Raw genomic sequence first — 144,179 nt, forward strand, 5'->3', positions numbered from 1 at the left:
AACTGGAAATACTATCAAAACTGTTTACTCTACTGCCGATCGGTAAGTACACATAATGACATTGCAGGGTATCAAAGGACGCAGACATTTTGCATAAGCGTTCAAGTGTTCAGACAAAAGAGAGCAGTGGAAGTCACCATTAGGCTCGTCAGGCAGCTTTTCATACAGAGCTCCCTTTCAGTGGCATCTTGCCATCAAATCATTACCACAGTTCAGCAGCCTAACATTATGTTAGGCTTGTCACAGCCGACATTTTAAAATATCTATAGAAAGAACAGCCAATGCCTTAAGTGATAGAGTCGGCTTTGTGATTCTGTAGGTTTCTACCTCAGACAGCTGCTTACTCTGTAAAATTTCCTTCCTTTGTGAGAACGGTGTCTGTTATGACCAACTTTATGTACAGAGTTGGAGGAATAGGTTCACATGACAATGCTGTTAAAAATTCTGTCTTTTCACACCAGTTAAGATATTCCCAGATATAAGAAGGATATTTGCTCAATCAGTAATATCTTGTCTCATGGTGGAAAAAAAAAATGCGCCTACTATTTTCAGTTTTAATAATTAGGGCATTCCCATTACTTGGAAATACTGAATCAGAAAAACTTGTATCCTTTCCAATGTAAGCTTAAGGAACTCTGCGAATAATTAAAAATTAGTATAATGGTTTATCACTGAGTGGAATGGAGCAAGATCAGTTGATTTCATAATGCAAAACCAACACCAGTAGCTGTATCTATAGAAGGTACAGATTGATGCCACATAAGAATGCAAAAAGAGCTGAGAAATTCTAAAAAGTATTTTTGTTATGAATATCAGGTAGGCTGTTCTATACCTGTGTTCACTATAACAGCAGTGAAGGTAGGATTTCTGTCTGCAGTGCAGAAAATTAAAACATGTTATCAGGCACTTCCGCAACATAGAGGAGAATTCTGTATCAGACTGATCAAACGATGGCAGTTTAAATTCAACTACCAATTTACTTTTGTGATTAAAATGTTAAAATCCTTACTTTCTACTTCATCTCCATTTACTATACATGTTCCCAGACATTCAGCAGCTTAATACAGTCTCATTACTGTTTGAAATCATTCACTTCACCAAAGAAAGAAGACTATTCTTTCTATCAAGGTATTTTTCCTACTTAACAATTATGGTCAGCAATTTGCCCATCACAGGAGCGTATATATTACACTTGTCAACTAGAATGGAGGGAATATGCACATGACATTTTTCCATTTATAGCCATTGTACAGTACACAAATGTCTTTCCAACGTAGTGCACTAAGCTCATCAATTTTCTCCTTGAGATTTCAGTGGTAGCTCTTTTTCTGACAGCCGATGTTATATTATACACACAGGAGTATAATTGGAAAAGATATATGTACATACTGCAGGAAGCCCTTGGGCATAGATGCCAAAATGATCTTAGATGCCTTGCAAATTTGCTGTCATTCAACTTGCTTCAAGGTAAGAAGATTTCACCTGCTATTAAGAAATATAACTTGAATGTAATACCTGCATTATATTGCACATATAATAAGAACATATTTAGGCCTTAGGTCTTCTCCAACTGGAAGAAGAGGAAGGCTTGCACACTGGAGGAGAAGATTAATGTACAAAATACTGGTTGCTCTCTTTCACCCCTGTGCAATCGCTTCCCCTTCCCATCTCTCTCTCTCTCCCTCTTCCTCTGCTCGCCCTGTCCCTGCCTCTCCTTCTTTCTGTTCTCTTGCAGCCACGAGGAGGTTGCTTTTTTTTTTTTCCACTGCTGCTGCAGTGGAATGTATCCTGAATGCCCTACACGTTTCTAAGCCTTCAGTTATATACGCTTCCAGTTTTATACAGTGAATTATATTCTACTTACACTTTCTTCGTCTTGTAAAAGTTTATTCTGCTTCTTTTTTTATGAAGTTTTGTAAATGTTCTTGATTTAGTGACATCTAAAATCATGGCTTGTGGAGAAGCCATACTCAAAGGCATTAGTAAGAGGTATGAAAAATAAGCAACAGAGGTGAAATCATTTTACCCATTGGGGTCAAAGAATTGGTTAATATTTAGGTCTCATGGATAGTTTCTGCTGTAGGATAAAAAGGTCTTGAAATTGGATATATCTTTGCTTCAGTCCTCTTTATTAAAAATTATGTAAAAGTCTTTTTTCCTGTTTCCAATAAGAATGAAAGCACAGAAGAATTGTTTTTTGCTTGCCATTCCAAAGCCTAAGCCTCAGCCTAAAACTTGCACTTCAATGTCTCTCAGGGTACGCCTACCACTGCTCAGCCCTATAGTCTGTTTTCTTTCTGCTTCGTTTGTCTTAATTCTGCTTGCATCTCCACACAGAGTTTGTTGTTCTAACAAACAATACTCGGCAAAATCACCGCAGTAGCATAGCTCGTTTTTATGCCCAGTCTTGCATAGCTTTTGCTTCTGCTTCCAACAGCAGTTCTTTTACCTATGAAAAGTAACCCAAACCAGGGTACAGCAATAAGGTTGTACTTAACATGTATGAACATGTATCTCATTGACTTTGAGATCTCTGTGAGCACTATAAATGCAACTTCTTCCATGGAAATTAATATGTAATACTTTCTCAAATATATTATTGCAAGTAAATACAAACTCTGGTTTGCTTCCATCCTTTTTAGATGGATCAAGCCAAATAAAGCGGAATGAGCTTTTTATGCAGTTAGGAGTGTTAACATGTTGGTACTGGCTGAATTATCTGTTAAATATTTAAAGCTATTTTTTAAATTGTATTCTTTTTGCTACCTATTCCCAAGTGGGGACCTGTTGGGCCAGCAAAATTCAGGTTAAGTTTTGTGTAACTGCACATTTATGAAAGCATTGGCAAAAAATTAAACAACTCATGTAAGTCTGTGGTTCATGCTTCTGGTTACGTATTTAGCTAAAGTAGTGCAATTTCTCATCATTAATATTCATTTAGCTCCTTACAAATACCCTGCATCCATTAGAGATTTGCATGTAGCTGACAGCAGTATAAGGTCTTTGTTTCTTTGTAGAGGTATACACCAAAAGATAAAGCAAGTAAATAATCCAAACTGTAGGGTTTTCTCTCTGTATAAAAATGCTACCTAATCTTGGTGATCAAAGCTTTGAAAACATGCCCATCCTTTTTCTGATTAGTACAAGGAAAAATAAAATGAGTAAAGAGAGCAGCTTGTTTTACTAGTACCTTAATACTAACAACTTATGTAGAAAAGATATAAAAAAACCATATTTATGTAAAACTAGGAAAAAAAATGTTCTTTCGTACTCTAACATGTTATACTAATCAATACTGAGCGCTCAGTTTCAATTTCATACTAGCCCTAATAAGCACGTGTAACATAAGGCAATTGTATATTGTCTGGATCCTGGATCTAATAATTCACAGTGCTTTTAAGTCCTTAGTGTTGGCATCACACAGTTTTTTTATTCATTTAGCTGCTAAGGGGTGTTCTGGGTAAAACTGCTGATTTTTAATTTTAATAAAGAATTTCAGTCCAAATTTATCTGTATAGACAACCATTGTGAAAATTATGGAAAGGTTTGCAGCCTTTCTGGGATGGCTGGAAATTCGGTTACTGAATTTCTCTGTAAAAGTAATTCTGAATTTCACTTATTGGAGGATAAAATATATCAAGAAACCAGAATTTGCCACTCTTTTATTAGGTTACAAAAAAAGGGATGATCTGGCTGTCAAGATTCTGGTTTATAGATCGCATTACTTTGTGCCTTGATCCACTGTAGGCTTTCCTTGTGACCTTGGGAAGTCACCCTCTGTGGATATCTGTATTTTCATGTGTGAACCATGGGTGATGCTTCTCTATCTCAAAAGTCAGCTTTCTGAGAAGTTTATGAAAGCAATGTCCAAATTCTGCAATAATGGGAGACATATTTAATAGTTAAGATAAAGTATCATAAAATATTTTGAAATATGCAGGTTTAGATTTTTTAAGATCTAATCTGAGTTGGATGATTAAGTCTGATCCTACTTCCTTTACTCAATGAAGAAACAAAAGGATCTCAAAAGGGTGATTCATCTTATTTTAGAATAAATTCCTAAACTAAGACAGAGGAACAACCCCTTGGAAATGTCTGGGGAAGGGAAGGGGTTGGTGAGTATAAAAAGAACTTAGGAAACCAGCAGAGACTTACATGTCTGATTTTTAGATGTCTAGAGGTGAGATATTCAGATGTCTAATCTAAAGTTCATGAAAACTACTCTTTCAGAGTTCAGATTTGATGATCTTGCAGTACTGATAACGCCTCTTCTGGTCTGGGGTTGCTTAGTCCCTAAAAGACAGCATGCTGGGAATGAATATTAGAGAAGGATTTTGTTTTAATTTTTCTTGTTACTTTTACTTGTGTGTGTGTTGAAGTGTGAAGTATGCAAAAGACCACTGGAAGATCTGAAAGCAGGAGACAGCATTTGGATTTACAGAAAAACTGTGCATTGTGAGCCTTGCTATTCCAAAGTTAAAGGTATGATGAAAGATGTGTTCTATTGAACATAAGAAAAACAATGTAGAGAACTTCATTCAAATACCTTCAATATATTACAACACAGCTATTGCTTTTGCTTGTTTCTGTGTAATTCAACCTTTTCAAAGTACTTCATTCAGTAAGACTGGGTTGCTTAGGATGATATCCAACCCCAATAATTATTCCGTATCTGTGAGGGAGATCTTTTAAGGTCTCGTTGTAATCTGTAGACTCCTACCTGTGCAGTCAATGGAGACATCTACAGTGAGGCAAAGTCATCTTGCCCTGAAAGTCACAAGAATAAATTGCAGGGCCGTCTGAGAATGAATTTGTTCTATTGAAATGAATAAGCCAGGGTTCAGGCATATTTTTACCTAATGCAGTCATTCTGACCAATAAAGAGAAGACACAAAATCTATTAAATCACAATGAAAATATTATACTGTGAGTACCACTCTTACCTTTGCGAGGAGCGTAGTGAGTAAACAAATATGAAAGGCAGTAAAGAATGAAGCTTTTATTTTATTAATTTTTCTAGAAGTTGCTAGATTTTAAGTCTTCTCTGTTCATGGCAATTATTAATTCATAATACTATAAATCAGTACCTGTGTACCAAATAAAGACAAATGGAAACCTAGATGAAATGCTCTGATAAGCTAGTGTTCACTTACGTACTTCTTCTGAGTTAAGATCATGTTAACTAAAATTATATTAATCTACTTGTTTTGTTAAAATACTTTGTGGTGTCATGCCATTGCAAAATTTGATGGGAAGAGCAAATTTTACAATTAATCAGATTATAAAATTAATAAGGCATTGTGACAGAAAACTGTAGAAAGTCATACCAAGGATCTGTACATTAAGCATTATAAATCGACATATCCTGTTTCAGGAAATGACAAGATGGGACAGTCAGACTTCAGTAGTTTTTCTAAAAAAAGTAAATCGATCTAAAGTTTCCTTGTGTGACATTCAGAGAATACTGATCTTCCTGGCATTTCTGATCAATCTTTTCTCTCTTGCAGAAAAATGGATCTACTAATTGTGACATACAGAAAGCATGATAAAGATGCTCCACTAGTGTTTAGTTAAGTGTATTGGCCTGTTAATTCAAACCACTATGGAAAATGATTAATTCTTATTGCTAGGAACAAATACTCTAAATGCAGTCCTGCTGCAGGATTCTCAAAGGAATCAGTTCCATGAGAATTTAGATGCCTTTTCAAACACACATTCCAGGAAGCAAAACAAGATATTGTTCGGTACATTCATCAGATCTGTGAAACTGCTAATCTGGATGTAAAACTCACGTTAATTTATTGAAATGTTCTGAACAGCAGGACATACCTACGCACACGTTTTGAAGGGGCTGTATTGTCTTTACTGAAACCACATCTCCTCTGACATGAAGATCTGTTATCTTTATATAGCATGGATAGAATTAATCTTATCAAAGATTAGTCATTTAGAAGTCAGTTATTCAGTTTAAACTGCTGTTTTCATGTAGAGTGAGGTGGGTTCACTCTGTACCTTGGAGAAGAGTTGTCACTCTCCAGAAGAACATTCTTCCCAAGTAACTTAAACGATAACTCTAAGATGGAACAAATCATCTTTGGAAAATGCATCTCTGTTACTACAGTGGGATTCTAAACAAAAATTGTCAGAGGCTTTAAATTAGAGTATCCCACTCCATGTTTGTAATTCTGGTAACTATTGTATCAGCATTTTTTTAAGAAGTGCACACTTAATTATTGCCATGGAATCATGGAATATGTACTTTGCATGACATTATGTTGTTGTATTTATCTTTCCTACTTTATTAAGCTGACTATCTAAACACCTTGGATGGGTTCATTCACCTAAATTTAAACATCTACAGTGTAGACATCTACTTTTGAGCTACTTATCTGTTCTGTCTTTATAGTCGCATAGAGAAGTAGATATTTTTAGGAAGTGATTCAACTGGTCAGATTGCAAACATCTCTTTTTACTGTGAGGTTAACCATGCTCTGAATGTGCGTCTTACTTTCCATGGTTTGCAAAAGAACCTGGAGTGAATAGTTCAGATTTCTAGACATCTACGGTAGGCCAGATAAAATCCTTCCTTTGAGACTACGGTGAAAGCTTTTTTTTTTCCTTTTGGACAGCGTATTTGTATTAAAGTATAGAAACTGAAAGAAGAGGCTGTGCTTTGTTACAATATGTTTCCACGACACTCAATAGTTATTTGTCTAAAATAATAAATAGCTTAGCCATTTACTGGAGAAACAAAGGTGTTTAAAACTAGTCTCTGCCATGAGATGTTTTAGATCATGGTTACTCAGAACTGATTTTTTTCCCTTACCTCTCAGCTGAAAAGGACTTTTTGGATATGATCATGACAGAGTCAGAGTGCTCAGAGGCTGCTGGGCCTCAGCAAGAGCTTAGAAGGGTGAAAAGTGCCAAAGCCATAGATTAATGTTTAGACCGTTGAACGGCGAAAGTCCCAGCCAAACTTTCTCTCCTCGTCTGCACATTCAGTAGTGGAGACAGGATGTATGGACGCCGGTGTAATCTAAACCATGGGGCCTGCAGCTGAAGAGTGATGTAACCCGTCTTGCTTGGCTGAAAGGATGTTCAGACTGATATGCAAAGGAGCCATGAAACAGTAGATAGTTTGTTTTGCTATTTTTATGGAAATTACTTATGAATTAGTGGCAGTAGCTCTAATAAACCTGCTATTACAAATCTTTTTTCTGGTGTGTGTTTATTGTTATTGTTGACATAGTCTACTTAAACTGTACTCAATATTGCCCTGTGCTGCACCAGGAAACGATGGGACTTGAACAACAGGTGGAGAAAATTAGTAGTGAAATTTTAATATTGGGGTCACAAATCTGGTCCTATTCAGAGACCAACAGTTATTGTTAAGGCTCAGTTACAGTGGAAGATGTTAGATATTCTTCTGAGCCAGCACATCAGAATCCAGGACTTCCTAGTGTTTGAGGGGATGTGAGGTTCTAGCTCTGTCCGTCAGAGACCAGGAACAAACTCTAGATCCAAATATCTGCTACTTAAATGCTCAGTGAAAGAGAAGCAGTAATAAGAAACAAAAAATAATAATTCTGTGCTCATTAATTCATACTTGCTGAACAGCCCTGGTAATTGTGCCATGTGGTTTTTTGTTATTTTTTATTATATGTTGTAAGTTTGCTGAAAAGAAACACCGGTTTTGTGATGCTTGATATTTACCATATAAAAGCCTGGATGGCAGTACTCATTAAAAAAAATCATATTAACATCTCAATACCAATGTATCAAAACTTAATTGTTTTTTGTCCTTTTTGCATATCATTAGCATGCGGTGTTTTATTTCTCTTTGACTAATGCTGCCATGAAACAATCCAAATGAACAGTTTGCTGGCAGCTGTTTTAATGAACAAGTTATCTTCAATAATGCATCAAATTAGACTGAAAAGCTGTATTGAGAGATGATGTACTAAATTATGTGGGGTTTTGTGACTCATCAGGCCCATTTTCTCAGTGCGTAACGGATACTTTATCTTACAAAGCTGGGGCATAGCTCTACAGGGGGGAGAATCAAACAGTAAGAGGAAAGGAGTGAAATAATGCATATAATACATATTGATGCACTTAAGTATATAGATGACTTCAAAGCTACTAAAACTTACAAGACCAAGGAATGTCACAAGAACTGTTTTGTTGTATTAATATACTCTGTTGTATCCTGTGTAGGTTCTTACAGAATGCTCAGACTGAGCATCCCCTCCCTGACAGTGCTTAACACGGGGTGACAAACATCTGTAACCTTGTCCTCTCATCCTCTTCCTCTTGTAATAAACATCTCTGTGAGTTTGACAAGACACGCTCTCTGTAACTTTTTAGAGCCTCCTCAGCTACGCTTGTGAAGAGCGGGTCAACATCAAAGGGGCCTCGCCTTTATGCAGGGGGTCAACTCTATTCCTTGCTCTGTGGTACAGAGACACGTGTCATGTTGGGATAGTTTCATGCGTTCAGTTTATTTACTCAGCATGTATATAGGTCAGAACTCTGCTACCCCTCTTGCCTTCCTTGATATTTTAACATCATCCTGCTGTTTATAATGAAAAGTATCCACTTTCCTGGATGGTTTTGTTCTCTGATCATTCTTGCATGTTGCTCACTGTAGCTACTCTGTTACACCAGGAGGTGCTTTTAGCTTCCAGTCAAGTTGGTATGAGACTACCAGGGAGAAGTGTAGCCTCCTTTTCTCACTTCTGCTGCAACAAAACACTTCATTTTTCTCCACAGCAGCATAACAGCAGAGACACCCTTCATTCCATACAGACAAAGGACAAAGACACCTAATACTTAGGTAGGTTTTATGTGCCGACGTCTGAAATTGCTCTGTTTAGAGCAGATGCAGAATCACTGAGGTCTTATTATCATGAGGTATTTCCTTTGACTTCAAAGGCCTACTGTCCTGTTTTGCACCTTGCCTGGTCTGAACAACCAAAGTCTAATCTCCTGCATCGGTAAAACTGGGACTTAGGAACACTCCTTGCACTTCAGGGAGAAGAACTGCAGATATTCCCAAAACATGTTTGTCACACACCGCTAAGATCAGACCCCCTCAGAATTCTCCTGATAACTACCGCCTTTCAATATCGTGGAGATGGTGTTCTCCTCTTTGAACAGATCACTGGCTCAGAAAGTGGGAGGACCAAGTTAAATTTGTCCCTCAGCACACCTATCCTTTAACCACGTGGTGTAACACGGTGGAACAGATTCATCCAAAAGAGATGTCCCCATCAGTGGTTTTGCCACGTTCCCTGGCCTGTGCAGGGTGGATCCTTATGGCTCAGGGACCACAGGACAGCATTCACCTTCTGCATGCCTGCTGACCCCTCAGGAATGATTGCTGAACAGAAAATATAGAGACAGTCCGGGGAGCAAAGATGCGTTCCTGCAACTTCTCCATCTCATCCGAGTACTCTAATTCATCGATAAGAGCAGACTGAACGACTCTGTTTATCTCTGTTAACGCCGTGTTCCTTTCCAGCAACATTAGCGGAGTTGTCCGCACTCAGATTTGGCTGGAGTGGGATGGTGAAGGAGTGGAAGTCTGCGGGTTTTCAGCTGGGAGTACTAGGAATGTCTTCATACAATGATCTCTTCTAAGCCTTAGTACCCTCTTTGCCTTTCTAGTCCCCGAGCTCTTTTGGGCAGGGACTATCTCGCTCTGTGCAGTGCCCAGCATAACAGTGGCCTCTGGGTGGTACTGCTGCACCTGTGTAAGCGGCTCAAGAATAAATCAGATTTCACCTCTCTTTCCAAACAAGCTACTTGTAAATTTACTATTTTTGTGAAGTTTTTATGACTGTGTCAGTTATAAATTGACAGCTACAGTCTTGTAGCCTGTGCCAAGACTTAAAACTGGTTGGTTTTGTCCTGCTAGAGTCAATATCTGAGTACAATCATGTCAAAATCATGCCAAAAGCACTTGTCTGAGTCTTGGCATTGCTGTGCAGTCATCAGACATCTGTTCAGGGAGCTTAAACAGCTATTGTGGTCAAAACAATGGGCAGCTAATATTTTAAAACTACCTAATCGGGGAAAAAAAAAGAAAATCGAATCATTTATGGAAAGAAAATGCAAAGTTTTTCTGGCATTCAAGCCGGTTTTTCTACTGGGGGAATAAAAATAGTGTTCACACGTCAAAATACCCAAAAGAAGCAGAAAAGGGAGAAAAGATTAAGAAAAAGATGAAAGCGTTATGCGAAGAAGCCAATTAAGGGCAAGTGGAATCAGTGATTTTTAAAACTGGTGATAGAAATTTAAAAAGCAATAGTGTTGCCATAAATAGTGGTGCCATTGCAATCAATAGTCAAACCTGACTGTAAGGTGAATATTACAGAAAATGTTGGTCTGTCTTCATATCTTCTGGTTCCTCTAGGGACTTTCCACCCATGGAGCGCTGAATTACGTTACCAGCACGTAGTTTGAATCTTGGAATTAAGAATGAGAATCCAGCTGACCGTAATTGTAGCATTATAATCGCAAACAGCCAAATATTTAAAATACTAATATTCAGAAAAGCTACAGAAGTATATGATTGAGAAAGCATTTGAACAGTGTTTTTATCTGTTCATACAATTGCTAATGCATTTACCATTGCTTACCATAGTAACAGATAAGTAAAAATAACGGTGAAGCATTTTGTAGTAAAATACCAGTTTTCTCACGACAAAATACTCCATGGGAGCAAACATATCAGTTTTGACATGAACGACGTCTGTGGAAAGCTGAAGGAGGAAAGCAGGGAAGGAGCACTATTTTTTCTGCCTCTTCAACTGTAGTGTGAGACATCCCAGATACTCAGTCAGAGGGGAGCACATGCTTTGAGAACTCTGGTTTCTGTTTTTTAACTCAGAGATCACTAGGACTGTTTAAAAACTTCACTGCCTTCTAATTCAAAATGAGGATTTCCTCAGTAGGAACATAAATGAAACAGGGCAGTGGGGGTAGCGGGGACTTTGCTTCTCATAGGGAAACTGGAACAAGCACAAGGAAAAGATCTAGCTGAGAAGAATATGCTCTTTCTGTATTACCACCATTCATCCACCCTTCATTAATCCAGTGAGTGCACTCGAGAAATGCCTTTGCTGCACCACATTTCTTTTCTTTCCAGATTGTCCCAGAAATGGCTGACCACAGAGCAGCTCTGCTCCAGCCTTGGAGGTGTCTGGTACTCACCATGCACCTGCAGAATGGACAAAAGGGACCTAGAGCCAGAAAGATCGTGCCCCTGTACTCAGCACTGGTGAGGCCACACCTCAAGTGCTGTGTTCAGTTTTGGGCCCCTCACTACAAGAAGGACATTGAGGTGCTGGAGCATGTCCAGACGGGCAGCGAGGCTGGTGAAGGGTCTAGAGAACAAGTCTCATGAGGAGCGGCTGAAGGAGCTGGGGCCGTTTAGTTTGGAGAAGAGGAGGCTGAGGGGGGACCTCATTGCCCTCTACAACTACCTGAAAGGAGGTTGTAGTGAGGCAGGTGTTGGTCTGTTCTCCCAGGTAACTAGCAATAGGATGAGAGGCAATGGCCTCAAGTTGCACCAGGGGAGGTTTAGATTGGGTGTTAGGAAAAATGTCTTTACTGAAAGAGTGGTCAGGCATTGGAACTGGCTGCCCAGGGCGGGGGTGGAGTCACCGTCCCTGGAGGTGCTTAAAAAACGTGTAGCTATGGCACTTCTGGACATGGTTTAGCAGGCATGGTGGTGTTGGGTGGATGGTTGGCCTTGATGATCTTAGAGGCCTTTTCCAACCTTAATGATTCTATGAGTCTATGATTCTATGATTCTATGACTCTATGTTCTTCCACTGCCCAGACCCAGGAGACCTGGCATGGCAGAAGGAATGGCGAAGGGGTTTATGCTGGCCTTATGGCCTGTTGCAGGAAAGATCTCAAGCACTCTGCAAGTTATATAGTACAAGGAAGACAGGGTTTGGAAAACAAGTTTGGATTTAGGTTTTCTAACTGTACCTAAATTGTCATCCATCTATCTTTTTGTCATTTATTGCATCTTCTGTGATTGAGTGGGTTATAGAAAGTGCAAGGACGGGTTTTTGCATGCCAGGCTTGTTTTTAGCCCCCATCCGACAGGAAAAAAGAAATCACAAAAATAAATTACATGAGCATTTCTGGATATTCAGCAAAGATTTTTGCTTGATCAAAATGAACTTGGATGAAAGCTCAGGTACTTACTTTTTGAAACCGTTCCCCATCTGCAAATTTAACACATCCACTTTGACACAAGAAAAATTTTGCAAGCAACTGCAAACTTCCTATGCTGTTCAACACTCATTCAACCTAGCCGTTCAGATGTGCCTTCTCAGAAAACATATTTACTGCTGGACTGAGGGGTTTTTGCAATATTTAATTTTTCCTAGACATATCACATAACCAATGCTAAGCATATTGCTGTTTAGTTTTCTAACATGGTAACTTCTAAGCCATTTTATGGTATCATAAAGCATTCAGCCTGTTGGCCTATATTTGCTAAAATTTTACAAACTGCAAAAATCACTTAGTTATCCATATGATGGAGTTGCTAACATCGATAGGAAATTGTTTTCCACTTTATTGCAAAGCTGCTGAATTTCTTGAATCTGCTTCTACAACTATATGTAGATAGACAAAATTAAAGATCACAGATGATTTAAAAAAAAAAAAAAAAAAAATTACCAGAATTAGTATATTCATGTCATCATGAAATAAGGCATTTTTCCTGTGTCCATGTCCACTGTACCCTGCAGACAAATCAAGCTGAGATGGGGATTCTTGGCAAAATGTGTGTCATGGATTTTCAGCCTCCTGGAGAGAAGCTGTACTTCTGTCCTGATCTTCAGCGTTTTACATTCAATCAGCCTATCTGCTACTTCAAAACCTTTACTCTATCATTATCACCTCATTTATTAACTATCTTGAACTCCACCTCTCCCCCTCTACCTTCTTGCTCTTATTCATCGCGGTAAGTTTCTGTGAACCAAATTATCTTCTCCATTATACATGTATACTGGAGACAATGCAAATGTGCAAGCTTCTTTGAAAGCATAATTAGTCTTTGTTCTCAATGCACGGCTCGTTAGAAAGAAACAACCCATCCAGATTTGTAAGATTCAGGCCTGATGCTTTCTGTCTATAGGGAAGGGAAGGGAAGGGAAGGGAAGGGAAGGGAAGGGAAGGGAAGGGAAGGGAAGGGAAGGGAAGGGAAGGGAAGGGAAGGGAAGGGAAGGGAAGGGAAGGGAAGGGAAGGGAAGGGAAGGGAAGGGAAGGGAAGGGAAGGGAAGGGAAGGGAAGGGAAGGGAAGGGAAGGGGAGAAGTATTAATGCATTTGAAAGCCAGAGTGATTTGATACGGAATTGATGAGTCAAAATAAAATAATAATCCATTAAATTAGAACTGTCATGTATAGCTCTGTCTAGATGGATCTACAGACTAGGAGTTCCTAAGCTTAATACACAAACAATATCTTTGGATGCCATAAACATTGATTTTCTGGAGCAACTGGGGCTCACAGTAAATGATTAAATTTTGGATTTGATCCTTTAGAAAACCCATCCTAATAGTGATTACAATGTACTGCATTTTAATATTAATTCAATAAGGAAAAAGCCAGAAGGAATCATAGCAGTTTAAAAAAATGAAATTGTATAAAAAGAAGAAAACCGACTAGCAGGAAATTAGCAACGGTAAAAACATTTGCAAGAGACATTGAGAACGCAGAATGAATCTATGTTGTAACTCCAGGAAAATGTTTAACCACTCAAATATTTTAGAACAAATTTCTAAATCTAAGAATAACAAATTGCTAGGACCAGGTAGTATCTAGGCTAAAACTCCACAGCAGCTCTGGTGTGACGCCGTTGAACTTCTCATAGGCATCGACGCTGTCATTCAAAGCAGGCTGGGTGCCAAACGAATTGGAAGCATCAGACATCAGTCTTGAGAAAACATGAAAGCCGTTCTGGGGAACTACATTTCAGTTAGTTTGATTTTCTATCAAGCCAATTTGTACAAATTATAACAAATAGCAGAATACAGAGGCATCTGGATATGTATGATACAGTAGAGGAGAGTCCATACAGCTTTTTTAAAGCAAGTGTGCTCATGAAAATACGAGTGTTTCTGAAGGAGCCAATATGCTTTTAGTTAAGCTGATTTCTTTAACTGAGTATATTTGGATTTACAAGATTTTTTTGCCACATTCTTTTCCTAAGCTATCACGACATAAGAAAACATGAAGCATTAATAGAAAGGAAACAATAGGTTAGAAAATTCAGTTTTCCTTGTGGAGGGGGACAGGAAACAACGCGAGGCTCCGCCCGGCTTCTGTGGGGGCAAGGCTATATAAATTAGGGCTTGTCAGCGTGGAAGAGAAGTAACTGAGTTTTATGAAGTCATGAATGACAAAGAGAAGCTCAATGGAGAATGATTAATCATTCTGTCTTTCTCAGAAAACCCGAACTAAGGGACACCCAATTAAATTACGAGGCAGAAGATTTTAAGTAGATAATAGGAAGCAGTTTTTCTTACAATACGTAATTAAATCGCAGTGCTAATTGCCACAGGGTGTTGTAGAGTCCTAATGATTAAATGGTTTAAAAATAGGGCTCAGCAAATGTAATATTATTACATATTTGTGGCTATCAAAAATAAACGGTGCAGATGTCTCGATTTGGCGACTTCTGAAAGCTGGAGAAAATCCCTCAATATTTGTCTTGATTCCGAGTTATTTTCCTTACGAAGCTACTATCAGCCTTTGTTAAAGACAGAATACTGGATTAGATGGACTTCTGCTGGCATGGTAGTGGCTCTATTTTTATAAAACTACTTTCACAGTCATTTTTCAGACTGGAGCTGCACTTTAAAATAATCTCACCAGACTTGGAGTCTACCATCCATGCTCTGACCTTATTGTAACACTTCTTTTGTGTAGCCCAGACTGGATTACTGCAATTAGTTCTTTACTGGCTTGCCTGAAAGGCAGGTCCAGCCTGCAGCTATTGCAGCACAAAGCAATGGGCTTATTAACAGGGAACAGCAGATGGGATTTGTAGGCTTCCCGCTTCTTTGTTCTCTGCATTGGGAATCTGTTAGTAACTACACTGACTCAGAAATCTCTACTACAGGATACCACGTCAGTAGAGTCCTATAGCAGATCTCTGCTGGGTTAGGGCATACAGTTTCTCAGGCCTGGGAATAACTGGGTGCGTTAGGATGTTTGGGGTCGGTGTGAAACACATTTTATCAATGCCTTAAAAAAAAAAGGAATGCAACCATCAAGACTTCACCGTGGTTTGTAAGCAGCTTATGAAGTTCTGGGTTGATCACTTCATCAGTTAGTGTCGGGATACCGAACAGAGCTCATTTAACAATTTATTAGCAATGTCAATTTGTGCTTCAAAAACCAAACAATCAGGTCAAATGACTCAGATGTTCAAACCATCTTCGCAGCAGACTAGCATGGAGGTCATGAGATCACGTGTTCAGCAACACACATTTTAACCTGCCAGCACCTCTGCGTGAAGCTACATTCTTAGTGAAATTACACGTTAGTGAAATTACACGTACATTTAAAACAGAGCAACAAATGCGAGCGACACAGTGAAATGCATTTTTACTCTTTACTAGATCCACCTGCTCAGAAAATGCCTGGAAAAAAGACAGGGTCTCTCACGCTGACTGTGAGCATGGTAGTTGAAACATTCGCAAGCTGAAGCCATTTTCTACAATACTTCTGGATGGAAATCGGGCTCAAAGCAGTCTCAGTCTAGGAGGAGCCAACCTTCTGGACCATTTGCTTGGGGACAAGATCTCACAAGCCTGATCCTGCCTGTGATCAATTGATCTGAATGGCCTGGAGAAGCTCTTGTACCTGTGCTAAGGCACTATGGTCAGTCCTAAGCTTTTTCTCCTCCAGGTAACATTTGCATAGGCGGCACAAACAGTAGAAGGCAGTTGAAAATTTGCAACTACTTCGACTCACAACTGAGGACAAGCATTTCCATGGCGACTCTTAACATCCTGTGCCACAATGCTACGTGCTGTCATGTCTCCTGATGTGCCTCCAAACTGGTGTCTGCATTAGATTTTTTTATCAATGAAGTGTTCTGATTACAGTGTCATGCTCCTGTTCCGGCCACTGAAAAAATCAGATATCCATTTGCTGGTTTTTTTGTTGGCCCACTAAAGAAATTTTCTTGCTGGGTTCAAAGAGAAAAAGGAAATCCTCCAATCTGAACCTCTTCCAAGTATTTCCTCTGCCTCATTGCATCATCCAGCACTGACATGATCATAAACAACTTCTTGGTATATTACTGATGTCTAAAAAACTCTGTATTGCATATGCTGCTAATTATTGTTTCTATCACTTTACAATTTTACTGGATTAGCACATCTGTTAAGAAAAATTAAGGCTAGTACCACTATTATTGATAGCACCACGAGAGATACTCCTTTCGCCCAGGGCTAAACATGCAGAAACTCAGTTCCTCTTTTACTTATGGGAATAAACATTACAGCTATCTGTAGTAGTGGAAACTGGATTGTGTTACTCTGAAGACGCATGAAGGAATTGGGACCAGACGGTTTTTACACTCTCAACAGTTTTCCACTTCCTTCTTCCAAAGAGACAGAGGAGACAAAACAAAAGTTTCAGATTAAGCACTATCTGGCTGCAATCTAGTACACCGGGGCTAAATTTATTCTCTTCAGTGATAAAAGTTACATTATCTGGAAGTCACAGCTTTGTGCCCTGCTCTGTCTTCCTTTCCAGCCATTCCTGTAGTACCAGTTGTTATTATTTGCGCTGCAAGACTGCTTGAAAGACTGACAAACAATAGTGCCATTGTCCTGTAGATGTGCAGAAGAAAGTTTCCGGACTATAAACAATAGAGAGAAAATTGTGACAGGCTGGATGATTTCAAACTTGACTTATGCCCTGAACAGGGAATTAGTGTCTGTCCCTTCTTCCAGAACAAACCGGAGACAGTGATGAAGCACCTTGAAGGCAGTGGTGGCTGTTATTGCTACTATTCTGCCCAAAGCTGCTGCTCAAGAACTGGGTAGCGACCGACTGCTAACTATTATTAAGCTCTGCGGAGAGGGACCTGGGAGTGATGGTGGAAGACAAGTTGACCATGAGCCAGCAGTGTGTCCTTGTTGCCAAGAAAGTCAATGGGATCCTGGGGTGCATTAAGAAGACTGCAGCCAGCAGGTCAAGGGAGGTTCTCCTCCCCCTCTACTCTGCCCTAGTGAGGCCCCATCTGGAGTACTGTGTCCAGTTCTGGGCTCCCCAGTTCAAGAAAGACGAGGAACCATGGGAGAGGGTCCAGCGGAGGGCTACGAGGATGATGAGGAGACTGGAGCATCTCTCCTATGGGGAGAGACTGAGGGAGCTGGGCTTGTTCAGCCTGGAGAAGGCTGAGAGGGGACCTTAAAAATGCCTATAAATATCTCAAGAGTGGGTGTCAGGAGGATGGGGCCAGACTCTTTTCAGTGGTGCCCAGCGACAGGACAAGGGGCAATGGGCACAAACTGAAACACAGGAAGTTCCGTCTGAACATGAGGAAGAACTTCTTCACTTTGAGGGTGACGGAGCACCAGAACAGGCTGCCCAGGGATGTTGTGGAGTCTCCTTCTCTGGAGATATTCAAGACCCGCCTGGACAAGGTCCTGTTCAGCCTGCTGTAGGTGACCCTGCTTCGGCAGGGGGGTTGGACTAGATGACCCACAGAGGTCCCTTCCAACCCCGAACATTCTGTGGTTCTGTGATTATCAGTGGCTGGCTGAGCAGCTTACGTGCTTCCTGGAGATATGCTCCCTGTTTCGTATCAGAGCTTTAAGAGACTTCAGGTTGGTGACTTTTGGAGGTTGTCCCCTCTAATCACAGCTGGGGGAAATGAACCCACCAAGGGTCGCGTGATGGCTGAGCTGCCTTGGGCAACACTGAACGCCAGGTGGGAGGGAGGGAAACCAGCAACGGTTTTCTTCAGTGCTGGGCAAAAACACTGCCACCAGCGAACGTTGTTCATCCCCATCTCCAGTGAAGGCCTGAATGTCACAAACCCACCCATGCATCCAGACTGTGATGAAGGAAGCCATTCCAATACCGGGGCATCTTTCACCTCAGGGGTTCTCCCGCCCGTAAACAACCGTGTGTGGCTTCCTACTACGCATGGCTGGGTCTTCTTGCTCCACCAGCAACGCATCTTCCAAACCACGCCGCTTTCCTCGCTGTGAATCTCAGCTCCCAGGACCAGTTGCAGCCCCCAGACCGCCCGCTTTTGGCCCAATTCGTCCCTTTGAAGCCCCACAAAGCCTCCGCCCGTGGTTCCCTTCCCCGCTCACAGTCACGGCCCCGACGCCCACCCGGCTCTCAGCGGGGAGCGGCGCCCCGGGCCGCGTCCAGCCCGCAGGAGGGGGGCGGCGGGGGGAAGGCGCCTTTGCCTGAGGACCCTCCGCCCCCGGGGCTACCCGCGGAGCCCCCCGGGCGGGCGGCTCTTTGTTCCCGCCGTGTGCGTGTGCGCGGCACTCCGGCTGCCGGGGAGGGAGCGGGGGAGGGAGGGAGGGAAGGAGGGAGCGAGGGAAGGGGGGGGGGATCCCGCCCGTCTGCAGCCCGCTCGCCGCTGACGGGAGGCGCAGGAGCGGCGGCGGAGCGGGGCGGGCAGCGCGGCGCAGGGCCGGGCCGGGCCCCAGCGCGGCCAGCGGCGCCCCCCGCCTCCCTCAGGGGCCGGGCGGTGCCCTCCGGCGGCGCGGCGGAGCAGGTGCCGGCGGCGGCGGCGGCGGCAGGGGGGATGGAGGCTGCCTTGCTGAAGCCGGCGATGATGGCGGAGGTGAAAGGGAGCGGCGCCGGCCCCGCCGTCACCGCCGAGCTGGAGGTGAAGAAGCTTCAGGAGCTGGTGCGGAAGCTGGAGAAGCAAAACGAGCAGCTCCGGAGCCGCGCCGCCGCCGCCGCCGCCGCGGTGACCGCCGGCCCGCACCTGCTGCTGCGCCCCGGCAGCCCCCCCTCCGCGGCGGGCGGCGGGGCCGCGCCGTGCCTGCCCAGCCCGGTGCCCGCCCTGCTGTGCGCCGCCGCCGCGCTGGGCTCGCCGGAGCCCCTCGCCTACTTCAAACCCTCGCCCGGCCTGCCGGCGGCCGGCGGCGGGGGGGGGCGGGAAGCCGGCGGCGGTCCCGGGGCCCCGGCGGCCACGGTGCTGGACGAGGTGGCGGTGCTGGAGCTGGAGGACGGCTGCGGCGGGCGGGACGAGGAGACATGGTACGTGCGGCCCGGCCCCCCTGCACCCCTGTCCCCGACCGGGCCCCCCCCCCTCCCGCTGTCGCTCTCCGGGCTCTGATTAACGTCAGCCTGCAAATCGACCTGATCTCCTGCTGCCTAAACCCAAATCTGCCGCCTTTAATTAATTTTTTCTCCCCCCCCCCCTAAAATGTGTCGCCGGAGCGGTTAACCCCGCCGAGGGTTGGGGCCGGTGTGCGGGACGGGGTTCGGGCGGGGGCTCTGCCCCGCGTCCCGCCCTCGGCGGGGGAGGAGGATGTGTGCTCGTTTTCCCCTCGGAGAAAGATCGTCTTCTCTCTTAATTTCGGGTCTCGGCCTGCTGTTTACATAAGGAATTAAAAATAGCGGGAGAATTGTGCCGGGAAAGCCTTTATCTGCGCCGCGCTGCCTCCTCCCCATCCTAAAACCTGGGCCCAGTTGTCTCCCACGTTCAGGGAGGGCTTTTGTCTCTTAGACACTGAGCTAAGCGGTGGGCTGTGTGTCCTGAGCGCCCACACAGCTCCGAAAGGTGACGGCTGGGTGCTGGTAAATGGAATAAAGCGGGAGGGAATAGCAGCTGGGTGAAGCAGAGAGTAAGATCGACCCAGAGGAATGATTGCGCTCGCTTGAAAACAGGTAGAAGGGGAAATTACAGGCTGGAGGTATAAATAGATACGTGAGCGTGGTGCTTCAAAACTTGGCAGCGTGGCCGAGCATCGTAGGGACTGTTCAAACACTGCTGGAATGCTGCGTAAATCACTGGCTGCCCGACCGTGTTAAGCGTAAATGATGCTCAGTTGTTTTAAGGTGTCAGGGTTAAAATACATATTATCTATATTTAAGTAACCGATTTGAGTATTTGTCAAAGCTTCAACGTAGTTTTTTATGTGGTTTTTAAATCGAACTGAAGTTTACGTCAGCTGAGAATAAAAGACATAATGCAGCTGAGGGGCATTCAAACATCTTTATTTTTGGTAGCAGAGAAGGGTTTTAAAAATTAATCTAAATATCATAAATTTTTCTTGAATGCTGTTTGCGGGTACTTCATGGTACAAATAACAGCATGCTGCAGTTTTGGAAAATTGCTTTTGAGAGTCATCAACAAATTGCATAGCAATTTTTGTCAGTGTTGTTTCATTGTGCATAGCATTAGTCTGCGCAGGGCTGTTCTGGGGTTGTCGATCCAAACTCGAATCAAATTCTACCTTCATCGTAACGCCTTACTTTCCTTTACATCAAGGAGTATCGAATTTGTTTGAGCCCGTGCTGTTAAACAAAATGTTTTCCCCGTTTATATTTCAGGGCAGTAGAAAGTCAGCATTATTTTATGTGCCTCAGTAGAGTTTCCTATTTGATTTGCCCCCTGGAAGCAATCTTAAATGCCTGTCTGGGGGCCAGAACTTACCTTTATGTCACACACGTATGTGCCCACAGGAGGAATTTCACAACAGGAATTTGTTAACAAATTTATTCCACTGAGTTGGTTTAGCTGTTGAACGTTTTTAGTTCAAGGCTGAATCTCCACTGTTGTCCGTGAGAGGTCAGCTGTGTGATGCCCAGCTGCTTGGGGCTTTTTTGTAATGTCAGTCTTTAAAGCAAGCTGCTTGCTGGAAAGCCAGAGACCAGTGTGTATCCTAGCTGTCAGTTAGTAGTTTTAGGCCTGAAGTAACTTTGCTTTTTTTTTTTTTTTTAACTGCAATTACAAAACAAACGTAGAATTAGCATCATTGCAGACAAGTCAAACCTCTTTTTATTGTTCTCAGCATTTTACACAAACCTCTGATCACTGAGAATTCATCAGTCAGATGTTTGGCTTTTGAAGCACTTCTGCAGGTTAACAGGAACGCTGAAAGCTTTCCTTTTCCTTCTTTTTTTTTTTTCTTTTCGTTTTTGTCGGCATCGTTTTTTAAATGTGTAGCCAGGCACCGCGGGAAGTCAGGGGAAGTGAGTCCTCTCCTCAGAGGAGTTTGATAGTTGATCTCTGCTGGGATTGCCAAGAGAGATAGCAGTCACAGTGAGGATATTTATTCTTTGTGAGCTGGGTTGAGAGCGCCGATTGACTCCAGAGGAGTAAAAATCATTGAGCAGACACTGGAGAACAGTTGCTCTTGAGGGACATGTGGTAGCCAAAACCCTGAGGGTAAAAGGCTGCTGCCTGTTAGTGGTCCCGAGGAGCTGAGTCCCTGTTTATTGTTACCTTCTTGCCTTTTGCACCCACTGTGTGCAGGCCAGGCTCCTTTGCAGCCCGTGGAGGGTTTTGCTGGTGCCTGAGGATCTGCCCCTGACTGTCTGCGGCCCCATCCATCGCAAGCGGTCGGTCAGGCCAAGGAGCTCCGAGCCGTCTCCAGCGGCCAGGAAGAATTCCCTTCCCGGCTTCCCGGGAGAGCTGGGCTCTCCCAGGTGAACCACTGGGTCTGCTTGTGTCCGCTCATCTGCAAGGGCAACGGCAGCAGTGCGGATCCCAGCTTCAAGGATTTCCCCGTGAAATCTGCTTTGATACCTGGCTTCCTAATGTGCTTGACCATCAGCTCATTAGTTGCCTGCTCTTGCCAGAGAATAATGCGTATATGCTAGCTTTTCTTGCATTTTTTTTCCTGCTGGAATAGAATATCGAAATTGGATTTTCATTGTTTCTCAGCAAATGTTTTCTAATCTTTAAAGATTTGACATTTGATTCATCTGGGAGAAGATGTTGTGTATGAAAATCAAATTATACTCAGCACTCTGACAAGTTGATTAAATTGTTGTAGGTAAAAGAGTGAGATAGATAACAGTGAAATTGTGATTTAAATGTCAAATCAGATACTGAAATTACCCAATCTCCAGTAAAGAAAAATACAAAGGGAAAACTGACAGCACCTTTGGTGTGTGTAGGGCGCCTAATGCATTTGGACTTTGGGCAGTGCTGAAATTCGGGCAGTGGTAGGGATGAGAGAGAAGATTGTAATGAGAAATCTACTTGAACTTTCTTTTGGCATTCCAGACCTGTAGAGTTCATGTTTTGCCACCTACTTCTCTTGAGGAGGGAAGAAGAAAACCAGTGTAAACTCTTTTACTGTGGAGTATCTTTTGTTATTAGAATATCATATTGCAAGGTGTTGCACTGTTATAAATTATTAGTGGGCAGGAAAGTGAGAATACAAAAGTAAACCTCTAAGTATTGCATGTCTAGCTGATATTTGTGTGTATTTTGGTTAAGGTTGTACGTCCTGCCTAGCAAGACTCTCAGTCCTCAAGAGAAATCACTGAGTCCTCTGCAGTGGTGCCGGCGTGTTCTGGATCATCCAACTCCTGAGATAGAGGCTGCAAAACGTTCCCTATGCTTTAGATTAGAACAAGGTAATCGTATTCTTTGAGTTTCTTTACTAGTAAGTTGGCCTTTTGGTCTGGCATTTCACTTGTGTTTTGTGTGTTTCACATGTGTTTCACAATTTTTTCTCCACTATGTAATTGCTAACAATTGTTTGAAATTATTTTTTTCTGATCATGCATTTTTTAAAGTGTTCTTCTCCTTTGGTATCCTTTTATCCCCTGCATAACTTGTGATTTTTAAACTCGGCAGTTTTCATCCATTGCTTAAAGTAGTGGACTTCTTGGTGAGAAAACTTTGATGCTGACTTTACTGTTGTTATCTCTGTTGAGATTTGAAAAACAGCGCTTTTGCTTTTCTATAAAACCAAAATTGTCAAGGTGCTGTAAATTTGTAAAGGCATATTTGTCCCCATCTAATGTAGTCTCAGGACTTTGCTAAGTGTAGGACAGACCAAGAAGAGCTGTAATTTGACTGCTAGCACTGCTTTGTTGAGCTCCCGGTAGTCTGGAGTACTGGGATCACTCCGATGGCTGTTTGGTGCCAGGGAACTTGTAGAGTTACATCTGGGTGTGCTGAATTTTATTCTAAATTGGTATGAGCCAGCATTATTTTTACTTTCTTACCGTCTAGGGTCCCATTAAGATTGTAATAAGCGTTGTTGAAGAAAGTAATTGAGATAGGGTATTATCTTAAAGTTTATAACTCAGTGGGAAAGAAGCAAATGAACAATATAGGAAAACGACAGGAGAAGGAAATAAAGCTAATGACAATATGAGCATATGGTTGTGTAAGCTAGCTACTGCCGTCATTAAGAGAGATTGAGCATGTTCCTGTATGCTTTGGAGGATATGGGTAGCTGTGGATTAGTCTTATCCAAAATCAGGCATTTAACTGAATCAGTCTCTGAAGGCATCTGTCTCTTTGCATTGACTATGAAAGATCCTACAATGATTGTTGTCCTGGCCATATCTGGTTGAACTCATTTGTCTGAAGTTGTGTGGGCCGAACTGTGGTTCCTATGTTGGTAATCATGCCACCTAGCTTTAGGGTGGAATTTGGCCCACAGTTGGGACACCTGAGTTCAGGCGTCTGTGTCTGTGCTTGGCAGTCGATGGGAGTTGTGTCCGGAGAATCAGAGGAATTGGGGGAGCTACCTGGATGATGGGGTGTAGATGTTGGCCTTAGAATGAAGTCAGTAGCTCTCTTGAGTATACTGACACTAATGGGTGCTTGGCACTCAACTCCCATGTGGTCACGCGAAGGTACGTCTGCATGGTGCAGGACATCACAGGCTGGAGCTGAATCTGGTGTAGAAGCTCCATTTGGATTGCCCCACGTAGGCATCTAGTGCCATTTGAGATGGCCTTGCTTACCCTGGTTTCCACTCGGTTCGGATACAGACCTTCCGTAGGTCTTGCACCTTCTCTGCCATTCCTTTGAGGGTATCTTGGCCTCCCAAGGGCCTCTCAGGTGGGCAAGCGCATCTGGGTACGGGCAACTGTGTCAAGTCCATTATGTGAATATAAAAACAAGCCAGAGGAGCGCATGACCTGTTTTTCCCTTACAAGGTATTATTTAAATTTAATAGGCAGTAAAGGTAAATTTATTGTTTCAAATTTGAATCGCTCTGTGGTTATTGGTTCAATCTCTCTCTGTGCAGAAGTCACAGTGAGTGACACATGTCACAGAGAGTTATGTTGAGGATGAGTTGTTTTGATCTATGTGTTCTACTTGTGGTGATTGTTTCATGAATTTCTTGGGATCTGTAAAAAGTTTCTGAGAAATTACATGCCATGTATGAAACTCATTGTGGGAGCAGTATGTTCAAGGAGGGAATGGACTCTTGTTTCCACTGCAACAATTCTGTGCTGAGTTGTTTTAGTTAATAATTCAGTTAGACTTGATTAACTCTCGTATTTCTAAAAATTTTTTTCGTATCACCTGTACCTTTACAAATAATATGTAATAAGCATATGTCATATTTCTTACCCTGACTTTGTAGAAGTTGGTTTCACAATATTTATTTCTTCCTCAGTTAAGAAACCATGTGTGAGATTTTTGTAAGATTCTAATAATTCTGTTTTAAAAGTACAACAAACTTTCTGTAACTTGACTTCCCTGGGTTTTGTTTTGCAGTGTGCTCTATCACTAAGTATATGTGTGTAAATATCTACACATAATTTTATCCTGATTTTGAAAATGACTCAGTAAGAATGGCATTATTCTTTTCTGGTACTAAAGTTTCAAACTTTGTACTTGTAAGTTGAACAGTGTTTCCCCCTTTTAGCCATATACCTTGCAAAGGCATTTTAGGGGGATTTTGAAAACTGCTTGTGCCTCTTCTGTTAGGCACTGAGACCATGGTAACACTGAAGTGCTTGAAAGTTACTATGTATATAGTCAAAAAAAACATTTATAATGTACCAGCCTGTGTTTTCTGAAACAGCTGGTAGGTAGAATTTGCTTAGGAATTTTGTCCATGGTGCATTAGCCAAAAATTAATCCAGTTTAGATTGTCATAGCTCTTTAGGCACTGTAGTATGCATAGAAATAAAAAGCAGTAAAAATTGATTTTTGCCTGCAAAGTCAGCATATCAGAATAAGTGCATGCAGAGGGAAGAGCTGTGAGCCAAAAGAAGTAAAATTTTGCTAGGCTATTTTTCTGACTTTTAACTAATTCGTGTTCTCTTCTTTAGATTTTTAAATCTAATTCGTGTTCTCCTCTTTAGATTTTTAAATCTGTGCTCATTTAGTCCTCCTCGTGTAAATTTTCCTTACTACATTATATCCTGATTTGCATAAAAGCATTAATTTGTGGTCTGAAATATCCCAGCATTAGGATAGCTCGTAACAAGGCTAAAAGTTTTGTGAGAGACTTCTGCCAAAGCAGTCCTTGGTGTTGAAATGATGCAATGACTACTTGGTCATTCAGGCTGGAGAGTCACTTGAACGATGCTAGTTTACTTTCCACCTTGTTGTGCTCACGAATCTGTTTCTGTTCTGGTGGAAATGTCTGTTTTAAGTATTCCATGGTGGAAGTAAGATTTCATCTTGGCATCAGTCTTTAAGGGTATAAGCACAGTGGTGGTCGCCAGCAGGTGGTTCTTCAGTGAACCACTGTGAGAACTTGGACGTGCTTCTCAACGTTCCTCTGGTCTACCACAAAGTAGATAAAGTTTATATCTGGTTTGTAATGAACTAGACTTATTACAAGCCCTGTTTCTGTGGATTAAGCATGCTAGCTTTAAGGAGGATGAAAGTTAAATGTAACCTCCTATGATAACATCGTTGCTTGGAGTTGTTCCTGTTTTCCATGAGCAATTCTAGTGTTGAGGTAATATTGGTTTGTGGATTTTTTTTCTGTTTTTTTTTTTTTTTTTCTTCTTCTCTCTGTGACCTGACCTGGATCACTTCTTTCTTTCTTTTTGCTCTTCTTCAATCATCTTTTGTTGGAAACCTTTCTGGTTTGTTTTATTTACAGCAGTTCTCTATGTACTGTAGGGTCAGTTCCCTCTCCCTTTGGTTTTTGATCTTGCTGTCTGTTTTATTTCTTCATTCAAATCAACAGGGCCACATAACAGTCTTAACGGTGTGGTGGAGCTGCTTCTGTATTTTCTTGGTAGTGCTTGGAGATGTTGGGACGTGTCAGTATTAAACCCAGTGAGCAGAGAGATGTGATGTGTAAACTTCCTAGCTGGTGCAGGTGGGTATAACCCCTCTGAAATCGATGAGATGGTGTTGATTGACACCCTGTATAGCTTCACTTCTGTAAAATGCTCTCGAGCAGGCGGGTGGATAAACTGAGGAGTTAAGAGGCTTAGTTAGCAAGGAGTCAGACTGTAGGGGCTTGGCTTTTATGCAGGGCTTCAAAGCATATCTCATCCAATTCAACCTTCCAGACAGAAAACTCCTCTTTGTTGGAGAGTATGAAATATTGGCTAGATTTGGAGTTTGGCTTAAATGAGTTTTTATTCAGAAATGCTGTTTCAGATGTTTAAAAAGAGCAGACAACAGAAGTCTGTAGGTTTTGCAGTTGGCTGCAGTAATTTATAGTTTTAAGATTAAACTCTGCTTCGTTTCTTAAAATGAGGAGTGTGGTTCAGGATGAATGCTGTTACATCATCTGTGGATGATAAGTTATGTTGTAAAACAGATCCATTGTAGTATCTCTCCAATTGCTTATGATTTCGCAAAACCCAAGCATCTCATCAGTGAAATTTTAGCCTTTGTGCTGGATCCCAGTGTCACATGTCAATTAAGTTCTTAGAGGTTTTGCAAATGCTGATATCACTGAATATTCTAACACAGCTGCTAAAGATGATTTGTATATTTCAATTGGGAAAAACTCGGGTTTGATATTCTACTTAGGAGTGTGTGCTTGCATTTCAAACAGAGTATTTCTCTCTAGCGCTGGAACATTTCTACTCTGCAAGTACACTTCAAGGTAGAAGTGTTTCGTTGAAAACCCTTATGGCAACAAATGCATGGGAGATCAGACGCTTCACTTTTTATTAATTTCACAGATATCTCTTGCCTTTTTAATACAGCTCTTGGATATGACTTCCACTTTTTATTAAATTATAATATACATACTATGTAAGAATATAATTTTGTATTTGGGGATTGTTGTGCAGCTATAAGTAAATATTTTCTTAGAATTGATTTCTGGTTGTCATTATACTTACAAGAAGATGCTGAATTCTGAAGTCTACGTAAAGGTTTGTAGAGAGATGGTGTTGGGTCTCACCTCAGCTGAGAAGATACCCGTCCCATTTTAGAATATAAGTGTTCTATTAAGCCATGCTAGCTACTGAGCTGGGATTATCAACTCTTCATCAGTGGTTAAACAGCTATAAACAGTGTCAAATTTTATGTGAGGCTTATTTAAAGTTGGTCCTAAAAGTTATGATTAATTTAACCTAACTTTAATTACTAAAGTTAGATACCTGTGAAAAAACATTTTGGTTGTCTCTAAAGAAGCCAAAGAGCAATTCATCCAGCCTGTCTCACTCCATTTGTAAGCAATTTTATGAAGAAAGTCTGGAGATACTAATTTCTCTCCCTTAATTAGAAAGAAAAGCCAACTTGCGTAGTACTTAACATTGGAAGGAATTAGACGACAGTATTCCTTTATACTTTTAACAAGTCTTGAACACGCTCTGCATTTTGCAAGAATAGCCCTGATGCCTTACATTCAGAGATGGTTTCTCATTGTCTCCTATTTCTTCAGTCATGGGACTTCAGACCTGGCTCATAATCATTTGTCTGTATGCTTAAGTTCATTCTCCAGAATGGGGACAAACAGGACACTTGGGGGAGGGAGTGTGTTGTGTGTTTCCATGTACTAGTAGCTGATCTGAATGTTTCTATGGTAGTTAGGCACAACAGTTTTGTGCCAGGGTCAGTACTGATGAACTAGTTGGTGTAAATGCTATGGTATGTGTCTGCTGGTCTTAACTGAGATACATGGGGTATTGCTTTATGTTGCGTTTGAATCACGAGGAAAATCTGGGTGATTGAATCTACCCTGGGAAGATTTTTTTGTGTCTCAGTTACCAGAGGCAGACATGGAGCTGTTTCTGTTGTATCTGACTCCCAAGGACCTTGTCTTTGGGTTCAGGCATTTATTATGTGAATTCATAAAACGTGGTATGGCCCAGATTTATTCCACCTAGTTTTAGGCGTGTGTCTGGTATACCTGATTTAATAGCACAGTCACTTTGGCCATGATTCATTTAGCTTGACAAAGGTGCTAAGTGCAATTTGACATGCTCTTGGGTCCTTGAAATATCCAGATGGGGCAGATGGTTATGGACAGGAGCTGCACAACAACCTCACTCCAGGACCAGCTGGAACACCTCAGGTATCATTACATTCTGGTTTTAGACAGCTGAATCATGCCCCTGATGTTTTGTGCTGAAGAGTGGGCTCTGCTCCAGGCTCTAGGTGTTTAAATGAAGCTGTTTAAACGTTTGAGTTATGTTTAGAGTGGCCAAATCCAGTGAACATCAAGATGTAAGGGAGTGCATTGATCCATTTCTCCAGAGTTGAAGTTGTTGGGAGTCCCAGACACAGGAGAAGACTCCTCTCCAGTCCACTAGACAGGAGGCTGCTGCAATTCCCTGTTCCCAGGTCCAGCCAGCGGTAAGGCCAAGCCTTGCTGGCACATCTCACACCCATGCTTGTATATGCACACACCATGTACCTGCCCAGACCTGTGGTCCCTGAAGTGTCAGACCCCAGACCCCCAATCTCTGGTAGCTCACCCCTAGACCTGTTGTCCCTGTGGTATCCAGCCCCCAGACCACCAGTCCTATCCACTGGCTAGTCTGACTTGATGTTTGCTGGGATCTTGCCTGCATACTCATATGGACCTCTCTGTTAGCTGTCCTAGACCGAAAGTCCCTCCAGTGTCAAACCTGTAGACCTGTAGTTGCTTGACAGTGGGTTCTCAGACCTTGTGTCCTGCTTACTGCCTGGTGTGGTTTGAAGCTTGCTGGAATCTCTCTCATACGCATGGCACAGAGGACACCCTTTGCACAGAGAAATAGGAGTTCAGTAAGAAGTAGAAAGAGACTGGTCAGGCACAGGGCTGGCTCAGACCGGTGGACTGACCAGCACCTTGTTTCCACGTGGCCAGCGCCTCTCATCCCCCTTCTCTTCATTTCCCGTGCATATTCCTTACCTATCCATTCTGATTTCCCACTTTCTTGGTCCTTGTCTGCTCCTGAATAAGGAACCTGTCTCTAATTCCTTTTGCCCATTTTTCCAGTTTTGCTGCATCTGTACCCAGATTTGGTATTTCTGGTGCTGTTACCTAAGTCATCTCAGCTTTAGATGGTGTTATGGATGGGGTGACCGAGGCACTGCTGACCTTGCAGGTCTCTGCCCCCAGAAGTCCCAGATGTTCCCCTTCAGGTGTCTGTGATGTTCAGCTGTTTGTCATGGAAACCCCCCCTCAACCCCCAGTGAGACCCAGCCATCCCTCACGACACTGTTGGTTACTTTTGGCAGCTTTGCAGTGCGTTCCTTCCTATGTTGAACAACGTCTTGTGTCCAGTCGTGTAGTTCCTCGTGTTGCGTCCAGTTACCTTCACTTGTGGCCGAGGAGGACGAGCTGTCTACTGGCATACCTTCACACGAACAGTATTTAAATTCCCATTGTAGGCAGTGGAAAGGCAGGGCTAGGTTTGGTTGTCCATGTGCATGGCACTGGTGCCTTCAAAATGCCCTGACCAAGTGTCTAAATGGCACAAGATGCCCACGTGTAGGGAGCTGAACTGAGCTGTAGATCTCCATTGACTGTAATCAGAGCTTAGGTGCAAAACTTACTGTGGACATTGAAGACACTCAGAGGGAAGGTCTGTGGTACATCAATGAATGGCTGAAACAATCTTATGAGAGAAGGTTGATTTCTTTTTCTCCTTAGAGATATATGTGTTAGTGTGTTAAATTTTTTAATAAACATTGTTTTCATCGGTAACTAAATTAAATCTCTTCAACAGTACATGTATTAACATTGCAGGTGACTTTAATATGTAACCTGTTAATTTGATGGAAGTACTTTAAGAGTTTTGGAAGGAATATTTGTAATTCTTTTCTAATTAAATCTGAATATAGCTTCAGGCTATACCTTTTAAATTAAGAGCCTGTTGGCATATGGCTCTCAAGGTTTTTCATGCGTCATACAGTATTTATTATTGTGTCTTTTCTGTTTAGAATTGCTTTTTACATATGAAGAAATTCAGTATGCGCTTTATATTGGTTATATCATGTCATTGAAAAGTTCTCAGCACATGAGAAAATAAGTCGTACAAGATAACTTGCACTTGCATATTTTTAGTACGTGAATGGACTTCAAGTAGCATTAGCTGTTTGTGGCTTCTTTTAAAATCACTTGAAAGCCATGTAAAGATTTGTGTCGGAAATGAAAGTAAGCTGTTAGGGCTAGGGGCTGTCAGTTGTTTTATCCTGCAGGAGTGTCTCATGTAATGTAATTCCAATTTCATTTGGCTCAAGGTATTACCACAGTATAGCCTTAGTAAAAGAGTAGGATTGAGCATTAAGTGTTAAGAATTTGCATCTGACTGGTAGCATTCCTTTTTTTAAAAAAAAAAAATTTAGAGTTACTTGGCATTTGATGTGTTTGTGATTTTTAGCTTTAGGCAATTTTTTCTTCATAACACGTCTGTTATGTGTGCAGGGAAGAATGGTGTGGGTGGTAGCGACTTAGTCATCTCTTGTGCTGTTGCCTGCAAATACGAAGGACTGGGCTCAGCATCCCAGCATCTTAAGGTCCTTTCTTTCTAGAAGCATGTCCCTCAAGTAGCACTGTGAAACACTGGCAAACCTGCTTGATGCTCTTTGTTCCTCTTCCCCAGCCCATGGGAAAGGCAGGAGAGCGAGCGATCTGTAGGCCAGCACGAAACAGGACAAGATGAAGTGATGGAGGGAATCATTGCTTCAGTCTGTTCCTCTGTGGTGTCACCAGTTTTCTTTTTGTCCTTTCTTCTTCATGTGTTGCAGTGACATAGCCAACACTGAGAGTGCCTATGGTTGTTTCTTAACGTCTTTTGAAACGCTGGGTGTGAAATACTTCACTGTAATCACAAATACATCTTTATTTGTGAATAAAAAAACAATTTTCAGTTTGTAAGTAGGCACATATGTTCTTGTTGTGTTTGACTTAGTTGAAAAAACATTTTGATATTGTTGGCCTGCGTGGGTGCTGAGAAATCTGAGATAATTACTTGGAAGAAACAAATTATTTTTGAGGAATAGTTTGAAGAAACATCTCAAATTTTGTTGTCCAAGCCCATTTCTGCTTACTGTGGGCGTGACTGGTTCTGGTGGTGGAAATGCTTGAAAGATACCGTTGAGTGCCTTTTAGCCTGAAAAGAAAGACATGGACAGAAGGATGTTGCAGCAGCGTTAATAATTGTATTGATGGTGCTTCTGCAGCTTGCGTGCTTTGACACTTGTCTTCTGTGCCGTTCTCATGCTTTGCCTGTTGTATCGTACTCTAGGTTGGTAATGCTATAGTCCTCTCTTACCTGTCAGCTTGCACCGATGTTACTTGTTTGCACAGAGCAAGGATTGCCTCTGTTAAATGATTATGCAGTGCTCGCTGCAGTGTAGGCACCTCTGGGAGGTACTCGCAAGGCAAAGTTTATTTAGGGAGTCTCTCTCGAGATGTCTGAAATCACCCCAGAGCTTAAATTTAGGAATGTACTCCAAGTCAGTGCCAGGAAAGATCAGTCTTTCTGAAGAGTCTGAAGAGGTTAGTCTCTCTAGGCTGAAAACTGTCATTGCAGAAGCCCTGACCCCCATGACAGTAATGATAATGGTAACGGTATCTGTACCAAACATCTATAAGTCATTTCACCCATTTTTCTGGAAATAGCAATCTGGTTAGTGCTTCTTAATATGACTCTGGGTTGATGTTGAACCTTAATTCTACATAAGGATGTGTTTTCTGAATACTTTATTATACTTGGCGGTCATTTAAACCTCTATCAGGACTTTTCTTAATCCTAAACTTCCATGATTTTTCCCCCAGTTTGGCATTCTAGAACTATGAAAATTCTGTTTTACACTATCTTTTACTTTTTGAAGGATTTCGTGTCTTTTCTCTGCTTTGGGTAGTAGTGTTAACACTTTCTCGTAATACGCACATAACTGTGACATCCGCTATATTTATCCAAAAAGCTGCAGGGGTCCTTGAGGGTAGTGCTGCCCTTGACCTCGATTTCAGCCTAACTTTTAGCTTTTCCAGTCGGACTCAATATAGGCAGCAGGTATACTTGTGCAAAAAGAAAAAGCAGTGTGGCATCTTGGAACATAGTGTCAGAGTCAGCAACTGTAGACAGAGAAGCTCCCTGGCAAAACCCTCTTGCCGGAGGTTTAACCTGTGAGTGAAGATGGCAGGTGGGTACAGTTGTAGCGGAAGCTACAATATGTTTAAGGGTGTTTCTGGGATGTAGGAGAAATTCAGCACTGACTGGTAAGGTTAGAAAAAATGCAGTTTAGGGATAAATGATCAGGAATGTAATATCCCAGCAGACATGTATACTTGGATTCCACCTCGTATGTAATTATTACCCTGCTCTGTTAGGAGAAGGATGGGAAATTGTCCTGCGATGAGTCTGTTATTTACAGAACAGGTTCCTTGCCTGTTATGCTTACCTCTGTTGCAGATAGTAATGTATGAAGGAAAAAAGAATTACGTATGCTACCAGAAATTTCAAATTTAGGAAGTGTAATTAGCTGTATTTTTCTTATAGCCACCTGTTATCCTGAGCAAAATATTACGTCTTTGTTTTGGATTGTTGCTAGCATATCTGTTTAGCAGCATAGTACAGTGTCCACTTGGGAGAATTGTTGTATATCCTGTGTGGCAAGTGGAAAAGAAGTTCTCTCTATTAACTGGAGTAAAACCCTAGCTACCTTTTCTCTGAATTAGTGCACTAAGCACTAGATAATAGTCTTTTTTTTTTTTATTTTACCTCTAGTCCAATGAATAGACGAAAGGAATAGGACATTTTCACCAGAAGAGCATGAGAGCACATTCTGTAGTAAGTGAGCTCTGATCTGAGAGGGGAGTTGAACTAATACCTCTTCTTTAAATCAAGCAGAGAAGGGTTAAGTGGCTTTGCTCCTCATCCTAGAGGAACCCCCTAAGCATAGACTTACAGAGCAAAAGGGCGAAGGTGCCCTTCATCTTCCTCCGTGTTGTGAATGGCAGCTGAGCCCTTCTTGAAATCTACATTAAAAAAAATGGTTTTATTCCCTACGATAATCCTTTCAAAATGTTTGTGTTTTTGTTCACACTGTGGTTGAATGTTTGCCCGAATTATTACATATTTTTGAAGAATTTTAGTTGACGTGATTTTATTTTAATTTTTTTTTTCTGGGACAACACTTTTACTGCTGTCTCTTTCAGTCTTATTTTCAACTCCTGAGACCAAGGAGCTGCAGAAAGGGCGCCTGTCCAGCAGAGTTCTGTGGGACTGCTGTGGTTGCAATGGCTCAGCTTCTGTGCTGAATGCACAGGAAGATAAATATGATGGTACTGATGATCTTAGACCTAGCAGTACAAAGACACAAAGACTCAAGAGGTCACAAAGCAACTGTTGTTCTCTAGAAGGGATGAAAACAGCATTTCAAAAAGAATGGATGCACTGATGTCACTGGGGTTTTAAAACTGCTTTTGGCTGATTGAACTGGAGATATCTAATGTACAGTTGCAAGACATTAGGGAGATTTGTTTCTGCACAAAATAGCTGTATTAGGTTAACTGTTTTTGAAATCGTACTGGAGTTCAGAAAATACACAAGACCTGTACTTTTCCACTATGTAGAAAGCAGCTTGCTGACAAGATAGAAGCTTCTCATGTTGTTAGTAGCCTTGAAGGGTGTGCTTGTATACGGAACATACACAGGCACACAGAAGACCTCACGCTTCCTTGCTGTGTGTTATCAAAACATAAGTAGATGCTAAGAGTTGTTCCTGTCAATGCATACAGACTGTCTACACCGTGCAGAGGCATGCCAAACAGCCTACCTCCAATATATCCACGCATTGCTGTGTCGCATGGATACTATACATCAGTATAGATGTCACTAGGATCCAACTTGATTGTCATGATACTCCCTTGTATTTCAACTTTCAGATCATGTCTTCTTTAGCTTCCGTATACGGCTCTGATTCTGTGTGTTAAAAATGCTATAAGTGCTTTCAAGGTAAGGTTCATACTGCTTTATTTAAGCCATTTTAAACTTCAGGCTTGAAATCACAGAATCACAGAATGGTAGGGGTTGGAAGGGACCTCTGTGGGTCATCTAGTCCAACCCTCCTGCCGAAGCAGGGACTAGTTGAAAAACAGAGACACCTCCAGAGCGTGAGATCTATCTTCCTCCACTGACAGGGAAGGACAAGAGAGGGGCTTTGCTGGTTAGGTAGGACTGAAGGTCAGATCTGAGCGTTGAAAACTGGTTGAGGTGAATACAGACCACAGGGTTCATTAAAGACAGAGGGCATGCTGCAAAACGTTTTTCCTCCACCTCTCCCTTCCTGTGTGGCTAAAGTTCAGATTGGCTTCCATACCATAGCTTATATAAGAATTTTTAGTCATCAAGCAAAATTAATTTCCAGCCTTATGCTATGGTAAACTGGAATTAATTCTGTTGAAAGCGAGCCTTCCACCACTGTAAAATTAACCTGAGACAAGAATCAAGTGAAGTGTCTCCGGTTTTATGGCAGGAGGAGAGGTAACTAAATAAATAGTGTTAAAAAATGATTTTTTGTAATTGCATCTCATGTACTAGATGGAAGTAGCAGAAAACTTACATAGTAGGAAGAATAGGAAGAAGACCATGTGGATCCACAACCTATTGAAATCACAGGAAGTCTTTAACTGACTTTCTCATGGTTTGTGCATTGTCCTTATGTTAGTTCCTTGAGGTATTTCGCCTACTAAACGTATGCTTTTTGGGGTGAATGTCAAATAACTTTGAGAGGAGTCTTCTGCTTTATATTTGAGGTTAAAAATATGATAAGCTGAGGTTCAGTATTTATTGGTTCCCACATGACTGAAAATACAGTAAGTTCATGCTCTTGATTTGGCTGGCAGTGATCATTACAAACTGTTTAAAACTCTGGAGTCTGATTCCCCATAGTCAGAGATTTTGCTTGAGGAGAGCTTTGCACAGCTTGCCTGGACACCACATGATTCTTCTGACGCACGTTACAGAGCTACATGTGATATTCTTGCCATGGTACAAGTGTTGGGAAGGTCAGGTCTGTGCTGGAGACCTGAATGCAGCATAGTTTTGTTCATCAAGAATGTGAAAAGATGTGAATCCATGACCTGCTTTGGCAGAAGTCCCTGGTACATATGTATGTTTGTTTGGAAAGTTTCCTTTGGATTGCTGTAAATTCTTTAGTTCATGGCAATGCTTGTCAAGTGTTGACATAACAAACAACTTTCCTCAGTGGTATAAGAGTCATTTACAGGTCCTATTATGCTGTATTGGCAAAATACCCCTGCACCATTGGGCTTATTTGGTCTTTATTAAGTAATTCAAAGAATCAAGTGGATGAGTGGAGCAGGCTGGTTTGGGGAAACAAGTAGCTTTGAGCTGCAAGAGAGATGCCCGAGAAAAGCATCTTTGTTGTAAGTACTAGTTCAAGGAGTAATCTGACAGAGAGCTATCCAAAAATGAATTTATCTTTACCAGCTTTTACTGTGACTGAAAAAGACTGTCACTGCACCTACATGACTTGAGGAAGGGTGGGTGCATCCCCTGTGTAACTAGGGGACATGGAACTGCTTCTCCTTCCCCTTGGATGCTGAGGCAAACTCCACACGTAAGGATCGCTCCTAGGGGCAGAGCTGTGTGGCTGGGGAAGAAGAGGACCTGTGACAAGAGTCACATACCCAGTATGTGTACCAGATGGATTAGTAGCTTAAAAGCCTGCTCCTGAATAATAGATGTCCAAAGGAGTGGCAGGCCAAATTTCTCTTCAGTCAACTTTACCACCAGATACTTTTTAGGATGATGAAGTGCTCACTTAAGTGCACAGTTTTATGATTGTGGGCCCATATTACAAGAAAACTACCCACCCACACTCCCCCAACATGCATTATTAAGCTTATATATGATACTAGGTTTCTCTCTTCATTGATCCAGAACCTTGGCTAGCGAGGGTCATGAGTTAGAGGGCTCAGCAAGGCCCAGGGGACGTGTCTAGGAAGGTTTATAGAGCTGCAGCTTGCCAGCTCCTTTCTGTAAAGTGGTTTGCTGAGTCTCTCAAAATAGGAACTCTGGTAACTAGTCTCCATCACAAAGTGGAACCACCCATCCTTGTGATTTGGTACGGGGACAGCAAGTGCTGCTTCTGGGGCACAAGAAAATTCTGCCTTCTCTCCTGGTTAAGGAAGTTTAATTAGCATTTTTGTTGAGTGTCTTGATTAAATTACAGGCCTGGCTTTAGACTTTAAACTTTCTTTGTTTCTTTATGGCAGACCTGAAAATTAGTGACGTAAGAACACATTTTATACAGAAATAGGAAATATTAACAGTCTGTATTCTGGTCAGCAGTTGGTAGCTCTGTATAACCTTTGCACAGGGACAACTGTAAAATACAAACCCTGCAAACAACCTGATTTCAGTTGGGGTTGCCACGACTGCACGCCTTCGCGCTCCATGGGCATATGTCATTGCTCCCATTACTGTTAAAGGCACCTCTCTGAGAGAGGATGACGGTATGGCAGTTTTGAGTCAGAGAAGACAGATTTAGGTCCTGCTATTTTTTTTGTAATGCTGTGCTCCACAGAACTGTAGCATTAATAAGCTAGCACAGTAGTTATCAAACTGCTGGTCACCAGTGCTTTACTGTGCGAGAGCTGCATCCTGGGCAAGCATCTCCAATAAGGATGCTGCAAGTGTTGAATTATGGAGGCTGCAAAGATGACTCCTGCTCCTGTGTACTCCTTGCTGTTGCTTATCTGCAGACATTCCCTTGACTCCTTCAGACCTAGAGAGAATATGCTGTGCTACTCTGCGGAGCAAATGTCCACTGGATTGAAAGGCTATGAGTTATACAGCAGGCAAAGGTTGTTAGGGCACTGCAAGCAGCAGGCAGTGAAGAGTTGTCCTGAGACACACGGTATAGGCATGCTATTACTCAGACCTGGGAGATGCTTCAGAGCTGAGAGCCAGAATTCAAAGAAAAAGACAAAAAGATGTTTTTCCATTCAAAATTTGGGTGGTTTTATTATTTTTGGAGTATTGGGACAAATGGACCGTTTAAACCAGTGATGAGTGATTGCAAAATAAGCTTTCCAGAGTTCTATCTGCGATTTTGCTGTATCACACTGTCACTGAACTATAGACAAAGCAGTTACCAAAGGTAATGAATTCAGGAAGGAAAATGAGGTTAGGATGAGTTTCACAATATTTATGCAATGAGCGTGAGATTTCTGATTTTGCTTATGATGATGCTACAGAGTACGAACATCTCTCTCTCAACGGTAATGTCAGAGTGCATGTAATCAATGATAGACCAGTGATTTATAAAGGAAAATGTAAATTATGTCACAAATCATGCCAGCCAAAATGTTTTCCCTTTGGATTAGCAGGCAGTGTTAAGCAGGTGGTGAGTAAAATGTGATTCATGCTGATCATGACGCTCAAACAGCATTGAAGCGGTATGTGTGTTGTAACTTCAACACTGCTCTGCTTAAATCTAGTGCTTTGCTGTACGGTGGGCTGCAATAGCAATGTCTGTGTGAAGACACCTGTTTCACATTAGAGGAGTGAAGCCACGACTCATAAACTACTATGGTGTGGAGCTTTCTGCAAGGTTATTCAAACAATTTGAGACCAGGTTAGTTATACCTGCCAGGTTGGGTGCAGCTAGCTGCCAGTGAAGCTGTGCTGATTGTGGAAGCGACTTTAGTTTCTTGCTATGGTCCTGCCTTTCTCTAGGTAGATGCAGCAGCCTCCTCAGAGCTTCTTTCGGGTTCTTGGTCGCTCTGCTCTGCTATATGGTATAAACAAACCTGCATGTCTCTTGTGGATCCACTACATTTGGAACAAGATGATCTTAGATTGCTGTGGTTGGGTCTTCCTCTCATCCCTTTATGTGGGAACGTAACCCACGTTCTCTTTGGCAGGGATATACGTCCTGTTCTAACGTCATTTGTGCCTGCAGAAATTGCTGCCCCTGCAGATCTGCAGGCTGAGGCGGTTAGATGATGGCTTTCTTGCCCATCTCAGTACGCGCTGGGTGAGCTTAACGAGAGAGCTGATAAGCTGCAGCCAGAACAGGCTGGGGCAGCAGATCTGTCCAGCTGGCACAGCAGGAGTTGGAAGAAGATGTTTCTGTGGCCTTAAGTGCGTTGTCTGCACATGGTGGTGATAGATCTGTATACCGTTTGAGTGACGTTGTGAGGTGGTTACCATTTTGTTCCATTTTGTTGCTAATTGTTAAAACACGATGAAGGTGCTGTTGTGTTGCTCAGTGCTGTATGTGTAAGCAAACAGTCAGTGTCGGACTTTGAGTTGATCTCACCTGCCTTCAGACACATCGTAGAGGCCGTTCTCTGACAAGCGTTTCTTTTGGAGGTAATGTGGGCTTCAGCAGCTCCACCTTTCTGCTGCGGTTTTCTGCTTCTCTGTCTCTCCCTTAAATGCCCTGGTACAGCTGGGTGCCATCTTCCTGGTAAAGGGGATTGAGGAACTCTTCCTTGTTTGAAAAAAATAAATTAACAAAAAGGTCTTTTTAATACAGATGGGATAATTGATCTGATTTAGCATGAAGTCTTGCAAGGATGGTTGTGCTTGCTGGTGCAGTGTACCAGTACAGCCGAGAGGATGGCATGAGGAGGACTAGAGTAAAGCATTGGCCTGTAAGAAAGTAGCAAGGGTTCCCCTTTCAACTGGAACTGCTGCCGAGAAAGATGTTCAGCAGCTTTATTGGATATCTACAGCTGTATCGGTAGGATGGATGCAAGCACTGCAGCGTTCTAGCGCTGCAGAAGACTTGACTTTTTCAATCACTTAGAAAAAGGGATAACTGAATGCAGTCCCTGAAATCTGTTTTTAAGCTCTGTTTATTGTTCTCTGTAACGAATGCTGTCAGACTGAGTTTCGTTTGAATATATTCAGAGATCTGTACCCGAGCCAGTCACGCTGGGCTGCCTTTGTGGGCAGTGCAGACAAACAGGCGCAGCTCATGTCCTTTGAAAGTGAGAGGGGAGGTGAATCGTGCCCTGGCCCTTCCCTTTGGAATATATTGCATCCCGTGGTGGCTAGGTCAGCCATCAATGTCTATACATAAGAACATCTTTATTGTATCTACATGACACAGGATCCTGTGTCCAAAAGTGCCATAAATACATACTAGAAGAAAGTGAGAATACCGGGAAAGAGCATACATGCCTGCCCCGACACTCTCCCAGATGTATTTTCCAGTTCAGAGACTGACTGAACCAGATGTGAACTCTGATTTACATCTGATTTATTAACCTTTGGCTTCCTCTTCTGTGAACTTCTGTAGTCTTCCCGTGTAAATTTTTGCATTCACATTGCCCTTTGGTAAGAATTCCCTGTTTTGGAAGGCTCCTATTTCCTTATTTGAAGACTCCTAAAATTAACTGTGGTAAACCCTCTCCTTAATGAATGATATGCTAAAAGTTTGGCAGGAGAATCTGGGGCTATATATTTTGTTTCAGGTTACCTCATGTAGTAATACACGAGAATGAGTCTTCTGCTCAGAAGGGTATATCTTATTTCAAACTAGCTGAAATGTGAGATATTGTGCGCTCATGGATTCTGGTTAAGAATCTGCCAAATGAAATGAAAATGCGTCAGACTGGCAGTTTACATAGAATGGCACTTGCTGAGTATGGGAGCTGGGAAGGTAACAGACATTTGGGCCCTAGGTCATGCCTAGGGCATAATAGTTCAGTATAATATTTGTCCAATTTGTCAAAAAAGGGATGCTGGGAAACCAAGTTTGGCTATTACCTCTGCTCTGAAAATTTGCTTTTGGACCTCTCCGTGCAGGGAGGGTTGCACAGACAGTAAGAAAAGGAATGCGGAGACAATTACGTTTTTCCCAAACCCTCTGTGCTTGTTTGTTTATATAGCTGTTCGGTAACAGTTTACCTTATAGAAAAGAAGCAAGTTAAAAAAAAACAGCAAAAAAACCAACCCTCCAAAGCCCATAGCTAAGGCACAGTATGCCTTTATACAAGAGTTTGGTAGGAGGTGGCTTGTACCTCCCAATTCCATTTCCTTTCCAGTCTTTTGAGTACTTCGATGTCATAAAATCATTTTCATGACAAAGTTGGATCAGAGAATGGTGGTTAGAGTCCCTCTGCCCTCCTGTGCACTGCAGGTGGAAAGCATTGTGTGGTCATTTTTCCAGTGTATAATGTGTCCAAAGACAATTTGCAGGTCAGCCTTTCACAGAATTACATTGACATAGAGTAGTAGTGCATCTGTCTTGAAGAATATATAGATCTTCCCTGCTCACACTGATAGGTAATCATTGGCACAACCGAAGTACGTCAGAAAAAGTGTGCCATTCCCAATTCTTACTTAGGTTTACATTTTTGTCACCAATTGCAGCAGCCTGAACACTGCTGCTGATTACATTGCTTTACTGTGCTAGCTGAAAGTCCTAGAAAATACTGCAATTTAGACAGGCTTTCTGATTGCACCTTTAAAAGAGGTCTATGCTATTTTTGCCTGGGCAGCTCTTGAGGGACGTGAGTTGTTGTAGTTCTGCATATTTAAGCAGTTCTATACCAATAGATACCACCTGAACGGCTTTCCCATTCTGCTCTAATATTCGATCCTTTTATATCATTTTTCAAAATGTGAATGAATTGGGAAACAAATTTTTTCAGGTACTCCCAGTTCTCATACACTAATATTATTTTTCAGTTTTCCTAGGCTTACAGGGAAGTGGGCAATATTTGTTAATTTTCTCAGCTCCTCCTAATCTGTCACTCTGTATCCAAAGTATAATGGCCATTGTTTGCTTTAGACGTTTGAAGCTGAGGTTGATTGCTTTTTATTAAAGTAGCAAGTATTTAATCTCTTTTTTACTGTACGTGGCAATCCTGTATATTGACTGTTAAAACCACTGCAAAATCTTAGAATTTTGTAGAGAAATTACATTACATCAAATGAAGACATTTCATTGCTAGGTAGTTTCTCATTAGCTGACTTCACAGAATCACAGAATGGTAGGGGTTGGAAGAGACCTCTGTGGGTCACCTAGTCCAATGCTCCTGCCGAAGCACGGTAACCTACAGCAGGCTGCACAGGACCTTGTCCAGGCGGGTCTTGAATATCTCCAGAGAAGGAGACTCCACAACCTCCCTGGGCAGCCTGTTCCAGTGCTCCGTCACCCTCAGAGGGAAGAAGTTCTTCCTCATGTTCAGACGGAACTTCCTGTGCTTCAGTTTGTGCCCATTGCCCCTTGTCCTGTCGCTGGGCACCACTGAAAAGAGTCTGGCCCCATCCTCCCGACACCCACTCTTGAGATATTTATAAGCATTTATAAGGTCCCCTCTCAGCCTTCTCCAGGCTGAACAAGCCCAGCTCCCTCAGCTTTTCCTCGCAGGAGAGATGCTCCAGTCCCCTCACCATCCTTGTAGCCCTCCGCTGGACTCTCTCCAGTAGCTCCTCATCTTTCTTGAACTGGGGAGCCCAGAACTGGACACAGTACTCCAGATGGGGCCTCACTAGGGCAATGTAGATGGGAAGGAGAACCTCCCTCGACCTGCTGGCCACACTCCTCCTAATGCACCCCAGAATGCCATTGGCCTTCTTGGCAGCCAGGGCACACTGCTGGCTCATGGTTAACCTGTCGTCCACCAGGACACCCAGGACCCTCTCCGCACAGCTGCTCTCCAGCAGGTCCGCCCCAAGCCTGTACTGATGCATGGGGTTGTTCCTCCCCAGGTGCAGGACCCTGCATTTGGCTTTGTTGAACCTCATCAGGTTCCTCTCTGCCCAATTCTCCAGCCTGTCCAGGTCACGCTGAATGGCAGCACAGCCTTCCGGTGTATCTACCACTCCTCCCAGTTTGGTGTCATCAGCAAACTTGCTGAGGGTACATTCTAACTCTTCATCCAGGTCGTTGATGAAGAAGTTAAACAAGGCTGGGCCCAGTACTGACCCCTGTGGGACACCACTTGTTACCGGCCTCCAACTAGACTCAGCGCCGCTGATGACAACCCTCTGAGTTCTGCCATTCAGCCAGTTCTCAATCCACTTCACCGACCACTCATCCAGCCCACACTTCCTGAGCTTCCCTAGGAGGATATTATGGGAGACTGTGTTGAAAGCCTTGCTGAAGTCTAGGTAGACATCTACGGCTCTCCCTTCATCTACCCAGCCAGTCATGTCATCGTCGAAAGCTATCAGATTGGTCAGGCATGACTTCCCCTTGGTGAATCCATGCTGACTACTCCTGATAACCTTCTTTTCCTCCACTTGCTTGTTGATGACCTCCAGGATAAGCTGCTCCATCAGCTTTCCCGGGATGGAGGTGAGGCTGAGCGGCCTGTGGTTCCCTGGCTCCTCCTTCTTGCCCTTTTTGAAGATTGGAGTGACACTGGCCTTTCTCCAGTCCTCGAGCACCTCTCCTGTCCTCCAGGACCTCTCAAAGGTGATGGAGAGTGTCTCAGCAATGACATCCGCCAGCTCCCTCAGCACTCGTGGGTGCATTCCATCGGGGCCCATGGATTTGTGGACGTCCAGATCGCTTAAGCGATCCCTCACACAGTCCTCCTCGACCAAGGGAAAGTCATCCTCACTGTAGGCTTCCTCTCTTACCTCCGGGGCCTGGGATTCCTGAGGGCCAGTCTTAGCACTGAAGACTGAAGCAAAGAAGGCATTCAGTAGCTCTGCCTTCTCCGCATCCTCCGTCACCAGGACACCTGCCTCATTCAGCAGCAGCCCCATACAGACTTATGTTAAGAGCTTGAGAAGCCGTGGGTTTTAGTGTAGAAAACCAAAACCAAAGAAAAATGTTGGCATATATTCATTAAGTTTTTGTAGTCTAATTATGGAGGTTTGAGGGTAATGATGTACATGAAGTTGTGTTTTGGAGACCCCTATTTGCTGATTCTTGAAAGGAGTCCCCTTGTGCAGTCTACACTTAGGGGGTTTCTCTCTGTTAGCATTGCAGCTGGGGAAGAGGGCGTGCTTTGCCTCTCTTGATCAAGAAACCAAGGGACAGAAACAGCAAATAAGCGCCAAGAGCATTTTGTTGCTGTCTTGGGCCGTGAACTTGTAATCTTGTAACTAATAAACCCACAGATTTTTAAAAAAAACTAAGGTTTTTAGGACTTGTAATTGCAAAGGAAAGCTTTGAAGCACTGGGTTCAGATAGCCCCGGGAAGATGTTACAGTCCTTCTTTTTCGAGTGCAGAAGCCGAACGCCTCACCCTGTGAAGAAGACCTGAGGATTGTAAGTACTTCTAAGGTCCATGTGTTTGGGAGCTGCTGAGGTACTTGAAAGACAGTATCTACTTAGGCTTTGCTTCGAAAACTTAGCTAGCTGAAGTTCAATTCCTACGTGGTGGCAGCACAATGTTGATTGCGGTTGAGTATCTAGCACCTTTCTTCTACCTCAGACTGCTTCAAGTTCCTGCAGGAGCTCTGGGTTTTCCAGAGACCCAAGTAAATCTCTTCAGACTGGTGTGTACTAGGAGCCCGCATTCCCCACTGCTTGTGCAGCTGTCCCAACCACGGCACTGCTGAGCGAGTAGTGGGACTACCTTCATCTCCTCTGCCTCTGGCTGTCTATTCAAACACATTAGCCACTTGTCTGTTCCCGGTTCTCCTAACTGCAGCAGGAGTTTTCAGACTGAGTCACCATTTTACAGGGACCAAAAGTGAAGGTTTAACTGTCTTTGGGAGGGAGATACTAGCTACGTCTCACTGAGGTGGTACCTCTTAGCTGGTTTAGGTGTTCTTATCTACAGTAAGGAGAAGGTTTTGAATTCCCTTCTAGCACTCTTGAATTTCTCCAGTGATTAACAAAATGCGTGGCTGCCGTGCAACCAAGCATGTGCAGAATGCACTAGGGAAGTGGTCTGGGTTTCCTGCTCTGAGGAAGGTATTATCGGCAGGAAAGTGCTCTGTGTTCAAAACTTGCAGTTACTGGATTGACAGTAGTGTAGATATTCCTCCAGTTGCTGGTTCAAAAGACCATTTTTGTTCAGGCTGTGTAATTAGGACCCGTATTCAAATATCTGCATATGTGCAATTTAATTTATTTTTAGCTTAAGCCTAAAAAGTATTTTTGTCTCTATCCTGAAAGCCTGTATAAAACTGAAGCTGAATGAGTGAATAAACAAGCTAGAAAGCACCTCAGAACTAATTTAATATGGTTAGTCAGTAGTACAACACAGTTATTTATGACTTTATTGGTTTTTTCTTTATAGCAAAGAAATATTTTTTGTGTCGCTTAGAGTGAAAGTAAGTTACTGTTCTATCAAACTGAGTTCACTGAGTTTCATAATGGAGTTAGTAAATTGAAGGTGTTTAGAATGTGCATGTACTTCTTTTGTTTTTTTGGAAACCCGGATATCCTTAGTTAATGTAATGTCTCAGTATATCTGGTTCATCAAGTGCAGGACCTGTACTTGATCTGTCTCTGTTTACAGCAGTGTGATCCCACAAAATTAAAACAACGTGATGAGGAGCAACGCTGTTTGTACCTCATGTCCCAGCTTATGAATGTTCCCATTGATTTGAATAGCAAATTTCATTTTCTGTTTCAAAAACATGCTGCTTAGATGTGTCCTGGTTTAACCCAGCAGCCAGCGACTAGGACCACACAGCTGCTCACTCTCTCCTCCCCTGCCTGGTGGGATGGGGAGGAGAACAGACAAAAAGTAAAACTCGTCGGCTGAGATAAAGACAGTTTCATAAGAAAACAAAATAAATATTACTACTACTAAAGAATATGCAAAATAAGCTATACACAATACAATTTCTCTCACTGCCTGGTGACTGATAGTGCAGCCAGTCTCCAAGCAGCGATTGTGGAACCTGCGTGTTTCCCAGGGCCTGTGGCTTTCACCGAACTTGTGAATTTCGCAGAACTCAAGGACCTCACGGAAAGAAGACTGAACTCCCAGAAAAGTTCTAACTCAAGGAAGAAGACCAAACTCACAAGAAAAGGGTTCCTGCCCCCCGGCCAACCCCCATTTATATACTGAGAGTGATGTCTGTGGTATGGAATATCTCCATTGGCCAGCTTGGGCTAGCTGCCTGGCTGTGCTCCCTCCTAGCTCTTGGACACCTGCTCATTAGCTGTGATTTCTTAGCAACAACTAAAAACATCAGTGTATTATCAACAGTCGTCTTATACTAAATCCAAAACACAGCAGCTACTGGGAGCAAAATTAACTCTATCCCGGCTGAAACCAGGACAATATGTTTAGAAACTGTGTACCTTACGCAGCTTAAATGCAAAATTGCTTTTAGTAAGGGAATTGCTATAGATACGGTACAGCATACTCTGGTTTTGTAGGGTGCTCTGTTCCTTCCAAGCCATGCAATTCTGTAGATGTTTACTTGTTCAGGTTTTCATGGGATATTTTCCATCAGTTCTTATCGAATGCTGATTATTCAAAGGAGTCAGTGTGGTGAATATTGGTATTTATGGAGTTGCGCATATTTTTTGATAAGTTAGTATTCCCATCTTATTTTAGCATTTTGATGTCTCCAGGGAAGATATAAAAATAAGATCTTGATTAGTTTTTAAACCTTCAGTTGTGTTAGTACATATTTTATGATTCTATGATATTTTAAATTTATGAACATGCTCACTGGTTGCTGATTTTATTTTTTTAAAGGAAAGGTTTGGTTGGATTATGGAGTCATTTTGACAGGTCCTTTTTTAAAATGTTACAGTATGTTATCAGCAGTCTAGTTACAAAGAATTGATCAAAACCAAGGAAATCATACCTGAGAAGTTGGGCACTTCCAATCTAACTGTAGACTTTGACTATGACAATTTGGGCTTCTTGTACTAGAAAATATTAGTTCGTTTGTTGGTGTGAAAGGCCAAGGGTTTTATGCTTCAAGAAGTCAAATTGTTAATGCATTTAACTCTTTGCTGTCAGTAAATCAAATTAATTTTTTGGCTTCTTTTCTCTTGATGGTTCTTCAGATGCCCCTGCTTTCCATTCCGTGGCTGGTACTTTTTCTTCCTGCGGTGCATCTTCAGTATAAGGTCCTCAGACCAGGGTTATTCAGGTTTCTATTCAACTGCGAGGGTTACAAACTACTTCTGTTTTTTAAAGGTGCCTGAGTTTCTCCTTTCATCTGTGGGCAACCAGAGTTGGGGCTTTAAGAAAAAACTACAAATTTGTAAAATTCAGATCTTAGGAAATGGGCTTTTACATTTAAAATAAAGGTCTTAACAGCATTGTCTCATTCTTGGGAAACAGCCTGCTGGGAACGGGTAACAAAGAGCAACTCCATGCACTGTGGTGATGTTTTCCATGCTAACCAGGGCAATCTCACAATCCATGTGGAGCAAAATAACTATCCTAAAATGACTAGCCATTGCACAATTTTTACAAGTTTTACATTAATTTACATATTTGCCTAGATGTCTATAGCACTTGCTTCTTAGGTACCTCTTTATTTTTTTGGCGTGAACACAAGACTTCAGTAAGTCTAACTTTGCTAGCCTTGTTAATACTGCAGAAGTACTTGGTATGTACTTTGATATTTCCATTTGAGACCTAATGAAAAAATTTTTCTATATTTGATCCTAAACAATGGAATTAATTGTATGCCTAAGAAGTGTCAGTCCTTTGCTGACGCTTAAACACTATGAAGTTTTATTCTAGACATGGTGGCAAAAGTTCAAGAAACAGGAATATTTTAGGCTGGTATGTCTAGAGATTTAGTATATAGAGAGAGTAGTATAGATAGAGTTTCTTGTCTTCTTCGTCCCTCTTTCTTTGAGAACACATACTATTTGAAAGAGGAATTTGGAATCTGGTTTGCCATAAATACTAATTATATTCATGTGGGTTCTTGCTTTCATAGTTGCGATAACTGTTGCTTTGTGCTTAGTGGGCCAGCACACAGCAGTTATTGTGGAGAGTAATGAATGATGTTTATTTGTGCTGTACGGTTGACCACATCTGGGGGTGAGAACACGCTGGCAGCTAATTGGCCTGGCAAATGATCAGGCTGCTACAAAACAGGATCTTCTGTTAGGCAGAAAAATAAAATCGCAAGGAACTGTCATGCCTTGCTCCTTACTGATGGTTTCTAGTGGAGATGACAAACATCAGCTGTGGATATGATGTTGAAATCTACTCCATCATGTGCATGGATGCCATCCAGAGGGACCTTGACAGGCTTGAGAGGTGGGCCTGTGCGAACCTCCTGTAGTTCAACAAGGCCAAGTGCAAGGTCCTGCACCTGGGTTGGGGCGACAGACAGGGGGATGAAGGGATTGAGAGCAGCCCTGCTGAGAAGTACTTGGGGACACTGGTGGATGAAAATTGGATGTGAGCCATCAATGTACATTCGCAGCCCAGAAGGCCAGCGGTATCCTCGGCTGCATCAAAAGAAACATGGCCAGCGGGTCGAGGGAGGTGATTCTGCCCCTCTAGTCCACTCTCATGAGACCCTCCACCCTCGAGGTCCCCAGTACAAGAAAGACATGGACCTGTTGGAGCAGTCCGGAGGAGGGCCACAAAAATGATCCAAGGGATAGAACACCCCTCTTATGAGGAAAGACTGAGAGTTGGGGCTGGTCAGTCTGGAGAAGAGGAGGCTCCAGGGAGACCGTATAGCAGCCTTGCAGTACCTGAAGGGGGGCTACAAGAAAGCTGGAGAGGGACTTTTTACAAGGGCATGGAGTGACAGGACAAGGGGTAATGGTATTGAACTGGAAGAAGGGGAGTTTAGACTAGGTGTAAGAAAGAAATTCTTCACTGTGAGGGTAGTGAGGCACTGGACCAGGTTGCCCAGAGAAGCTGTGGGTGCCCCGTCCCTGGAAGTGTTCAGTGCCAGGCTGGATGGGGCTTTGAGCAGTATGGTCTAGTGGAAAGTGTCCCTGCCCATGGCAGAGGGTTGGAACTAGATGGTATTTGAAGGTCCCTTCCAACACAAACCCTTCTGTGATTCTATGATTTCTTTCAATGAATGCCTCAAATCCAATTATAGATATTAACTCCTTGTGAGTTAGTCTCATCCCTAGCAATCTGTGTTAATTACTAGTTTGTAGAGTTGTGTCCATCTGTATTTGCTCTCTTTTTGTCCTGGAACACTTGCGTACTTGGCTTTTGAACTGATCAGGTCAGTGAATGTTAAGGACGAATAGCCCTGCCTGGAAGTCTGTGTCATTGCTTGGCATGGAGCCGTTGCCTAGAAATGGTGCTGATGCTGCTCCTAGTTAAGATCTCCGACCTTTAGGTTTCTTCAAGCTTGAAAGAACTACAATAATCAAATGTGAGGGAATTGCAATAATTCTTTGATGAGGGGACAGCAAAGATCACAGTGTGTGTTTTTATGTCTTACTACTCTGTAGTTTAACTCCATCCCATGGAGACTGAGCCTTGCGGGTACTCCCCTTCCCCGGCAGACTGCTTTGTGCCGGTCCTGGAACCAGGCGGCTGCCTTCACTCCAGGCTTGGTAGCACTAGTAGGAACAGTTTAGAAAAGGCTGCTTATTACTTCCAAACCCAGGAGTACCTCTGAGTGGGTCAAAGCAAAAGGAATAGGGGGGGAAATAGCATCTTTTGGACTGATGACAAACCAATTACTCGAAAAGGTTGCATGTATGTGGTTGACAGCCCCACAATGAGATACACTTCCTGCTGTTTCCATGGCCGCTCAGTGTTGATATTAGCACAAAGGAATGAAGTTCACATGTTCTCCTAAATCATTTTGGTGACAGTGTGTTTTTAAAATAGAGAGTGCCTGAATATTATTTTAATATCTGGGAGTGTTCAAAACGACTGGATCAACAGGCAGATTTGTGGTATTTAGCTAGCCGTGTGGTGGAGAATAGCTTTTGAGGGCTTTTGGGCGCTTCTAGTTTTGAAAACCAGTTTGCAGCGTATGACACAGGTAAGACAAGGGGTAGTGGTTTCAAACTGAGAGGGTAGATATAGACTGGACATAAGGAAGAAATTTTTTACAGTGAGGGTGGTGAAACTCTGGACCAGGTTGCCCAGAGAGGCTGTAGATGCCCCATCCCTGGAAACATTCGAGGTGAGGTTGGACGGGGCTCTGAGCAGCCTGATCTAGTTGAAGATGTCCCTGCTCACTGCAGGGGGGCTGGGCTAATTGACCGTTAAAGGTCCCTTCCAGCCCAAAAATTCTATGATTCTGTGACACTACAAAGTACACCTGCTAATCATCGAGGTTATGCCATTGATTTCTAATCTAGGTACAGGTATAATCCTAGCTCCCTTGTGCAACTGTACATGGCATCTGTCAGGACAAAAGAGATTCTGTCACAAATAAACATGGTATACTGTCATTTGGTTTTCATTTGTACAAACTTTGCTTATGTCTGAATGGGTTCTCTGAAATTTACATTTTTAAAATTTTGCCTTCTACTTCAAACAGCTTTATCTGTAATATTTATTTTCTGAAGAGCATGTGGATATTGGTTATTTTATCTTTTGAATGCATGTTAAAAGACAGGCAAACCAAACCACAATTGTATTCATGTTTTACTGGATGAGCTAAGAAAATGTAAATTAACTAAGCCTTTAGCTTTTTTTGCCTACTCTGAGCTCTTTGTGATGTTACTGAACAGACCAGATGCCTTGCAAGCTTATTGTAAGCAATATGTAGAAAAGGAGGTGCCCTGTTCTATTACTTGGTTGATCCTCCAAAAACAGCGGGGGGGGGGGGGGGAAATCATGCTTATGTAATCAGGAATTTGATGCCGTAAAAAGAGAAGGAAAAATATGGTAGCTTAAAAGCTTGCCGTGGGATTACAGTTGTTTTTAGCACTTGGTGGTTAAGCGTCTTTTACTGCTGTGTCTCTGAACTCCCATAACTGATAATTTAACTGCTAATTCAATTGTGTGATGATTGATTGCCGTGAGCAATTCCTTGAAGAGCACTACAAATTTAATCTGTGTTTCTTTATTAGCTGTGTTGGTTTTTACTTCTTCTGTTACTATGTGTGTTGGCACCCAGTGATGTATGTGATAAATATATACCAAAACAGTGTATACATAGAAAATGGTAAACAAGGCATATTTGCTAGAAAATTTTTTGGAGCATACTTTTAGATGCAGAAGGCTGTGCAGATCCTCTGTTTCGCTCCTGAACTTTGACCATTATTTTCCTTTTGCCGTGAGTAAGAAATGTATGATGAGCAGATTAAGATGTGATAGTTTTTCTCTCTAACAGCACCATTCTATTTATAACGGTAAATCTTTTTTTCTCCCCCTCCTCCCTTGCATCTGTAACAGCTAGCCGATGGCGGAATCTCTTCTCCACACCTGTCTCCTTGGCTTTTCCCTATAGTCCTGTTGCAAGACTCACCCCATATACCAATGGCTTTAACAGTCCCAGCTTCTCTAAAACCTCCAGTAAAGCAATACTAACACCTGAACGGACAGGTAATGCTTATCTTTTTATTGATCTATGGTGCTTACAAAAATGCATAATTCAATCTAATCTTGCTAGCATTTAATAGCAATAGACTGTTTGGATTGAGTGTATATAGATTTTTATGTCAGAGGGAGATTTTTTTTTTTGAATGACCTGAAATGTGGCAGTTAACTAGCAATGTACGGTATCTTCTGTGTTAAACAGCGTGTTATAGGAAAGTGATGCCAGTAAACAGAGCTATTTCTCAGTAGTGGTTTAGCTGAGAGTATAGTTGCAATTGTGTCAGCTTAAACAGTCGGCAGCTTTGTCTGCCCTTCACTGCTCATTTCTGCCTCACTGTGCCCCTTCCTTCTGTCTACAGAAACATTTGTGCAGCTGTGTGATGAAGTTGCAGGGAGAATTTCTCTATAATAAAAGTAGCCGGTAGAATCATAGCTGTTTTCAAATAGTATTGTTGCTGCTGTCCAAAATTTATTTTATATTTGCCACTGATTTTCAGGGACATAAGAGTTTTATGAAAAATACAGACTTTCTGTGGGCTTTAAATTGCAAAGAGTTGCATTTTTCCGTCTTTGCTACAGGTATCAGGAGTCAATTTGTGACTTCTCTTAAGCTGCAGTGGCAGTGGAGAAAATAATCTTCTGGGAAGAGGCATTAACATTTTATTGCTGGTGAGGGCAGGCATGGTCTAAGGAAGTTAGCATGATTGAAACCCTCATCTGTGAGTGAAATCAATGCAGAAATTCCTATTTTGGGGATATGGGCTCTGTGGGTGAGACACAGCTCTGGACTGAGTGCCTGGTGTAGGTGTCTACGTGTGAGCAAGATGTCTAAGCTCCCCTACTCATTGGGATGTAGTTCAGTTTCTAAATGAAGGCATCTCATGCTATCTGAGATACCCTCAGGTATCTAGTCTAGCTTCCCACTGCTCCTCCAAAAGGGCACAGCTGTTACTACCTCTGCACAACCTCGAGGACCACTGTAACTTGCAAATTTAAAAAAACAAACACATTTACTCCTTACAATCCTGCCAAAGCAAAGTAATCCCCTGTGTGCCCTTTTCTGTTGGAGATATTATTAGAGAACAGCTGAATTTTGGATGAATTTTAAGTGGATGCTTTGAGCAGTGCTAGAGGATGCAAACACGTCTGTGATACAAGCACAGCTGCTGAGCCATCGTCACAGCAGTTCTCGCCCTGCGGGCCTCTGGTGGTCCAGAGGATATCAGAAAGTAATTTACTGTTTTATTTGAAATATTTTTCTTTGAAGTTGAGCAACAACTAACTCATGTAACTAATTGCAATTTAGTTTATAGTTTACTGTCGTGCAGGGAAAAAGTAGAATCCAGAGCCCTCTGCAAAAGGTAGCTCAGTGAAGGAGGCAGTGCTTTCTCTGTTGTTGCATGATGTTGTCTTAATTGTTATAATAATTGATTTATCTGATTATTATAAACAATTAAAAAACCAATAAAATTTAGATAAATGGCTCTGATGTGGAATCTGAGTACTGAAGAGAAGTTGGTGACACATACACACGTGATTTTCAGAACAGAACAGGGAGAACCACAGTCCTATAAAGAGGATTCAGACGTAGATGTGTTTCGACTACACTAACTCATCTGAGCTGTATCAGAACTGTATTGGGTAAATCATTCATTGTCTGGGCTATGTGATGTTATTTTGGGAACAAGCAGAGGAATTCATGATCCATTACTACACTATACTTTCTCAAAAGTATCAACACCCATTGCTAATTGTTAGTGGATTGCACTACACTTCTGATAATTTTTTATGTTACACAGAGTGTATTTTAAGCTACTGTAACGTAAAGGGCAGATAGTTGTGAATGCAAGGTAGCCAGACTTATTCACAGACTAAAGGTTATGTTTTCTTACGTAGGTTACATTTCTAGGAATTCCCCTTTGAGCCCACAGTCATCGATAGACAGTGAACTGAGCACCTCAGAGCTGGAGGATGATTCCATCTCCATGGGATACAAGCTGCAGGACCTCACCGATGTTCAGATCATGGCTCGTCTGCAAGAGGAGAGTAGGTGGCTTTTTCTAATTTTTCAGAGTAGTCTGAGGAAGGTTTCCCGTAACAGGACAAAACTGCTCCAGTCTGGTCTCAGTCAAGTGGATCTTTCTTAAACGGTGTCACCTCTTCAGTGGCAGGTGGAAGGACACTTCACGTACACGGAGAAGGTGTACATGTTGTTGGGTTCAGGTTAATGGTACTGGATCTTTCAAAACTTCATGCTTATGTATTTGTGATTCCCAACTGGCAGCTCCATACCTGTTGAGTACATCTAGATCTAGAAGATTTCTAACATCTTACCATTAATTTAAATTACTTTATTTCTTTGGCGGGAAGATGCTAAAGCATTTTTCTCCTGCATAAGTTTCATGAGAAAGGTAAAAATAAGCAGCTCTCATGGATTTCTTTGCTTCTACTTTGATTTTCTTAATTGTCAGATAGATTTTGAAATTGATTCCCCTTTAAGTCCTAAATTGGGGCATTTAAATTTAACAGTTTGGTTTGAGACTAGTAATTGTGCACAAATCTGAGCCAAAGGCTGGTGTGACGTAGATTATAGTTTGGCTTGATAGTAATTTTTGGAAAATGTCTTTATTCATAAATAAAGGGCATTTGACTTAGAAGTCACTCAGACAGTAAGTGTGGTATCTTTCTCACTTCCTCTTAGTGCCGAGTCAGACATCAAGGAGGAAATGATGGGATGAAAATCAAGAGAAATTCAGAGATGGTGACTGAAGGAAAATGCGAAGTAATAAAAGATTGAATAAAATGTGAAGAAAAAATTAGTGCTGCAGTCTGGCTGCAGCAGCCAGACTGAGCAGGTCGGCACAGCCACTTGTCTGCAGTTGAACTTGCTGAGTATCTGGTAGCACTCGTTATGTTCAGCAGAGAAATCAGCAAGCGTGAGACTTTCCAAGATAGCTGAATTCTCAGCTGGCAAATGTGTGTGGTCACAGCTCAGAAAATTTCTGATATTATGTGAAAGTTATAATAATTTTAAAAGAATTATGATTATCAAAGATATCAAAGATTGCATTACTTAAATGACAGCAGTTGTCATCTCCTTCAGAGTGAGATTTTAAAAAGACTTCAGGTACTTACCTCTTTAAGGAATCAGGTAATTGGTAAACCCAAAGGGAGAACACCAGTTTTGTTCTAATCTGTCTCAAGTGTAGCGTAGTATCTCATCCTTGTAGTAGCAGCTGGTGCAGAATATTTGAGCACATGACGGTTGTTGTCCACTTAATCCCGTGGGGGAAGTGGTAGCATTATACGTGCGCGCAGGCACGGTCTCGTCACAGCCACAACCAGAAACTCCCACTCAAGGGGCAGGGTGGGGAAAGCATATTAAGTTTCCATTATGAAGCAAAGATGCCTGTCTGAGCTCAGGGCTTTTTGTAAATGTAGGAAAGTTGTTATCCGCAGCTAATGGCGGAATTCCTTAGCTCCTGGAAATACGATGTACATCCCGCATTTCCCTGGCTGCTGTGCAGTCGGGAAAAGGGAGATGTACAAGGGCTGTGGATGTTTCCCTCTCACTTGACCCAGAGCAAATATGCTTTTCTGGGGCAGTGCTAATAGTGGGATGATTTTCAAAACCTGGCGTTCTGAGAAGGGGGTGGTAGGATCCGTCCCTGTCTGAAACACAGCTCTGTTACCACTAAGCCTTGTCCGTGAGACTGGCTGCTAGCAGGAACTAGTTCTGGTTCAGGATAAATCTGTATATACAACAGAATATTTACATGGGTTTTAAGTTTACTAAATGTCATTGTCAGCATTTTCAAATTCAATAGCAATAACTTTGAAAACTAATAGAATGGGTGTTAATTCCTCTGATTAAGAATGTTTAAAAGTTGAATTCTTAATACACATGTAGTCTTTCTATTGGCAGAGAAATAGGTGCCTCCCGGAGGCTATTCGTCTTGTGGTGAGAGAGGCATCTAAGACATCTCACAGGTACTGCATTTTGGAGATGCCTCTATTCTTTTTAAATTTTTTTGTTAAAAATGGATCTCAAGGGACGTAATTCAGGCTTAGATGCCTGAAAGGTAGATGCCAAAACTTAGACCAGATGAATCCTACCTGAGGTCTTCAACCTGGTGACATTGTAAATCCAATTCTTGCTGTAAAATTGTCTATTTACCTCTCAGTTTTCAAGCTTGACGTGCACGTTAAGAGTTAAGCACTTAGCAGAAGCCGAATCACCCTCTTCTTGGGATTTACAGGCCTTAGGCAAGATTATGCCTCGACTTCAGCATCTGTGTCAAGGCACAGTTCGAGCGTCTCTCTGCATGCGGGGAAGAAAGGGACGTGCGGTGACCAGGAATACGATCGCTACAGTCTTGAGGATGAGGAAGAGTTTGACCACCTCCCGCCTCCGCAGCCGCGGCTGACTCGCTGCTCCCCCTTCCAGCGAGGGATTCCTCACTCACAGACTTTCTCCAGTATCCGGGACTGCCGGAGGAGCCCTACCTCCCCGCACTTCCCTTCAAGTACTTACCAGCAGCCCTACTGCTCTCCTCAAGCCCAAACTCCAGAGCAGCAACCAAATAGGATGAATGGAGGTGGGTTGCATGCTTTTCTGAGAAGTGGTCTTTGTGCAGAGTGACCGTGCCATTTTGAAGGTCAGGTTGTGTCAACGGAGTGAAGTGCGTTCAGTGTGTGACAGCTAGATCAGTCCATGAATTGTGACAAGCAGTTTAAGCCTGTGCAAATGATTGAGGTATGTTATTAAGCAGTTTGTTACGAAATGTGATCTGTGACCTGGTCATGAAGGTTGTTGCCTTAGTCTGTTTTAAAGTGCTGCAAGGATGACCACAAGTGAAGAAAGAAGAAAAAGGAAAAAGTGGCATCTTTTAGCAGGCGAATAGTTGGTTAGAAGAACTGGGCTTTCGAGCTTGGCCTGTGCATGCCCATTGTGGATGTAGTAAAATACAAAATAGGGTTTCCAGATTTTCATTCCGTTATTCCTGACTTTGCTGTTAATACAGCTATGCTGTGAACCCTGTGATGAGTGCTGACGGCAGGGGTCAACACTCTGCCCCTGTTCCAGGTCTGGTAGGGCAGACTGTTAAAGTAGTGGGAGGTAATGTCACTCCCAAACTATCCCAAGCCATTGCTGCTTTTTGCACTGCATTTGAGATGTATTCCAGAGTCTCTGGAAGATTTGACTCTTGGTGCTTACTCAAGACTGAAGTACCAGTTGGTGCTGTTACCTTCCTTTCATTCCTTATTACAATCACAATTTTCTTCCTCCTGCTGCATCTTACTTTCCTGTTCCTTCAGTCTTTTCCCCAAGCTAATTCAAAACAGTCAGTTTTCAGTCAGGGTCTTGTTTGTAATATTACAGGTTACAGCTCACCCTTGGGCAAGAAAAGAAATGTGTTGTTCGAAACCGTTGCTATTTATAGAGCGCTGCAGGTATGCATGTTGCTTTCCTGACAGATAAGACGTGACAGGTTGGTGACAAAAGCACTTGCATTCAAAGTAAGACATGGCATGGAAGTATCATTGACAAGTGGCAGTATGTAAAGAAGGCTGAGGTTAACAGCAGGTAGGGTGACATGGGTTTTTGTTGGTACAACATACGTGCCATATTAATTTCAACATTATTTTTCTTGCTGGTGAGGTACAAGAAAGGGACAGCACTGATGGGCTTGCGGAAATGTCGGCAAGATAGAAAGAAGGTTATGGGGTATTTTTGATTCAGGAATAATGGCAGGATGTGGTGCTGTGATCTTTTTATATGGTCTCCAAATGCTTTTTCAATTGTTTTTCATGTTCCATGTCAGTGGAAGTTAAACATTGGATTCCCAAATGGAAACCTCAGAAAGTACTTACAGGACACTAAAAATACTAGACTCCTAGTTTATTAACTAGAAAGTGTGTAAATGTAAAAGGCCAACAATTTTACCACCTGGATACCTTTTTTCTCAAGAACTTGGAGGTGGTAGATAATCTGTTTGGTGTTGCTCAGAAGGTGGACACACATGACATCAGTTACCTATTTGCTGGGATGGTGGGCAGTCCTATAATAGCCAGTACCACTATCTTTAGAGGCGAATTATCTCTTCAGCTTCTGCACCTTCAGCCTCTGACTCGGGCAGCGCAGATCCACAGAAGTGGCAAACGCTGAGGGTGAGAAACGTTTTACTTTGGCTGTGTTCTGTTGGCAGACAAGGAGTCAAGCGTTTCACTGAATTGAGTATGTCTGAGTAGTGTTAATGACAACATTTTCCTGTTGGCACTTCTTATCATCTTGGCAACAATTTCATTGTCTTTCAGGAACTCCTACACATTGAAATTGGGGTAGACTGCAGAATGACAATTTGTCTGAAGCTCACTATGACGGACAGTGTGTTTCCACACTGTTACAGTTACCCAAGGCAAATGAGAAAGAGGGGTGTGATAGATGGAGGGGCTAAACTGTTTGGTTACAGCTTTCAATATTGTTGTGGTTTAACTCAGCAGCCGGCAACTAAGCACTAGACAGCCGCTTGCTCACCCCTCTCCTTCCCTCCCAGTGAGATGGGGAGGAGGAATGGACAAAAGGGGTTGAGATAAAGACAGTTTAGTAAGACAGTAAAGGAAAGACTAATACTGCTACTAATAATAATGATAAGAAGGAGTATGCAAAACAAACTGTATACAATACAGTTTTCTCACCACCTGATGACCGATTGCTCAGCAAGTCTCCGAGCAGCAATTGCGAAACCCAGAAGTTGCATATTTTGCAAAATTCCCAAAAAAGACTGAACTCCTGGCAAAATCCAAACTCACAGACAAGAGGGGATTCAGACTCATGGCAAAGAGTCCTCACAGCAGCTACTGGGAGGAAAAATTATCCCAGCTGGAACCAGGACAAATATATGTGGAAAGCATCATCCATAATTAATCAAAATCGCATATAGCACATGCTGTGCTGCTCTCGGCCATCCCAGCAGTCTTCCCTCTCTCTTGCCCCAGAGAGGTCACTTGTGTTCTTGTGTGTACTCAACAGTCTGGTCCCTGGTTCATCTGATCATTCACAGAGCTCTCCATAAAAGAAGAGTAAGTGGCAAGTAACTGTTGAATTTTGGCACTCAGTCAGGGGTGAAAAAACAGTGTTCAACTTTGACACAGCGTCTCCCCGAAACTAGTCTATGTGTTTAGCTCAAGTACAATTTTTTGCCTTTAGGAATAAATGGTATGAGGGATGCTGTCCTACCTGCTTTTAGTGAAATTTGTCCAGTATGGTACGTTACTTAACTACCTGTACTGTAACAAATATGCTGAAGGTGTTATAAACTTGGAAAACTTCAGTAATTCTTCTAAGGGTGTGATATTGGTTGCCTGATGAGGAGAGCCTGTATTTAGATGCTGAGATGTGGGTGCCCACGTGTGTGTGCAGGGCCCAATTCAGTTGCCTGCACAGAAGCACTTAGTGCTGCATGAGGTACTCTGATGAACTCTGCTTTGCTTCACCATCGCCACCGGTCAGTGCTGTTCAGATGCCATGGACAACCCAGGGTGTCTCAGATGGCGTGAAGTATCTATACGTAGGTATGGACTTGGGCTGCAGATGTCTAGTCTCTCACTGTAGCCGATGGTCTGCTTGTTCTCCATCCACAGTATTGCATTTTAGGCGTCAGAGAGATTATCTGTCTGGTGTTTCTGGTGCCCTGGTAATCTTTTGCCTGTGCTTGGGGTGAGAATACTCTCACAGATGTTTTCCAGCTGTGTTTGAGGCCGTATTTTTGAACTCGTGCATTGTTCTTGCCAATATATTTTAGAGAAGTGCTGCCCCTTGGTGTAGTTTTGACACTCTGCCCTGTTTTAAATTGCCATACATCTATTTTAAAATACAATACCATTCATCTGTTTTAAATTACCCTATCATCTAGCCCCCACTCTCAGGCCCAGCTGCTTTCTCTCACCTCAGCCCACCAGTACACTGTCTGTGTGACTGGTACCAGTCCCGTTTGCTGCCAGTCCCCAACAGCTTGCTGTACTGAAAGGCTCCTGGTAAACACTGGCATGAAGTGGCAGATGTGTGCACATGTAAATATGTCAGGATGTGAAATATGTTAAGGTGTGTTTAAGGTGTATTTGGGGCCCGTTGTAGCATAGGTTATAGGCATACCTATTGTTACCTCTTGAACAACATTTTGCAGCCATCACCTGTAGTATGCGCATACGTTACTTTTGCTTTCTAAGAAGTTTCCTTTCCACTCTGGCAAGAATACACTAATAAAAAAGCTTTGCATGGAATCTGCTTTTTTTTTTTTTTCCTTATTCAATTACACCCTCTCCCTAAATCAGCTGAATAGTCTGTAATGATGAGTTACATCAGCAAAATTCCATCTGTGAACTTTTTAAGGCATTCTGGTTCTCAGAGACTTCGTAGTCGGTTAATGAGTCAGAAATAGCTCATTTAAAGAAGATCTGAGAGAGGCAGGAGGTGAATAGCTTTTAAGTATTTGTTGCGATTAGCTAAAGTGAGTCTGTCTAGTGTGCATTTTATAATTGAGAAAAGCTTTTAATATGTGGGCAATTGAAAGATTTATGTTTATACCTATCTCCCCTTCCTCAAATTTAAAGAAGTTTGTGGTTAGCCACTTCAAATGTTGCTAACCCTATTAATATCAAGAATACTTAATATTTAGTCATTTTCATGTAAGAAATATCACCAAATTTCATAAAAACAAGCTGTTTTCTACTTCATGTTGTCCATAAATGTACACGTGAGGTTTTTCTTTACTGTGACACACGAGTAATCTGATTTTAACTTTTTAAAAAATATGTTTTAGCTCTTTGGTCACTTTGTTCTTTTTTAATAGATGTTAATATTTATGCTCTTTATTAGTTCTGACTTTCTGAAGTCAGAAGTAATGGAACTCTAGTGCTGTGAAAATATCCAGACTGGTCAAAATCCAGGATAGAGAAGATACTGAAAATGGAATTGATCTTGTGTCCATGTCCACTTTCAAGATCTTTACATAAGCTTACTCAGACTTTTGTCCTGGCACTCCTTATTTCATGAGCATTTTAAAGTGTCCATTGGTATAATATCTGAAAATTGGAAACTTTGGGCAAATTATTCAGAAGAAATTTATTATAATGCAGTAAGAAGGGACAGATGAAAAATACAACCTTCAGTGAGTAGCAGTACATGCAGTGTGGTTAGTTTTAATTTATGTTTTCCATTATCTTTTTGTGTTGATTTTTAACTTTTTAGCTTGGTTGATAAGGCCATAAACGGGCCATGAATACCAGTCACTTTAAAAATGTTGCTTTTATTTTCCAAAAATTACTAGTTTTGAGTTATTTTATTGCATGTGCTTCTGGGGAATAGCTTTTTTCAGACAAAATATTATTATCATAATGTTGCAATGCTCTTGCTTCATTTGGAAAGCTGCAAATGTGATACTTTTTTTTTCAAGTAAACTCATGGCAGATATAGAAGAGCAACATGTCAGGGGGGGTAGGTCGGTGTTTAGGTATCAGTTCAGTATAGACTAACGTTGATTTGTGTCTTTGGAGCTGTGGGGAAAGGTCTGTTCTTACTGATTTACAGAGAGTTTTTCTGCTTGTGGCCTCTCTTGTTTAGTAAGGAAGGGAGAATTCACTGTAGGAAATTGTTGCAGAGTCTTTATTAAAGAAAAAGAGAAAAAAATCTTCCTTAGTCACCTTTGAAGTTATATTGAGAATAGTAATCGGTGGGGAGAAATCATGGAAGGATAATGGAAAAATCTTTTAATTTGCTGTAACTGTCTTTGGAGGGAGACATATACCTATGAAGCCAGAGTGACACAAAGGAATAATTCTAAATAAAATGGAAGTGTTCAACATTAGTAGGGTGTAGGTATTGACAATTACGAAGAATGATGTCTCTCTCTTAACTTAAAGACTTAGTTCTTAATCTGCATTTGTATTTTTACATGCTGATGTCCCTGTTGTATCAACTGACGATTCTGCAGACCTTTAACTAGACCCTGGTGCATTTGGGATGTCATGAATGTTATAACAGTCACAAATGTAATGCAGATACTGAACTCAGGTCTTCAAAGACGAGGAGGAGAAATTAATCCCTTAAAATGCATTTGTAATTGAGTCTACAAGTTTATTAAGGATTTCTGGACAAACGCTGAATATCTACTTAATATAGACTGAAATATTTAAAATAGAAAAGCACAGATTTTTTTCCTTACTTTTTTTTCCTCAACTTATTTGTACGTACAGTACAGATAAGGCAGAGCTGAGTTTGCAGGGTTTGTGTGAGGGATGTAAATATGTGTAAGAAACTGCTAATGTAGCTTAAACAATGATGCAGATTTCTTTGAGACACTAATAATTATGATTCATTGTGTCACTTTACTTAACGATAGTGCACTTTTGGCGAGGCTTGTGAGTCCTCTTGCTTGAATAAAACATTGACAATGCTTGCAGTGAATAACAATGAATGAGTAAATGTGTTTTAAGACAGTTCACTGTAGGGTCAGCTAGGCTCTCCTTGCAAGGAGAGCCTCACTGCATGAAGTATCTTGGCAGAGAGAAGATGATACTTGACAAGAGCGGCTGCAGAGCTCCCAGTCTGGCAGCTCCCCAAGAGCACACCTCTGCTCCGTTGGCAAGGTCTGTCTGTGCGCTACATGGACATTAAATCTTGGACTGGTGATAGTCTGGGGTCAAGAAAGGTTATAAAAAGAAAACCAGAAGCCGTGGGACGAGGGCGGCCACCAGCAGTTCAGGGACCAGAAGACAGAAGGCAGGTGCTGCCTTTTCTGGTGTCCTGCCAGAAAGAAGGTGGGCCACTGATCCCAGGCTGACTTCAGAGAAGAAACGGCATCGGGGGAAGAACTTTCTGGAAAAAATGGAACTGAAGCAGTTCGATAAGAGGCAAACTGCTGTCTTTGTGGTAATTATGTGAAGTGTTTGACAAGATAAGGGACACTTTTGCCTGCTTTTTGATCCATTTCTCACCAGTAGTGACTATGATCTGTGCTGTGGGGTGATCTTCTCATTTACATTTTCATTTGAGGGCAGAGGACCCTGTATTTCACAGTTCCCAGTTTTTCCTGTTGTAGGCAACAGGCAGTTCGGCGTGGGTGCCGCATGGGGGAAGAAGTGTAAACATGCAGTAGGCGATTTTTGGTGTATCATTCTGCTGCAGATACTGCAACAAGGGCAGCGTACGCCACCTATAGAACACTCATGGAGTGACAAGCACGTGCGTACATGCATGAATTATTCCAAGGAGGTGACAGTAACCAAGAACTGATTATGAACTCCCTTGCATGACCTGTCCTTGCATTTTCTTCACACTTTCAAATAGCTCAATAAAACAACGTCTGTAGGTCATGCTATTACCTCTCAAAGAAGACTGGGAAAGGTGAAGATGCATCTGTGGTGCTTTATATGGCTGCATCCTGCTTCAACATCATATTGCATTCAGCCTAGATTATAGTTGAGACTCAGTAGTGGGTCACAGTAACTTTCAGTGCCGCAGAAGGTGCCTTTGGAGTTCCTCTCTGGTGTTAATATCCACATTGTCGTCACAGAACAAACTGTGAACAACTGGTGATTTTTTTAGGCTTGCCACTGAACCAGATTAGTGCAGAAGAAGTAGCAGAAACTGTAGCAGATTTCAGCATTCATCTTAAACAGGACTAAATTACTTCTCACCTGAGAATACATCTCAGCTTTACTCCTCCTCTCTGTTAATTTTCTCATCAGTCTTAGGAGAGCAAAGAACTCTAGCAAGGGAAGGTTTGCTAGTAGAGGCTTGTAAAAACATTTTTGTTTTCTTCTCATATGTTTTCAGCAAGTTAGTATCTAGTCACATCTCAGCGACGTGAAATAATTTTAAAATCACATAACTCCCACCTTCTGCTTCCATATATCAAGCTCACAAGAGCCAGCGTTTCATTTACAAACAAAATGTCTGTAGGACTCTTTCTACTGTTCTTAGGAGGGGAGCAGGTGACAGAACAAACTTCAAGAACGAGATGAAAGAGGATGCATCATCCAAGAAGATGAAAGCTGCAAAATGCCATCAAGGCGAGCGTTTCTGGGTTTTCCCCAAACACAAAACTGACCTCCTATTTTCGTTGCTTTTCAGGGCCATTTATCTCAGCAGACACAAGGACCCATCAAAGAAGTAACGCAGATGCTCGGTGGATGAGAATTTGCAGGTGCAGCAGGAATCTGCTGCCCGAGGACTGAGTGAATCAGCAGCAGAGCAGACTGCTGGAACGAGAACGGACTAATGAACAGGCGGCAAGAGACGTGGCCCCCCATGACATGGAAGAAATCCAAGCTGATTCTGTCCCTATTTTCCCTGCTATTGTAGCTGCATCCATTGGACAATTCAAGGAGCAGATCATGCCTGTGGTGGCTGATGCAGTCCCTGCGTGGAAGAGCATGTTGAGTCCAAGGAATTCCTCTTATATAGTGTGATATGTGGATAGCGTTAGACAAAAAGCTCTTTTATGCAGTGCTATTTTCCCTACCACCATCCTGCTGCTCAAACCTTTATTGCCGAGTGCTGTAATGTTAACTGGGGGTTTTGGGACCTCGGATTTTAAAGGATAGGCTAGGGCTCCAAAATTAACAGTAGCTACAGACATCCCGTATTCATGAATTTTCTGCCACTCTAGGCCGAGGCTTGCATCATGGGAAGACCAGTTCCCTTTCCAGGTTGCAAAATCATGAGTATTTCAGAAACGACGATCTATAGTAGCTGTATGGATGGCATTGTTTGCATCCCCAGGGCAGTTTTGGAAGCCTGATAATTGTTTTGTCATTGTTACATTGGTGATAGGAATACTTACCACCTGACTGAACCACTGAACCCTCTGTTCGTCCCTGTACCACTGACAGTTTCACCTTGCCAGTGTCAGTGACGAGGCACTGAAGCGCAACACCTCTGACTCTGTGATGAAGGGTTACCTTTCAAACTGGTTCTTTATTAGGATTTGGCTGTACTCTAGTTTCTGAGAACTCAGACCTTGCATTTCCTTTTCTTGCACCGAACTCCTCCCTATCTCACCTCCCATACCTACCGTTTTCAAAACTATGAAAACGTACTGTATTTAATTCATGGGAATGTTTAAACTCCTTCCTAGACAGGAGTGGTTTTCTATGTCAGAGCATCCGAGCTAACTGAAAGTCAGCCTCAGTTGGGATGGAAGGGAAGAATGTCTCATCATTACAGGACACGTGTGCATGATACAGTGTCCAGGGCTGGTGGGCTCTAGTAATTGTGACGTGGGACACGAGGATATTAGAAATGCTGAGCCTTTGAAGTACGAAGATGCTTTCGAGTATTAGCAGGATTGTGTACCAGTTCTTATCATGAGGACCAGTCATAAAAACCAGCTGGAGTTGTAGGCTTGTTGTGACTCAATTCACTGGAGTTACATCACCTATGCTGAAGTTACTCTAAGTGAATACTAATGCATTGTATAGATAGAACTGTACTGTCACTTCTTATTACTCCTCAGTTGTTAGCAGCTTTAAGGATTAGAGGAACTCATGACGTTGCTAAATAGGTTATATGTTTATGTGGACTGATAAACAGAGACTCTTAAGTCGATTCATTGTTTCTGTGGACTGAACTTGCCCTGTGTGAGCAAAGTGGTCGACGCAGACCAGCAGTTGCAAGCCATGAATGATGTGTCATTCCTGTGCATAAATCCAGAACATCCATCTTGAAATGCCCTGCTTGCCATTGGAGAGAGCAGTCGTGGCTGCCTGTTAGAAGACAAGCGTACCCCTGCTTTCTGTTATAGTGTCAGAACTGGAGACAGACATCTTCCAGGCACTGGAACCTGCGGCAGGGGCAGGAGCTGGTGGTCTCCACACTGACCACAGTACCAGGAGAAGTGTAGCCACCTCAGCAGAGCACAGCACTTGTGCTCCTGAACCTGGCTGAGAGGCCAGCGTTAGCAGTGTTGTCAGTGACAATTTAATGATATGACACATTATTTCCCCACAGCGGTGCTTTACCAAAGTCTGTCACGTCACAGGAGGCAATTCAGACCAGGTCATTCCATGTGTGCCTTTCTGCTCCTGCCAGTCCCTTCTGATTATACAGAACTGAGTCATCTCCCTTTGGCCCCGCGGAAGAAGAGACCAAAAGAGCTTCACCTTAGGTTACCTAATGCTGTTGTGGCTGGGAAGTCTTCTTGAGGTGTCAGAAATTATTTCAGTTTGTCTCTCCAAATCAACTACCATGAGGGGGGTTCAGACATCTTCTGACCTCTTAGACACTTGCCTTAGCTGGTGAACCTGCCCCAAAACATTTGGAGCATTTGCAGCTTTCTTTTTATGAAAAATAGTCTGTCTTTCTGTTCCGAAAGTGCCCACCAAATCAAGCACCACAAGTGGCGTAGGAGGAAGAACCACAAGAGCTGAAAATCCTGACGTCAACCCAGGGCTCCAAGCAACTGAACAGCATCAAGACTTGGCAGGTTTTGTGCATGGCCACCTGCAGAAACTTAACATGCTAATCAGGTTAGGTACTGAATGGATGTTTTTTAGCATCTCATTGGCACCTGAAAGCAATACTTCAGTTACTTAGGATGGATTCATCTTACCCGTCTTTAGACATCCACAATGTAGGTGATTGTGTCTGACGTCACTGCAGCCTTGCTTTGTATTCACTGCAAAGAAACAGGCACATTTAGGGCACGATTCCTCTGACCTACTTTACACATCTACGTGAAACTCATTATGACACTTCAGTGTCTAAATCCTTGTGATTCCAAAAAATGTACTGCCTGTTGCTGGCTTTAAAATGGTTTGTGAAGAATCGTGCTGTTACAATAGTAAGAAGGGTTCAGTTGGTAGGCTGTCAATAATGTGTTCGTATTCTTCCCGCAGAGCAAAACTTTTGTTGCGTTGAAGTAATTTGTTTTGATTTTCTGCAGAAATTATTCAGAGGCTGCTTGTGTTTGTTGGAAATTCTGACGTGATTATGGGTGTTGTCTTCTTTTGCTTCAGATAAACTTCGAAGAAGCATGCCTAACCTCGCTCGGATGCCAAGTACCCCCACCATTAACAGTAATGCTGGCTTTGCTGGTTCTCCAGTCACTGTGAGGAACAGTCAGAGCTTTGACTCCAATTTGCATGGAGCGAGTAATGGGATTTCAAGGATGCAGTCGTGTAGTAAGTACTTGTGTTCTTTGGCTGCATGCAAGGAATCAGTAGAGGGGTAAAATACAGGTCCCAGTCACTGATCCTCTGCTTTGTGAAAAATTTAAAGCAGACTGTTCCTTTTGCAGCAGATTTTAATATAGCTCAGGATTTTCAAAGTTTCTGTTTTGGAAAGCAAATTCTTCGTGTCTTGTTATGCAGTACTGAGAGTTTAATCTACTCTTTTTTTTTTCTTTGCCCATTCGTTTTGTGCCAAGTGTAAAACTATAATAATCATAAGTAGTAGTAGTAGTGTGGAAACACCAACAATGCAATTAGTTCATATAAGCTTGCTTTTTTAGTTTTGATACTAGAATTGAAAACTGCTTTTCTTGGTAATTTGTGCAATGCTGGTTTTACAGTACGCTGTATTAATACTATCTTAAAATACGTGACCTCTCTCCTGCTGAAGTTGAGCTACTTTCTTCTGAGCAAATGCGGTAAATGGAGGGTTATATCCTCAAGTACAATATACTTGTTGAGTGGGGGAATGTTTAATTTAGGTGGTTTCTTGATGGGGGGATGAAGGGCGTATTGATCTGCTGGATATTGAACTATTAACGTAGAACGTGAAGAAGATAGCTCGAGATCCAAGCCCATCTTTTCTAGCACAGTGGTTGAGGTACTCTGAGAGGAAATGGAAAAAGTGGATTTCGTTGCACACAGGCAGGAGAAAGGATTTAACTTACATGTCCTGTGAGGTCTTGGAGGGAGAAGGTGTCCAAACTTTTCCCCGTGGGTGTTTTTTTTTTCAAATTTGAACAGAATTTACAAATGTCTTCATAACTATTAAATTGCATCTTTTGTGGAATATATACTCAACTGCTGTTTTGTTTTATTTTTATCCTGTTTGAATAGGAGAATGGAAGTGGTTGTTCAGGTTCCTACTTGAATTTGCATGGTAGTGCTCTGAGACTTTAATTTTATTTACTATTTTAGAAATATATATTTTTCTGTGTGTTTATGTATGTGTATATATGTGTGTGTATAAGGTGTGATTTTTCTGAAATAATTTATTGAAAACCAATTCTAATAAGTGGCTGTTCTGGGTTGTTTAAGGAGCTGTGTTATGATACAAGTTCCATAGCAATGTGTTGCCAGTATTGGTCAACTGAATCACACATCTGTATTTTCTCCTGTGTCTTTAAATGGATTTAAGAAGTCCTTTTTCAAAGACTTGAGAAGGATTGGCCTGTATGCAGTGTGTTAGTTTATGTGCTTCAGGCTTTTGACAGTTTGCTTTTGATATGCGGAGTCTGAAGCAGATGCATGTCTGATGTACACCAGAGGGCAGGATTGTGTAGAAAATCTATATATAAAGCTTCTGGAACCCATGGCCTTGATTTAAAATGATAGTTTACATAACATCAGCCTTGGAATATGCCATTATATTTAACACCTTTTTATAGCCTTTTTATTTTTTTTTATATGTAAAGCTTAAGCTTCTGTGATGTTTTATAATGCTTTAATGCAATGTTCCTTAAACAAGATGTGGTTGTTGCAAGTAACCTTACAGAAGTCTAAATAATCTAACAGTAATTAATTTATACCTTCAGCAATTTCTCCTCTTCAGTGCTCTAATTGCATAGGTGGAATTAGTGTGCCTGTAGTGTGTAAGGAAACCTTTGAGGAGAGAAAGAAGGATGAACATGGGGTGGGATTTTTGTTCAGCATGGGGATGGAATGGGATATTTTAGTTCAGTGCAGTGTGACTGGATACATGTTGGATCCAAAGGGTTTTTCAGCAGTTTATAATTAGCAAGTAAATTGTGTAATGGTGTGTTTATCCTTATTCAGATCTATCTAGAAACGAGCATTACTACCTGGCCTCATCTGTTGCATGCTGACCTTGTTACTTCCCTTTCTACCACTCTTTACAGTTCCATCACCAGGACAGCTTCAGCACAGAGTTCACAGTGTGGGACATTTTCCAGTGTCTGCCAGACAGCCTCTCAAAGCTACTGCCTACGTAAGCCCCACCGTACAAGGTGGCAGTAGTAGTAGTAGCAGCAGCAGCATTCCAGTTTCCAACAACTTGCAGTTACATTCTAACACTGGGATCCCAATGCCAAACAAGACTGCCAGCCAAGGGATTGTAGGGCGCAGTGCCCTTCCGAGACCATCGCTGGCGATCAACGGGAGTGGCATACCCAGAAGTAAAATTGCACAGCCAGTTCGAAGGTAAGAGTCAAACAGGCCTCCTTCCCTGTGAGGATGGCTTTGGCTTAGATTGTGGGGTTTTTTTCTTCTGAGTATGAAGCTGGGCTATGAAAGAGAAGTGTTTTCTTAGCTCCTAATGTGGAGTCACTAAATGGGTGAAGATTTTATTCCAGAAATAGTGATGAACAATGCGTGCCGGCAGTTCCTAGTAAACTATAATATTGGTAGTGTAATCACATACACATAAGTACGGATTGCCGTCTACCAATAAGCAGTCAAAACAAATTGGCATCTCATATCATTGACATACGTGACTTGCCTTCTTCTAGACTTGTGCCTGCTGCTATTTCAGTGTCACAAGATGAGCTAATCTTACAGTACCCAGACAGAAAGAGTTGCATCCCTGTTGTGGTAAATGGTAGTAGACTGTAAAAATGCAACTTGTGACATTACAGCATTGGGAGGAAGGAAATATTCTGGATAGTACAGTTTTGGGTTGAACTGGCATCTCAGTTCCAGCTGGGAGACAGCAGGCAAACAGGAAATCATGGAATATCACATTTTGCTTTATAGCAAAGTGTGTAAGTATATAATGTAAGTATATTGCTTTTAGGGCAAGCAATAAAATAAGCTTGAGGAAAGAGACTGTGTTTTAATCACCTTATCACAACTGGGAGTTAAACTCTTAGCTGTGTGTTCTGTGATTAATAGGTGATGAAGTTTCTCAAAGAGAAACTTTTATCAGCTTGCATCAACTCTTCCAACTATTTCTTCCCATCGCACACATCCCTCATCCTGTGAGGCCCTGCTGCGAGACCGCCTGGATTTCTGTTGGATGAACTGTCACTATTTAGCTCTTGTCATTTTTATGCTCTTCACTAGATACTGCCTAGATCCAGAAAAAGTTCAATTGCTCACATTCTGTCTTTGGTTGAGTTACTTGGGGATTACACCGATGTGACTGGCAACAGCTTTTGACCAACTGCCGTGAAACTGTGATAAAGAGCTGTCAGGTTTCTTCTTTGATGAAGGCTGTACCATGAGATTTCTATTATAACCTTCTTTGCTCTCTGCTGGAACTCTCTCTGTTAGAATTCTTTATAGTAGACGAGTTTCTTTCTTGTTTCCTTTTTCCTTTCCTCAACCTGTTCTTCTGAAGAGCTCTTAAATCTTTCATAGCAACATGTGAGAAAGACAGAGATTTTCTGGGCCATGAAGACCAGTCCCTTGCTATTTTGTAACTTTTCATACAACAGACAATATTAAAGAAAAACATAATTAAGAGGTTTTAGTGGGAGGGTGAGACACTGTACTCTCGACGCTGTTTTTATTAGAAACTGATTCGAATCACTGACAAAGATGTTTATGGTCCAGAAAGTCTGGGCTCTCATATTCTCACCTTCCCATGTACCTTAGCAGCATCATATGTTGCTGTAGAGCCAGACCAATGATCCTTGAAGGTAGATAGATGGTCTTTGCACTGTGGGAATGACAAGTTTATACAACTGTGAAAGCATAGGCAGATTGAAGCTCAGCCTACAGTTCTTTAAGACCCTTGTTTCATTTTATTTATTCATGTGGAAAATAAGGGCAGTTTCAGTTCGTATGGAGTTTTCTTGGAAAGAATTCAGCCGTCAGTGGCAGATTTTCTCACTGTTGATTTTTGTCACTATGGTCATTTCTAAGGAATGGTATTTCTGATTTCAATTTAGGAGTCTAGCTTCTGTCGGTATACTGAAAATCAAAGTGGTTTCAGTCATAACTTGATTAAAAGTAGAAAAGGTCTTTTGTTGGTGGTTTGTGGTTTTTTTTAAATCAATCAGGTGTTCAGGGAGAAGTGCACATTCACAGCAAGGCTGTGTCTTCATGCCTATGACCAGACTGTTAGGTAGCCAAGTTACTGGTATTTTAGATATTTGAAATAGGTTGTTAGGCATTTTATATAGGGCCTGCATTACAAAACTTCAGTGTTTACTGCGTAGGATCAAGCACGTAAGGGGAGTGCGTTTTTATAATTTGTAAAATAAAATTATGATAACCAAGACAACCAACTTGGCTAAATATTAATTGCTTTTGTACTTGCCGTCAGAGATTCATGCATCCAAAAGCAGTCTGAAGCGATTTTAACAGTACAGTCCATCTCCACTTAGCCTGACAAGTGAGGCAGCGCTTTTTTTGTTGTTCCTGTTGAATGGATCTGTGCAAGGCCCAGCCCTTTCCAACTCCATGCTCTGGGCTTCTTGCAGACCTGCCTTCTCGCTTCCCACCCCCCACCCGCCAGTCCTCCGCTTTCCATCCTGACCCGGGAGCACGGTGCGAGGGGCAGCAGGGGCAGTTTCCCACAGGGCAACGTGAGCCGGGGGCCAAGTGGGACAGCCAGGCTGCCCCACGGTACCCAACCCAGAGCAGCACTGGTGGTGACCAGGGTCAGCCAGCAGTCCCAGTCTCCACAGAAGTCCACAGCGACGAGGCAGGTCCCAGCAAAAGCTGGGAGGTCAATCAGCATGTCAGGGTCTGGATCATCCCAGGTACCAGGCACAGGCACGGCAGCAACCAGAGCCGAGGTGGGAGCCTGGCTTGTTCCTGCTGCCTTGTGCTGGAGCCGGGCTCTGCAATCCAGCTGGTGATGGAAAAGTAGAACAGGACTGCAGACCCTCCAAAACTCTGTTATCTCAAACCGCGTGGCATCGTGCTGACAGCTTGTGCTTATTTGAAACTGTTTTCAACTCTGGCACATTTTCCCATTCCCTGCCCTGCAGCAGAGATTCAACTCTAGATACATAGCAGTATTCTTACGGTTATTTTCAACTTAGTTAATTCTTCTTTACTTTTGGCCTCTCTGTTTTTTATTGAAGATTGTTAAACATACTTTCCTCTTTTTCTTACTGGAAAAAAAGAAGTGAAAGCAGCAGTTGCAGAAAATGACAAAGGCAGGTTGTAGTTTATGCCTCAAGTAACCGGATTTATGTCAAAGATAAATGATCCTGCAACAGAGTGGAGCTGCGCAAAAGCAGCTTGGCTGAACCTAAATTTGACCATCTTTTTTGCTTAAGGGCAACGGGTTTGCCACTAAAAAAGCAGTTATAGCAGAGAGGCAAGAAGCTGCTCTGGTGACTGCTTTTAACTTACCGACTCTGCCTGCCTTGCCACATACATATGCCTTTTTAGTAGCTCACAGGAAAAGCAGAGAACTGAGAGAACAAGGCTTAAGACCTGGTGTTGTAAGAACAATTTCACAGAATTGGGACGCTTTATTTTCAGCAAACTGTGGTGTAACTCAAATATGGTTGCGGCAAATCGGAGATAGCCTGCCTTATCGCCAGTGAGTTGACAGTCAGACCCAATCAGATGGCTGGCTTTCCTTTTTTTAATCTTACTTGAAACAATTACCTTGGTAGTACCTGGAGGGCTTGGAAGATGGTCAACAAACAGTTTTTGGTAAGTCCTCATTCATTAGTGAGAGATGCAGCCCAGGAGTGAGGATGGGAGCCCAGAAGACCCCCGCGGGTGGTGGTGCTGGGACTGGTGGCTCTCTGACTTCAGCTGTGGGTTGGAAACACATCTTCATGTGTCTCGGGTGAGAGGGTCTGCAGCAGGACTTAGTGGAGTTCTTCACCCTATAAGGAGCTGAAATTCTTTGGTGTTAGTGTTAATGCATAGTGTTTTTAAAAGGTGCTGTTTTTGACAAGCGTGCTGAGCACAACAGCTTTTTAGAGAATATTTCCAATTAGATCTCTGCTGTCCATCTGTACTGGAACGTATCTGCTGTCTTTAGTGACAAAAATAGGGTTTTATTGCCTTTAGCTCTGAAGAACCAAATCTTCACATTTAGAGGGCTCTCATGCATCATGACAATTACTCATCAAATTCCTTTTTACAGACATTTTACTCTGTTAAAGACCAGTAACGGTAATGGGATCTCATTGGAGGTGGCTTTAGTGTCACCGTAGATCTTTAGATTTGCATTAGCGTGACGGAGCCAGAAATACACCAGTGATGTCTCCAAGCAAGCCACAAAGCTAGTGTCTCTGCAAAAGTAAATGATGTTTGCTACTTTGATTTTTCACATGAAATATGACTTCCTTTGTCATTTTTTGTGATTCGTTTAATACAGTTTTCTTCAGCCTCCAAAACCACTTTCGTCACTAAGCACGATGCGGGATGGGAACTGGAGAGATGGCTGCTATTGATGAAGGACGCCCATCAACACTGGAAAACAAAAAATGCAAAATTCATTACCCAGCTGGCTGGGTAACAACGATTTGGGAAAGGAGGGTCGTACAGTATTATTTCCCCCAGGATTTTAATATGTAACCATCCATAATACAAAGTCATTTTAAAAAATGAACATCTTATCAATACTAAATATTGCACTTAATCAATTACCTGAACCAGCTGCATTGTTACCACACTAACAACAGCAGTGTTGGCATTTGGAACTGAAAAAATTATTATACCTGTACAAAGTACCAGAATATTTCCTTGGAAAGAACTAGAAGAAAATGCTTTCAGGCAGCTTTGCCGTACTGAAATTCTTAGATAATTTATTCAGTGTAAAGACATGATGTATTTTATTTTGAATCTGAGGGGGACTTACGTATGTGCTTGGATTTTTTTCTAGTGTTTCCAGTACATTTTATTTTGTATACTTAAGTTCATTTAAACTTGCCTGAACCTTGAACGACAGAGAGATAATTTAACTTTTCTGTGCCATAAATAATATTTTTGGGGTAATGTACTTTTTTTAGCGCTAGGAACGTATCTTACAAAATCGTACCATTGGCAATACAAAGCAGTGTATTTATGTTGCAGAAGCACAAAAAAAAGTAGCATTCACTGGAAAATGCCATCCAGCTGGGTCAGCATGGTTTTGTTGGTCTTTCACCATTTGTTCAATTGTTAATTTATTGTCATAGTGTTTTGTATTTAAAATGGCAGTGTAAGTTACATTGCACTTACAAAGATACAGTGATGTCTAAAACTACCGTTGATTTTCAGTACTTTATTACAAAGAATAAAATTGTAATGTTTTATTAACAGTTGCTTAGGGAAAATGAGTTTTAATGCGAATAAATCTTTTTGATAGATCTTTTACAAAATCCAGTTGCACTAATCAATGCTTTCTTATAATGGCATATGACTTAATACTTGATTACAACTGTGTATACTGCTGGTTTGGAATGTTTCAGAAATAAAGAATCTATTTCAGCAATAATGCTGTTCTTGAGTGTGCAGTGTAAACATTGTCAGAATTTAGAAACTGTCATCTGCTTAACTCCTGAAAGTTTTATTATTTAGCATTTAGATTATGCTGGATTTTTGCAAATAGTAACCAAGTTTATCTGGCAAATTTTTTTTTTTAATTTGTGTTACGAAGCCATAGTATGCATAGAAGACAGATTAAATCAGTCTTGTTATGATCTTTTTTTTTTTTCCCCAATTTAACATTTGGATTCCGCAAGTGCAAATGTGACTTGCAATGGGAAACAGAGTTTGTGTACGAAGTGGGTCTTTCACCGTGGCTCTGAATTTGCTTAAGGACCTGCTTTTCGTAAAAGGGCAAGCTAAAATAAAAAACAAAGGAGAAGTGTTTAGTGGTGAGTAAACCCTTCATTACACTGAGACGTGATTGTGTAGTAGTGCAGTAGTGTCTCTGCACAGTTTAATGTCATTTAACAGAGATAAATCATTTTTCACAATTTAGTTCCTTTAATCCAATTAAAATTCCTTTTTCCCCAAAAAAAGCAGAACTGTTGAAGAGGGCATCAAGAAATATTCCAGCAAGGACATTATCTCTGCACAGGTAAGTATTTCAGCAGGAGTGTGCCAAACTCATCTTGTTCGTAAGAAACTTTAACTGGAAGAAATTACTGCTGGTTAAAGCAGTTGGTCAGTCATTTGTGGACAACCTCGTGTCTTGAACGGTTTATCTCGCTTACAGAGTGGTTGTGGCGGGGGTGCAGAGCCAGGTTGGGGCGGGGGGGGGGCTTTGCTGTTTGTCTGTGAGGAGGAGGGCTGCAGAACCTCCCAAGTTAATAATCTCGTTTGGCTTCTGGTGCTAGGGAACCAGCGTGACGTTTTTCGCAAGAGACGGCTGGAGAGCAGTGGCAGTGGTTAGCTTCTGCTCGTTGCTGACCCTGCCAGCCCTGGCCTGAGCTGTCGCTTCCCTCCGTTCCCTAGTGCTGGGATTTTATCCTTATTCATCCGTTATCTGAGACACTACAGCCCCACATTACTCTCAGTTTTTGAAATAGGTTGCAACTGTTGGAGGCAATACCGAGTTGTACACAGGAGGGCAGTATCTGCTTTGAAAAGGTTTTCTTTTTAGCAGCTAAAGCTCTTCCTATTTTTCAGGCTCTCCATTTGAACCTAGTGCATATGTTTCTTGCCAGTGTTGTTTATGTATGATGGCATGTTAAAGGAAGGTGCCCAACTGTTTGTGATCTGCATTTTTTAATTTCACACTACAAAATGTGTTGTGAGCTGGAAAGCCGGATATTTTGGATATAATGAACTCTTTGAGAAGATGCAGTTGTTTTTCCCTTTTTAATTGTCCTGTTCCCTTGCAGTACATCCTGTGGTTGTGGCAGGATTTGGTCGCCTTATAGCTTTGCTGTTTGAAGTGTTTTGGTCAAGTGTCTGAAACACTGAATGCTGTCAAATTTTAGGAGGAAACCCAAGGTGTGAGCAGCTTTATCTCTTTTCTGCACTTAAAGAGCAGAATCACTTGTTTCAGCCACGGGCTGTGGGACTGCTGCTGTTTGCCTGCAGCTGAGGGAGCTGGCTGTTTCCCCTGAGATGAGCATCGACAAACCAGATGCTGCTGCACAGTGTCACACACTTCACCACAGTCTCACTGGGAGCAAACTGTGTGGAATATGCAACACAAAACCACTTCTGTCGCGCTTGATTTTATGAGAGGCAGAATCTCCTCCAGGGCAATGGGAAATAGCAAGGCCAGGCATTTGTCTTTAAAGACTCAGACTTATTTTTCACAACAAAGTATAAGGGAGCGTCTGAGAACTCTTTCTTTGCACCCTCCTTGGTTCTTCTCTTTTGGTCCATGAATGCAAATCCCACTCCTGTCCCCTTGTTGCTGCATCCCAAAAATGACCTACCTCCTTCTGTCCAAACTGTAGTCTTGGGCTCAGCTCTTGAGCTGATGGCTGGGTCATGACTCTCCACCTTGTTCATCTAAGGCTTTTTCTCATGCCGTTATAGTCATTGGAGGTAAAACCTCTACACTTCCAGTCATTCAGCCCCTTAACTGGGGCACTGTCTTTGACTTTTCTACAACCTAATTTTCTGGTTAAGTCAAAGTCCTGCGTGCATAATAAATTGAAGATATACATTTCCTTTTTCACCCCTACAGATAGTGCATTCATCCATTACCTTCTCACCTGAAGTCACCTTTGTCCTTCTAGTGTCTTCAGCGTGTGAGATCTGTCCAAACTAAAATGATGAGATCATTTTCCTGTCTTCCTGCTGTGACCATATCGCTGCTTTGACCACTTCGTGTGTATTGCTACTGATTTCCCCCTCTCTGTGGAATACAGTTAAAACGAGTTATGAGCTAGTTATACTCTTCTGCAAAGCCACAGGCACTATCCCATTCCACGACGAGTTTCTCGTTGAGTGTTGAAGTGGATTCCCATACCTAAGTCCATGATGCCAGCCTGCGTTGTGCCTATTGCAAGCAAAGCACCTCCTAGCTCACTTCTGTCTTGTCCCTCACTGTGAGGAAGTCCCTTATAAACATATGGGTCTCCATTTTTATTCACCTTCAAATCTTTCCTTAAAGGCTTTTCCTTTGGTACAGCACCACTCAAAGCAGGACAACAGTTAAACTGTCAGTGTCATCTTACTGCTTTTGAGCCCATTAGCGAACGCTGCCTCATCATTTTTTCATTCTCTGATTGGTGATTTTTGCTATACCTACATTGCAAATTATTGGAGACATGGACTCCTGTCTTTTTCCTATGTGTTTGTTCAGCATGAAGCCGAGTAGGATTTCAGGCCAAATATTGCAATGCCGGTACGCTGACACGAACACTAAAAGTTAGCATCTTCATATGAAAAACAGTGTTTAAATATCCGCTGTGAATGGTGGGTGAGGTTTCATCATTAAAAAGAATTAGGTGGTAATACACTTTCTCTCTTAAGAACAAATTCATGGCGTTTAATCTTCAGGCATGACTTACCAATTCAGAAATCCTGGATAAAAAAGGAAATAGTTGTCTAAGTCTGGACAACTTTCCCTGTCACCATTGTGGTGAAAAGGGTATGTCCTGGCTGGTCTGGTGTAATTTTCTCTTTCCCAGCCGACCAGCCCATCTGCTCAGCCATCTTTTTCTCTGTGTCTACACTTCCAGCTCTTGATCTCCCCAGATTCCCACCTTCCTTGTAACCTCTGTCAGTGGTTACACATGGTCATGTGGCTGGCGCAGTTCCTGACCGTCCTGACTGAGCAGGTCCTCAGTGCATCTTCTGTCTCCGTCGTTTGGATTTTCAGCTGGCAAAGTAAGCAGTTAAGTGTAATGTGAATTAATGACAGTGGAAGGGAAGTTTAGGGCATGAAGAGATGCTAATAGGTCTGAGAGGGTGGTAGTTAAAGCCAGAGTTGGTGATCCCTTAGCAGGGTTACACCTCTACTCTCCAATCTGACCAGGCTGCCCGATAGTCCAAGTGCAATGCAAGGGGTTGGCTTTGACCTAAAGAGGCCCGAGAGATTATCTTTCTACATGTGCAGTTCAACAACACTTTCTACAAAACATCTCATGGGAGGAAGGAAGTGAGAGATTAGATAGGTTCATTCTTGAAATCTCATTTCTTTTTTATATAAGCCAAGCGTTTAGGTGGCTTTGGCATTACAAATCCCTTGCCCATAAACAAACAAATTTGGTACTGGGAGTCCTTTGGCATGTAAATGTTTGTTTTGGCACAATCCTTATGGCATATTCATGATTGCACTGCTGAAGTCTTGGCAATAGCAAGCAGTTTGTGTAGCAGGGCAGCACTCGTCACGGTAGCGTATTTTGAGCATCCTGAGCCCCTAAGGAGAAAGGGGAGAAGAGGAAGGTCGGATGTTTGGAAGTCTTGGTATGAAAGCTATTGTAGCTGCCATTTTCTGAACAGTAGCTCTGAGCTTGAAAATGTCATTATGACACATTTTTGCAGATCCCAGCATTTTTTCGTGGTCATGACTGGCTCATGTGGCTCCCCAAACTGTTTAAGTGGATGTGTAAATAGGTGCCAATTTCTTTGCATATATTCCAAGCTATATAGGAGGTTTTAATAGACTGGACGTAGTAGGCAGCAGAAGAGGGTACTTTAAGCATAGCATTAGCTACAAACTGATGCATGGTTTCTGGGTCAGATTTAACTCTTTGCTTTACCACAGACTATCTCTCAAACCATTTACTTAGAGGCATGTGCTTGTGGCCATCTCATCTTGCACTGTGAGCATTATAGTGCCCAATTTTGCCATTTTGAGTGTGACCCTGACTTTAGCAGCTTTTTTTCCCCTCATTAAAAGAAGCTGGACTAGCGCAGTGATGTTTATGACTATGAATAGATGAGGTAGCTGAGAAGATAATTTGATATTTTTTCTGAGATATATAGGTAGAGTGACAAAGAACATACTCACCTAGACCTAGAGAGATGAATGTTGCATTCTTACTTTGTTTTTTTAAAGAAGTGCTAAGCACAATTCATGCATTACCTTAAGCAGAGTATAAAATGATAGCAGGCATAGATACATACCTGTAAAAGCAACTGGTAGTCTTGTCTTCCACTGGTTCATGTGAAAAATGTGTAGACCCATAGACTGGGCACTCTAAATCATGTTAAGAAGTTCAGGGAATGAATAGTGGTTGCACTTCAAACTTTCTGCAAAGAATCATAGAATCATAGAATTATAGAATGGTTTGGGTTGGAAGGGACCCTAAAGATCATCTGGTTCCAACCCCCCTGCCATGAGCAGGGACACCTTCACTAGAGCAGGTTGCTCAGAGCTCCATCCAACCTGGCCTTGAATGCTTCCGGGGAGGGGTCATCCACAGCTTCTCTGGGAAACCTGTTCCAGTGTTTCACTACCCTCATGGTGAAGAATTTCTTCCTAATATCTAATCTGAATCTGCCCTCTTTTAGTTTACAGCCATTCGCCCTTGTCCTATCACTACACACCTTTAAAAGTTAATCTGTTCTACAGACAATCCCTCTTGACGTTTTATAGGTGGAGAGAAGCTTGGTATCTAACACGGTCAAAAGATGTGCGCAGTTCCCAGATGCAGCTATCAAAATTGCATGAAACTGCAGGTAGATAGACAGTAGGTAACATTCACAGACCCTAAAGTGACTATTATTTGGAGAAAAATGTGTCAAACACAGGAAATGAAGGCAACCGTCACTGCCATTCCTCTCTCATTAGCTGTTTGGCGAGAGGAGTTGGACATCTGCAACCAGTTGAGCCACCTAAGTTGTTCTTGTGGCTGGGCAGAGAAAAAGCCTCGTGGCTGCTATGCGCAGAATGGATTCAGCCACGTGGTGTGGAACTGCAGTGCGGCTCCACCACCCCGCAGCAGCTCTGTCGCTTCCCAGGAGTGCAGCGCCCGCTGCCCCTCTGGTACCCAGACCCACAGCCATCGCTGTCCGCTTCCCTCCGTGGAGGTACCGGAGAGCGGACCGTCCCTTTGCTTGCTAACATGGAGTGCTTAAAAACTCTTGTTACTGGGGTGGAGTCCAGCTAGACGATGATACACAAACATGTTGGTTTTGTTCTGTGAGCATAGCCAAAAGATAATGTTTTGCCTTTTCAGATGTGATCTTTCTGCTATGTAGAGCACTTTCCCTGTGCTCAAGCATTTAGTATTGTGTTTATCTCCTGTGATTATTTTTTGAGTTAAAAGAATGAGAATAGCATTTCTTCTATATTAAAAAATGAAAATAATATTTATTATTTGTTTCTGTTCGCTTCACTTACTCCTTGCTGCTGAGATTTCTGTTGTTCCCTAGAAAAATAAAATATTATTGCTTTGTCCTTGTGGCCAGACCTATACAAAGAATGAGCCTGCAGCCAAATTCCCAGACTCAGCTCTAGCGATCCAGCCAACCTTCATACTTCGCAGTCTGCGCACAGATGTTACTGAGCAAGGTGTAGTATCTGTGTCCAAGAATGAACTTTTTGATTATAGGAGCAGCAGAAAACATGATGTGGATGTCAACTACAGTACACCTATTTGGAACTGTTTTGTTGCAATAATAGAAAATTGAAAAGATACCGGTATGTTTCTACCACTTTGCTTTTCAGCCCTCCCTACAGAACTTTGTAAGAGCTTTGTTTTTTTGATACCCTTGATAAGTGCTTTTTACTTTCTAATTATGAATTTTACTGAGCCAATAAAAATGTGCTGAATTCATTTTTGACAAAACATTTAGTGACTACTGACCTATTTAGAAGCCTTTTTTATACTAATTCTAAAACTGAGGTATTCCAATGACAGCATCAGTGGATGCTAATATCCCATTCAGTTCCTTTAAAATGTAAATAATGGAAGCAGAAGTTCAAGAACTCAGAAGAAAAATCAGTTTTGAAAAAGTGATTTTTTTTTAAGCAAAAGAAAATCATAAAAATGTGTTTTGATTTAATCCATGTTTTTCTTGGCAGTCACTGACTGCACTGAATTAAACAACTCTGATTATGTATACATATAGAACAGGAAGGATTTTTTTATATAGGAGAGAAGGAAAAAAGCATCAGACAAAATGATGTTGCTGTATTGATGGCTTGCTATTCACTGTATCAGAGTTCACGTTAAATAACCTACTTCTGCTTCCAAAAAAGGAACATTTTGGCACCTGATCTTTTCAATCAGTGTGAGATAGTGTTGTAAAATGGACCCCATCCCACTTTATTTACAGATGCAACCACTTGGGTGGGCGCAGGTGGGCTTGAGTCCTTGAGGTATGCTCTCGTCTGGTTGATGCAAGTGAGGTCTAATCCAGAAGCTGTGCCGAGTGTTTCTGGAGCTTATCTTGCTTCTCAAGATATCTTATTACTTTGGATACAGTCTCATGCAGATGGAGATCTGCAGCTGGGTAGAAGGAGATCATGCATCTGCCTTACCTAGTTCAGTACTCTCAGCCTGGTAGCTCACAGCTGGTAACAAATCTGTGGCTTTGTCATCAGACACTGCGGTTTGTAAGTGAACTACTGAGTGACGCTCTTTGATGAAGAGCCAAAAGTGATTCTGCACAGTGTTACAGGGTGGGCATGTTTTTCTGAAGTACTGAGCACTTGTAGCTCCCATGGTCATCCAGCTCTAAATGGTAAGACTTTTAGCACTTCTGAAATTAGACACTGGGCAGATTTCATCTTCCTAGTATTCACTTACCCCTTTTAAAATGAGCTTTCATTATTGTATTTTCACAGGGCAGTATCTTAAAGTCTGTTCCAGAAAGCAGTTTGTACAATGGCATCGAGTAAAAATGGCTTGGAATAAAATTCGCTGTCTGGACAGTGAATTTTGGATATTCTGTCTCTTTGTGGAATTCTACATTCAGTGCACAGAACATTCTGTTAAAAATAATGTTTTAGATTGTTTTGCGTTGTCGGTGATACATTTTCCAAAGGAAACAGGAAGACAAGTGCTATTTATCTGACAAGCTATTCCAGACAACTGGAACGATCGTTTTCCCTGGCACCCGGTTGCTTTATACAGAATTGAGTGAAAAGGCCAATACTCATTAAAAAGTCTCAGGTATGCATAAAAATCCCAGTTAACTATATAATGCAGCACAGCAAAAACTACACCCAGGGGGCTTTATGTAACGGAGGACTCCATCGTGGTAAGCCTGAGCCGTGTTCCCAAGAGCAGGCTCACCGCCTCCATACAGACTAAACCAACAGTTTGCTTAAGAAATTCATGTCTTGTTTCGAAACACAAATCACAGGTGCTTGTCGGGTTTACATAAGCACAAGTACGCTTCCAAGAAAGAAATGGAGATGTGGAAATCTTGGAGCGTTTCAGCACTGTTTCAGGACATAAACTGCTGAAAAGAGCTTTGTTTCCTTCTGCATCGTTTTGTAGCCTCACTCCATATCCTGTCTACTTTATATCCTCACTGTGAACAATATATGATAAGATGAAAGGCAGTTTACGTAAAAGCAGGCCATCTCCTTGAAGAGAACTTATGAAGTACATCTCCTGTATATTCCTTTAATCCTTTGTGAAGCAGCAAACTGCACTTTTGCTCTCCGTTTTGAAATTTTTCCTTAGTTCCACAGAGCTGATAAATTTGTTGTGAAATAGCGCTTTTTTTCCCCCCCCTTTCCTCTGGAGGACTAAAAGATACAGGAAAAACTGTCTCATGGCATGTGTTAGCCTGCTGACAAAATCGCAAAGCAGTGAAAATTAATGCATTTTATGAAAACCTCAGTACCACCAGCAAGCCCGCCTTACGTGCCCACAGGATGAAGTGTTTGTGCTGTGGCAGTGTCTGTGGGCTGGCAGCAAGCTGGACTTCATGGAATAAAGCCAAAAAGCCTTGTCCGAAGCAGCTGGGAGGCTAGGTGAGGGTACAGCCTGAGCTCTGTCTGCGCACCTGATCGTATGAGTAAAGCTCTTGCAGCCGCAAGAGAGTTGCAGAACCAATGCTGAGACGGGAGCAAGCAGTCAGGACGGTAAAGTGGAAATCAGAAAACCTGGGTTGTCTTCCCCAGACATCTTCTGTAGGGCTGACCGTTTTTGTGTTCTTTTCTAATTGAATCTCTTCTTAAACACTCCTTGCTTTAACGAACTTACCATGTCCTCATAGAGCCTAGCATTATGTAGTTACTGGTTAGGTCTCATGGGAACTACAGTGGAGCAAATAATTCCCGGTGCTAACGAACACAGATGACTGTATAGCAATGAAGGAAAGCAGTGGAATAATAGAACTTTCTTATTCAAATTTGAAAACAAATTCCTGTATGGATATATACTGTGGAGATGGGAGCATTTTGTGTTATCAATGCATGTCATTAATGAGCGAAGGCTCTGTAGCAAGTTTAGGTGTCTGTAAGGAAATGACTGTGTACAGCTTATTAAGTTTTGTTCTTTATTCTGTAGGCTGATGAAGGTTATCTATCTTTGTGTCATGCAACCAAACAGGACAAACAAAAGTGGAAGGAAAGGGGAGAAAGAGAATCAGAAATACAGCTAATTGATGGGAATAGTACTCGTTTGAAGGCAAGGAGGCTTCCTAGCAGGTGCTGATCTGTCATGTGCACCAGCAGTCTGCGTTTTCCTCGCTAGCTTCAAATCCCAGCACAAGGAAAGGTGTTTAAAGCGACCCCTCTGTTTGTTCTTTCCCCCTTCCAGGCCCTTTGTGTTTTTATGTTGTTGGGTTAAGTGCATGTTTCTGAGAAAAAATGGCTTTTTGATGTTCTGTAGCAACTTCATAGCTGCCAAAGTAGTTTTGCACATGGAGAAAAGTCATCATTTTCCCTGTCGCTATTCCCTGAACAGTGAGAACCAGTATGGATGGGGCAGGAACTTGGTGGTTTTGTATCTCACAACCCGTATTTTGGGCTGGCTTAGCTTCTTCATTTTTTCATTTTAAAATCTAATAGACAAGCGACAGCTGTGAGCCAGTTTATTGGCCCTGTGCTGCTTCCTTTGAGCTGTAAACAGAGACCTATCTTAAAAGATCTCCAGAGACCTTAAAAGCACTATAAATTGTACTACATATCTCATTATTATCTCACACGTACTGATTCTTATCCCAAAGGATAGTGGACTTTCCTGGGATGTTCCAGAGTGAAGATGATACAGGTATAACCAGAATTCAGATAGCAGAAAATTGTGGTCTAAAATAAGGAATAGTGCCCTTTAGCGTCCACTCTTACATGTGCCAACTGCTAATCCGGCTGTCAAGACTGAGGGGAGGAGACCCTGCCTTGAAGAGCTTAGGAGTCTGAAAAGAAAGGAAAAAAACCAGCATAATACTAAAGAAAACAAACTGTGCGTACTTCTATAAAGCAGTTCAGATATGTTCTAGATTGTATGTACTTGAAAAAGAAATGTCTCTGGCAGCTTTCTTTGGCATCCCTTTTTTTTTTTTTCGATTTACCACGGAAGCTGGTCTTGAAGTATTAGTTCTGACAAGAAGGACTGTGAGAGTCAGCGACCACACAACTGTGGTCATCCCTGAGCTGGTGCTGACCCTTTCAAAGAGGAAGAAAGAGCAAGAGTGATAGCATCTATGATGACTTGAAAAACAGCAAAGAAAAAGGAATATGATGCTGTTATTTGATGTTTTGAAATCTTGTGGTGTGCTTTTTTTACTAGTATGTGAGCTTCTGTCCTGCCTTGGCGCTTAACCACTTCTAAGCAGTTCCAACCAGGAAGCTTCTGTTCTTCGTCTAAATTTGCATCAGCAGAGATTGCATGAGCAGAGATTAAGTTTAAGCCTGGTGAAAACCCATGAAAGAAAATCTCTCCATGAAGGAGTATAGGGGTGGATCTGATAGTGGAAGTAGGTGCCTACATGGTACAAAATGCGATGCCTACCTTTGGCGTTCCCATCCCCCAAAGAGGTAGTCCAAAATCCTAAGTGAAATAAGGAGACATCTGAATTGCTAAGGGAGAGAGAAACACCTCAGAGGAGTGCTCCCATTAGGGCTAACTAATAAGAAATGCTAATTAAATCCTTCCCCTTTTCTAGACTAGGTGCTTGAATTAAGTCTGCAACAGAGAGGACTCTGCTCCCTTGGGATTCACAACCACAAATCCTCTAATGAGGTTTGACACCCACATATGTTCTTTGAAGCTATGTTTATGCTGCTAATTAAATAGGGGCCATGAGCCAGCCCCTGACCTCGAAGCCAAATGGCACAAACTGGCTCATGGCTGCGCAGCTGAGGGGTAGCTCCCTCTGGAACAAAATCTATCTTGGAGAGAGTTACCCGGAGCAGTCCAAAAGGGAGCCAGGCTGTGAACTAACGTTTAAATACTGTGGGTGACTTGTGGGCTTGCTGCTTAACCTAAATTCCTGACTTTCTTATTTAGCAGTAAAGATGTGCCTTGTGAGAACTGGGCAGGACCATCAGCCTTAAGAGACAGCCTCCAAGGTAGCAACCCTCTACATAGCAATCAATGGCTGTAATGCTGCCTGCAGACATGGTAGACCTGGTGTCTAGAATGTCACAACTCATGTCCCAGAGGAGTGCTGCTGCCAAGAGGTTCCCTCAGCCTCTCCTGTTAAACTGGACAGAAGAGACTACCGTAACCTTCGGACCAGAAGTTGCATGTAAGTTTGAATACTAATGGTTAAGGGAAAGGAAACGCTGTGTTGGTTTGGGTTTTTTTCCTTCTTTTTCTCCTGGGGCTAGTTCTGTGCTTTATGCTTCTCAAATGCAGGAGTTGTCATCTACAGTTCCCTTTATTTGCTCTATTTCTGAAAAACAAGCTTGGAAAAATCACTTCACCAAATATGCTACTGTAAAACAGTCATGACAAATGTAGGTACAAGATGTGTACAAGATGTAGACGCAGGCTGAGTATGTTGTCACAGAAAGGATCGTGTTCTGCAGGAGGATCTGAAAAGTGTCTGTTGTAATAACTTTTTTGACTGCTACTTTACTGGAAGCAGCTGCAGCAGTTAGATGTACTCGGCATAGTAAACCTTTATGCAGATGTTAGTAACCAACAGCCGCAGACAGAACCTGTGGTTTCTGTCTGAGTTTGTTTTTTTTTTTCCTGGACATAGCTTGCAAGAGTTGTGATTATTCTTCCAAAACGTGACCAGAAGAGGGAAGATCACGGAAGGAAAAATTAGCAGTCTTAAACCTTAGTATTAATTGCCTCAGAGTTTTGTAGCTATACTTAAAGCCACAAGCCAAAGGAACACGTTCCTTTCTATTGCTCTGCAGATGAAAACCGGAATGTAAAAGCCAAGGGCAAATACATTTATCTACAAATATTTTGCAAATGCTTTTATGGGATACGTCTTTAAAAAGTTATGCTCAGTTTTCTGAGGGTTTTGGCGTGTGTTGGTTTTGAAGAGTTTTCAGAAAAAAAAAAAAAAATGTCAGTTTCTTTGTCCTGGAAGAAATCAGGGAGCATTTTACTACACGAAATGATGCAGAGTCCCCTCCGGATCCAGATCAGTCCTAATGTAAACGAGCTGTTGCTGATCCCCGGTTTGTCATCTGGCGTGATCCCGGTTCTCTCTTTTGAACAAAGCTGTGTCTCAGCCAAAACACCAGTTAAATGTTTCAACAGCCGAAAGAATATTGGAACTGAAAAGGTTTGATTTTTGTTTTCCGTTCTCCATGGTTCTGACACTACTGGCACCAGGCGCCATTAGGACATCATGGAACTTTCTGTTTCTGAAAACTAGAAATTTCACAAGTAGAAGAATGTGGAATGGATATTACAACCTAAAATGGAAGATTATTCAATATTATTCCTCAGTTTTCAGGGGAATTCCAATTCAATAAATAGAAACGGTATCTACATTTTCCACCATCGTAGAGCCTCCCGTGTCTGGGGTATCTTTCATAACCAGCTCAGTCTCTGTCCTCCTGACCAGGACTTTACCTACCACACATCATCACTGGAGTGACAATTACAGAGGTGGTTGTGGAAGTGCATCTCAGACAGCAGAGTCCTGTTCACATGATGATAGCTTTTCATATGGATTTAAGCTGATTCAAAGCATGAGAACTGCTCTACCTTCATTGGTTTCCTTTGGTTTGCTCCGCTTTAATGACTCCATGCTGATTAAAATCATTCCTGTTTTTTACAAGTTAACCCACTTACCTCTCCTCTGATCTCTGAGTTTAGCAGGATCTCTGGGAAGCCATCTAATCATGATCTGAAGTGCTCACAAGAGAGAAAGGTATAAAAATACTTCCCTGATACACTTTTCTTTTGCTAATAGCCCTTGCCACTGGTAAAAGCGTATACCTTGCTTCTCATTTCAGTAGCGTAGAAGTCGTTTACCACCATCTTGATCATATAGGAAAAAAAGTTCAGGGAGTTTTGTGTCTCATGTTAGTAATAAAGAGAAGTTAATAAAAATCCTCAGGCTGTCCAAGAAAGGTGAGAGGCAAAAGTTTGGAAATTGACTGCAAATGCCGGTCACTAGAAAGATTAAGAAAATGGGTGTCCAGCTTGATGTATTTGAGTAGATTTTCTCAGTGGCATGAACTGGTAACCTAGCAGCATCATGAGCTGCTCTGAGTTTGTCATAAGGCACGTCCCAGCATCATCAAACATTCTTTGCAGTATTAAACTTCCGCAGTTCAAACTATTTTGTCAGACGCACGCGAACTAGAAGCACGGGAAACTCCCCTAAGGCTATGTTTTCGAGCGTTTATCCAAGATGTATTTTGAATGCTGTTTCAGCTTTCATTCTTAGATATTGGCAGAAACATTATTGCTTTTGCTGCAGATGAGCAAGGGTCTTTAATCATTCCAGACGCCAGGGAAATGAACGCTGTGAAGAAACAGTTGCAAGAATAGTTTAGAGAGCTTGTACTCTGTGAAATGAACATTGAACGGATATTGTTTCACTACACACAGGGGACATGAAGTTCTGTTTTGAAGCCTCAGAAATGGCCCTACCTATCTGATTCTTTTACTAATAACTGTAGTTGGAATCTGACTGAGAAAGCTCTTAAACAACATCAGTGTTTTTCCTATTCAGGAAAGCATGAAAATAGGTGCCTGACATTAATTACAATGTATATTTAATTAAGAAGCACTTAATTGCATTCTCTGGATGGGCTATTCTGAATTTGAAGAACCAAGGAGCTCATGTGTTAATTTCCAGTTCTCAAATGTTTTAAAAATGCTATGTCTTAAAAACTGAGGACTGTATCTTTTACTGAGATGCATCCAGTTAGTTCAGCAGACTTCAATGAAGCGTTTGTTCTGAGGCTCTTATTCTGAGTATCTTAGTGGTCCTAAGATAAAATTTCATTTTCTAAGATGGAATTGTGTCTCTGCACCAAGATATCTCATTTTCTATGCTTTCCTGTCCCAGAGAACCAAATACCCATGCTGTGAGAGAGCCTCAGCGTGCTTTGTTAACAGTGATTAGTTAAGCTTTTTAGCAGCCATACAAGGGACAACAGTGGCGGTTCTTGCCATTTTACAAAAGAGATCAGAGGTACAGATGGTAATGTCCAAGGCTCATGCAAGTCTTATGACTTTCGGGCTCGTGCCAAGGGCTCTGCCTTCAGGAAAAGCTGCATTCACATCAGAGGCCACCATCAAACCATCACGCGGTGTCTACCTGTGAGCCTCTACATAAATCAAGAGCCAGCACTCAAGAAATGTTCAGCCGTCTCTGGCAGCCGTGCTGTACTAGCATACGGCTTTTTCAGCACTAAAAAGAATTGTAGGGTGTTTTTCTAGCAGTCCCAAATTTTCTTTTGCAAATACCAGTTTGCTTAATCGCATGCCAGCTTCATTTTGAGCTATGAAAATGAATTTTGGAGTGGAAGTGCTACAACAGCATGTAACGTCGTTACTGTAGTGGAAAAAAGGATGCCACAGGCAGCTCCTGTGGCTTCTGTGTATGTGGATGCACATGGCTCTAAGTTTTCATTCCGCTTGGTGGCAAGATTGCAGCTTTGTACAAGCTAGGTCCTCATAACCGTGCAAAGATGAGAAGGGCTGTAGCACCTCCCAGGATTTTTGCTCACGCAGTATACGTTGCTCGTTACATGATCGGGAGAAAATGCATCACTGTGCATGTACAACCCACCACAGCCAGGTCTTCTTTGCTCCTACTTATTCTTACTGAACACAAAAAAACCCCAAATGGGGACATTTGCACTGCTTTCTAAAATACTGGATTATCTTCTCCCTTCCCTGAAGGAAATAAAAATATATAAAACGAGAATTTCTAAAACCGTTGCAAACCCAGAGCTGGAAACAAAACTCTTTTTTTACTTGAATGCCAAGAGGTTTGAACTTGTCTTTTTACGCTATTGTGAACTATAGAAACTAGATTTCAAAATCGTTGTGGAAAATATACCACAAAATAAGATTTATATACTCCAAATACTTGCACGGGTCATCTACAATCTCTGTGTTCACTTTATGGAACCTGTTCCTATGAAAAAACTTTTGGACCAAAAGCAGATTATTGTTTTTTGAAAGAAAAAATGTATTAGTATAAATAATTTCTTTTCAGTACCGGAACGTGGGTATTCAGTGAATCACCGTTCAGTGAATCACCGTTCCAGATTTTAAGTGCATTTTGAAAGAAAGAGCAAGACTTTGCAAGTTATCTTTTCACAGTTCAAGGGGAAAGCTCCCTCCCTTCCTTTCACACCAGCTATTCTTGACCGCTAAATTGTCTTCCTGCTTCCTCCCTCTTAGATTTCATGTTTAAAGCTGCAGAAGGTTAAGATAAACAGGAGTTGTCACACTAACATATGACTCAGTAATATTGCAAAGCTTTGCTGGGTTTGGGGTTTTTTTTACTAGGACTGCTAGTGCTGCATAGGACAATTTTTTTTTTTTTTTACATGTAAGCAGCCATCTGTGGATGCTTTAATTGGAATTGATTTGCTCATAAGAGATCTTTACCTTCTTACTCGTTCAGTAGATGGCTGTCATTTACAGTCAGACAAGCTATACGTGACTCTCAAATTTCATTAGCTTCCTTCTAACTTACATTTACGTGGCCTTTCAAACGATCCAAAAGCTGATATATAAATAAATATATATATATATATATATATATATATGTATGCTACCGCAGAAGAGCAAGCAGTCTGTTCTTGGCAAAGTATAAAAGAAAAAAGGCCTAGTTTTATGATCCGTGTCCCAGGATCTCAAATGTCCACTGAGAATAAACAGGAACTTTTAAAGCTTTGTGCATGACACACACTCCCCGGAGCACTGGTAAACTGCGCTGCATTCTGTTTGCCCAGAGGATGGGAGGGAAAGTAAACACTCACAAGTCTGAAAGTTTTGATTCTGAGATAAGAGGATACTTTACCACCTAATGCTTAAAATACGTATCTCCTTCCTCTTTGGATAAGTAAACTCCTAGTGCGGGGGAAATAAAAGCTATAGGGTTTGTCAGGTATGTCTGCAGATCTTTCATACTCGGTGAAAGAAGTCACATTTCCTTTAGGACAGGGACTGGCTTGTCAAAGATCTGAGCGGAATGAACTATATTTTTCCCAAAATGATCTATATTCAGATGCACCCAGTTGGCTGTAATGAAGCACATTTAGTCCTGAGCAGTAATAGCCGAAGCAAACACATCTGTTAGGGCACCTAACAAATGCTTCTCGATAGTGAATGCCACCAAGGGACACCCAAAAGCAGAAACAGTGCGGTGCGTGATTCCTTATGTCCATTTTAAGGAGCACCCCTATCAAAACTACAGGAAAAGTGACCTGCTTTGTTTTATTACTTTTTAATCCTTAATAAAGCTTGTCTGCCTTCCTGTCAAGTCATTGTTTTGGAGGGTGTTTGCTTTACTATGTTAAAGGGAATGATTTTTTTTATTCCAGCTGTATCTTTCCCATTTACTGGCTATCACAAATTATTTTTCAGGGACTCTGGGATTGTTTGGGTACAAGTTCTCTTGCATCCTTACATTTTTGCTTTACTTCAAAACACTCCACTAGTGCATTCAGTGCACTTTCTTCCCTTTCTTTGGGAAATAGCTTTACTTAGAAAATGTATTATGCATTCCTCTTTCCCTCTTAATCCCACTTTTCTTTCCTCTTATCCTGTGCAGGTGACTTGGATTTGGAGCACCTGAACACCAGCACAGCTCTGTAGCTCTTCCAAAGCTGGAGAGAGCTTGTAGCACGGTGCAGCAAGGAAGAGTGAAGGTGCCTGTGTCAGGTCTATGCTCCTTTTTCCCAAAATCTGGCTCCATTGCTGACCCATGCGGTGGGGCTGCTTCCATTGCCTCCCTTTCCACAGCCTCCCACCTGAACATTAAATAATTTAATGCAAAGCCTGTAACAAACTACTTTAAAATTCATAAGACACTTCATGTCCCCATGTTTGTGCTGCTTCTTGTTGTATCCCTTCCTGACAAGCATTTCTCTGTATTGACTACTGAATTTCAGGTTGAGGAAATCTATATTCAGGTGTGATCCTTAATTCAGGTATGGATGGGTGTGTATCTTGGTGGTTGAGGAAGACAACCCAGTCAGTCGGAAACGGTTCTTTAAATTAAATGGTCATTTATGATTCACATTGGCTTACTGAGGGTTTTATTTGGTGTCACTTGTCCTTGAAGGACTGTAAAACAGTGGTAAGTTGTTGTGGAAATGTTTTTGCTTGTTGTGCCTCAGGTCTAATCTGATGCCCACAAAATTGAAGGAGATGATACTCAGTTTTCGAGCGAATTGCCAGGTTGCTGAATTTTGGAGCAATGGTCTAGCCACAGCAACGCCTTTTTCTGTTCTGTTCTCTTGGGCTGTGGCACTGGAAAGCTCTCTCAGCGGGGATGCACTGAGAAGACCGCCTGGGAAATTCAGCTAGAGCAGAATGCAGCCCCTTGGTTTGCTGCACAGGGATCCTGTATGGGGCGACCTAACGCTCGGGCGAAGCACAGCGCTCACAGCTCTGCTTAGCTGCAATTCTTTCAAGTTTGGTCACAGGTGAAGAGAAGAGTGGTTTACAAGCGTGCCCTTGGGAATCTGAGGGTGTCTTCTGGACAGCGTGTTGCCTGCTCTTGGTGGGCACTGTTCAAACTTCTTGAACTGCTGGACCTGTTCTGGACACAGCATTTGGGCTAGGGGAACACACTGATGGAGCTGGGTCCTGTGCTTGTTATAGAAACATGAAGGAATGAGATGACCTACAGGCCTATAGTACCATAATGGACTATGTGTGGTTCAACACAAGCAATGTATTCTGCATTTGCAATGTCTTCTGTATATGTTGCAAACCACTATTGGATGTGGGCAGCCTAGAGTTTCCAAGACAGACACAGGAAGACAGGAAATTCATTGGTGACGATAACTTCTTGTCATTGCTTCCATATCTTCTAAGGTTTCTTGAGTAATACTTGTTTTTATTAGTTTTATTAGTAAGCACTTTATATGAAACAGTAGCTAAATTATGCAAAGCAAGCTCAAAAGCCAACAAAGGCAGCTGGCCAAATTTAAATTTAGAACATAGAGGGTAGAAAGGAAAACTCTTCCAGCTTGGAGAAGGTAGCTTTTTTGTGCATGACTCGTGGTACGTTGAGCAAACCGCAACAGCACTGAAAAAAAAAAAAACTCTAGACCCTTAGTTTAAAAACAGCACAGGTTTTCATCTGCAGTTCTTAGCCCTTTCACTTCTCCAGACCAGGTGTGAATCTCTGCCTCAGTGGTTTGACCTAAATCTGTCAAGATGATCAGCTTGCTGGTGGAAATGCAAACTGGTTTTAGCAGTTGCCAGCAGTAACATCTGAACTGCACCGGGGCACAAACTGTCTAGTCTGTATGAAAAGGTGTTTCCAGCAGCGTATCTTGCTCTAGTGAAATGAAGTTTGCTTGTGGGATATAGTTCGAATACAAAAGGAGCCTTTCTCTTTTGTTTGATTTTTAATGTTTGCCTCCTGTATGTGTCTGCTCTTACGTTGCTTGCATGTATTCACAGTTTAGCCCCAGTAAAAGCCTAAAACATGACAAACAAGTAATAAAACAAGGAAGGTGGTTTGAGTATTTGATTTATTATTCTAAGGGGAGAGAAAAACTGGCAAGTGGAGAAGCTGCTAGGGAACAACCATGTTGTAGACGCTGCTTGCTCCTGCGAGGGCCCACTGCCCTCCCCACTCCTTCAGGGTCGTTACAGGTAGGTCGATGTTTCTCTGTCATCTGTTCTTCACTGTTGCTGAAATATTAAAAATATTTATTCCCAAATTACAGTTTCTAAAGGTAGGATTTATTTAAGCTAACTTTAGCCATCTGAAAGTTGGATATCTCCTCTAAGCTAGTCATACAGGATTTCTTTATATTCAATTAAGAAAGACAAGTGCCTCTTTGGAGCAAGTTTTCTCTCTTACTAAGACCTTTATTCAGATCAGCTTCCCTGTGGAGGTGTCAGTGTCTCTCTCTCTGCTAAAGCAGAGGAGACCTAGGCAACTGGACTTTGAGAGAGGTATCCTGCCCCCAATCTAACAACATAGACCTGTCATTCCCCAGCGCCTCTGGGTCTGTAGCAAAGGCTTTCAAGATTCCTGCAAGTGGAACATTAGCTTGTGTATGAAGTGAATTAAAAGACTCTTTTTTTTTTTTTTTGTCAGAACTAAGGTACAAATGCTGCTTGTGTTCCTGGCGACAGCTATGGAAGGTGGTTTTATACATTTATAACAAATGATTCGATGTCATTTGACATGTGCCAATGGGCAAATTTGGAAAGACTTAAACGGTACTGGAAGATAAAATTTGTCTTCTTGGTACACATACTCACATACAATATTTATACCGCTTGTACAGTAAACATTTTATGTCCGAAGCACCACGACTGCTAAGTTACTTTAAACAGATAAAAGCAAGTATGACACACTGTAGCTAATCAAGTAACCACTGGAATTTGTGCAGAAATAAGGCACTGATAGGCAGCAGGGGAGGCACCCATCATACTAATTAAGTAGCAGTAAGACATTTGTCCTCAGTTTTTTAATTTCATCATGTTCTTGGCTTCAATGCTCTGGCAAATTATGATTCTTATATGTCAATTTGTCCTCACTTACTGCTGTTCCTCTCCACTACAGAAGTAGTCCTCTCCACAGTTTCTGCTCACAAATTCTTTACTTCTGACTCCTGGAGTTATATGTACTGCTTGTTTCTGCAGCCGTTAAAGTCACTCCAACTTCCTACATTCCTAAACAGATATAAATGGGACACATCTTATGTAGATGTGTAGTGGCTTTACAAAGTAACAGCTGTGTACAAGAAGCAGTACTGTCTTAGCAGATAACAAAATCAGGCTGTCTTTTGTCCTTATTACAAAAGAAGGGTTCTGGGAATTGAGATTTAATTTTCACCAGAATTCAACACACAAAAAATATAAATTATCTATTTCAGAATTTCGTAAGAGGGAGAGCCGCACAATAAAGAGGTCTAAATTTTGTATTGAAGTTAGTAATACTCCTAGGAAATTATGGAAGATTTAATTTTCTGTTTTTCATATAGGGATTTTTAAAAAAGATTTGAAGATCTTACCTTGAAATTCAAGGCTTGACATTAATCACACTAGCTACCTCAGCCTGACAGCAGTACATTACTTTGTTTTTACTGTACTATAGGCAAAATAAATAGAGGTAAATCCACAAGAGGTTCCTGGCTTTAACTTGACCATTTTGCTTTATGTTAAACGTATAATTCTGGTTTTTCTTGGATGTATTCCCATGAAAGTCAGGCATCTAACTACAGTATCTAAAATATGAATGTCATCTCCTTATGCCGTCAATAGAGGGAAGTACGTATCAGGAAGGTAATTAAGTCTTTCTGAAGTGCTTACTTCTCCGCATTGATGACAGATAAGCATCACATATTTACATTCCTGCCTCAGTTTGCTCACCTAGGTATTAATAACTAGGGGTGATGAATCTTGGCTCTATTATTGCACTTTCAGATTTTATGTTAAAGGTGACACATTCTGATGCAGTGTTGGATCTAATGTAGACAAAGCATGTCCCGAAGAGAAAATGGAAAGTGTAGCGGCTTTCGTATACTTTGAAACTTGAAGAATTCAATGCATCCAACAGCAGACAGGAGTTGGGAAAGAGAGAGATTGCAGAAATACTTTTTACATTATCCACAATGTTTCTGCAGATGAAAGAGCCATTGATTAAAACACTCTGAGAAAACAAAATCATTTTTAGGAAGCAGAGAAGCAAAATCAAGACAAATTCTCCATCACAAAACAGCTCCAGGGTGGGAGGATGGCCCCTGAGATTTGACCTGGAGTAATGAAAAACAACAGGTTTTCCATCAAGGTAGGAGAGAATTTTTTTTTAGAGAAAAGGCAGTGCTGGAATTTTAACAGTTCTCGACAAGACTGACTATAGGAAATGGACTCTTGCCACTGTTGTATTTAAGCTATTGAATGGAGTCCTAAATGCTCAAGTTTTCCCCACGTAAGCCGTTTAGGAGTGGGATGTAATACCAGACTGTAGATGCCTGAAAGTAATGCTTGGAAATGAAGTGCACATGGAAGCTGCTGTTATAATAAAAGCACATTTAATTACTAGTCAGTGGTGTCTGGAGAGCTAGGAGGTAATTGAACGGAACTTTTTCAGAAAGTAAAATTGATGATTGTAATAGTTTTTGACCTGACTTGTGGAAGCCAAATTCTTCTGTTATCAGGCACACGGAGGAGTGTTTTAGTGATTAGTCTCATTTGCGAGACTAATATTTGTTAAGAAAACTTTTCCAAACTGTATACATATGCCAGACCTGGGCTTTGCATTAAAGTAACTGATCTATCACCAGTTAGATGAACTTGAATATGTTAATTTTTTGGGTTTGTTTAGCTCATCAAGCCTTCTTTTCATGCTCACTTTATTGTCATTTGTTTGAATTTTAAGTGATAGGTTTTAATCAGAATGTGTTTATGTATTTTAGGATGTTTATATTAAGCTACACAGTGCCTCTAGCCACTCTGCAGGACAGAGGTACTCCGTACATTGGTTTGTTTTTACTGCTAGTCAGATGGTATTCTGTGACATGACAGTACACCTCCTACTTGCCAAAATGTAGTAGAAAGGTAATGCCTGAAGGCCTGATAAAAATATTATTTTAAAAAATATCCAGATCATGTTTGTAAGAGACTTTTACATGAGGAAAAATATTTTTCTGTCACAGAGGGCAATTAATAACATCTGTAAGAAGTATGACCAGCACAGTAGATGGGTTTGGTGGGGTTTTTTTTAAATGGCTATGTTCCCACGTCCATAAGAAAATACTGCAGGATACAAACTTCGGACTGACCATTCATGTAGCATAATACTTCTAGCAGCTTTTAGTCCAGCAATGTGTTCTGTTGCAGGCCAGAAGTCCTTTGGATGCTCAACAGTGCCTGGAGCACTTTTTAAAGAGCACGAGTATAGCACAGGCTTTGCGGTTACAACTCAGCCACTTCCTCGCTTTGGCAGAATATTTACCCTCAAAGAGAGATGATCTGGATAAACAAACCATTCATCAAAAGGCAGCCTGGAAAGACGAATGCAATAGGATCATTCCAAGGCAGCTCTGGACAGGATGGCTGCCAGTCTTGATAGGAGGACCCTTCCAAAGACCTGTCAGCACCATCCCCGCTAACAGCGAGACTCGGGAACTTTTGTGTCAGTGTCAGCTTCCACAGAAATACTTGCAGGAGACTCCCTGGGGCTTTGCTGTATGTCCTGTGAATGGTGCTGCTCACTACACACAGAGGAGAAGCTACGGTGTAGGGCTGTGGTGTGACAGTCTTAGTTAAAAGCCATATACTAGGATCTCTGCACAGGTAATAGCTTGGAGCAATCCAGAACAGCTAGCAGAGCTACCTTCTCTGCTCTGTCCTAGTTTGGGTGACTCCATCTGCTTTCTTGAGCTGCATTACTGTAGCTCTTTGCAATTGCCATTGATGCCTGCAAGTGGCATGAGGTCAGCACCTTTCCATATTGCTTGGACAGACTCTGATCTCTCTTGCATTCGAAACGCTGCAGGCTTCCCTGCGGGATTTGCTCAGGTTTCTTGTCAGCACCTCAAGTGCAGCACTTTGCTGTGCTCTCCCTGCTCTCTTTGCTTTTCTGTCCTGCAGCACAAAATGAAACTCTATGACTCAAGGGCTGCTCAATCCCCCGGACAGGTGGTGAGATGAGTACCCACCTGTCCCGGAGCTTCGTCCAAAAGGGCGCAGGCACTCATTAGTTGCATGTTGCTGCCATCTCACATCCACTGTAGATATTGAAAGGTGAGGGTAGGGCTCAGTCAGCACTGCTGAACAGAAAAGGGCTGGGGAAGGAGCTCAGGCACTATACCCAAGATGACATACATCGCTTAATTCCTAGCTCGTTCCCTGACTTTGTTTTGGACTGCTTCAACTAGCCATCTTCAAGACAAATCTCTAGGAGATTGGTCCTAAGCCAGTTTGAGGTAAGCACGCCTTCAGGCCAGCCAAGGTGGCATGCTTTGTTGAGCAGCTTAGACGTAACCTCAAGGTCTCTGGAAATGGAGTGAGAACCTTTTTTGATCAGTGACACACTTCTCAAGATGAACCACTTCAAGGTAAGATTTCATACACCCCAGCTTATTTTTCCAGATAAAACTTAATTACAGTAATCTTTCTGCCAGGCCTTACTGGCAGCAACAAAAGGCTCCTAAAAGTCTATTTACTAAAACAGATTTGAATATTGATGTAGAAACTTGGGAAAAGAAACATAGTTTGTCTGGACAAACACTTCTGCAGATGTACGTAATGAACCAAACAAATGAACAGATTAATTAAACAGGGCTTTGCGGAAAGGAGGGAAGGAGGAAGGGAGCGATGGGAAGCAAAGAAGCAGAAACAATGTACAGCTCCTTCGCTGACGTATATAGCTACTAGTATGAGTCCTTCTCTTTCTAGGAAGAGATTTAGAGCTCTGGTTACTTGCTTCTTACTTTTAATTGTATCTCACACACTGATGAACCATGCAGGTGTCATGTCCGGGGCTCTATTATATCTTCCGGTTGAGGATGAAGGATTAGGAGGCCTTTTATACTTGCAGCTTATAGAGTTGCAGTTATGTAAGATATCTTTTTTGTATGAATTTTTAGATAAATATACAACATGAAATGAACATTAAACATATTTAAGCATTTTCATTTGTTCATTCCTCCAGCTTCCACTCCTTCCCCTCTATACGAGCAAGGGGGCATAATCTAAGAGAGCTTCCATGCACGCAGAGCTGTCTTAGAGAGGCTGATCTTCTTGGCTCAGCCTCCTGACCAAAACACTTAAAATATCAATCCTTACACAACATGTATTGGGCTTACTTCCAAATATTTTAATCAACCTACTACATAAACTGGTTATTATGTGCTGAGGTTAGTAGCTGTTTTTGACTAGTCCCTGAGGTGCCTTTCACTGGCAGGTCTCTCTTGAAATACCAAAACTGCTGTTAATAGCAATTGTAAGTGGTTGGTTTTTATAGTATTAAGGACCTGGGATTTAGCTGTCTTATCTGTTGTAACAACCACCTAACCGTGACTATCTCAAAGAAAAAAAAAGTCAAGTTGAATGACTCTTACCTTCTCTCCTGAAACTGGAGATACCGGCATTTGTCTGTTCATGTCAATCTCATGAGCGTGTGGGACAACCATATTTGAGTCCATCTGAGATTTACAGGGCTGGGTCTAGCCACAGTATGAATAGGAAAAGGTGGGAAGTTGGCGTGGTCAATTGCGATGTGATTAGAATGAATGACATGAGACACTTTTAATTAGACTTTTTGCTACCTCTCTTTCCTTTGTTTTCTCATCATTGGTTTCCATCATGTGCTTAAATGGTTCTTCAAGTCAAGGGATTGTTGAGAACTCCATGGCCATCAGATCATACTGCATATAGCTGTATTTATACTTCCACAAAGCTCTGACATCAACTTCTATTATCAGTAAAAGCCTTAGAACTCTTCTGGTCTACTAAAACAAATATCTACAGGTGGCAACCTGTATTTAGTTGCTATATCCTGTAATTTAATCATAGTAAACTTTTTCAAAGTCACTGTTGGATTATGACTAAGGGCACACTAGCAGTAACTTGTCGATACCCAGACTTCACAAAATACTGCTTCGTAGTAAACTTAGTACATAAAAAAGTACATTTATTTTCTTGGCCAGTCTAAACAAATCTCAGCCTATTTTGCTCTAGGGGAACAATTTTCCCTGTGCCACCATCAGGGGCTCTTTTGCTTGACTTGGCTTGTTCTTCTGGCATATACAACACATCTCAAAATTTTCCTCAGTAACTCTGTTCAGCTGAGCCAATATAAAGCATTTCTAGTTCTCTTCTTAGGTTTTTCAATCCTTAAATGACCTGTATGATCTTTATTATAAAAGCAAGAGTGCAAGAACTATTGTTTTTCTGTCCTTAAACCAAAATTCCATCTGGGTCTGAAAGTCTCTCTTGAACTGCCTGGTGGGTCCACCCTCTGCTAATTGTTTTTGTTATTCTTTAAAAGTCTTACCCTTAGCTAGTACTCATCCTTTTTGTTCATACTCTGCACAAGCAATTGATGCTTAAAGATCCTTGCAAAGCTGTATAACTTTCCAGACTGAAAAGTATGAACTAGGAATCGCTAGGGATATGTCTAGATGACCAAGGCTAGAAGTGCATCTAGGACTGAGGTGAAGAAGATACACAGTTTTCCCAGTTCACACTGAAACGAAAACTAGAAGTGAGGGCTGAGCAGAAGTTACCGTGCTTAAGCACATTGTGATGTGGACATCTGGGAGGACATCACTGCCCGTCCAGACAGTAAATTGGACAGAGCTTAGATGTCTTCCTTCGTTTGCCATACAGGTTTTAAAACCTACAAAAGAAGCAGCAAGCTTGAGCCAGCCAAACAGTAAAGCTGATGGAGCCACTGCAGAAACTGCGGAAGATGAAAGCATTAAAACAGTGATGACTTTAAAAGCTTATTTCTGCTGTCTTAACTCTGTATAGCCTGTTGTCCATACAGATTTGCCATTTGCTCTCACAGATTTACTCCTATCCTCTTGTGTTTCCACCTACCTAATTTCTCTCAGAACTCCGTTGATAAGATTTAAACAACAAATAAAACCAATGATAACAATACTAACAGAGCTAATATTTGCTACTACCACATTGTTTGCTGTACTTGTATAATCTTCCTTTCATATATCCTTTGTCTGTCTTTATGTATGTATTTTCTGAGTTCTGTGGTCCTGAGACTTTCTCTGATTGTATATTTATTCAATTGAGGTAAATTCCATGTTTCTTAATGGCTCTTATGGCACAGTGTGAGTTCCTATTAGGTCTGCATATCATATGCATACCAAATACACGCTTATCAACATCAAACTTTGAGGGACAAAGAACAGAGTCGGAGATTGTGATGACAAGGGGGAAGGAGCACTTTTCTGTGTGTTGGACTTTCACTTTTTTATGTGTTGGAAAGTTGCTTCTTTGATACAGGTTCTTGTGTTTGGATATACACAGTTGCGCTTAAGACTATCACTGACACAGCTCTTATTTGAATACAGTTGTGAATATACTTTGGCTTTGAAAGACAGACTACAGAACAGGATTTCATGCTTAAATCTGTATCTTCCTTTGAACATTAGTCCAAGATGTAGACTGTCTTTACAAGATTGTAGTCTCATGTTACAGATACTGTTTGTCACAATGTGTCTTGTATAGTGAACGATTTACCACAAGGAAGAGTACTGTACATAAAAAACATATTGAAAGTTAGTCCAGGCTGTCTGTTATATATAATCTGTTTACCATATATGTAATGAAGGTGGAGAGAAAGAATGTATGTTCAGTCTTTGAAGAACTTTTAAGATTTACATTGTACCATCACAGTCACTAGAAATATTTCATTTGGACTTCATGCTGGTCTTTTAAGTTAGGTGATTCTTTTTCTCCTGCAGTTGAGCGTGATGATATTCTAGCTTAGATATGTGTTAGAATCACTGAATTGAAGACTAATTTAAGTTGGAAGCGACCTCTTGGTGTTCTTTGATACAACTGTCTGCTTGAAGCAGGGTCAGCTTAGATCAGGTTGCGCAGGATCTTGTCCAGTTGAGTTTTAAATATCTCTAGTTCTACATATAACAGAGACAGGCTCTTCATCTCTTATTGGGACTTGCTACATAATTTGTCTATTGCTGTGGCTGCTGATGTTGTTAGTGGCAATGTTATGCCTTTGACTGGGAAGAATATTTCAGGTTTGTTCACAGCTCATTTGTTGGAGCAAAGATGTCTAGGACAGGGTGAGTAGACCCTGACAAGACGGACCATTCTCATCTCAGATGCTATTAGACAAGGCTGTTTTGACTGGAACATTACCCTTTATCTCTCTTTATCAGGGAGGGAGCCACACTCTTTCTTGTTGAGCGGCAGTTTTTGGTGAGAGGGGCACTGTCTGATGGCAGCATTATATTTTAGACTTGGGATGATCAAAGTACCTAAGGTAGGTATGGGAACATACGAGGTTCTTTGTGGGGAACTCATTCCTGCCCTGCAACAGCAGCATGCCATCATCACTGCCTTTCTGCCACGGACAAGTGGGTTTGAGGAAGCTGTCCACCTCAAATCAGTTTGGAGAGAGAAAGTTCCCTGCTGGGTGAGTCAGAGGAAAGGTGGGCAAGACCTTCTGCCAACTGTCTGTGCCCATGCATCGCTGTGCTCTTCGCCTCTCTGAAGAAGTAAGTGCATCTTCCCACTGTGCATGTAAGACACTGAAGGGTCAGTCTTCCCCAGATTTCCCAGTGCTGTGACCTCCAACTGTGTGAATTGGTAAAGGCATCACTCCCTGATTCTGCAGAGCATTGTTGGCCAGTGAGGAGATTCATGAAAGCCACGACCATGTGCCTGTTCACTTCTTCCTAGGGCTCTCACCACCATGGTTACCACCATCTGTAAGTTACTCCTGTGACATATTGCACAGCTGGGCCCTGGGGTGTCTGCAAATGCTGAGATACAGACCTATCTCTTGGACTCTGGCACCTCTGTACAGGGCTTGGCCTGAGCATGTGGGAACATGGGCATATTGAATAGTTACTTCTCCATCCAAGTTGTTGTGCATATTTCAGAAATACTGAAACTGGTCTTAAATTCCAGCTTCTCTCTTTGGCTTCAGAGGATGTTTTCTGAATTTGAACTGGTGAAACCATGAGTGTTGATCTCCTCTTGACCCCAGCTTGCACTTCTTTAAGTGCTGTTAGCACTGTTCTGTTCAGCAACGGACACAACTGAGATGGCTACCTCACAGTCTGACACAGGAATGTTTTGTAGCATTTTGCCAAGGCTAAGGCATGTTGTTTTGGTCTATAGCATGAGAATCAGGAAGGGCACGCAAGGCCATGAAGCCGCAGGCTGAAGAAGCCAGATCTGTCAGGAATTATTTTTATGTTTTATATAGGAACAAAACTCTGGCATGCACTGTTTTCCAGTTAATGCTTGCAATTTTTTTTCACAAGGGAGCTGTTTAGGCTCCTGCCCCTGCAACATCACCCCACAATGGGCTCTTAGGTGATAAATGACATGTATGTAGCCAGGAAGATCAAAGGACTAAGACTTGAATGTTTAGCATGGGACATAGAAATGTGGCAGTATAGATACGACACTACTTGGAATTCTGCAATGACCAGGACTCCTCCATATTCCGTGCTCTTCTAACAAGCACAAAAAACACAGACCCTGTCCCAAAATTATCTGAGACAAGAGTTGAGAGAGGGATATGAAAAGACAAGGAAATAGAAGAGAATTATGAGACAGCATTATCCAGCATAACAAATATGCAAGCTATCTCCCTCATCATGGAAGAGGTTGAGGAAAATTTCCTAGTGTTGGATTGACAGAGCACTACACAGAGACCATCCTGTGTGAGGTAGTCAAGCAGAGACATTTTTGGAAGAAGACAAGTGAATGTTTCAAGCCACTATCAATGGAGAAGCAGTGGACAATAAATAAAAAAAATTGAGAACTTGTCTGCAGAGGCATGGTCTATCCTGGCAGAAAAAGAGAACTTCAAATGAAAAAGTAATAGTAACAGCATACGCCAGCGATAAATACGACACAGAGGGAATAGAGAAGAACTGAGCTGTGAAGGACCAGGAAAATAAATGTTTCTGTTTATGCCATGAAAAAGGAATGTAAAAAGTCATTTAAAGGGGCTTAGAGAAGACAGAAAAACATTTTCTTGATTTCAAGTGATTAACTTCAACATTTAGTGAATATTAGTCCAGGATACCCCAGCTCCCTTTACAAGAACCATTAGTACAGCAAATTGCAGTCAAAATCCAGCCTCTAATACCTAAAGGGTTAACTTATCTGCTTAAACCAACAAATAAATCCTTCTAAAAGAAGCTCTTTTAGCTACTGTTTTTCTGGAATGACTCCCTATAATATTTATGGCATGAGTTCTTTCAACTTGAGTCTTTTGGAAGGGCTCCCAATAAAGTTAACGACACAAAGCTCTTTCAACTAGTGTCTTTTGGAATGTGTCCCTGTAATATTAATATCTTTCTGTCAACTCGTTCATCATTGTAAGATCTTAGTAATTACACATTCATTTTCCTACATATTGAACTACCTTTCTTTGTAATAAAGTAACATTTTAGGTAATTAAACAGCATTTTGATATAAACTGTATTCAGTATTAATATATGCAGTGTTTACAGCCAAACACTGAATTAGTAAAACAAAAATTTCACTAAACTGGAAATACTGAAATTTTCAGATGCAGTATATGCTTTAGTGAGCGACTCTGTTATAGGATCAAATCAGCTATGCACGAAGTAATGCAAAGAAGACTTCTTTCGTAATTTACCCAGTGGAGTTGTCAAGCTAATTGTGGTAACAAAATGGTCTGACTTCTTTGGGTAGCTACATAGAAAAGAGTTTTAAAAAGACAATTTATCTTTTAACCTTTCAAAAGTGCCTGTCCCTGAAATGTCTACATTGATATGAGGTGTAGTTATTCTTTGATGTACTTCATGCTACAATGACGTTGAGTCTTTTGGACTCATCCAGACTGAGTTGGATCTGTGGGTTAGTGTGGACATAGCAACTTGCCCCTTTACACTCTCTGCCTAAATTACATCTGCTGAGAACAGACTGTTTGCCTATCTGCATCACACTTATGATTTTAATGAAATACCACCAACTGACCCAGGCCAGGTTTCTCCTAAAAGTCCCCTGCGCCTTTCCTTTTGTTTCCTTTTTTTTTTTTTTTTTTGAGGCTGGAAATGCCGGATGCTCAGAAATTTGAAACAAATGCAAAGGAAGACACGTGGATGGAAATATACATTCAGGCTGTATGCCATATGGTTTTTGTTGTCTCATCTGTTTCATCCTTCTTTCTCACACAATTGCTGACCTCTAGGAGAAACAATAGGAAAAAAAAAAAGAAATATTTGTGGTGTGTCCTGCTCAGAAATAAAATAACAGCCTCAGGTGGCTCCTAAATGGAGATAAAGAGAGAAACGTCCTTTCTGTCAAACTTCTGAACTGTCAGAGTGTTCTCATATTGCAGAGACAGGAAAGCCAGCTTTGTGACAAGAAGCCATCTGAATACAAACCTTTCTAGAAACAAGTGATGTTGCCAGCACTTGGTTCTCCTGTCATGCCACAATGCCAGCTCTTTCTGCACGGCCTTTCCACCATCTTCTTTCCTTCTTCCTTCCATAAAGAGTGAAACTGAGTATGTTTCTGATAGAAGTGGAGAGTTGAAGGAAGAAGGCACGACATTATCCAGGTAAGATTAGTTCTCACTCCTCTGCTGGCCTATGGTACAGAAAGGCGCTCTTGGACATCATGGATGGGATCAGAAACAGAGGCTTCTCCTTCACAGTGCTAAGGGCATAAAGGATTTGTGGAGGTGTAGTCACCTCCTCTGTTCCCTTCTAGAACCTCAATCAACCGAAGACAGCTTCTCCTGTCCTGTTGTGGGCAGAAGAGTCTTGCCTCTGTGAATTTATCTTGATTGAATTTATAGCCAATCAACATAAACTTTTAATTACAGATTTGGGTATTGAGAAGAAAGAAAACAAACAATTAAACAATCATCGGTAAAACACCTTCCCACCCCTTTCCCCAGCCCAAAGTCAGTTGAGACAGCTCTCTATCACTTCAGTGAGGCAATGGGTGGCACAGAATGTTGGGCTCAGTGGATAGTGGTTTCTTTCTGTTTGTTCTTATTCTTGCTTTTATTCTTCTGCTCTGGTGTGGGTTTCTCCACAGGCTGCAGTCTCTTCAACAGCATACCTGCTCCAACATAGGCTTATCCATGGGCTGCAATCCTCTGGCAAGTAGTGTCTCCTTCAAGAGTGTATCTCCATCCACTTCCCCACGATGTCCCCTGCTGTGTGCCTCCTCCTGTATCTTCACATGTCCCCTCCTGTGTCTCTTTTTGTCTCTCCTCACATGCCTCCATTTGGGCCTCCAGTATCTACTGTCCTTTCTTGCATCTGCCTGAGCAGAGGCACCGTGTGCGCCTCTGACCAGCTGAGGTTTTGGCACAGCTTGTGTTGGTCGTTGAGCTGGCTGGAACTGGCTGTTATTCTACAGGATGGTCCATGACCTTCTCCCACACAAGTCACTCCTGTAGCCCCCTGCTACCCAAACCTTGCCAGTTATGCCCACTATACCTTCCCAGGATGGATTTTGGCCTAGCTCTTGTCTTGCACACACACACACACACAGAGACACACACACTTTTTCTTGGCAAAGCAATTCCCTGCTCACACAGACCTCGGACATACTTGTAGGTACTTGGGTCACCCAAAGTGGAATGAACAAACTTCTTACATCAAAATAAAAAACATCTAAAAATGGGACTTACTTGTTAATGGAGCTCTTATGCTGTACACCTGTACGTTTCATAACTGCCTTCCTTTGTCTTCTTCCTCAGAGTCCCTTGTACTCTGGGATCCTGTGGTTGTAAGGAAAGGGAGGAGCATAAAATGCCCACCTCTCTAACTGTCTGCATGGGACACAAGAGAAGATGTACATACAGTACTGGGACTGCAGGAGAGGAAAATGTTTTGAGCTCAAGCATTTGATAGGTTTGTGCACCCAGAGAAAAGAGGCTTTGCCCAACACATCCCAGTGAAGCCTACTTACAGGAAAGTAACTTATGCAGCTCAGAATTTAATGTTTCACATATCAGACAAACATCAGTCGTAAATATAAGAAGGAAAAAGTATACACAAACAATAAGAGTATTATTCACCAAAAATTGAATAGCACTGTAGGAAACACACCTACAAACTAGTCTCTTGTTTGGCACTGATGCAACCTTCAGCATTTCTACAGTGAAGATGAGTTTCATTTCCGTCTCCCAGGTTAAAAACTGGAACACTAAAAAGTGAAATGATATTGTAATTTAAGAGATTCATAGCTCGTTCAAGAATAGATACTCTGGAACATCTCCTATGTATATACCTAATAAATGATCTGTCCTTAAAACACACAGACTGTGAAGCACCAAATACCAGACCCTTACCTGCTCTTGACAGGTGTGACTTTACTACCTCAGACTTTAGAGCAACTGAGCATCAAGACTCCTTTTCTTCATGTCCTCTCTTTGAGTGAATACAGACTCGGTGGTCTAATTGTCAGCTGGTTGTCTAGAGTTAATTGTTTCTACAAGCTATATGTAATTCAGTCGTATGGACTTCTGAACAAGATATTTTATTAGTAGGAAGGGTTGGATTGTTTAGGAACATGGAAAAGACATGTAGGGCTTTTAACCTTGAGGTCATTGGTTTGAGTTTGGTCCAGCCTGATAAGAAACCAAAAACATTAAGTCCGTATGTTCTCATGCAACTCTTCCAAACAAGCATTTCCTAAAGTATAAGAAGGAGGTCATTGCTGTTGTTTTTCTTACTTTTTCCTGCTTTCCCTGCTGAGTTCAGACTTGACCACTCTGCCTGGTATGATGATCTGCTTCTGCTTTTAGAAGACATGCAGAAGGGTTTTTAATGAGATTTCTTTTCCATTGAAAGAATGTTTCTGCTTCCCACGTACATAATGTGTATGAATAGTACTTTACTTTATGATTACCCAGTTGACTTCACTAAGATATTTAAATGGAGTCTCAGCTAGATATTGTTCACTATGAACAACCTTTTGTCCAGGCCATCTATCCTAGATTTATTTCATAGAGTCACAGAATCACAGAATGCTTTGCATTGGAAGGGACCTTTAGAGGTCATCTGGCCCAACCCCCCTGCAGTGAGCAGGGACATCTTCAACCACACCAGGTTGCTCAGAGCCCTGTCCAACCTGGCCTTGAATGTTTCCAGGGATGGGGCCTCCACTACCCCTCTGGGCAACCTGTGCCAGTGTTTCACCACCCTCACTGTAAAAAATTTCTTCTTTATGTCCAGTCTAAATCTACCCTCCCTTAGTCCAAAGCCATTACTCCTTGTCCTATCGCAACAAACCCTGCTGAAAAGATTTTCCCCATCTTTCCTATAGGCCCGCTTCAGGTACTGAAAGGCTGCAGTAAGGTCTCCCTGAAGCCTTCTCTTCTCCAGGCTGAACTGACCAGCTCTATCTGCCTTTCCTCATAGGAAAGTTGTTCCAGCCCTCGGATCATATTTGTGGACCTCCTCTGGACCTGCTCCAACAGCTCCACGTCCTTCTTGTACTGAGGGCTCCAGAGCTGGATGCAGGACTCCAGGTGGGGTCTCAACAGAGCAGAGTAGAGGGGAAGAATCACCTCCGTCAGCCTGCTGGCCACGGTTTTCTTGATACAGCCCGGGATATGGTTGGCCTTCTGGGCTGCGAGTGCACATTGTTGGCTCATGTCCAGTTTTCATCCACCATTTCACATAGGTTCAGGCACCTAGTCAAATCACATTATTTAATGGAGGGTTTCTCTAAACTCCGTCATCCTGGAAGAGAGAAAAATACCAGCAGACCATGCCAGAGGTTCTTATGTATATCAGCTTCTCTGCAATAGCAATGCATTTATGCAATTTTACTTAATGCATTTTGAGAGCAGATATAATTTGGGATTACACTGAGGTGCAGAAAGGCACTCTCAGTGTCAAATTAGAATGCTCACAATGGAATTTGAGAGTTATTCAGCTGGATTTACATCGAGTTTTGATGCCAAGATTCAAAAGAGAAATTACTACAATACATAACTGACAGCCTTTGAAAACATTTAATTCTATTAGACTTGCAGTGCAGAGTTCCCTGAGCACCAAAAATGCAGTATCCCTTGTATCCTTGGACATTTCCCAATCTAGACCTGTGGGCACCTAAACTCCAGAAATTTCCTCTGATCAGGGCTGATTTACAATGATCAGACTGGTTAACACACATGGAGAGCACTAATTTCACTTGGAAACACATAAAGAAGAAGGTGATGGCATCGCCTAAAGACTGTTTGAGGCTGAAAAGGTCCCAGGGTTTGGCTCTTCTGTTCCTGGCACTGCTGCCAGCTTCTTGTGCTTCAGAAAGCTTCCTCTCGCTTCACTGTGCAGTCCTGGGTTAGACACCAGTACAGGGATGAACCGGTGCTGCAGCTTTCTGATTAGCTACACGCTCATTGCTGAGGGTCTCAAGATTGTTTAAGATCCCTGCACAGTCAATGATGCTACAGAGGTAACTTTCCTTGTCCCTGCTACTGTTATTCTGGACAAGGTGTTTTATCTTTGACATCTATTGCACTATGAATGTCACTTTTCATTAACAGTAGGCCATTTTTTTGAATATATACCTAAAGGTATTTCATCGTTACTGCCACGGTGACTATATTGAGCATACTCCTTGTTTCTGATATAAATACTTGGCACAGGTCCCATTTTAGAAAAACTGTTCTGCCTTCTGCTGAACATCAGGTGGACGTTCATCCACTAGAACTCACCACTGCTTTTATCAGGGTCCTACTCAACTTTGAACCTGTTTTTCCTAGCTGACACCCAAAAGATCAGTACTCAGGGTGACCAGCGACGCAAACTGCTTGTGAACCCTAATCCAAGTGAAGTATTTGAGGAAGAGGTTGTCAGCAGTATGTATCTAGGTCTTCAATTCCATTTGTTTTCATGGTCAGGAAGCAGTGTAAACACAGTGCTGATGTGAGTTTGTGCTGCTGTCTCTTAGTCCAGCTTGTATCTCCATATTGCTCCATTGCTCTGAAGCAGCCTGAAGAAGAGAAGGCTGCGAGGGGACCTTATAAATGCCTACAAATATCTGAAGGGTGGGTGTCAGGAGGATGGGGCCAAGCTCTTTTCAGTGGTGCCCAGTGACAGGACAAGGGGCAATGGGCACAAACTGAGGCACACGAAGTTCCGTCTGAACATGAGGAGGAGCTTCTTCTCTCTGAGGGTGACAGAGCACTGGAACAGGCTACCCAGGGAGGTTGTAGAGTCTCCTTCTCTGGAGATATTCAAGACCCGCCTGGACAAGATCCTGTGCAGCTTGCTGTAGGTGACCCTGCTTCGGCAGGGGGGTTGGACTAGATGACCCACAGAGGTCCCTTCCAACCCCTACTATTCTGTGATTCTGTGATTCTGTGATTCTGAGTGTGTCTGCACTAGTGTTTTCCTACGACCATGTGAAGGCATTAGCTTTATACTCCATAAAAATGCCCGTAGCATTCAGCTGACCTCCTTTTGTCATTTTAGCAGCTGAGTGGAGGGGAAGCAGAACGAGGCAGAGAATACGTCCCTTAGTGTTCGGGCAGTCAAGTGAATGGGCTGTGTGTTACTTGCAACTGTTACCAACAATAGGGTACTGTTGATGTTACCGGAGTCTGTGGTGCTTTCAGAGATCTGAAAATGACATTTTCTTTTCAACAGCAGAAATGCATCATTTGAATTGCTTGTACTTTCCCACATAGTAAATATTCCTGATACAAAGAGGAAATAATCAGCTTCTCGTGGGATTTGCAGTTCTTAATAGCTGAGCATTCAAATAAATTTTCTTGCGAGCTCTCCAGCATTGGTGGTGCACTGCGGGCATTGTATGCAGCTCTGGTAAAGCTGGGGTGGGCTTGAACTAGGCATGGGAGAGTGGCATCAAGAGCCCTGTCTGTGTAGCAGCCTTGAGCTATTTTATAACCTAGACAGAGCACTGCTTTAGACAATTGTAATCTGTGTCCGTACCTGTCATGGCTTGGTCACAAACACTGAAGCTGTATCTGAGCCATATTTTAACCCTGATCACAGTATCAAGCTGTTATTGCATTATTCAGCATAACTTCCATATGCATAAACATTCAACTTTATCGTATAGGTGGGTTGGCAAGCTGTTCCGGCTTTATACTTGAGGTTATCATCTCCTACGTCTAGTGTTTCAAATGCTCTTTTCATAATCAAGTCTTCTTCCCCTCTATCCTTACCTGGAAGTACAGTGTTGAGTATACAACAGGTAAACCTTTGCCAAATTATGTTTTTCTACTGGAACTGGCAGCCAACACTCACTTCTCAGAACTGTTAGCACTAGCTCTCAGTTGTAAAATAGTAAAAAGGGCATAGGAACAGTTCAGACCGATAGAAGAGTCTGTCTAGCACAGCACCCTGCCCTAGCTGTGTCAGCATGTGGACGGTTGTTTTGTCAGTCATTGCCAGTTCCTGATATCCTTTCTACGATGAAGGCATCAGAGCTGTACAGTGTTCAAGGTATGGGTGAACCATGGATTTAAACAGTGACATAAAGATGTCTTCTGTTCTGTCTGGTATTCCTTCCCTAACATTTCCTAAGATTCTACCTGGCTTTTGAGCACCAAGTTGGTGCTTTCACAGCGCTATCTAGCCCTACCCCACGATCTTTCCCCAGAACACATCAGCTGATTTTATATGTAATCACCTTTTTATATGTGATACGAGGTCTGTTTTTCCAAATGGCTTCCCCCATGACTTTGCATTTATTTGCATTGAATTACACCTGCAATTTTACTGCTCAGTCACTTAAGGTGCTTCTGTGGTTCTTTACACCTTGCCTTTGCTCACACTGCCTCGAATGACTTCATATCATCTGCAGGCTTCACCACCACACTGCTGGCTCTCTTTGCTAGGCTGTTTACCAACATCTCAAACTGCACATGCGTGACCTGACTTGTGCTGGCTCAGAGACTGTTACACTCCCTGAATTGAGGAGGTCGCTCAAACTGATCAGATATCTGGAAGAATGTTACGTCCACGAGAGAGTGTCCCATAACTAATTGTTCCCTGTGAACTAAACCAGTAAACCTGCACTGCACTGTTCTTGATACAGGAGATTTAAATGCTTCCCCTACACCTGTATACCTTTTCTTTTGAATTGTAGTTACGCACTGTAGACTTCTTTTTTCAGTGCTGAAATTGTCCTGAAAGTTTCCTGTCTACCCACAGCTGCCTGCTTCCCTACTTCAACTTTTTCCAAAGCCACAATAGCTATGTGTGGCAGGGGGTAGGGCTTTTTTTTTTTTTTTAACCTAGATCATTGTAGAGACCTGGCACATCCCTGTGATGTTTCCTGAGCACAGCGTAGGGTGGAGAACTACAACAGGGAGTAGGAACAGTGGATTTGATGGGTGGACCGTTCGGTGGATAAGGAATTGGTTGGATGGTCGCAGCCAAAAGGGTAGTGGTCAACGGCTCAATGTCCAGATGGAGACCAGTGACGAGTGGAGTCCCTCAGGGGTCCGTACTCGGACCGGTGCTGTTCAATATATTCATCAATGACATGGACAGCGACATCGAGTGTACCCTCAGCAAGTTTGCAGGTGACACCAAGCTGAGTGGTACGGTTGAGACACCAGAAGGACGGGATGCCATCCAGAGGGACCTGGACAAGCTGGAGAGGTGGGCCTGTGTGAACCTCATGAGGTTCAACACGGCCAAGTGAAAGGTCTTATACCTGGGTCGGGGTAATCGCCGCTGTCAATACAGGCTCGGGGATGAAAGGATCGATATCAGCTCTGCTGAGAGGGACTTGGGGGTACTGATAGACGAAAGGCTGGACATGAGCCGGCAATGTGCGCTGGCAGCCCAGAGGGCCAACCGTGTCCTGGACTGCATCAGGAGAAGCGTGGCCAGCAGGTCGAGAGAGGTGATTCTGCCCCTCTACTCTGCTCTGGTGAGACCTCACCTGGAGTACTGTGTTCAGCTCTGGATCCCTCAGCACAGGAAGGACATGGAACTGTTGGAGCGGGTCCAAAGGAGGGCCACAAAAATGATCCGAGGGCTGGAGCACCTCTCCTATGGGGACAGGCTGAGAGAGTTGGGCTTGTTCAGCCTGGAGAAGAGAAGGCTGCGGGGGGACCTGATTGCAGCATTTCGGTACTTAAAGGGAGCCTATAGGAAAGATGGGGACAATCTTTTTAGTAGAAACAGCAGTGACAGGACGAGGGGTAATGGTTTTAAACTAAAACAGTGTAGGTTTAGGCTAGATATAAGGAAGAAATTCTTTACAATGAGGGTTGTGAAACACTGGAACGGGTTGCCCAGAGAGGTAGTTGAGGCCCCATCCCTGGAAACATTCAAGGCCAGGTTGGACAGGGCTCTGAGCAACCTGATCTAGTTAGTGGTATCCCTGCTCGCTGCGAGGGTGTTAGACTAGATGACCTCTAGGGGTCCCTTCTGACCCAAAACTTTCTATGATTCTATGATTCTATGATTCTATGATTCTATGATTCTATGATTCTATGATTCTATGATAGAAGGGGATGGGACTTTTTAGGAATTAATTTTGTTACCAAAAAAACTTAAACATGTAACCAGCGCTCGAAGAAAAAGACAGGTTAGGTACCATTTCCTGGATAAGTTGCACTTGAGACGTTAACTTTAAGCTTCGGCATCCAGACGCTCTCAAAAGTTTCTTAGGCTGAGAGCTCTTGACTTTCAAGAAGTCACAGAGGTCTTTAGTACATCAGCATGATGTGTGGCACTGGCCCGCATGTTGCGAACTCCCCTTTTTTATGCATGTGTCTCTTTCATTTTCATCATCCATTTATGAAATTCTGAATGAACAGAAATTTTCACAGAAAGCTAAAAGTGACTCATTGGGCCGTAATGGAAAGATCTACAAGTTCCTGCCCTGAGCAGCAGCGATGGATGGCTGCCTGTGATTCATACTGGCCGTGGTCCCAAATTCATGAAAAGTATTGCTAGAATTGTAAAAAGCGGCAAGTCATTGCCGGTGCGTGGACCCTGCCAAAGGCAGAGCTGAGGAAGCTGAGGCTCAGCTAGCGTCAAGTCAGCCTGCCTTTGCTGTCCTCAGCAGAGCAATCCTATTTTACACCAGCTGACAGCCTCATCACGGATATCAGATTGTGGACCCAAATGCAATAGGATTAGGAGCCATCTCTGTCCCTTACCGCTTTGTGCAGGACAACTGGGGAGCTCGGCAACGGAAGTGCATAGGTAGCACGGACAGAATTAGGGCAGCAGAGACAAAAAGCAAAAACATCAGCTAGGCAAAACAATGATCATATGGAATTATTAAGATAATATATCTGCATATTACTGACGTTTAATTTGCTGAACGGCAGTTTCTTTTATAAAAATGTTGTTTGGCATGCAGGAATTTTCCCTGTCTCATTAGCTGACTTGGTTCTTTGCAGGGAGAAATTATTCTGTCTGCCTTTTTCAGATTCATTTTCTATTTAGTATGGAAACAGTCACCCTGGATCTGGGTTAATCCATCTTCTGGTTGGACATGATGAAGATCTGAATGAACTGAAAAAAAAAGACAAATTGCACCGAGCATGTAACAAGCCCCTCTTCTTTCTGTTAAACCTCTGTTAATAACGTGTGAAGGAGTGACAACAAAGAGCTTCTGTCCTCTTTATAAAGCACCCTTAAGGGCAGAGGCAGGCTGTAAGACACTATTCTTTTGCTAATGATAGCTGAATTACTGAGAAAGCTCAGTGTTAAAAATCCACGACAAGGGTCTTGTACATGGAAAGGAAGTATTTCCTTGGATGACTTTCTGATGACTGTCAAACATTTGCAGCCATCAGACAAAAGGAAGCATTGTAATGACAAGGCACAAGAAACCTAGGGCTGGTGCTGTGGTTACATCTGCCAGCTGGGTAACTGTGAGCTGTAAGCATTCGAGTGGTCCCACAATCAAATTAACAATTGACTCCTGATTCTGTATTTTTCTTACTTCATTCTTCCTAATTGTTTCTTTTCCCCCCCCCCAAGGGTATCTTGGTAGATCATGATTTTACGCTAAAGGTTTTAGAGCCTTTCAACCACATACAACTCTATTTTTTTTTTCATCAGTTATATAATCGTCTCTTTCATACCGGTCAAGTTGTTCACTTTTTCAAGATCCTTAGGTTTCTATGTCACCACGACTCTTTCCTTGGCTCAAACCACACCCATTAATATATCTGCTGTATGTAAAACATAGTGGCTTGAAGAATACTCTTGCTCAAACATGGCTATATGTTTCCATGCGACTACAAGGTTGATGTCATTTCCTGTGCTTTGACATGTGTTTCAGTGTGTAGTTTACAGGTGGGAATTTAGCCCTTTGGACACATTTTTTTATACTTTCAGAAAAATTCACTAAAAAACTGTCTTCTATCTGTGCAATTATAATTTTAATATTTTATGGGGTTTTTTTCTCAAACATAGGCAGAAAAAAGTACAAAAGAGTTTACGGTTCGATGATTACATCATATGTAACAAAATAATCTCATCACTTAGTCCGCAACTGGACTCTCATAGTATTTTTTTGTAGTAGCCATATTTTGCCAATGACACAGAGAATTAACAGCTAAATAGTGAGGAGGAAAGATCATTCATGCGGCTCATATCTCAAGCTAGACTCAGAAAGGTGGTATGGACTTTTTTCAGCACTGTGATATGAACAAGGGGCTGATTTTGGGGGCTGGCACTTCTATAACAGCAAAAGACTTATAAATGAGCCATTATAGAAGTGTGTAAACCTTTAACAGGGGAATAAGAGCGTGTTTGCTAGTGGACCTTGCCAAGCTGTAGCCCCAAAAATACTTCTTGCTGAAAGCTGTGTGTACATTAAGATCTCTTTGTTCAGCTGTTTTTTTGCCTTGGCATAACTATATCAGTACAGCTCTGTGGGTGAAATTTTAAGTGTGAGTCTGGTCTATGATAGAAAGTTTTTCTGTTAGTCTGGTGTCTCCGCTGAGTTGGGGAAAATGTCACACACCCTTTAGGGTGTCCACACAAAATATCTGTCCACACAAAATGCAGCTCGAAGTTTGGCTTAGCTAGAGTCATTAAAGCGGGTGTGGTAGGTACACTAGTCAAAAAAAACTCCTTTAGTATCTTGTTTTGCTAAAATAGCTCTGTCAGCAGACCAAATTCACAGAATCTCTTTAGTGGAGAGAAACAAGGTTTGTGATACATCTAATTATGAAGCATTCATTGTAGGAAAATTGAATATAGACTGCATTACTAGTTAAAGATATGTGCCTTGAAAAGCAAGATGCCTAAAAGCATTAAGGAGTTTCAGAGAACACCAAATTGTCTTCGGGCTCCTCATATACTGCTTTGATTAAAAGGGCTAATGCAATCCTTGAACTTACAGACTGTGAGCTACAAAATGAGAGAGGATTTGCATCAGACACTAAAGAAATTATGAAGTTCTACCAGAGCTAATATAATATGTTTAATAGTAAGGATGATTAATCATACAAATAACCTAACAAGGGATGTGATGGTATCTTCACATTTCAAAATATGTACACCAGAGCAGATGTTTTTACCTAAAATATGTATTCTAGTTCAACAAAAAAACCTAAGAACTTCTCATGCAAGTCAAACCATGTTACACTCATTGCATCTAGCCTTAGAAATGGAATGGTACACCAGCACTGAACTACCTACTTTCCAGGATTAAAGGGTACCTCTTACAGTTTTCAAAAAATCCAGCAAGGAGTTAGATTTATCCGCCTTCATTACAGATGGCTAAAAATTAGACGTGTACGTTTGAGTTAGCCATTCAAGCTTCCTAGTATGATCAATAGAGAGAAACAAACATCAGAAGAAGGCTGTTCATCTCAGCTGAAACTATACGTCTAAGACAGATCAAATGAATCGCCCTCTGGAGGTGACTCTTCTTTTACTGTGAAGGAAACCTGAAGGATTAGCTTCCAATTTTTAGGCAAGTTCATTAAGGCAGATGAATCCCTTAAAAGGTGTAGATTTGGCAGTACGAAGGGCTTCAAGATTTACATATGCAATATTTACTTTGCTTTAACTTTTCTTATAGGACACGAGGTCTTACGCTCTAATCAATAAGGAAGATACACAAAGACAGGTATTTTCATAGTGACTTGCACTGATTGCTACCATTTACCTCCCACTGCAGCAGTATCTGCATCACAAACCCGCATTCATAATATTCTCTCTCAGTGACACAGACACTGAGGATTAAAGGCTTGATTTAAATCCCATTAAAATGGGACAGACTTGCATTGACTTTAATGGGATTTAGATTGAGTGCAGAGGAGGCTGAATGCTGAACTGCTGTCACGTTTGAAGTACAAGGGGTATTAAAGGGCAAGCTAATAATGCTTCTGTTAAATGTTAAGTACCCATTCTTCAGAGAGACTTGCCAAACTGGTCATTCAGTCTCATTCAGGATGACTAAAGTAACTCAGTGAGCAATAAACAAAATTATTAAAATAATTGGTAGTTGCCTTAATTTCTTCTAGTCTTTGTTACATTCCAATAAAGTAAGATAGTGTTTAAGACATGATGTGTTTACTAGATACTATTAACTATTTATTTTATAAGGTCCTTTATGCCATCTGATGTCATCAAGGAATGTACTTGCACGAAATGGAGAAACCCAGTTGGAGTTGATAAGTGCCTATGCTCCACTAAGCATATGGACAACATAAGGTTCAGTTCTTTATGTGGCTGGAGGGAGGTCAGAGCTGTCACAAAATAATTAGGAAGTGGGAGCTTTGGTTTTCAAGTCGTTATTTTATAAAGAGCTTTAAATCTGCAGCTCCTATTTGATATAATCACTGCCAAAGTAAAGATGCAGGGACAGTCTTCATTTGCTGTTAAAGCTGAATCACAGTGCAAGGATGAAGGTAAGAGGCAAAGGCACAAACTGAAACATCAGCAAACATTTTTTTACTGTGAGGGTGACTGAGCACTGGAATAGGTTGTCCACAGTAGTTCTGGAGTCTCCTCCACTGGAAATATTTAAAAGCCATTTGGACATGGTACTGGGCAACCAGCTGTAGGTGGCCTTGCTTGAGCAGAGGTGGTGGACTAGATGACCTCCAGAGTCCCTTCCAACCTCAACCATTCTGTGATGCTGTGATTCTGTGATGAAAGACAAAGTCTGTGAGGTAATGGGGTGTTAACCAGGTCTCTGATTCTGAATCCCTCTGAGAAATTTGTGGAAGGAGGGCATCCTGGGCTCAGCTGTGTTCTGGGACTGCTCAACCACTTTTATTAATAAACTATGGGATTATACCAATGCTTGATCCATGGACCACAACACAAACTCCACTTCGGAGACCTTGTGTCCCTCATCTACTGAACAAGGTGTTTTCTTTCCTGTATTGTCTCTGGCTGCATGAATCTGTGGTCTTTTCTGCACAGTGGTCTAGCTTCAACATGGAGAACAGAAGGCACAATATTCTCTGGCTATGTTATGGCCTGTTGGGAAGTGAGGGATCGTTCATATTGTCTCTGTTCTCTCAGGGTAAGATACTTCACATTATCTTCCTGTGTTGTGCTGCGTATGAAGATCATCTCCCTGACTTTTCTGGGATTCATTTGTAGTGTGCTATCAGGTATTCTCAGTACTTCCATCATAACTAGAATGCTGATGTCCCTAATCAATTAAGCTTATACCTTAGTTAGTTAAATTGGACCATGGGCTGTTTCCTAGTTCTCTAGTGGCAGAGATGGTCCAGCATTCAAACTGCTCAGGCTTAGCCCATCTCTAGAGATTTGTCTTGAAGAGAGCTAGCGTGAGCAACCCAAAATATGTCCAGGAAAGCTAATAAATAGGCAGTAATAAAAGGCTGGCATGAAGGGGTCTAGTGTTTGACCCCACTCTCTGTTTCTCTCTACTTAGTAGTATAGAGGTACCCATATGCTACATTTAGGCACATAAACTAATTGTGCCTGTAAGCATTTGCTAGCATGGAGCGGTCTGCATCTGTAGAGCTGAATTCCTTTAGCTGTCAACTAGTGTGACTGCACTATGTGTATGTGGAGTGGTCCCTGGCCCATGCTAACATCTAGTATGTGTTTGGAAGAATCCTGATTTATATGGGCCACAACTGTAATGGGGACCTACTAACAGGTTAAAATTTACACCTATTAAGTATTGTATGGGTTTTAGCCCTATGCTTGGAGGACATAATGAATATCTCCAATTCTTTTTGTGCTATTCCATTAATGTGAAAGCAAACATGAAATGGGCTGCATATGGAAGATGTTCTCAGAGAACCTCCTGTGCAGTTGATCTCCAGTCATGCTGCACTCAGATCCAAGTTGTGTAGAGAGGAGATCAGAATATCATTCAGGATTTCCACACTGGATCTTGGATGAATATTCAGATCCTCTTAAATCTCCCATAATTATTTTTCCATGCAGAAAATGAAGCTGTGTGGAAGCAACATGGCCAGTGACAATGCTGTGTATTTTCAGGAATTCTGAGGAACAGTAAAAATCCAGCACACTTCTCTGCTGCCCACCTGGACCAGGCAAAATCTGTATGTAATGTATAGCCCGGGAAGTAATGGCCCTCTGCCTTAGAGTAGAAATGCTGGCTGCTTGGCTGTGGACTACTCTGCGACCTTATTGAGACAGTAGGTGCCAGTAGAGGTAGGGCATTGCTGCCTTTACCAACATGGTGATAAGAGTGTACTTTCCCTTGGTCACGGGGCTAGGATTTCCCAGAGTTTCACGTGGTGTTCTGGAGACATGTGCACACAATATATGTATTGACTACATTTGGGATTTGAGACTGAAAATACCCATTATATCATAATGTCAAATTAAGTTAATTATTCTGTTTAAAAGAGCCCAGAGAACCTGTATACCAAGCAGCCATAATGCTATCCACAGTTATTGTTAAAATTTAAAATATTAAATAAGTTTGCTTAAAGAAAAAGATCCCACATGTGCAATTCTAGGTTTGAAATTTAAGACATCCTTTATTGTTTATTTTGGTTTAGAGTTGGAAAAAGAGAAGATATGGTACTGGAAATTAAATTGAATTTAAATAATTTTTTAGAGGCCCAAGATATTAAAACCCCCAGACAAATTTTAGAAAATTTTCTAAGTGCAGAAACAAATAGATACGAGTACAATGACAGAAATCCCAGAGTTGCAAGGCAATCTTTTACATCACATTCAGGTAGATTCAGTCTTATTTACAGTATGTTTGAAGAAAGTACAGGACTTTGTCAGCAGTCTTAGATATGTGGGTATCTGTGCCAACGTTAACACTGATGTGTCTTTGTTATCTATGCCACACTAAAACTCTGGATTTAGATTTAATTCCTAGCCTGCATCACAAGATGCAGCTTGGTGGATCTCTGCTCCTTTTCATACACAACAAGAAATACATGTAGCAATCCAAAATAATTTAATTTCTGAGTTAAATACTTCTGATGACTGACTTGCCTCCTTGTTTTAAATAAAAACTTGAATAGATAACATTTAGTCACAGAAAGCAAATCCAGCTTTTTTTGTGATAACTTTTACAATGTGCTGATGAGGCATTCTCTTTCTGGTGAAGAAATATAGATTTCATTAGAGTTTTTTCTTTACATTAAGGGCTTTGCATAATTTAGCAAGAACAGGATATCGTGAATACACTCAGTACTCATGCTAGCTGGTGACAGCTTCATGTCAAATGCGTACTTTGGATTAGGAATAAGAATCCAACTTCCCACATTTGTGAGTGAGTACCCTAATTGCTGGAGAAAAGTAATCTGTTTTCTGCTTGTTCTGCAGACTAATCAATCTTGGCTGCAGTTTTAGTTTTTGTATAGTGGCACAGGTGAACAGCGAGAATGGATAATCTTTGCTTCTTGATACCAGCAGTCTGCAGTCTGATGTCTGGTACACTTTTTAGAGGTGAGAAAAGGCAAACTGACATCTGAAAACAGTTCCCCCGCTTTTTAGAAGATATTGTGTCTGTCGACTTACTATGGGAAGGGCTGGAAGGACCCTTTTTTCACAGCAAATGCCCTGGATTTGAATCTTAGAAGGAAGATGGTCAAGCTTGCTGTATTCTTCCTGGAGTTTTTGCCTTAGAAGTATGTTATGTGCGCGCAGAGTCTACCTGCCAGACTGGGCTTCTTGGGAAAATAGGCATAGTTTACAATTCCACTTGTGTCTAGACTTGAGGCATGTGCTGAGCTGCTCAGCTGTGCCAAAATGGTAAAAATCTTGTGAGTTCTTTGAAGCAGACTGTCACAGGTGATTCATTGGTATAGATGTGGGACTGTATCGAAAAAGTCACTACGAATATAGACTTGTTAGGTCAATCAGTCAGCAGCGCGGGGGGGGGGGGGATCTGTGAGAGATGACCCAGAGACCTCAGGGAGGTTTCTCACCACCCACCACACTGAGCACATCAGCTGTGGCACATGAAAAGAGACACTGGGGAGAGCAGGCAGTGTAAGACATCTCAAATTATTCTAGTCACCTGTATTTAGGCAACTCAAAACCACGACTTGGGCTTTAGCATGGCTGATACCCAATTAGAGTGCCCATTATTTTTTTTGTTCCTGATGTCTGGCGTAGCTCGAAGTACTAAGTTATGCTATGTATACAAAACCATGGATCTAGAGTTGGCTCTTAATCCTTGGTCTTGTAAGGTATTTTCACAGCTTCCTAAAACAAATGGTTTTAAAACCCCCTGATTTTAATCTGATTATTCCCATGCCTAAAATGACTCATATTCTCAAGGCTTCCTGCAACAAAACATAGGCCTAGTCTGACTTGTTCTTCCTCTTTCATTTTTTCTTTTAAGTGTCCTAGATGATGGTTGACACTAGAACCAGGAATCCAGACACTTTGACATCAAAAGCAATTGTAATATGTATGTGGCAACAAGGGTGGGGGGTAGAGCGGAAGGAAGAGGAGCACTTTGAAGATGTCGTGATAACTCGGGCATGTTTAGATTCAGTAAGTAGGTGTGCCTTTTTCTGTATCCTGCTCATCTGCAGAATGGGATGTTTGAAGAGAGGGAAAAATGAAATGTTATTTCCAGTAAAGGGGAGGAGAATTAACAACCATAAAATGTGGAAAGAACATTAGAATTTTTAGCCAGGGAATAACTGAAAAAAAACATCTATTTTTGAAATAAAGAGGTAAATTGCTTTATTTAACTGTTTTCCAAGACACTGATGTTTATAATTTATTTGTGGCTGAATTTTATAAAAGCCATAACAATAAATATGGGGCTGGAACTGAATAATATTTTCCCCTATCAGTTTGGTTATTTGTCAGAAATGTGATTGAAATGAAATGGAAATTTAAATTATATTTGCAAATACAAAATTTCATTTGTTGTTTTTCAGTTGGTAACAGATAGTTCAGGACCCTGGCCATCTCGTGAGATTTTGGCCAGAGGTGTCTCACAGGGCCCGTGTGCTGAGGTGGCCTCTTCTGTAGCACAAAACCAAACCCAGGAGGACCAGTGAATCAGTCTCCCCCAACCTTTGCCTACCATGACAGCCCTCATAGTCCTAATAAACTGACACCCAGACCTCTCATAGAGAAGATGTGTCAACAAGGGGTTGATAAAGACTACATCATGTCTGGTAAGGGTATGGGAGAAGCCGTTTCCCAAGTGAGTCTGAACCACAAAACTGACAGTGATGGTCAATGAGACATCTCACTTACTTAGTGACATAATTTTAGCAATAGGGCAATGGATCTTTAAAGGAAGACAAGGAACAGTGATTTTGCACAATGACAAGGCTCAGCTGTAACTATGGAGAGTCTCTTCCAGCTCTACTAGTCTTCAAATCTTCCAAGCCTTCTGGCAGGGTGAGGGCAACCAGACGTTGCCACAATCACTGCTGGGGTGGTTGTGCACTTAGCCCCAGCAGTATGGATATCCAGTAGTACCACAAAGAGGGGACACAGCTGGTTCAAGATCAGTTAGCAACTATAAGAATAATTCTTAGTTTGCAGATGTTTTCAGGGCTTTAACCACACAATAAGAAAGGGAAAATTGATTCTACTTTTTTTTTTCTGAAATTTGAGGGCTTGTCCCGTAATCCAGATCATGATGATGTAACTTCAATATGCTACTCTTGTCTGAGAAGATCTCAACTCCTGCTGCTCATCTGGCCTAAAATCTGTGTTTGGAATTGTCCTCATAATCCATTCTTCTCCCAGGTGAACTAATATTTAAGTTTTTAATAGAAAATGAAACAGCATCAAGAAGAGACATTGAGAGAAAGTGTCAGAATATCCCAGGTTTCTGGAGTTACGTAAGGTATTTAAAATATCAAAATGGATTTAAAATTATTTGTTCAACTATTACATGCATATATATGTATATAAATTTGTGTGTTGGGGGTGGTGGTTCTGGGTCATAACTTGAAAAATATTCACTTTGGTTGACACCAGATCAACCTTTCCTAGTTTTGCTCTAAGCATTGCCAATTTGAACTCAGGCTGAAGACATGAATTCACTGAGTTTCGGTATTCTGTTTTCCTCCAGCTGCTTGTTGCGACATTTATACCATTTGCTGCCTTATATCCAGCCAGTAAAGTGATTTGTGAGTACTCCCTAACTCATTTCAGGAAAAATTACTTGGACTGATTTCTTGCATTTAAGCAGTTTACCTGGCTTGTGTTGTCTGAAGTGGAGTAGGAAACACTACTATAAACTGTTCTTCTAGCAGAACTGTAGAAATGCTAAAATAAATCTTTGGCAGTTTCTTCTGTAGCAAGCCCTTACTCAAAGGCACAGGGCAGGGCAGTGGTCTCCAGGGACAACTTCTCAAAGCACAAGAGGACCATCCGGATGTGCAGGAAACAGCAGGTGTGGCAGGCGGCCAGTTTGGCTGAACAGAGAACTCTTAACTGAGCTCAAACACAAAATGAAAAGACACAGAAAGTGGAAGCAGGCATGGACTGAGGAGGAGTATGGAAAACATTGCTTGAGCATGAAGGGATGAAGTTAGGAAAGTCAAAGCCTGGCTGGAGTTTAAACTGGGGAGTAGTAGGAAAGGTAACAAGGAGAACTTCTATGAATACATTGGGAGCACAAGGAAGTCCAGCAAAAATGCAGATCCGCTGTTGAATGTGGTAGATGATTCGATGGTGAAGGATGTAGAAAAACAGATTGACCCAATGTCTGTTTTGTCTTGGTTCTTACTGGCAAGGTCTACTTTCAGGCTCCCCAAATCTCTGTGGCAGAGTCTGGGGGAGAGAAGAGTTACCTATGGTAGAGGGTGGCAGAATGTGAGACCACTTAAGCAAACTGGACAAGTACAAGGCCATGGGACACAACAGGATGCATCAAAGGTTGCTAGACAGCTAGTTTATGTCATTGTGATGCTCCTCAGCATCACATCTGAAAGGTGGTAGAGAGTGCAGGAGATTCCTGAAGACATGAAAAATGCAAATGCCATGTACATCTTCAGAAAGTGCAAGAATGAAGGCTGGGAGACTACAGGCCGGTCACTCTTACCTAAGTCTGTGGGAAAGTTATGAAGCAAATCCTCCTGGAGACCATTTCCAGGCACATGGAGGACAAAAATGTGATTTACCAAGGGTTAATCATGCCTGAACAAGTCTGATTGCCTTCTGTGACAAAATGACTGGCTGTGTGGACAAAGGGAGAGCAGTGGGTGTCCAAAAGTCCTGAAAAAAGAGGAAGGGATATATGGAGGTACTGGCGTGCAGACAAGAGGCATATAAAAAGGCAAAAGAAATACACATCATATAAAATTTTTAAAACATGTAAATTCTTTTTTAAAATACATGACATTATGTTATTGACAGATTTCATGTATCAGAAAATATGAGGGGTTATAGTTTGTTAAATTTATTATTTGGAGATGAGTAAGTACTTGTGTTTTTGTTTGTTCTCCCATTTTCTCATATTCTCCCATTAGCTACTTGCCAAATCATCCTAGTAGTTAGCAACAGTTATCACTTTAGGTATTCTGTTCTAAGGAGCTCAGAGTTTCTGTATGCGCACATCCTTTTTTCAAAATAAAGCATTCCAGGTTTAACAAAAACTGTGGGTTTAGGGCTTTAACTGCTGAAGCTTCAAATTCCAGGCATACCTCACTATAGATGCCAATGGGAAGGAAAATACAGACATGTTTCAGAAAACATTGCAACATTTTAAAATCGTGATGCAGAGTCTGATTTTAGTTTTGTCATGTTTTGTATGATTTTAAACTTACACACATGGGAAAAAAACCCCAAAACCCATGAAAAAAAGACCCAGCATGTTTTGCCCTTATGAATAAGGCTATTGTATTTTGTGGTCCTCTTCGATATGAAATTCAAGCTCCACACAAAAGCTCAGGTGCAGGGTTAGGTAAGATATTGACACACTGGGGGAATGAAAGATAAGGCTCACAACACTTTTGATATTAAGCAAATCACTGATCTACCTTTAAGACAGCTGTAAGATCACATCATGGATATTCCTTGAACCAAATACAAACATCTACATCTGAGCTATTCCCCTTAAAATTCCTTCATTGCTGAAGTATAGACTTCATTGTTGGAGAAGAGTAGGTCCCCTCTAGTGTTCTAATACAGACCCCCAAAATAGGTAAAATGGACCTCAGTCTGAGGGTGCCTCTTTCTCTCCACTGACTAAAAAGCAAATCTAGTATGACTACCCAAAAATGTAGGTATCTGTACTCTGCAGACATCCAAAGTTAGTGGGGATGAATTCCCCCTGGTGCATCTGGCCTCTGACACCGCAAGGTGCATCCGGCCTCTGACACTGGTCTGCCGCGAAGTCAGTGCTGAGAAAACAAGTTGGTGTGAAGGGCTGCCTGGAAGAATGACAGTGTCACTCATCAAAAGGACAACTGAGGTTTGTAATCCTTGAAATTATGGCTGCAGAGGTGCTACGGGAAACATACGTGTTGGAAGTCTAGGTATGCATAGCCATGAAAAAGAACAGATTGAAATTGAGCCCTTTCCTGGGATCAGACAGCAAGGTATGTTGTAGCCTTCAGATATCTGTCCATACATACACACTTGCATCTTCTTAAAACAACCAGAATAAAAACAAAAGCAATACTGTATGAGAGATTTTTCTTTCTTTTCTGTTGCTTCCTCTCATTGCTGCAAAGCAGGCAATAAATCTAAATAGCGAAGTTGCCATTTTTTTTGTTACAGAGGTAAAAACCTGTTTTAAGCACATGTAAACAGTACATTTTATTAAAAAGATTACCAAGGACCTCAACTATCTTTTAATAGAACTAAAAATTATTTTCATGTGTGACACTGGTCTTGTGTATGCTGTTATGAAGACGTAACTGTTGAATGCCATGGATTTGTGAGTTCAGTTCCTCATTCTCAGCACAACATTCCTTATATATCTTTGTCTGCTTACATGATGGTGGTGTTATTTTGTGGTGATGGGGATGCTTTCACTGCTTTCTCTACAGAGCAATGGTAAGTAGATCCTTTTGAGCTTTTTTGCTCCCATTAAACCTATGCTGGCCCATTGCCGGATGGCTGAAGTGACAGGATGCCTGATTCATCTGAGGATGACAGTCTTTGCTCTTAGTTGTATGCACAATACTGTATCTTGTCATTCAATATGATATGCAGTTAGAAGAAATAATATTAAAAGAAATACAAATGATAATTAAGACATGCTTAGAAATATTTTACTAGATATGGAAAAAACTACAGTTCTCCAAAGAAGACAGAGGACTGATTGAAAAGAGTCAGTCTGGATGTAAGACAAATCATGGCAGAACAAATAATAAAAAAGAAGACATATTTCTAAGTCATAAGTACCTCTTAGAAGCCAGCACATAAAGAAAATTAATGAAAGAAGATTAAGGAATTGAAGAGGAAACCTGTAAATGTCTGGGTTAAAGATAAAGTATTTTCTGAGTAGATCCAAACAAACCCCATCCTAACAATAATAAAGGCTAGAAGACCCTAATAGAATTGCAATGGCTGACACAGAAAAGGCAGAAGCATTCAATAAGTGTTTCAGTTCTGTGTTATGAACTGGGGAGAAAAATGAAAGATGTATTCCTGTTGGATAATGGTGATTTAATATCCTCTAAAATACTCAGGATAGCTAGCAGGTGCAAGACATCGCATGATTTTTAGGTTAGCAGTTCCAACAATCTTGCAACTAAGCCCTTGTCAAGAATAATGCTGAGTTTACTATAAAGACCCTCTGGTGTTGATTTTCAAGAAGCCTTGGAATTTTCAGAGGACTGGAAAGAAGCTAACACTGTGCCATTATTTCAAAACAGAAAATGGATAAAAAACCAGACCTACATCACAGAATCATACAATCATAGAATCATTCAGGTTGCAAAAGACCTCTAAGATCATCAAGTCCAACCATCAACCCAACACCACTATGCCCGCTAAACCGTGTCCTGAAGTGCCAAATCTACACGTTTTTTCAACACCACCAGGGATGGTGACTCCACCACCTCCCTGGGCAGCCTGTTCCAATGCCTGACCACTCTTTCAGTAAACACATTTTTCCTAATATCCAATCTAAATCTCCCCTGACACAACTTGAGGCCACTTCCACTTGTCCTATCACTAATTACTTGGGAGAAGAGACAAACAGCCACCTCACTACAACCTCCATTCAGGTAGTTGTAGAGAACAATAAGGTCTCCCCTCAGCCGCCTCTTCTCCAGGCTAAACAGCCCCAGTTCTCTCAGCCGCTACTCGTAAGACTTGTTCTCTAGACCCCTCACCAGCCTCATTGCCCTTCTCTGGACATGCTCCAGCACCTCAATGTCCTTCTTATAGTGAGGGGCCCAAAACTGAACACAGCACTCCAGGTGCAGCCTCACCAGTGCTGAGTACAGGGGCACGATCACCTCCCTACTCCTGCTGGCCACTCTATTCCTGATCCAAGCCAGGATGCCGTTGGCCTTCTTGGCCACCTGGGCACACTGTTGGCTCATGTTCATCTGGCTGTCGACCAACACTCCGAGGTCCTTTTCCACCAGGCAGCTTTCCAGCCACTCCTCCCAAAGCCTGTGGCATTGCATGGGGTTGTTGTGACCCAAGTGCAGGACCCAGCACTTGGCCTTGTTGAACCTCATACAATTGGCCTCAGCCCATCAATCCGGTCTGTCCAGGTCCCTCTGCAGAGCCTTCCTACCCGCAAGCAGATCAACACTCCCGCTCAATAATACAGGCCTGGCAGCCAGACCACAGCATTAGGCCAAATAATGGATGAGTTTGCATACACTGATTAATAAATATTAAGAAAGGTTAATACCATTAATTCCAGTCAATGAAATCAAGACAAATAGATGTCTGCAAAGTTATTGAATATTTTGAATGAAGATCCAAATTTAGTTGGAGATCTGCGGAACTTCTTGTAGAGGATTAACTTGGCACTGCATGTCATCTTTATTAATACACTACAGAAAAACTGGTCAACATAGCACACATTACATTGATGAAAAACTGTTTATCTCCATATGTAACTGTAAATAAGAATGTATCTGTGTCTTGTTTTATTAAGTATGTTTTCCATGAGATGCCAGAAGGCCTAATTTTGGCTTTATGTCATTGACCATTTTTACCAATGACTGGGGAAAGGGACATAACATTTTGTCTGAAAAAATTTGGTGATGACACAAAGATAACAGGAGTAAAAATTAAGAAAAGATGGATCAGCGATAAAAGAGTGTCCAGGGACACTGGGTAAGCAAGAATAGACAAACAAATGACATTTCTGTATGGCCAAATAGTTTAACATCTAGGAACAAAAATGTAAGCCATTAAAACAGGAGAGAGGACTTTCCTGTGAAATAAGAATTCTGAAGAGGGCATGTTATAACTTCTTATTGAGACCACATGGACAAAGAAAGGACAAATGCCATCCCTAGGTGTATCCACTGGACAGGAGTGGAAGGTTAAGTTATTGCTGCATTTGGCAGGGAAGCAATTGCTACTGGAATAGCATGTCCAGTTCTAGTGCTCAGAATTCATGATGGATGTGAATTATTTGGAGAAGGGTCAAAGAAAAGCCATGGGAATATTAAAATCTGGAAAGTCTCCAGGAGTTCAACCTACTTAGTTTATCAACGTGATAACTCAAGGATAACTGGTCACGGTACACAAAAGCAGGACAAACAGAAAAGGGCTGTCCAGTCCAGCAGTCAGGGGTCTGACAAGCTCCTCTGTCAAAAAGCTGAAGCTAAAAATTCTAAATAAAAAATAAAGCACATTCTTTTTCCTAACTGTCCTTTAAATTAGTGGCTAAAATCACTCACCAAAGAAGTGTGGCATCACTGGCAGTTTTTAAATCTACATTGGATAATTCTCTAAAGACAAGTTTTAGTTTTCAAGGGGACTACTTATCCTGGAGCAGAAATAACCCTGTGAAACACTGTGGACTCTGTCATTGATGGGATCAGACTGCGTGAGGATATTTGAGCCCTTCTGCACTTTATCTACGATTGTATGGATATGTCCATTCTTCACTGTGCTCCGAGAGACCTGCTAGCTGTATCTATACAGCACGACATAGGAATGATGCTACCTTAGATCTGATAAGCAGTACAGCAGTGTTGTTCTGGTGATGAGCTCAGGCTAATTAACCATGTCATGCACAAGGGTCAGTCAATCATCTGTGGCAACGTGACTATGCCACTTCCCTTTATGGAGCTGGCTCTGCACAAATCAGGGTTGTGCAGCTGTTTGATGTACGTACCTTTCAGCACACACCCTAAGCAAGTACGTTTTCACGTACTAAAAAAATGGTTGCAATAAAGTGCTTCTCTCTTTAATGAAGACAAAGTCTTGCATTGTGGTATTTTAAACTTTTAGGTATTCGAACAGCAGTGACAGCTGAGACATTACAGGGTGTCTGGTTCCCTTAACATATTAGCCACACTGTGACACGCTATTTCTGGTTTTCGTAGCTGTTTTTTGGCTCTCTGTTTGTGATGTTGCTACTTGTATCATTTGATGAGAAACATTGAACAGAGGGTTTATTATGATGTTATTTTTACTGAGAAGAGGAAATAGATGACAAGAAAATGGATAACTCTTCTGTGAAACACTGTGATGTAACAGGAATCTAATGGAGACGTTTTCACAGTTGTTTGTAGTTGTTTATCATCTCAGTCAGTAGGCATGTCATTCCACCAGAACCTCTCACTCCTTATTTACTCAAAAAAAAAATTTGCAACATGCAAGTAATTATTTGTATTACTGGATCTCATTCCTGGAATTTTCCAGACACATTCTCTGATTACGTGATACCTGTGTGGGCTAGGGGTGTATATTATATATTCTGCCTTAAACATGGGCTTCCTAGATATTATAGTCACTTGGAACTTTACAACATCATCCTAAAAAACTTTCCCCAAATAAACAACAATATATAATTATGCAATGAAAACTCAGAATTAAAATGACAGCTCTCTCACTAGATGCAAGTGTAGAAACACTTTAATAATTTGAAAAATAAAAAGAAACTACCCAAAAATTAGATAGGAGAGAAGGCCGAGGACAGGTGTAAAAAGAGTGAAAGCAGACGTAGGTCAAATCAAGGTGGGCTAAGGGAGTAATCTGTATCTAAATTTTAGGTGCCTCATGAATCAGTCTTCCTGAAGTAAATGCTTCTGTCTCTGTCTACAGCAGTGTAGTTCTGAGAAGCAGGGTGGATTTTGAAATAAACTCCTTGACTTTCTTCACTTGCGGGGATTTGGTTCAGTCCTTACGAGTAATTTCAGTGGTTTCAAAGTAGATTATTTTTGGAATAAACTAAATCCCTCTCTATCTGAACTGTCCTCCAATGTCTGATGGAGATATTAGTGTGTGAACCTATGGAGTCCACAGCATCACATAGTGCCCAACGCATACCTAATAGACTTGTGGCAGTAGAATGCCACTGAGAAATCCTATGGCACCCCAAATTGGTGTCCGTGCTATATTAAGGGCCGTGTGCCATGACTGCAAGGGCTGCTGTGTCTTTTAAAGCCCGAGGACCATGAGCTACAGCATATAATCGACATAGCAACGAGCTGCATCAGAAACTGTTCCCCCTGTCTTTTTGGTTCATAAGTCTTCCTGTTGTAGTTTCGGCAACTGAGTGAGCTGCCCATGTGGCAGCCCTGAGAGTAGACTTCCAGGGTCCCTTCCCTTCCCTGAACACAGCTCCTTTGAATGCTACTCAGAGTTCAGCACTGTGGATCCTGTCCCTTGCACACAATTAATTTCTTCCATCCCAGAACCTTCAGTTAACTACGCTCAAAGCGGTAGTTATGACAAGGAGACCAATTCTGCTTGTCTTCTGCTTCAGAGAAAGGGAGATCACAGAGGACAGCTCTTTGAAAGAGGTGTCCTGCTGGGATAGCCACTGCAGCCATAGGATTAAGTTTTCATTCCTCCCCTATTGTATCTCACAATGCTCGTTCTCCAAACTCAAGAGTGGGAAGGCAATTTGGGCAGAAAGCACCTCAGTATCACTTGGAAACAGCATGAACATGAACAGGAACAGAAAGAATGTTCTGTGTGAGAGACCTTGTGCAGGCAATAGCGGTTGGAGCAATGATGTGTTTGATTTACACGAGACAGAAATAAGGACTGACTAGCTTAGAGGTTAGACTTCAACTTTTCCCAAGACTTTTGACCTTGTCTCACATGATGTCCTCACGAATACTCTGAAGAAGATTTATTTAAAAAGTAATCACTATAAGGTTGTTCTAAACTCATATGGTTTTAAAACCATCCTTAAATAGGGGCTATTGCTGTTAAGTTGGTAGATCACTTCAAGTAAGACCCCGCAAGGATCTTCTGTGGACATGGTTCTATTCAGTACTTTTACAGTTGACTTGATTATAGATAGTGTACACTTTATGAATTGCATATGAAAGAGAATATGGAAGTACACTGGAAGATATATTAGAATTCAAAAGTGTCCTGATGTGGAGATCGGTAAGATGGTCTGCAGTAAACAGCGTGAAACTTTGTGAAGGCTAGTGTATGATGCTACAAGCAGAAAAGATCAGGGGATGGTAATGGATCAATGTGTAGATTATTTAACATTTTTACCATAGTAAAAAGAGAAAAATCTCATTCTGGGACATATTTTGTAGATTTCCAGTGTGAGATAACTTCCATTTTAATATCTTTCAAATATTGTGTGGTAGTTTGTCAGTGTTTATTGTGTGCCTGTTACAGCAAAATAAGTCACAATCTTAAGTATTCACATTGCAGCTGCAAATCTATAATCTTGTATTACATAGAAGTCTGGTGTTGTTTTTAATGTGATGTATATTCTAAGGAATAAATCAAAAAGCATATTGATATAAATGAGGTGAAGAATCTGACATGCCTTGTTAGGTAGGGAGCCTTGAAGAGAAAATTCTTAATCGAAGTGGACAACGTGTTCCCTCCGCTTGTTTAATTACTGTTAAGGAATGCATCTGCTTATCTTCATTAACTGTACTTGACATCTGTATATATATATATGATGTGTGTTTCACAACTTCCTTCCTGCTTTTCAAGAAGCCCAGCAAAATCAAAGGTTTCTGAACAACAGAATTACTGCTTCAGGGTCACTCTAAATGCATACAATTGTTAATGGGACAAAATGGAGGAAAGTGTATACGTTATCACTAGCTTCAGCTTACAAATAAGACATTCTTTTGCTTCTTACCCTCCAAAAGATGCACTAGCTTCATCTTATTCAATCAGGTTACAGAAAAACAATATTCAGAAAATCTTCAGAGATCATGGTGTCATATTTACTATACAATGATTCAGTGCAATGAGAGCCACAATCATACCTTGATCCCTGTTGAAGGATATAAAAGGGTAGACAAATCCCAGATATGCTAGTCTACAGAAAGAAGACATGAAGATTTTGAATATTTATTTTAAACAGAAAAGTAAACGTACCTACATAGTATTATTAGCACTGTATCTGACATGCATTTGCCCACAATGAAATAAAACAACAACAACAAAAATCACTCTGTGGAATTCAACTTGTTCATGTCTCATAAAATCAACGTGTCAACTACAGCATAGCTCTCCCATGGTACCTTCAAAAAAATTACAGCCCTGAACGGCCTTTTCTAAGAAAGTCCTGTTAGTTTTCTTACACATCAACACATCTTTGCCTGGCAAACTTCCACTGACTTCAGTTGCCCAGCTATCCCACAAGGAAGTTGGTTTTGGTGCATTATGAGACGAGCTTTCCAAAATGTCCGCTGACTCTTGTTGTCATAAGTACATCTATTCTTACTCGATGCTACATATCAAAACATCAGTTCTTCATCTATAATCTCCCAGGATCTTTTTAGTCAAAGAACAGTGACTAATGAAAAGACTTGACCAACACTGAAATAGGAATGGGTAAGGGCAAAAATGAGATCACCACTTTTTTCTAATGCAGTAACTGTCTGTCTGGTCATATGCCCATTCTTTGACAGTGGCAGATTTTCTAGGTTCAGTTAGGAATTACATACTTGATAGAACAGACTACATTTGTATCACAGAATTGTTGAGGTTGGCGGAGACCTTTGGAGATCATCTACTCCAGCACCCCACTCCAAGCAGTGTCACCTACAGAGCAGGGTGCTCAGGGCTGTGCCCTGTCAGGTTTTAGGTATCTCCAAGGATGGAGGCTCCACAGCCTCTCTGGGCAACCTGCTCCTCTTTTCCACTAAAGAATGTTTTCCTTATAAATGATATTTCCTATGTTTCAGTTTGTGACCACTGTCTCGTCTGTTCACCAGGAACCACTGAGAGGCATCTGTTATTATGATGACGATCTTGTTATACTTGTACAGTCTAATGGTTCCAACACTTAGTTTTGCCTTAGTAAGTAGTTACACATCACTCAGGATCCACTTGCATGGATGGAAGCAGACTGCCACTAGTTCACTCCACCCAAGATTTGACCCGAACAGAAGTTAGCCTGGTTTGCTCTGAAAGCAGTGCTTAGCCTGAGCTTGGTGCACCGGGGGCTCTGCAGCTCCTGGCATTCTACACTCAACATTGTAGACATGCCTAATGTCTATCCAAAGTACCGGAGTACTATTTAATGGATTTCAGATCATAATAAATCTTTCTAACTGTACAACTAAAAGATACACAAAAATTTAAAAGCCTTTTAAAACATGTGTTTATAAAAATTCTTAACAGAGTCAGTAAAAAAAAGGAATTATTTAGATCCACTTAACATTGAGTTGACATATACTGAAGAGTGCTAAGATACTGATTTTACATTTAAACCCTGCTTTCCATTCTGAAACACCCCCAAATACTCTACAAACTGACAAAAGATTTGGAAGGCTCCCATTTTCTGGCACTGAAATCCAGTCACCTCCCAGCGTGAGACATAGCAGATGTCCCCATGCAAAGTGCGAAACTGCAGAACAGGGCAGCGCGCTCTTCTAAGCCACGCTGCGGTTGACGGGAAGAGAGAGGAGCAGAGGAAGCAGATTGCAATTATTTAAATTGGAATTTGGCCAAGAGCCCATGGCTGGCAATCCTGCTTGTTTGTAAGAGTGCCACGAAACGTGATTGGACTCCAGGTTTTACAACTCATTGAAAAGACTGGAGTAATCACAGTCACACCTTGACTGGTTGGAAAACTTGGTTATTTCTATGCAAGCTGCAAGCTCCTGATCAGGTAAAAGAACAGTGGAAGTCTCAGCAAATCGTATATACCAGAAATTTTTGCCACTTTTACTCCCAGCTATACCTTCTCTAGTTTTTTCTGCTTCTTCTACTGTGACCGACATTTTGGCTTATGTAATTTATGCATATTTGTGTATGTATGTACACATACACCTAAAAACACATATATGCATCGATATGTTTATAAATAGAGCATTTTAAACATCTTTGACTTGTATAAGTATTACAAAATAAATTTATTTTTTAGTTCACTAAATAATAATTTAATTCTCTTGCATAATTACATACATATGTAAAAAAATGCCAAATGACCTCACCTATTTGTGACACATTTTTCCTATGAAGACATTTGTGAATGAAATACCTCCGCTTCAGTATGAACACTTGTATAACAAGATCAAATGCTTCCAAGATACTAATAAAGTGAGTTGCAAATATTAAGGACTTTGCTGTGTCCTTTGTTTGACGTGAAATTTAGGCAAACAAATTTAACAAGAGAATTTTAGTAGTTAGTCCTACAGGAAGTATCTTCGTAACCTGTGGAGGTAGTTGAAGCAGAGGTTCAATTTCATGGTTCATTTCACATTTTACAGTCTATTTCCATCTCCTATCAAAACACGAAGTTCTAGAATTTTTTGGGGAAAAAAAGCTTTTCCATTATCATAAAATGGTAATAAAAATCACAAAATTAAAAGTTATGAAATATTTAAATTACCAATTTTTAAAATAATAAAATTATAAAATTGTTTCATAATAATTTCTCTTTGGAACTTTGGGGTTTCGTTATGAATACCGCTTAATAAATGCTTATACACATTTTCATTACATTTCATAATTTTGTCATTCAGTGAGTAGTGCATAATTTGTCAGTATTTCAAACTTTTATTATCATGAACAGATATCCAAGTCAGAAAACAACAGAAATATTTCCGACAGTGCTCAGTGGCTTTTACCATTAATGCTTTGAACACAAAATTTTAAAATGCAATAGACTAGTCCAATAGTTAGTGAGCACCCATGAGCAATTATGATGCTTTTTCCAGTCTAGTTTCACTAAAAAAAATAAAAATCCAGTCTGCATGAATTCTGCCATCTCGTAGCTCCAACTAAAACTTACCAAATCCACCAGCTTGTTTTTCTTGGCTTGGCATGTTTCTGTCCTGCCCCTGGAAGGGCTGGACATGTGTTGAACCCATCCTTCTCACGAAGATGTGAGCATCCTGGGGATTAGTCACTATTCTTTTTCCTGGTACCTGCAAATGAGAGCCATTGTCTGACTCCCTCGGTTTCACCACTGAGCTGTTTCTTCAGGGTAACCAGACCTTGTGAGCCACTAATATAGATTTTTGGAAATTACGGTAAATGGGCAAGAAATGCTTCCCCCCCTCCTGCCCCGATTCCGCTCCCAAAAGAGCAAAACAAGTAGAAGCAAGTTTTGGAGAATGTGATTTGTGAAGAATCTACAGTTACCCTAATTCCTTACCAGTGTTTCCTTTCAGGTTTTATTGGGTTTCAGGTTTTGACTCCCACTTTTTTCAAGGGCACTCTTCTAGCGTGGCTACAGAGGATTGGAAGTTTCATGGCAACACTGACATAATTGAAGATATCCACTGACAGGCATCATCTAGGTATTAATGAGGTATGTTCCACATGAGGATTTTGATGTGGCCCCACATCCCGTAACATGCATAGCTCCCTGCTGAGCTTCCATTATCTAACTATGTTACCACGCCACTGCAGTAAAATTCCTCCAGATACTACCTCCTACAGTTAGGACATCTTTGGCCTATTATGGAGATTTCATAGAGGTTTCAGATACTGATTACTAAGGTAAAATATAAATTTCTGCAGGTTTTAGTTGTAATTATAGTAAAATTTTCTTTATAAGTGAATTTTCTTGTTCAAGAGGAGAGAGGCCTGAGGGGGATGTGCCTTTTCAGTGGTGAGTGTGAGCTTTGGGACCTCCTTCACAGCTAAATGAGAGTACTTAGAAAGACTGAGACCAAATGGATGCCAGGGTTTTAATCACAGTACTTTCAAAGTAGCAATTGCAAGCCAACACACCGTCTCACTGCTGGTGCTGTGTAACACAGTAATCTTACCACTGCTAACTGAGAAGAAAAGTGACCAGCAGAACACAGAAGACTCATTTGGAGTCCTTTTGTCTATCTCGATCTCCTGATGTGGACGTCCACTCAGCAACTTGGATTAGAAATTTGAACAGAAGTGCACAGCATGTACATGGAGAACTCTTGGGCCTTCTTGAGCAGCCTACAAGAGCATGCCAGTCTGAGCAGCCGGCTGTAGGAAGCATCAGTAAAAAATGAACCACTTTATGGACCAGACCCAGCCACAGGTTGCCAGCTGGACCATCCTGATCTGCCAATACCAGAGTGCCAGATCTACCCGTCTCAAGAGTGGTTAGGGTGAATTAGTGTTTGAAGAACGTAAACTACATGTATATCCATGTCGCTATGTAAGTGCTACTGCTGAGGGCCGAAGATGAAGGGAAAGGAAGTGAAGAGGCCATGAGAGATATTGAGTAGAATATTTACTTACACGGTGTTTCTGTTCCAGGGCCAGGACACAGGAAACTATGTGCTAAAGGTCCTCGGACCACGAAAAAAGACAAATCTATACGGATGCAGCAGGCCACCAACTAAGCAAAAGGAAATCTAGCTATTTGCAATAAAACAGCAGTAGCAGCAAACAGATTTTGGGATGTACACATACTGCAAGCAAATAAAGTTATATATTTGACCAGCTACAGCATATTTAGTCTGATACTGTTTTCCACCGCTTTAAAAAGGGTAAATTGAAATATGCACAAAATTACACTGTCAGCATAGAAAGCGATGATGGTTTTCATGAGGCATATTCCAGCAGCGAGTGCATGCACTTCTAAACTAACAAACCAAAAGTTTCCTGCCTTTTATTTGTGGTGTTCCTAACACAGGAGGATTTGTGACTATATATGGGTGTGTAGAGAAGAGCTTGCAACTGACACTGAGCAAAAACAAACAGAGAAAAGACAGGCATGACTGATTGTTCCAACAAACATCAGACAATTTTGCAACGGGTATGCAACTCTGAACTCTCTCCAGTTTTCAGTTCTATAAAACTATTCCACTCAAAAGCTTTGATTTTCAGTCCTGAATTGCTTATTTCTTTTTGACGTCACTGTCACTAACAATTAAATGGGACCTCCTAGACGAAAAAAGGTCAGACATCTTTTTGTAAAGAATCAAAATTACAAATATTTTATTGGTAATTTAGTATGTTTACACTGTCTGAACCACAAAGTTGCTATTTTAAGTGACCACAGAAAACGAAATAGAGTTATTTTACACAGCTATACAGAATAATTAAAAAGTCCTTTTAACATTACGTAAGTACATACAACATTCTCCTGCTAAGCCAGCTGTGTGTTGACTAAGAGCTGTTTGGGACAGAGAAATGCCACAGCTCACAGCAGATGCTCCATAACCATCAAATTCTGCATTCGATTCTCCGAGCTGTAGTACCAGTGTAGCAGTTCAGTCCACCCAGTCTTATATGCCCTCTCTTAACTCCGAGAGAGCTGCGTGCAGGCAGAATTCAGAGCAGCTGGGGAAGTAAAACTTAGCTACTACCTGAAGGCCAAAACACAGAGATGGGATGTAGTTTCTTACAAGGTTTTTTTGTTGGTTTTTTTTTCATCTCAAGCCATTCTGTGTCAACTCTTCAAGCCCTTGGGACAGATGACTCTTCTTCTGTCACATCACTCTGCGCAAGCACATCGAACTCCTCTACAGATGCATGAGCCGCCCCTCTGCAGCTGTTCTGCTACGTGTGAGTCCCTGTTTGAGGCTTGGAGAGCTTTAGACTGGCAGTTCTACCCCACCAGCGGGTTTTACCCTTTTTTCCTAACTTTTCTAAACAACTCCTTTGTAAAAAAAAAGAGCTTTTAGCTTATCTTTTATACAAGGTAGCAAATGTCAGCTAAGTTTTTTGAAGAGCTATTGCTTTGCCCTAATTCTGCTCCAACTGGATTGAAGGGTTAAGCGTTCATTGATTTCAGTGGGTGGAGGAATGGACCTGTACTGAGGACTTCAGAAAATGCCCATCTTTCTTTAGTAGTAAGAGATTTATTCTTAGCTAGAACACAGATGCACTGGAGCTCTCCTGTGTATTCTTTTAACTGTACGAGAGCAGAAGTTTTGAAAATTTTTATTACAGGAAATGAGAGCTTCAGTAAAAATATTGCTTTGAAAAATACCGCAGAAAAGACAAGAAGTGTACTAATATGTATATATTAACTCCAAAAAGTGGATCGTCTATATGGTCTTTATTTGCAAAACCTAAATGTCTGACTTAGCAGGACTTGTTTTAACAAAAAATTAGTCCAGGAAAAAATGAAAAATATGTTACACATTTGCCAATACAACACCTATATTTTAAATAACAGTAATATACATGTACAATATTGTAATGATATAACTGGATGAAAATATCGCTGATCATTGTCAAACTCTGGATTTAACTGATTATACGTCCTTAACAGATGAAACGCATTTCACAGAAATAGATGCAGGCAAGGTGAAGTGAAGTGATATTCATGGCTTACTGTGAGAAAGTCACCATGAAAGTTAGGGTAAAAAAGTAAAGAACAAAAATTTAAATAGATTTCTGTTTATGAAATTTCAGTATTATAGCAGTTGCGTGCATGTGCTGCAGAAAGACGGCAACAGCAACCTAACAGTAGAAAACACAGACGCTTGCACACACACTCACTCACCCAAACACACACGTGCCCATGCTCAAATGCATGTGCGTAGGTCCTCAGCTTGACTATACAAGCATACATTTTCTAGCTTTTGATGGGGCAACACCAGGAACGGGGTTCACCTCTCCTGTTTTTAGCTCTCTGCAAGGTAGCTGTAGCTACCTAAAGTCAGATGAGATGAAGCCCATCTAAGGTAACATCAGCTGAAAATTTTAATGAAAACTGTTTTCATCCTGAGTGTATTTAAGGCACTTCATTAAAAAATCTGAAGTCAAGCAAGACTGGAAAAAAAGGTAAAAATCCTTACATATGAAATCTGGAAATTTAAAAAAAAAAAAAATCCTGAGTTTTGATAAATATTTTTATTATAATAAAATACCATGCCTATTCAAAACGTTTTTCATAAAATCATGTTATATGACATTTTTTTCTTGAAAAATTCATGCTTTAGTGCACGAAATATGTTAGTAAGTCTTTGGGGACATCTGTAACAAGTTAATAGGAAATGAAAAGCCAAAGAATGACCTGTCATGTATGTACAAAACGTGCATTGCTCCTGGCAACACACATCATGGTTACTACAGGCATCTTTATGTTTCTGTTTTCTCACAGGATCCTGCCCGTATTTTAATACCTTATAATTAATAACACTTCACTAAACTATTTACAGAAGCAGAAACTAATCACACATCTTCTTAAGCCCATGAATATGGAACGACAGAAGAACATATTTTAAAACAGTACGAAAACAAGTGTGCTACATAGTACTGTTCTCTAGAAGTACAATTTGTGAATTATTTTCTTTACAAAAATTTAAATCTAAATGAAAATAGAAGTTCAAATTCTCCCTCTGTTTTCCTTCATTATTTTTTTCCACCTGCTATTTCAAAGGGATGTTGCCCCAAGACAGTATTTGGATTGCAAAAACAGTTGTAAATTGTCGCAACAGCATCTCGAGTAAAGAACCATCAGGCTCTTGAATGCCCGCTGTTCAAATGGGATACAGTCAACTTGTTTTCAGTTAAAAATAGCTGGTTTCCAATACTAGCCATCGTTTGTATGTTTTTATTAGTATTAATTTTTGGATTCGGTGTGTTTTGCTCTCCTCTGCTGTCATTAAACACGAATAATGTGGAAACAGTGAAATGGACCGTACCCAAAGCGCTGCCAAATGCACTGAACACACAAAGTGGTTACAAAATGGTATTTATAGAGGCCTTGGGAGGTTTCTTCTAACAATAATAGGCAAAAACAGTCATCAGAGTGAAATGCACTTTCGACTTGACTGCATCTTTTAATATATTCATTAGCTACCTCTATAACACCCGACAAAAATGCTACTTTTTTACATTTAAACTTCTATTACAAAGTATTTCATGTTTTATTTAAAAAAAAACACAATAGTGATGGTGGTTAATCTGCTTTATAAAAGATAATATGTTGAGTTATATATAATAATGGCTTTGATCCAATTAACATTATATTATACTGCTTAGTAATTACTGTGACTTCAGTTCCTACCACTGTTCTAGTGAATACAAACAATAGCTTAGTGTACAGGAAGTGGGGATCATTTGGAAGTGCTGATTCAGAAGTATTCAAGTGCTAACAATGACTTGTTCTTTCTACGCTTCTCTTCATGTTCCATAAATGACGATTTTATAAGTGTCCATGATTTTGAACATGACACACTTTTGGAGCAATTTTTTTTTTTTATGCTCTTTTTTTGTGCAAACAAAACCCTAAATTTTTCTAAACGTTACCATCTTGTTAAAAGTAATTGCCACTTTTACTTAAAAAGGCACCAGCATTAATGTGACAGAATATACCTTTTATGCTTGTTTTACGAAGAGCTGTACTTGTTACTGGAGCGGAAATTGTCATATCCGTGATCATTAGCTTTGAACTTTAAACAGGACTGCCTTTCCTCCAGGGACAACAGATCTTTGGATTGGCACCAGCAACACAAGCATGACTGTTAAAATAAAAGGAATAAACATTTTACATCATTTCACTTTGCCCATGTGGCAAAAAGCACCGAAACCGAAACGCTGTCCTTCCTCAGCGCTACAGTAAGAAACGTCCAGCATGCAAGCTGCCATTCCGGCATTACAGAGTAAGCCAAGCAACGGGGTTAAACTCTGCGTTGCTCAAATGGCCACTAACTTCTGCGATGCCCCATCAGCAACCAACCAGAGTGCTGGAGGGCAGGAAGAGTTATACTGAGTTATATATAATAATGGCTACCCACATTGTCTGCAATTCTAAATGGATCTCAGAATAAAATTACGACTCCTTGTTGTCCTTTCTCTGATAATCTTTCTTGGAAAAAAATGTATGCACAGTAATCCTTCTAAGCAAGATGCTGTTACTTACTCGATTTTTCTGGGGGGGAAAAGAAAACTAAGTAGGAGAATGATGAAAACCTACACACAGTTCAAACATTTACTAGATGTACTGCAGACCTTTTGCTGATGCTGCTGACTGGCCTCTGGGTGCTGGAAGGCCATCCGGGATCCCACACACCCATTTGTTTCCATGCTCAGGGTACTACGGATCGCTTAGGTGCTCTCAGCTCCAGTGACTTTCAGGGAGCCAGTGATGTAGATGGGGAAGACAAGATCGACGCTAAAGCATCTGCAACCTGTGCTGTCACAATTGTGTGGGAAATACCTGAACACTACTAGATGTAGAGCTGACTGGCTTCTGACAGAAAGATTTAGCCAGTAAGGAATTTACACAGCCAGGCAATAAGCCTAGCAGTGGCCAGAGTTTAAATACTTGGAAACAAAATAAAGATCTAAGAATTTGTGGTAGGCAATGTAAGAACCCTGACACAGCGCGTGAAGATGGTAGGGGACCACAAAAAAGCCCAAATCTGGACATTTTCCAAGCACAGATGAAGGCTGAAGGACTGAGGGACTGCAACCCACATGCGATCCAGAGCCTCAAATCCCATGTGGAGAATTAGTGTCCAGGACCATTCACTCAAACCAAGACAAAACCATGAGCAGGTCTATCTCATAAAATGTTGGCAGTTGGAAAGGGACGAGCGGATACTTGCACCCTCTGCCTTACAGAACTGCCTACTGATTTCAGCGCTCGGCCGGGATGGGGGGAACCCGGGGTCAGGGCTCTCGCCGTTGGGTTGCAGAGGATATGGCTACGTGAATGTCTGCAGTGCGGGCCAAGCCCGCTTTGTCAGTGCTCTTGAAGTGGCTGGGTGCCAGCTCCTGTCAGGAAGTGATGTAGCACTGATTAGCACAGTGCCGAGAAGGTTTATTGTACGCTCCTCTCTTTTCCTTTCTCTTTTTGTCCCTACGAATCCTTAATTCCTTTCTACGTAGCTTCAGCTGGAGAGGGAGAGAGAACACCTACCATAACCCAGTTAAAATTTAAAGTAACATTTAAGGACCATCTAAAACACTTTGTGCATGTTAAGGAATGAATTTTACTGCTGAAGTCATCTTTTAACCAGAGGAGTAGCTCCCAGCAGCCTCTTACCTTAAAGCAGTTTTGGAATCTTTTGCTCACCAAATACAGAGCTATTGGATTGATGCAGGAATTCAGGGAAGCCATGTTAATACCAATGTAATCCATCACAAGAAAAAAGCTGTGTGGAAATTAAGGTAAGTGAGACACTTCGCATTTTCTCTGAAAAGGCTTTTTAGAGGTTTATGACTACAAAAACTGGACTCAGCTTCACTCAACCAAGACTAACTATTAAACGTAATAGTAAAAGGGCTTATATCGACAGGATTAACTAACAGAGGAACAATTGCGCTCAATAATAAAGTTTGAATCAAAGTTCATTCTCATGAAAGTAATTTCAGAAGATCCAACCACCTTCACTGGCAGGAGGAAACATTCACAAGGTTTTCTTCATAGATTTAATCCTAGCTGTTCTGTTGAAAGGGAAAACGGGGACAAAAATTCCCCCTCTGCCCTTGTAACACCTCAAGACAGGAGGACAGTTCCAAAAGGGATCAGGAGGAAGCCAGGGCAAACAGGGGGATTCCTCAGAGTTTTCCGATCCTGCTAGTGGAGTGAAACCAGAGTGTCCCAGATGAAGAAGCAGGGAGAATTCAGACACACAGAATAAGCTAGTTCATTAGGAAATCCAGATATGCTTACGGAGAATGTCAGCAGCACACAGGCATTTTATTTTCGCAGCCTCACCTTAAAAGTTCACATCTGTTGGGGTCCTTCTGATCATAAATAGTGAGTTTCAATATTCTGCTTAAGTGAAGTGGAAGCCAACACAAGGCAAAAACAAGTACCAGACAGAACACAGTTTTGGCCACCTCCCGTCTCTGAAAAAGAAAATTGGACAGAACAGTATTCTATCTTCTGTCTCTCTCTCGATTGTTTTTGTCTTCTAATATCCAAATGTTTAATAAACAAAATAAAAACCCTATCAAAATAGGAGTTAGGAGAACATCAAATACCTTATTTTCTGGGAACATGTACTTAATCTTTTCTGTTGGTTTAGATGACTTGCACTGATTCTTTGTATCTCTAATTTTAAAAAGTATGAGCAATAATATGAAAAATCAAGGACATGAAAACAGTCATTTATATTAAAATGAAGAACATACTTGTCTCCCCAATCACTTTCAAATACCAGCTTGTTTTCAGTTGCATTTTCTTGTGCTTTGATGTCAGGTCTTATTTTAAATGCCCCAAGAGATTTCAGTTACAGCTTTAACAAGGTAAGAAGAAAGGAGCACAAATATACATTACAGTACAAATCTAGATTAATTCTAGTGACGTATGATGTTTGTGTCTGGTGCACTACTAACTTGAAATGTATTTTGGAACGCGTTTTGTTCTGCTAACATATACTGCTAACCTCACTATAGCTCAGCATGAAATTGCTTCAAAACTATTAACAATTTTATAGCACCAGCTTCCAGATTACAGCATGACTTCAGTTTTCATTACAAAATATCCAGCTCTCATTATCGTAAAGAAGAAATGAAAACTGTAAAACCTGAAGGATTAACACAAAACAAGAAGAAAAAAGTTTTGCAATTGTCAGTTAAAACCTTAGGTTTCTGAGGGCTCAAATATACATATAAATGTATATATATGTGAGTTCAGCAGCACCACTGCTATGGAACTGCTCCTTACTAGTAGTCTTGAAGTTGTCATACGCAAACAGAATAATGATGTGGCAGTAAAGTCGGTAAAGGTAGTATTGTCATCCTCTTTACAGTCAGCAGAGTTCTCAGGGATACATTTTTACCTGTTTCAAGTGGTCATTTAAAGCAATCTGCATCCCACTTTTCTTTCGTAACATCTCACAGGTCATGAGAGTATAGAAAAGTGCCGTGATAGCCAGCGGCAAACAGAAGTAAAAGCTAAACAGCCACCAGTCTTTGGCTTGCTTGTAAAACTAGAAGGAAAACAAAAGCAAAAACACTGTTAGGAGTCGAATGCTGAGCATTTTGGAAAGCATGCTATAACTAACTGGTCAGTCTGTCCTGAAAAGCATCTCTGTAAGGTGTACATTACAGATGAGAAAACAGGACAAGACAGTAAGATGCTAAAAGCCCACAAAAAGGCAAAAGTTTCTGAATGCTCTTCTTATACGCAACATACTTCAGAACTTCGTCAGTATTTCATTTGAACATTATATTCACCTACATTTCTCGTATACTTGTGTACATTACAAGCCACACAACACTGAGAAGATCCAAGGAACTGTTCTGGAGGTTTTCTACACGTCAGTGTCTTACCATCATAAAGGATGTTTTCTGCGTGGGGTGAAGCAGGCAGATTCTGAGATCCTTTCCTCTGTACTCCATCGTAATCATGTCAAATGCAATAGCTTCTGGAACAGCCAATATCACCGATATAACCCAGATCAGTACAATTTCAACAGCGGTCCACTTTGGCACGCCAATTCCTTTAATGCGACTCCAAGAAGCAACTGCTCGGTACCTGAAGCAACAGCACACCGTTGCAAATTAAAAAGACGAGAAAACCCACTGGGTTTAACCGGCTTAAACTCAGCTGATTCATATTGTGTCGGCTGAGTAGAGAGGCAAACTTGAGCCAATGCCAATTTTGAAAAGAGTTTGATGAATAAATGCGTCTCACCTATCTATACTGAGGGCACACAAACTCAACACTGTGATGCCCACTGATGCCTTTTGAATGAAGGGCACTAATTTGCACATTTCCACGCCAAAGGGCCAGTCCTCTGCAAGCAGCTGTGAAAAAAAAAAACAACAATTAGAAATGAACCATTTTTAAAAAAATAATTCCCAAAGCTGAAACATGGACTTTTGTCTTGATTCTTTTTCATTTCCACCATGTAAAGCTTAGTCAAGTAGAACCTTTTTGCAAGAGACTCTCCAAGGTGTGTGTCCTAGAAACTAGGCAGTAGCTGCACAGTCACTCCCTGGCTGGGCAAGGGTATGCATAAAGGCTTAGTCCTGACTTCTTAAGCCCTGCAAACTCCACTCTTTTTGCTTCTAACTTCACCACCCAAGTATTTATAGTAAAAAAAGACTGAGCAGGTGAGGATTTCCCTCATCTTTGTATTGGCTTTATCTGCCTTGAGTGTTCATTGCTTTTCTTGTATGTTCCAAGTAACTCTCCATTTCCTAGAAACACAGGAAAATACTTGAGGCTGATCAGAACAGGGACAAAGACAAGTGCTGATCTGTGGTGGGGTTTATTTGAAGCTTGGCTCCGTCAGCGGAGAAGTCAGGTGACACTGGAGAGAAATGTATCCCGTAGTTTTTAGCTGACTGTCTGATAATGAGTGAAGGGACCCACTGGATACTCAGGGAGCCTAAACAGCTCGATCTAAATGTT

The 144,179-nt window shown here is 41.5% G+C and overlaps 2 protein-coding genes across 3 annotated transcripts in view; one reads left to right on the forward strand and one right to left on the reverse strand.

Moving 5' to 3' along the window:
- The first annotated feature begins 18,818 nt into the window (after positions 1–18,818).
- Positions 18,819–73,282, forward strand: SLAIN1 (SLAIN motif family member 1). Of its 2 annotated transcripts, XM_075433977.1 has the most exons (8): positions 18,819–19,279; positions 22,476–22,615; positions 50,593–50,742; positions 52,633–52,782; positions 54,996–55,334; positions 65,755–65,919; positions 67,827–68,127; positions 72,221–73,282. In XM_075433977.1, the coding sequence occupies exons 1-8, from the start codon at positions 18,819–18,821 to the stop codon at positions 72,294–72,296; spliced, it is 1,782 nt and encodes a 593-aa protein (XP_075290092.1). In that variant the 3' UTR covers positions 72,297–73,282. The 2 variants fall into 2 exon arrangements, with proteins under 2 accessions (XP_075290092.1, XP_075290168.1); XM_075434053.1 differs by lacking the exon at positions 50,593–50,742.
- A 63,679-nt stretch (positions 73,283–136,961) lies between these two features.
- The window catches only part of EDNRB (endothelin receptor type B), a 16,206-nt gene continuing 8,988 nt past the window's right edge, over positions 136,962–144,179 (reverse strand). Inside the window, exons 3-8 of the mRNA XM_075423441.1 lie at positions 143,457–143,569; positions 143,093–143,297; positions 142,600–142,749; positions 141,531–141,664; positions 140,856–140,964; positions 136,962–139,326 (exon numbers count right to left, since the gene is read on the reverse strand). Of these exons, the coding sequence (XP_075279556.1) occupies positions 139,195–139,326; positions 140,856–140,964; positions 141,531–141,664; positions 142,600–142,749; positions 143,093–143,297; positions 143,457–143,569 (843 nt within the window). The 3' untranslated portion in view covers positions 136,962–139,194. The remainder of the gene's footprint in view (positions 139,327–140,855; positions 140,965–141,530; positions 141,665–142,599; positions 142,750–143,092; positions 143,298–143,456; positions 143,570–144,179) is intronic.

This window comes from Opisthocomus hoazin, chromosome 1 (genome assembly GCF_030867145.1).
Source record: "Opisthocomus hoazin isolate bOpiHoa1 chromosome 1, bOpiHoa1.hap1, whole genome shotgun sequence".
NCBI lineage: Eukaryota > Metazoa > Chordata > Aves > Opisthocomiformes > Opisthocomidae > Opisthocomus > Opisthocomus hoazin.

Bases quoted from the DNA above. Each gene is read 5' to 3' on its own strand.
- SLAIN1 (XM_075433977.1), top strand. From the start codon at position 18,819: ATGGAGGCTGCCTTGCTGAAGCCGGCGATGATGGCGGAGGTGAAAGGG. The intron at 19,280-22,475 runs GTACGTGCGGCC...ATTTTGGTTAAG, and splicing joins GGGCGGGACGAGGAGACATG to GTTGTACGTCCTGCCTAGCA. The intron at 65,920-67,826 runs GTAAGTACTTGT...CACTCTTTACAG, and splicing joins TTCAAGGATGCAGTCGTGTA to TTCCATCACCAGGACAGCTT.